Source organism: Vidua chalybeata, chromosome 11 (genome assembly GCF_026979565.1).
Source record: "Vidua chalybeata isolate OUT-0048 chromosome 11, bVidCha1 merged haplotype, whole genome shotgun sequence".
NCBI classification, from domain to species: Eukaryota; Metazoa; Chordata; class Aves; order Passeriformes; family Viduidae; genus Vidua; species Vidua chalybeata.
The window spans coordinates 187825-332003 of NC_071540.1; the positions used below are offsets into that span (position 1 = coordinate 187825).

The 144179-nt window shown below is 44.4% G+C and overlaps 1 long non-coding RNA gene across 1 annotated transcript; it reads left to right on the top strand.

The window, feature by feature from the left end:
- Positions 1 to 107303: 107303 nt before the first annotated feature.
- On the top strand, positions 107304 to 109152 carry LOC128793742 (uncharacterized). Its single transcript, XR_008432875.1, has 2 exons — positions 107304 to 107693; positions 108496 to 109152. It is a non-coding gene; the product is annotated as an uncharacterized LOC128793742 (long non-coding RNA).
- The last annotated feature ends 35027 nt before the right edge of the window (positions 109153 to 144179 follow it).

The window sequence follows — 144179 nt, forward strand, 5'->3', positions numbered from 1 at the left end:
GTAGAGGTTCTAATAAAAGAGATGCATGAAATGAGCCAGATACTAAAAGAGTGCATTTCCCCAGCTAGTGAAAAATGTCGTTGTTGAGGTGGACACAACACAAAGCAGAGACATCAAGCAGTCTTCTGATGGCAACTCTTTATTATGGAAAAGGGCTGACCTTTTATACACTTCCTAATTGTTTATGCTTCTTCTACCCTAACTATTGGCCACAATAATTCAACATTACACCATTGGTGAAAAGTAACAGTGACTTCAGTTAACTTTCTTGTCCAGCTGCAAAGTTCCCTCCTTATCTTTCTTCAATTCCTCTCTTCTCTTGGTCTCCTTGGTAACAGCCTTGGAGAGAGCTCCTTATCAGCTTCTTCTTGCTTCTCAGCTTCCTCTTACTCCTTTAGCTAACAGGCCCACTGTTAGCCCCTTCCACAGAAAAACTTTCCCCCTATCTCAAAGAAGGAGAGTCTGAGTACAGCAGTAAAACCCACAGATGCTACAATTGTCCAAGTTCCAACTAAACCACAAAACCAGTCACAAGCAGCAGCAGTCGCCCCTGTGGAAACAATGAAGTCTAAGAGGAAATTAGAACACCCAGATAAGAATAAGAAGGCTCTCACAACCCACAGGGAAGACAACAGTTGAGATCATCACCGAGTCCCTGACATATATAAAAGTCTATGCACCTAAGGACACTGAAGCATCTAGTGCCTGAGATCAGTGAGCACTGAGCAAACCTTGCATAAGCACATCCCTACAGATTAGCTGACTCTCCTTCTGCATTATTCAGTTGTGTACTTGAAACAGCAGGAATCAGGATGTGAGTGAGGCATGGAATTCCAGGTGAAACCTTTATATCAAGGCATTTAGTATTGACTCTACATTTGAAATAATATAATTTACCAATAGGAGAATAATCTAAAGAATTACAGAATCATTAAGGTTGGAAAGGAACTCCAAAACCATCAAGTCCAGACTATGACTGATCCCCACCTTGTCACACAGTCCAGAGCACTGAGTGCCATGTCCAGGCCTTCCTCAGACATCTCCAGGCTGGGGACAAAGAAAGTTGTAGAATAAATGTAGGAAACTGTTCAAATCACAGTCATAGTAACAGTTCTCCTGACCTCAATAAAACTGCCTAAGTTATATTTTTCTGTATTTTTCTTTTTTTTATTTTTGCTTCCTCTAATATTTTGGCTAAAACAGGGGGCTACAAAATGCATGGGTAAAGCCAGGTTGTTGTTTTATTCCAGTAAATACACCCTTTGTGCTCTTTGGGGCATGCTGGTTTTACAGAACAACCTCACCTATGAGAAGCAGCGAGCCAGGACCCTTAAGAGCTAAGTTTTGTTTCCATCTGTGCCCTAGATTTCTCAAGTCTTTGATAAAAATAATTCCTTCTCTCTGACTCAGCCACAGTAAAAAAATTGTGATTCTGGTATTTGTATTCTTTGGAGTGCTTGGAGAACTGATGATGAAATGAACCATGAAGAGATGCACATTAGTGTCACCATTCTGCTCCTGTTGAGAAATATTCCCTGATGTTTGCATCCCCAGCTTTATACCCAAATGGAACAAGTTGTTGAATGGTTCTGGTGGTTTGTAGTTTTTGTTGTTTTGAGATGCTCTCCATGCATCAGAGCATTTACTACCTTATGGCAAATATCAGGAAAAATTTCCTCCCTGTGAGGGTGGGCAGGCCCTGGCACAGGGTGCCCAGAGCAGCTGTGCCTGCCCCTGGATCCCTGGCAGTGCCCAAGGCCAGGTTGGACACTGGGGCTGGGAGCAGCCTGGGAGAGTGGAAGGTGTCCCTGCCCATGGCGGGAGTGGCACTGGATGGGCTTTAAGGTCCCTTCCAGCCCAAACCATTTTGGGATTCTACAAATCTGGATCCTGCCTTTGGCTCTTCAAGTGAGAGAAAATTCGTTTGGGATTGCTCTGTCCTGTGTCCTGTAATCCAGGAATTTTGCTGTCTGCCTTATGCTTGGGACTGCTGACAGTCTAATCATCCTATGTATTTTATATTCTGTTTTGTTCAATTCTACTAAAATCTGAAATAATTGGGATATGCAATGCAGGATCAGAAACACCTCAGGTGTTCTATTAATATTCATTTACTAGTTCATTTTAGTTCTACTGTTATGAACACTGAAAGAAACAGTGAAGACATTGTACATAAACAGACATAAATGCAATGGCAGCCATTTATTTGTCCAGTTTATCTGTTTGATCATTTCTTTTAAGTACAGATGTCTTTAACAAATCAGAGAACATAGCCTATAGTAGAAAGAAAACAAATGTTTCTGGACACTAGAGAAAGAATCTGGAGGCCTTTAAACACGTTTTCAATTTTCATGTCCAATCTCACCTGGAAATGAAGAAGAGAAAGCAAAGAGCCCTTGCAATAACTAGAAATGGAGAATTTAATGAAATAAGTGGTAATGCCAGGCCTGTGTTACATGCAATGCTAATAGAAGTCCATGTTGTGGAGAGCCCAAGGCTGCAGCACAGCAGGAGTTTCAGGGTTTTTATATAAAGAATCCGTGTAGGTATCTAAGTTATCCAAGCCAGACAAGACAGTAGAACTGAATCCTACCCCTGCAAAATGCTCTTTACATTACACATGGTTGCTGGAAGGGGACATAATTACATTTGCATGTATTTTAAGGCCTCTTTTTTCCTGAGAACACTTGTTATGCATTTATATTTTCATGGAACATAAAATCTCACCAATATTTAACACAAGTGAAAGGCCAGAACAAAAAAAAAGAAATGCCAGACATTCAAAGAACGTTCTCTTTATATAATCAATTTGGTCTCAAACTGTGTGCCCACATTTTTGCATGCAGCTACAACTTTATTTGACATCAGAAACTTCAGCTGCTCACTTTTCTTTGGAAATTTTACTGCTTGTCTAAAAAACCCAGAATGTTGGAAAGCCAAAATGGGCCTTCTCCATTAAAGACTATGTTTCACTGAAGAAGAAAATAATCTTCCAAATCCTTCAACATAATTGTTCAACTTTCTATTTATGTGTTTATTTCTATTTATAAATATACCCCACCTGCAGAGCTGCCCCAGCCCTGGGATCAGCACAGCAAGGACCTGGAGCTGCTGCAGAGAGCCCAGAGGAGGCACCAGGATGAGCAGAGGGATGGAGCAGCTCTGCTGGGAGGAAAGGCTGGGAGACCTGAGATTGTTCACCTGGACAGGAGAAGCTTTGGGGTGAGCTCACTGTGGCCTTGCAGGGCCTGAAGGAGCTGCAGGAAAGATGGAGAGAGAGAATTGCCAAGGGATGGAGGGACAGGACACAGGGAATGGCTCCCACTGCCAGAGGGCAGGGCTGGATGGGATATTGGAAGGAATTGTTCCCTGGAAGGATGGGGAGGCCCTGGTGTGGATATTCTCAGTTCAGGTGAAGAAAGAACAGAGATAGTTTCTACCATGCCAAGCCTGGGAAACTTAGAGAAAATAATTAAAACAATTATTATCTCTTTTTCTGCACATGTTGTTTATAGATATGATTTTGCAGAGTGTACTACTCTTAGCTCACCAATAGTGTGAGAGGTTTTTACTCTAAGACCAATCAAGTCTTAGCTTAGCGAGTCGAGTTATAAAAGAGGCACAATTCTCCATTAAACATCTTCTTTTCACCTTCTGAAGACTGGAATCTTTTGTTCCTGTTCCTGACTCAACAGGGACGTCTGGTGACCCTGAGTGGAATCGCAGGACAGCCGGGACATGACCCAAGACGTGCAGCCCCAGCAGCCCTTTGCAATCAGACGCCTTTTGCCCTCTTGAGTGAGGTAATGCTGACTTTGCCCCATGTCTTCCTGAGAAGATTTGTCTTATTGGGACTGTGGGTATTGGCCCCAGGCGGCCAAGAACTGAGTAAGGGACAATTTTTCCCAACACGGCAGACTGACTCTTGGAGTGGGCACCTGCTGAGGGATGGGTTTTCCTTAAAAATGGGGAACCACCTTTTCACAGATGAACAACTAGTACTTACCGTGTAGAGGAATATAATACCTCCCATGGGAGTCACAGTTTTGGATTAAGTGCTCTGCAATCTGCTGGCCTGGGCCAGAGATCACAGGTTTCCAGTAGAAGTGAGCGCTGCATTCAACCCAGGGACTTGGAAAGAACTAGGCGATTGCTTATTGGAGGAGGTCATCAGAGGGGATGCGACTGCATCTGCACTGGTCACCACCTGGAGATGCATTTCCCAAGCCTTAATAGGCAGAACCATGGAGAGCAATTCAGAACTGGGGGTTTTGGAAAGTGAAGATGCTGTCTCTGTGCTCAGTGGCATTTTGAGGATCAGGGAGGAGGCAGGCAGGGCAGCAGCTGTCCCCGCCCCAGCTCCATGTAGGCCCGTGGGGGACATGGACACACCCTGCAGAACCTATATATTGCCTAGACACTACGTCCCGCCAATGCACCATCATCCCCTAGACTATGTCAAGCCAAAATATCCTTTGGTGGATGTCCGACCACTGACCACTTGGCAACCTGTGCCCCGGTCAGGCGGGCTGGAACGCCCCGCCCCAAGTGCAGCACCAGCAGCCTCTTCCACCCTTCAGGCAGCAGCGGGGCTGCCCTTGCCACAACTGACAGTTATGGCATTTCTGGCACCACAGGGCATGTATTGGCCAGCCCCGGCCCGACCGGTGCCACTGCTACCCTCAGCTTCACAGGCTGCATGGCCCTGTTTGCCGATTCCCTTTTCGTCTCCACTGTGGCGGCCCAGGGACTGCCCAATTCCTGGGCAGCCAGCTTCATTGCCTCCAGTGCTGGTGCCCTCCGCCTCTAGATCGCAGACAGGAGAGGGGCCAGCGCCACCTGCAGTCTGTGATGTGGCGGGGTCCTCCGCCCCCTCAGCTCCTTCTTTATCAGCTACGGAGCCTGCCCAGATGTACAGGCCATGTACCTCTGTACCGCTGGAACCAGCTGTGGAGCCTCTGTTCCAGCCACTGGCACACCCCCACCAGCCGCGGGGCCCCATCTTCCTTGGCAGATCTGGTGCAACTGCCTCCTCTTCTGCCCTGCTGTGCACCATGTGGACCAGCTGACTTAATATCTTTTGCAGTGCTGCTGTTTGCTGTGCCACCTTCCACTGTGCAGCAGCACGCCTTGGGTGGAGCCCCCGTGTTGTTCTCTGCCCCACCTCCTGATGGGCTGCCCCCCATGCCAGCGGTGGAGGCCATCTTCCCCGCCCCACCTTCTACGCTGGCACCACCGCCAGTAACTGGCTTCTCAAAGACACCATTCACAGCTGTGGCCCCACCCTTCACGCTGCCTGCCCCTCTGATGCCCACAGCTCTGACATCCGCGCTGCCTGTTGCAACACTGGAGGCAACAGACTTGTCCACTCTGCAATTTGTGGCCTCGCTGCCTTGCTGCTGCAAGCTGCGGTTGGTCCTTTTGTACTGCCACCTGTGATGGAAGGACCTGCTGCCCCACTGGCCGCGGTTCAGATCCCTACTCTGTCACTGATGACTGCCTTCCCCACCCCAGAGATTGTAACTGACTCCTCTATTCCACAGTCTGCAGCTGCTTCTTCAACCGGTGCCTCCAACCAACCCCCCTTCCTCTGCTGCCTGCAGGCCGTCCCTCTCGCCCCCATTCTCCAGGAGGGAGGCAGTGATAGCGACAATCAACAACATTCAGCCCCCCGACGGGGGTGTGACCTGATGTCAAAATGCTGGTGCCGACAGGCAGGGACAGCGTCTCAGAGGGACCTTGGGATGCTGCCCCCCTGTCGGGTGGCTGTACAACTTGTAATGAACAGTTTCCACGTGTTCCCCAGAGATGCGGGCAGGGCCTTTTTAGTTCCCATGGCAACACTATAAAAAAACTACTAACTCTAGCTAAGTACCAATATTGAAATGCTAATTAGCTAATTGCTCTGTTTGTTTTCTCTAAACTACCTGGAGATAACTGGCCTCCCACCCCTCCACGCTGCCATTCTGGGACTAACATGCAAATAAAAAACCCTTAGGATCATGGGAGTATTTTTAGGAGATAAAAAAGACTATAAATAAAAAACTGAACACAGTAGAGGAGTCTAGACAAATGCCCTAGCTGAGGAAGAGGGAAACACATCCCCTGATTGACTTTTACCCATTGCCATCACCTAAGAAAGAATAGACTAGGTTAGGCTATGAGAAGCAGGGAGACAGGGAGAGAGAGAGCCCTGGTGCTGCCACCACGGAAGGAGTGGGGACAGCTGTTGTTCTGGATTTCAGCAACAGACTCGGCATGCCACGCCTCCTTACCCTCTGGCCACTGGTGTGCCACAAGGAGAGAAGAAGGGACAGCTGCTGCTCTGGACTTCAGTGACAGACTCTTCACACCTCCTTCCTTTCTGCCACCTGGGAAAGCTACAACCACAGGAATGAGCTCCATGTCGAGCCCCCTACCCAGCTGATCTTTTTAATAAAGAGCTGAACATTAATAAAGGCATTAGCCCTGTTCATTTCACAACTGATAAACCCCAGCCGCTTCTGGGATTCAGTCAGGATACAGGCTTTGGAGGCTAGTGATTGGGACTTGATAGAGAGGGTGGGCATGCCCGGGGGTGGTCTCACAAGCATACCACTCTTGGGAGAAGGGACCGTAACTGACAGTTAGACAGTTCATCTCGCATCTCAGGATGGGGCAAAGAGGGATCAGGGTGACAGTGTTCCGCCGCAGGGTGGAATCCAGGCTTTTCCCATGCACAAAGTGGTCCCAAATATAGGACAAACTGACAGGCATGAGGTCATAGCCTGGCATGTTGTTCAAGATTTGGAAGATAAGGTAGTGATGTATGGGCTGGGTTCTGCACAAGTTATGCAAATTATCAGAGTGATAAACTCTGACCTCCTTCCTCCCTATGATATTAGACATTTAGCCTCTGTATTGTTCCAGCCTGTGTAATTTGAGGTTTTTAAGAACAATTTGAGACAGCTGGCTGAAAGGGTAGCAACGGAGAATTTGCAGTTGCCTCAGATGGATCCCAGATCCTATGTAGGGATGGATGCGCTCATGGGACAAAATGCCTTTTCTAATCCTGATCTTCAGGCTACCTGGGACCCTCTCTTACTCAAGCAGGGACAAAAGGTAGGTTTCATGTCATTGTTGAAAATCATGGAAATGGCCGCTCCCAGGCCATGATATGTGAAAATAACTCAGGGAGCGAAGAAATTGTTCCTGTCATTTGTTGAAAAAATTGCAGCAGCTTTAGAGAAGCAGGTTGAAGATGACAATTTGAGACAGGTTTTATGCAAGACTTTAGCAAGAGATAATGCAAATGATGATTGCAGAAAGATCATAAATGCTCTGCCGGGCAACCCATCATTGACAGACATGATCAAAGTATGTTCTAAGACAGGTACTGTAGACCACAAAATGTCTGTTCTGGCAGCTGCTTTGCAGACAGGCCTGGCATGGCCAATGTAAAAAAGAGAAGAAAAAGGGCAAGCAGAAACAGGGAACAGAGACAAAAAAAAAGGAACCAAACACTAATTTCTTGTGCTCAAGGTGTGCAAAGCCAGGTAATTTTGCAAGTAAATGCAAGTCTACCTACCATGCCAATGGCCAGCGTTTGGCAGGCCTGGGAAACGGGGGGATGAGCACACAGGGGAACTGCACTCTGACACAAGTGATTCCTCAGGGCATGGCAATGGCACAGGTTTGCTCAGCCAACTCAGGGCAAGCACCCACGGCTCTGCCAGGACGGATGTTTACACTGCAACAGCAGTCATCTTAGATTCATGTCGTGTACATAAGGTTCCTCTGAATGCATTTGGGCCTTTAGGTCAAGGACTGAGTGCATTGCTTGTAGGATGATCTAGTACTACCCTTCTGGGAATCTTTGCACACCCAAGTGTCATTGACTCTGACTTTACGGGCCAAATTTGTGCCATGGTTTCCATGCCCACCCCTCCGTCACTATTCCAGCAGGGACTCACATTGCTCAACTTGTGCCTATTCAATCATGTGTTCCCAGGGCTGACCAGCGGACTTGTGGAGATGGTGGTTTCATATCCACAGGAATGCCACAAGTCTTCCGGACCACAGGCATTTCTGCTCAGCGACCATAAATGACATGTACCATGATTCTACTGGGTGCCAGTCCATCTCAGATTCAGCTGCAAGGTTTGATTGACACCGGAGCCAATGGGACAGTCATCTCCTCCTCTGCGTGGCCTCCTAAGTGGCCTTTAGACTCTATGGGTTAGGGGGTACAATACAGACCTTTATAAGCCAACGGGCTGTGTTGATCAAAAACACAGATGGGCAGACAGCTATGGTTTTGCCCTATGTCACTGCAGCTCCGATCAACCTCTGAGGACAGGATGTATTGGCGGCCTGGGGGATATGGATTGGGATGGATTTTTAATAGGAGTCACTGCGCTGAAGGGTGCAAAATATCCTATGCTGCCTCTATGGTGGCTAATGACCAGACCCATTTGGGAGAACCAGTGGCCCCTACCAAACGATAAATTGGTTGCCCTTTGTGACTTAGTTCAGGACTAGCTTTGGCAGGGACACTTTGAGCCTTCTACCAGTCCCTGGAACACTCATGCTTTTGTGGTAAAGAAAAATTGGGGAAGTGGAGCTTTTTACAAGACCTCCAACAAGTTAATGCAGTCATGGAGAGTATGGGGGCATTGCAGCCTGGTATGCCCTCACCCACCATGCTCTCTGTGGGATGGGAAATCTTGATCATTGATTTGAAAGATTGTTTTTTTATGATTCCCTTACATCCTGATGACAAACCAAAGTTTGTTTTTACCATGCTTGCAATTAACAATGCTGAATCCGTACAGAGATATCAATGGAGAGTTTTGCCACAGGGCTGCAAGAACAGCCTGACTATTTGTCAATGGTATGTGGGTCAGGCCTTGTCTGGAGTCTGAGAGCAGTTTCCTGACATGCATTCCTATTACTACATGGGTGACATCCTGGTGGCAGCATCCACTCAGGATGAATTGCTGAAGATACATCCTCAGCTGTTTGCTGCCTTGCATTCTTATGGACTGCAAGTGACTCCGGAAAAGGTCTAACACCATCCTCCTTGGAAATATTTGGGGGTCAAGATTCTTGATTGAACTATTCAACATCAGGAGGTTCAATTCACGGATTCTATTGTGACCCTGAATGATGCCCAGAAATTGGTAGGGGTTGTCAGTTGGTTACATCCTATCTGGGATTGACCAAGGCACAAATGTCCCCCACTGTTCTACCTTTTAAAGGGGGACCCTGATCTGAATTCACCTCGGAAATTGACTCCTGAGGTGCGACAAAAGCTGGAAGAGACCCAACAGGATCTTTCTGCTCGTCAGGTCTATTGAGTAGATCCTTCCATTGATATCACTGGATTTATTACCTATCCAGACAGTCATCCTACAGGTGTCATTGGCCAATAGAGTGACAAATGGCCTGATCCCCTGCACATTTTGGAATGGGTCTTCTTGCCCCATCAACCTAAAAAGACAGCATCCCTGTTGTTTGACTTGATTGCTCATTTGAAAATCAAATGCTCTCAGCAGTGTTTGCAATTGATGGCAGCTGATCCTGTGAAAATTATTCTTCCAGTGGAGTGGGACACCTTTGAATGGGCTTCATTAACATTGCTCCTTTGTAAAGTGCACTGCAAAACTTTTCAAGGCTAATTGCTTATCATCTGCCCAGTCATAAGTTATTGCAGCTGGCAAAAACAACCAATCTGTCCTTGTGGCCGAAAAAAAGTCAAGTGCCACTGCGGGGGGATCCACTGTCTTCACTGACAGCTCAGGAAAAACAGGGAAAGCCATTGTTACTTGGAAAGATAAATCTTGATGGCAAGCGCTTGAAGGGCATGAGTCCAGCTCAGCCCAATTGGTTGAGTTAAAGGCTGTTGCTACGGCATTCCAGAGCTTTTTTCAGGTGCCTCTGAACTTGGTTGCTGACTCTGCCTATGTCGCAGACATAACCAAGCATGGTAGTCTGTGGGTTTGCAGTTTGTTCTTCTATAGTAGATTTTAAAAAATCCTTGTTATAAGTTTGTAATGGTTCATTCCATGTACCCCATTTGGCTTCCCTAATGGTTCAGTCCTGAGTTGTTTACCCCAAGATTTTCCCACCAAGTGTATGTCAATCCACCTGTCAGTCTCCTTGTACCTCCTTTGTTCCCTTCAGGAATGTTCCCTGTCCTTCATCCCTTCCTTGAAGCAAGATTGGATTGCAAGGTTTGCTCCTTCCCTTTGTTGGCTTCTATTAGATAGCCCTTACCCTGCACTCCTCCCCTAATGCCTTCCTATTGGTAAAAGGTTGTGTCCTCCCCTTATTCCCACCCCTCCTTAAAAGCATTTTTTTTTCCCTCAGCTATCGCCACTTGTTCCTGGATCCTCTGGGGAAATAAACCTTCCTTGGAACTCAAACAGGTGATCCCTCTCTATTCCTTTGGCTTGGTCCCTTGTATTGGGTTGCTGCTGTGTCACCCACGCCACAGCCATCTGCAGCAGGGAGCTGCGAGCCCCTGTAAGCACCACCACCTGGGAGGGTCTCAGTAGAGATCTGGGGGTGGCCGTTCTCATGACTGCACATCGGTTTTGGGGAGTGAGCTGGCTGGAGAACATCTTCCCTGTGACCGCAGTGTGCAGATACAAAAAAGCGTTTGGATTTCTCACTTCTGAAAGAGGTCAATAATGCAACTTGGTTTCAGTTATTGAAAGCCTTGTGGTGTGCAATTCAAACCCGGGTTCATTTGTACATTCATCTTGCACATTCGGAGTCGCACCACTTTACCACATTTCATAACAGAAGGTAATGCCAGGGCTGACAGGTTAGCCAACCCTGCATGGGTAGTGCCTCAGCCTGATAAGATTGTGCAAGCCAAAGCATTGCATGATTTTTTCCATCAAAGTGCACATACTCTGCAGAAGCAATTTCAGTTAATGCTGACCAACGCTCATGACATTGTCAGCTCTTGCGCTGACTGTCATGGACTTGTTGCACCTTTACCAGTGGGGGTAAACCTCAGAGGCCTAAGGGCCTTGCAGCTTTAGCACAGATGTTACTCACATTGCCGAGTTTGGTCGACTCAAGAATGTGCATGTGTTTGTTGACACCTTCTCGTCTGCCATGTGGGCGTCTGCTCACACTGGAGAAAAGGGTCGCAATATGATTGCCCATTGCAGGATGGCTTTTGCAATTTTAGGGATACCTTCTTCTGTGAAAACTGACAATGGCCCTGCCTGTGTCTCGCAGAAGACACAGCAGTTTTTACGCTTGTGGGGAGTCTCACACAAACTCGGTATTCCACATTCGCCAACGGGTCAAGTTGTTGTTGAATGTGCTCATGGCACTTTAAAGTGCCATTGTGAGCCATTCAGGAGCAGGAGGTGGAGCTTCCTTTGTTCCTGAGAGACTCATTATAAGAGGCCTCTGGGGAGCGTGGCATGGGCCAAAAACCGCGGGGGGGGGGGGGGGGGAACAACACGGGGGAAGCACAGGGGTGCACAGGACTCGGCTAGCTAACACAAATAAGAACCCCTAAAACCCAATCCCAGGATGCAACAATTCCCTCTTTTTCAAAATACAAAAAAGAAGAACGGCTGCTTGATCTTCGCTCAGCTTCTGCTTTTGGCATTTCAGCTGCTGCAACGGCTGCCCTTTGCAGATGGAGATGGCCTGCTGCGATGATGCTGGGGTGGTTCTTCCCTGGATGCTTGGGGATAGGGGAACTGGGACAACTTTATTACAAACATGGGGTTTTGGGACACACGCAGACTGGGGTGGCTGGAAAGTTTTCCTGGGGCTTTGGGGAAAAACATTTTTTAAGGAGATCGTAGGGTCCTTTTTCTTTTTGCGTCGCATGCGGTTTGATGCAACCCCCCGATTGGTGGGGTCATCTGCCGCACTCACAGGCACCCTGATGTTTTGAACTACCACCTGCACAATTACTTGATAAATCACAGCTCCCCTTAAGGTGCTGTGGCCTGCCTTACTTTTATCTTCACGCAAGGCGGGTGCGCCGTTTTTTTTCAGTTTTTTGGGGGAATGGGGTCTCCCTCCCCCCTCTCCCCCCTCCCACTGTCCCTGGGGGTGCCCTGCCCAGAAATGGACATTGAACAACAAAATGTCCTCTCTGATCACAGTGGAAGCACTGGCGTCTTGCTGGAGGCTGCTTTGGACCAGCATTCTTTGGAGGCACAACATCCAAGGTAGCAGTGTTCACGGATGCCGCTTCCAGGACAGACTTGTCCTGAACCTCTGATCCCTCCACATGCCTCTCAGCTGTCAACTTGACCCGTTCCACGGAATCTGGAAAATGCTCAGAGACCCACATCAGCTTCCCCCTCCTGCTGCTTCCCTCCCTCCCAGGTCTCCGGGAACCATGGGAATGTGGAGGCAGGGGCTCCGATTTCCCCCCGCCTCCTCTTCCCTCCCACCCAGATGTCTGGGGCCTATGGGAACTTGGAGGTAGGGGTTCCCATTCCCCCCCCCTTCCCTCCCGCCCGGCTCTCCGGGGCCCATGGGAAGATGGGGATAGGTGTCCCCACTCCTCCCTCCCCCCTCTTCCCTCCCTCCCGAATCTCCGGGACCCATGGGAAGATGGGGACAGGGTGCGGGGAACAGGACGGGGGCTGCCTCCCTCAGGCAGCAGCGTGGAGATGGCAGAGCTCTCCCTGGTGGGGGAGGGCGGGGTCGATGACTCAGCAGGGAGGACATGCAAAGGACTCAAGGGAACGCCCACACGAGGGGGAACAATGGGTGAGGGAGTAACCTGACCTCCCAAGGGAGTGGCGCCCACGCCCACAGGGAGGCAGGTTGGGGTTGGGTCAAAGGTGGGGACATCGGGAACAAAGGACAGAAAGGGGTTGTGGGAAGAAGAGACCCTGCCATGTGGCCGCCCTCCATCTTGGGAAGACAAAGGGATCAACCACGTGGCCTCGGCCTCCTCAGAGGAACAAAGAAAGGGGTTCAAGGAAACAGAACTGTGCGGGGTAGCGCCGAAACTGGGATTTTCAACTGGGAAAAAGGGATTGGAAAAGGGGTTTAGGGTTGTGGCCTCAGCGAATCGACCGATCTCTCTAAGGTGGGGACGCCGGGATGGCTTGGGGTAACCAGGAGCATGGTCCACGTTTGTGGAGCTGCCCTGCATCTCAGATCAACGGGGTGCCCCCCTCCACCCACTCAGGTTAGGGGAAGAAAGGGTAGGAGAAGGGGATGGGGAAATGGATTCAGGGGGAGTAACAGATTTTCTGGATGGTTCTTTCCTTTCCCCAACCGAGTTTCGTGCGGGGTCTGACTTTACCACATCTGAGATCAACAAATGGAATTTAGGGAAGCAGTCATCTATGGAGGGATCCCTACCGATCCCCTCTGCTAGCCTTTTTCCCACTTGCTCCCAAAATTCTGTTTTGCGCACGTCCTCGGTAGACAGATGGGGGAAAGCAAAGAACAACCACCAAACAAATTTCTTCACTAAATTTTTTGGGTAGGGGCCCTTCACCAAAAGGATTTCCTTAACTTGGGAATAAAATTCCTTTGGTTGGGCAGATAGCATGGTCCCCATGCTTCTTCTACCCAACCCACCTCACCCCTGGGGCAGTAAAAAAGAAAAAAAACCCAAAAAACCGCAGGTGACTCCAGCGGCTGCCGTTCGTGCTGTGCGCCGCACGTCCCAACCTCAGGAACATGGCCAGCACTCCCCGTATTAGCTGGACACGTTTCCACGACTAATACTTACCAGACTGAAGTCTCTGCAACGAAAAGTTGCCACCAGGGTCCGGGGGTCCCGAGAAGTGTCCTTTCTGCTGCCCTCTCAGCTGCGAAAGTTTGCACTTCTTGTCCCACGCAGGGCACACTGTCTGGTCCCCTGTGGGCGACGGAGACTTCACTGACGTACTTTGGAGAGCCCCTGCTCTCGGTTTCCATCCGCCACGGAGCAGTGATCCCGCACGGACTGCTGCCCGCTCTGGCTTGGCGGTGGCGCTCCCCCCTTGGCGGCGAGTGCGCGGCCCCAGGCTGGTGGCGGTGGCTCCCGGCGCTGTTTCTGGAGCTCCGCGGTGAACCTCCATCCACGCAATCAGCTGAGCACTGGCCTCGGCCCCGCGTTTGGGTGCCAATTGCGGCGTGGGTTTTCGCTCTCCCCAGCTGCCCGCAGCTCTTGGGAGCCCGGCTGTGGCGTAGCTTCCACTTGCTGCTGGGGTTTGCTGCTGCGGGTTCCCGGACACGGCTCCGTGTCTCGGGCACGTGGGCTGGCCAGCCTCTGTTACCGTGTGCTAGGGATCCGGTAAAGAGGTAAGGAATTTGTCCATTTACTCCGTGCTTGGCAGGAACGGTTTATTGGTCACGTGGCGCGGTTCGATGGAAAGACGCAACCACTCCTGGCACTCGCATGGGAGAAAATGGCACCTTGGTGCCAGCGGGGTAGGATTTTATGGAGGGGCAGGGCGAGAGGATCCATGGCCTGCCGGCCAATAGGGGCGGCTGCCCTGGCGGTGACATCAGCAACAGCGACCAACCAGAGAACCCCGCAGGGGCGGGCACTGAGCCTCGGGCTAAGTGGGATCGTGTGGATTGGGGTGGCAGGCACGGGGTTTCCCGGGGCCAGATGGGGGGGTGGTTACAGGAGCGGCAGAGGGGGAAGATCCGGCAGCAGGCAGCATGGGGCCAGAAACTGCAGGGGGGCGAAACATCATGGAGGAAGCACAGGGGTGCACAGGACTCGGCTAACTAACACAAATAAGAACCCCTAAAACCCAATCCCAGGATGCAACACCTTTATATTAGGGAGGTTTTGGATGTCATAGGTATTGAAACTAATGATGATGAAATTGAGTCCCTGTGGGTAAGAATTAAGGGGAAGGCCAACAAGGCTGACATCCTACTGGGAGTCTGCTATCGTCCACCCAACCAGGATGAAGAGGTGGACAACTTATTCTTTATATATGGATGGCCAGGGTATTAGACCCAGACAGCATGGGTTTACAAAGGGTAGGTCATGTCCGACCAACCTGGTCTCCTTCTATGACCAGGTGACCCATCTGGTGGATGCAGGAAAGGCTGTGGGTTGTCTATTTAGGTTGTCTAATTAGACTTCAGTAAGGCCTTTGATACCATCTCCCACAGCACACTACTGGAAAAGTTGCAGCCCACAGCTTAGACAGGAGCACTCTGTGCTGTGTTCAGAACTGGCGGATGGCTGGGCCCAGAGAGTGGTGGTGAATGGTGCTGCATCCAGCTGGCAGCCAGTCACCAATGGTGTCCCTCAGGGGTCTGTACTGGGACTAGTTCTATTTAATATTTTTACAGACGACATGGATGAGGGCATCGAGTCCTTCATTAGTAAATTTGCAGACGACACTAAGCTGGGAGCTTGTGTTGATCTATTGGAAGGAGGGAGGGCTCTGCAGAGAGACTTAGATCGGTTGGATGGATGGGCAGAGTCCAACAGCATGAAGTTTAATAAGTCTAAGTGCCGAGTTCTACATTTTGGCCACAAAAATCCCCTACAACCTTACAAGCTGGGGACAGTGTGGCTGGACAGTGTTCAGGTGGAAAGGGACCTGGGGGTGCTGGTTGACAGCTGGTTGAATATGAGACAGCAGTGTGCCTTGGTGGACAAGAAGGCCAATGGCATCCTGGCCTGCATTAGGAACTGTGTGACCAGCAGGAGCAGGGAGGTCATTCTTCCCCTGTACTCGGTACTGGTGAGACCACATCTTGAGTACTGTTTCCAGTTCTGGGCCCCTCAGTTTAAGAAGGACATTGAGATGCTTGAGCGTGTCCAGAGGAGGGCTACAAGGCTGGTGAAGGGCTTGGAACGCAAGCCCTATGAGGAATTTTTGAAGGAACTGGGGTTGTTTAGCCTGGAGAAGAGAAGAATTAGAGGTGATCTTATTGCTCTCTACAACTTCCTGAAGGGAAGTTGTAGACAGGTGGGGGTTGGTCTCTTCCACCAGGCAGCAACTGACAGAACAAGAGGACACAGTCTCAAGTTGCATCAGGGAAGGTATAGGTTTAATATTAGGAAAAAAAAATCACCAAAAGAATAATAAAGTACTGGAATTGTCTTCCCAGGGAGGTGGTCAACTCACCATCTTTGGATGTGTTTAAAAAAAGACTGGACATGGCATTTGGTGCTATAGTCTAGTTGAGGTGTTAGGGCATAGGTTGGACTTGATGATCTTAGAGGTCTCTTCCAACCTCATTATTCTGTGATTCTGTGAAAGCATGTTCTGGAAAAACAAAAAAAGGGAATGCCTGGAGAGACCCCACACAGTTGATTGGAAAAAGTTGTTTATACAATTAATCATCTTACAGTGCCACAGAATTCAGAGATTCCTGCCATTTTGAATCATTTTCTCTCATTGCATTCTGCAGGTGAGACACACCTGCCTCTGAAGAGGGTCCCACGGAGAGCCAGCCGGAGTAATGACACTCAAACCAATATGTCTAGATGTCATCCTCCTTTATTGTCTAATTTATCTATATTTTATACCTTATTGCCTTACATAATATAATAGCTAATTAATATTCATTGGCTAATGTAATATGATTACATATACAAGTCACTTATTGATTGGCTGTTATACTACAAGCGTCTGATCAGGTTATAGTACGTGACAGTTTTCAGCGTCCAGCACTGACTATTGTATTCATACAAAGCTTATTGTCTTTTCAAGGATGTCCTAAATACTTCTAAAGTAACTAAAGTATCTCTGTAATCTGCAGGCCAGGGTTGTCCAGTTCCTGCAAAGAAATACCATCAAGGATATCATGCCCTTGTTCCATAAGAAATTCCTCTACATGCTTCGAGCGAAAGTCTGGATACAGGACCTTGCCACCAATAAGTGGGAGGGCCCATGCGACCTTATCACTTGGGGCCGCGGGTATGCATGTGTTTCCACAGGTACCAGGGTACAATGGATACCTGCAAGGTGTGTTTGCCCTGACTTGCGACACCAGAAATAGAATGTGGCTGGCAGGCAGCCTTCAAACAATGACCAAGGTGCCGACCATCAATCACAGTCTTCAAATGATGACCAAGATACTGACCATCAACCAGATGGCCCCTCTACAAGCAGAGAATGAACAGTTTATCTTTTCTTTGTTGCTGGAAACAGATTGTTGACAAGTTAGACTGCCAGTGTTATGAGCAGACTAACAATGTTTTGTTACTGTACTGATTTAGTAACTGATTTCTTAGAATTAATAGTTAAGTTTGTAAAAGGAATGTAATGGTAGAGAATTTATAGTATAAGTTAGAGGTCTCTTTGAACATTCTGAGCCAATGTCTGATTGAGGTTTTGATTGACAGTTGATAAACCTTTTGAGCTGGGTTTGTTCTCCTTCCTGCAAGGGGCCCCGCAGAGGATTACAAATGCCGCCTCGTCCTTTAAACAAAAAGGGAGAATTGTAGGTATTCTCAGTTCAGTCGAAGAAAGAACAGAGATAGTTTCTACCATGCCAAGCCTGGGAAACTTAGAGAAAAGAATTAAAATAATTATTATTTCTCTTTCTGCACATGTTGTTTATAGATATGATTTTGCAGAGTGTACTATTAGCTCACCAATAGCATGAGAGGTTTTTACTCTAAGACCTATCAAGTCTTAGCTTAGCAAGTCAAGTTATAAAAGACACACAGTTCTCCATTAAACGTTTTCTTTTCACCTTCTGAAGACTGGAATCTTTTGTTCCTGTTCCTGACTCAATGGCGACACCCTAGGAGGGTGAGGATGTCTTGGCAAAGGGTGCCCTGGCAGTGTCTAAGGCCAGGTTGGACACTGGGTCTTGGAGCAGCCCGGGACAGCCTGGGAAGGTGCCCCTGCCCATGGTAGGGAGTGGAATGAAATGATCTTTAAGGTCCTTTTCTTCCCAAACCCCTCTGTGATAACTCTGATATATATTCTAGGTGGGCAAAGAATGCTTCTGTTTCACTGAAGGTGAAAATGCAGTTAGGTAAAAGTTCCAGAACAGTTTAAGTTGGAAGGGAGCTCTGGAGATTGTTTGGTCCAAACCCTCATGCTCAGATCAGGGGCAGAGCACTGCTCAGGGCTGACTGCATCTTTTGCATCTGAATACATCTTTAGGATCTTTAAAGATGGAGATTCCACAGCTTCTCTGGGAACCCTGTTTCAAGGTTTGATCACCCCCCCAGTAAAATAGTTTTTCTTAATTTAGGTGGAACTTCCTTACTTTCTATTTGTGTCCATGGCCTGCTATCCTGTCACTGGGCATCACCAAGTATAGTCTGCCTCCATCCCAGCCTCACTTGATATTTTTACATCTTGAAAACCATTTTCACACCTGAGCCTTCTCTTTCCTATGCTAAGGTCCTTCAGCTGGATGCAGTGTGAGCTGCTTATCTTGACAGAAAGGAAATGGAAACACGAGGAGTAAATGTTAAACCATAAGAAAAAGTTTTGCTTAAGTTGTTCATTTTTAATTTGTTCAACATCTGTTTGACATTTTCTGCCCTTTGTGGTATTTTTAGAAAAAAAAAAGTAATTTTTTAAATCAACATTAAGAGAGGAAAATTACTCTCTATTCTCTCTATATGAGACTGTAAGTAACAAATTATAGTACATATATGTATTCAAATTTTCAATAATATGTAAAAATCACTATTAAATTCCACCTCTAAATAGCTTGATTTAGAAAATCCATAGTCAGGATTGTCTATAGAAGCTTCCATTGGCACACTGATTTCTCCCAAAATCTAAGTATTGGTCTATATTTACATGACTATATTAATTTCTAGTTTAAAGGAAATATTTTTTTCCTTTTTCCTTTACCATGGATTATCTCTAGTAATTATTTTCCCACATAGTTATAAATGCATTTCCTTTGGCTTACTTGTAACACTTCCTATATTTTCAATGGTTAGAAGGACACTGAACCAGAAAATCAATGTTATTTATCTTTTAAGCTATTTTAGTCCAGACCTGGTCTGACTTTGTCTTCCTAGAGAAAAACTGAGCAAGAGAGACTCGTTCTTCTGGGGGTTTATTACCCATATGTTACTGATCTTATAATTCCTAGAAGTTTTTCTTCATATATATGACTTTAAATATTGATATGAAAGGGCTAGAAATTTTCATTGCTACTAAAGAACAAAGTTTAATACATATAGTACTGTAAAGAGTGCAGGAAAACAGGAGATTGCATTATTGATTCCTCCTTTTGGTGATAAAGCTGAAAATGTGGACATTTCTGATGACAGAACCTCTGAGCTGGATACAAGAGGGAACTGAAATGCATCTGTCAGTCAGGGGTGAAATCCTGGCCCCCATGCAAATTAATTCATAGCTTGTTGGAGCAAGTTTTTAATGAATATGTCTGGTATTATCAGGGAGATCACTGTACTCATTTGCATTGACTTTTAGCAGACACATACAAGTACCTGAAGATATCTCAAGCTCTTCCAATGCAAAGATTTGTGCCAGAGGAGGTTTAGATTGTATATTGGGGGAGGGGGGGGGTGGGAATCACTGGGGGAGAAGCCCTGGCACAGCTGCCGCTGGCAGGATTGAAGTCCCCATCCCTGGAGGGATTGAAAATCCCTGTGGATGTGGCACTGGGGGAAATGGGTTAGTACTGGCCTTGGCAATGCTGGGGGAATGGTTGAACTTGATGACCTTAACTATCCTCTCCAATCTAAATTATTTGATTCTATGAAAGTAGGTATGAAACTAGGTCAAGAAGAAGATCCCATGGAATTGCCATTCTTATCTTTTTAGCCACTGCACTAATGAATGTAACCCCAAATAGCCCATGTCTCCTCAAAAATGAGATTACATATTGCTTCTTCTTTGAATACAAGTTTCAACTTGATGCTTACAATTCCTAAAGAACTTGACCTACTCTTTAAAGACCAAGGTGCTGAAAATTAAGTGTATGGCTCATATCCCTGAGTTGAACAAGGTTATCCCTTTTAAACTTCCTGCTGACAGATTTCATCCTTCTGAATGGGAAGTATCTTGGAACATGAACCTTTTATAATCTGGGTAATTCAAATTAAATTGCTAAGGAGATAACAACAATGGTATTGCTTATGTAATTGTTTAACCAGGAGTCTCAGAGAGAAATATGTGCTGAATATTCCATCTCCAAAGTCTGACTTCCTATGAGATGAGGAACCTTTCCTGTTGCCATGTATTTCTTCTGACTGCTGGCTCTGACAGATTTAAACTGGAAGCAATGTTTCCAAAAGGACACTGTGAACCCTCCTGAATCTCACGGAGTAGATTTAGGAAAAAAAGCAAGAGCTGCAGTGCTATAAATTACTGAAACTTAAATCTCTTCTCATAAATGTTGCCTGCACTACTTCCTGTCCTCATAGCGAGCCCCCAGCTGGGTAATAATTGGCATTGACTTTATGATTCACAGAAGGCTGATCAATCTCTCCATTATATTATTATTATGAAACCCATTGCTTTTATAGACACGACACACCTGGACCTAATTGGGCCTCCAATCTAAACACCATCACTATTGGCTAATTAAGAAACCACCATTTTGTAAAAAAATCTCCTTAACACATTCCACATGTTCACAACAACAGGTGCAGCAAGTGAAGATAAGAATTGTTTCTCATTCTTTTCTCTGATGTTCTCACAGACTTTTGCCCAGGACAATACCTGGGAAAGTTGTTTCTCTCTATGGCCAGAGAGCTCCTGACAAAACTTCCCACCATAAAAAGGCTGAACATGCACTCCAGTATCAGTCTTACTAAATCTTGTGCAATAATAGTCATGGCACTAATAATGTTTTAATTTCTTTCACTTTCTGTGTTGCTACAGTGGCACAGCTTGTAGAACTCATTAGTAATTATTCTGAAATAAAAATATATATAGGATTAATTTACACAGTCTTTAAGCTGTCATTTTATGCACTAACTTGTAAAATGAAATAAAAATTTAGAGGTGACATTTACAGCTGATTTGTAAATGGGGGAGATTTCTGATTAAATCCACTTTGAATAATTGTAGTCTTGCACCTGTTAGGAAGGTGGATTTTGAATGATATCCTGAGTGGTGAATTGTTCTGTATACCTGGGCTCCAGTGCTGCACAGATTGATAAAGCTTTTTAGCAGGTAGAACAATTCAGTGGCATAAGAAAGAGGGCATCTGTGGAAGGAAATTAAATATAATTGAAGTAACAAAATGGACTTTACTGGGAGACCACCAGCTCTTCCCATGCAGAGGAGAGCAACAGGAATGCAGCAGTTCCTCAGCCACAGGTGGGAATTCTGCCCTTCTGAAGGGCAGGATGGGGCTGCTTCAAATGAATCCTCACAGGCTTGGAATGTGTTGCATATGCCATTATTAGGTACTTAATTCAACACAGCTTCAGGATTTATTATAATAAAGACACATAACCTATAACTGAGCAAATCCTGACTTTTCTAGGTATTCAGTGGGGGAAAAATATGAAACTGAGTTATGTACTCAGTATCTCAGTAAGAAACACAAACATAATCCCCCCAGTCAGTGTTCTCCTGGGACTTTGTCTTTTCTACTTGAAAATGTCTATGATTTTGAGCCCCTTGCCCTCTCCCAGGGTTATTAATTTATATGTGAATCTTCCCAGGGTAAGAACTATAGAATCCCAGAACTGTTTGGGCAGGAAGGGACCTTAAAGCTCATCTAGTCCCATCCCTGCAGGGACACCTTCCACTGTCCCAGGCTGCTCCAAGCCCCAACGTCCAACCTGGCCGTGGACACTGCCAGGGATCCAGGGGCAGCCACAGCTGCTCTGGGCACCCTGTGCCAGGGCCTGCCCACCCTCCCAGGGAACAATTCCTAATTCCCAAAATCCCATCTAACTCTGCCCTCTGGCAGAGGGAGCCATTCCCTGTGTCCTGTCCCTCTATCCCTTGTCAATTGTCTCTCTCCATCTTTCCTGCAGCTCCTTCAGGCCCTGCAAGGCCACAGTGAGCTCACCCCAAAGCTTTTCCTGTCCAGGTGAACAATCTCAGCTCTCTCAGCCTTTCCTCCCAACAGAGCTGCTCCATCCCTCTGCTTATCCTGGTGCCTCCTCTGGGCTCTCTGCAGCAGCTCCAGGTCCTTGCTGTGCTGGTCCCAGGGCTGGGGCAACTCTACAGTTAGGGTCTCACTTCATCAAGTGTGGGTGCTGATTTCTGTGTGCTTCAGGAAACTCTTGCCAAGAACATGTAGAAATGTTTACATGATTCTTGACCCAGGTATCTGTGTCCACACTCCCATCCCTTTCAACCCTCTATTACGTCTTGGTGGTCCCCAGGGGTCCGTCTGGCCCCGGGGCCGCAGCCGCTGTAGGTGTCCCGGATAGCACTGTGCTGGTGAGGCGCAGCCTGTCTGGGCTCCCCAGCTAGCTCCGAGCCGCTGGCTACTTTAGCGAGCACTTATGGAGTGATTTCAGCTCTTAGTGATTTCAGCTCTTAGTGATTTCAGCTCTGTGCTCGCAAAGTGCCTCAGCAGACGCAGGGAAGGAGAGAGGTGAAGGCTGTGTGGAGTTCCGCGGAGATGTCTTTATTGGCAACTTCTGCAAAGGGTTCCAGTGACAGCTCTTCCATCTGAACTGGGCAATGGTATGGGTTTATATAGGCTGTTGAGGGATCAGGATTTGTCCTATGGCTGAGGTCGAGGAGAATACGACCTATAGCCTTACAGAGAGATAATAGGGGTCTGATGTGCCGAGGAGGGCCAGTTCTGTTCCACTCATCATGACTCTGCATTTCTTATCTTAGGCTAGTGACTGCCATGGAGGCCTTGCAGGGCCTCTGACTGCTACAACTCCACTTTCTGTATTTAGTGAAAATGCATGTCCTATAGTTCTTTTGAAACAGTGGACAAGGCATGAGAACATAGTTAACACAATGACAATTACAATGAAAATACACAAAATTCCCTTAACCAACGATGCAACCCGTCCCGTTAATCCCCATTGACTGAAAAGGTCATTAACCCAGTCTGGGTTGTTTTCTACTTTTAAGTCCTTCACAAGTTCCTTCAGTTTCTGGATGTTTGCGTGGATGGATTCTGAGCGTGAAGATAGGTTGAAACAACACATCCCTTCAAAGTCTTCATAGCCACATCCTTGGGCTAGCAGTAGGAAGTCGATCGCTGCTCGATTTTGAAGTGATGCATGTCTTGTGGTTTCTTCTTCCTTGAAAAGACCGCTTAGGGCAGCAGAGGTAGCATTGGCTTGCTTGCTGAGCCAGCACCCTAAGTGATTTATTTCCCCAAGAGCTTTGGCTGCAGCTACCCAGGGTAGGAATAGGGAGACTGCAATCTTTTTTATTTTATTCCAATCGTATAATTTTGGATCACAATTTTCATCAAATTCTGTGTAGGATCTTTTGTGGCATTTTAATTAGCTTTCTTTTTTCCAATTATGTAACAAGGTAATATTTGGAGTGAGGGTGGAAAGTTTTCCAAGGCTACAGGGTGGTCCCTGAAGGTGGGAGGGAATCCCAGCCCATACTCTGTCACCACAGATGAGAAACGTTCCCTTGGGTAATACTTTGGGGTGGAGAGAGGATACAGAGATCACCCGAGCGATGTAGTTGCACTAATCCGGATAGTTATAGGCTTTGCTAATGGGTGATACATCCTTTCTTTATGTGTTTTTTGTCTGGTCAATTTCTGGCCAATTGCTCTTTGGACGTCTAAAGTAAAATTTGACGCAGTATGTTGCCTTGGAGGACCCCAACAGGTCCAATTCTTGGGGTTCCTCTTGAGCATTGGGCAACATTTTTGTCCACTCATCCCAAGTATCTACCATGTTGGGTCTCTTACCTTTGGTGCGGAGAGGCTCTGAATTGTAGGCGGGCCAATCGTCTGCTATGAATGGAATCCCTACTAAACATGTGGAAAGTGGGTTATCAATGCCTCCCATGGATAAGCACGTTATCCTGTTTTAATGTTTTCGCTAAGGTTACCCAAACATTGTGGCTAGGCTGTGGGCTAATCCAGCCGTAGGCATACGGTATGTTGAAGAACATCCAGGCAACGGTGAGGACAGCACCGATGGAGATAATTTTCATCTTTGGATAAGGATGGGGCTTCTGATAGGGAATATAAGCAACATTTGTTATCTTTATGGTGGTAGGAGAGGGTTTTCTCCCTTGTTAATTTCATCTTTTCCTTCCCTCCCCTCTTTTTTTTTTTTTTTTTTTTCTTCTTTCTATAAGCTAAGGATGGGGGAGTGGGTGTAAGGTTAGAGGTTTTTGGTAAGAGTTAACATTAGGAAGGGAAAGCAATAGGGTTTTTTAGGGTAAACAAAGTTAATAACATATCATTCAGAGAACAATTTGTGTTCAGGCTGTTTCTAGCTTATGGCTTAACTGCTACAGCAGAATGTTTTTCCACTTTCTGTTTTGTCTGCTGTCGCGTGATAGGATGGTCTTTTCTTCTGTATGTGGACATTCGGCGACGTCTTCGTCTCCAGGCAGAGCTTGTCTGATTTTGAGGAGGTCTTGTATTTGACTCTGGAGAATTCTTGTCACTGTTTGTGGGAGTAGTATTTGCAGTGCCTAGGTATGGTTTTATGTTTTTTCCTGGGTACCATCTTGGACCCGATGGTAGTAGAACAGATGCATACCCTCTACCCCAAGTAATCAACTGGAAAGGCCCAGAAATTTGATGTGTTTCCGGGTCCTTCACTAGCACTGGTGGTTTCTCAGTGAGCTTTGCTTGGGTAGTATTTGCAAAGTGGCGAAGTATTGGCGGGTCAGGCTCTGATGTTGTACCATTTAGGAAATTGATGACGTAGAGAGCCTTGCAAAGTCTCTCAACTGGAGATATGATTTTTGTCTCTCTTCGCTGCTGATTGAGGACTCTTTTGAGGGTTTGATGTGTCCTTTCCACGATTGATTGTCCTGTGGGATTTGCTGGTATACCTCTCTTGTGTTCTATTCCCCATTCACTGAAGAACTCTCTTAATTTTCGAGAGGTATAGGCAGGTCCATTGTCCGTTTTGATTTGTTTTGGTACTCCCAGGGTGGTGAATGCAAGGAGGAAGTGCTTTATGGTGTGCTGTGTAGTTTCTCCTGGATGAGCTGATGCAAATATTGCTCCTGAAAACGTGTCGACCGATACATGCACGTATTTTGACCTTCCAAAAGGTGTGAAGTGAGTTACATCCATCCGCCACAGCTGGCAGCTGTTCAGTCCTCGGGGGCTGACTCCTGTCCCCATCGAGGGTATCTGGTAATTTTGACAATTTGGGCATGTGGCGACAATAGCTTTTGCTTGATCTTTTGGAAGCTTGAACATTCTAATAAGGGCAGGTACATTTTGATGGTAAAATGCGTGTGACAACTTTGCCTGGGCAAAGATGTCAGGGACGTTAGCAGTTTCTATTGCCATGGCCAATGCGTCCGCTTTCCTATTCCCTTCTGTGATGAGACCTGGGAGATCAGTGTGCGACCTCACATGCATTATATGGTAAGGTTTCTTTCTGTGAGAGATTAAATGTGTTAATGCTGAAATCAATTGATGTAACTTTGGATTGGAAACCTCTTTGAGAAGAGCGTGTTCTGCTCTCATAGCTATACCTGCAACATATGCAGAATCTCTGACCAGATTAAAGGGTTCGTCTTTGAATTTATCAAAGGCTCTGACAACAGCTGCTAATTCTGCAATCTGTTGAGATCCCTCCACTATTTGGATATCAGACTCCCAATTTTGAGTCTTAGTGTCCTTCCAAGTCATTACAGATTTATGGGATGACCCTGAGCCATCTGTAAAGATTGTTAGAGCTTTGAGAGTTGTTTTACTTTGGACTAATTTTGGGGTCAGATTAAAGACTGCATTAAAAAGTTTGTGCTTTGGGATATGAATGGAAATTTGGCCTGTATAGCTGTCTAGGGCAAATTGGAGGTTTTCATTGGTCTGGAGCAAATGTTCCAGATCCCCAGTGGTTAGTGGCAAATATATGCATGTGAACTCACACCCAGAAAGGGAGCGGAGGCGAGTTCTGGCCTTTTTTATTAAATGTCCCATTATTTCCTGGAAGGTGGTAATTGTCTTTGAAGGTTGGTTATTTGTAAAGATCCTTTCTAGTATCAATAAAGGGTCTCGGAGTTGAAGATCCCATTGGAAGATCAGTCCATAGAACCGAGGTGCTTTTCTGAGGATGACGAACTGGAAAGGCAGCTTGGACTCGAAGCGATGGGCTTGGCGTGAAGGCAGGGCTTCTTGGACCTTCGCGATGGTGTCTCGGGCTTCTGTTGTGAGCGTGCGTGGAGAGTCTAGGTCTTCGTTGCCATGAAGAAGGTTGAACAGGGAAGCGAGGTCCTCTGTTGTAATTCCTAGCAAGGGGCGTACCCAGTTGATGGATCCGCACAGACTGTGTAAGTCTCTCAAGGTTTTTGGGTCGTCTCGGATAGCAAGCTGCTGGGGTACGATTGTCCTTTCTCGGATCAGAAATCCAAGATAAGTCCATGGGTTGGTGTATTGTATTTTGTCCTCACAGATCTTGAACCCTGCTTTTTCTATGGTTTTGATTGTCCCTTTAACTGCTTTTTCTAAGTAAGTTTTTTCTGATGCACAGACCAGGATATCATCCATATAGTGGTAGATGATTGCATCTGGAAATAAGTTCCGAACAGGAGACAGGATGTGAGCGACGTACCACTGGCATATGGTGGGTGAGACTTTTAGTCCTTGGGGGAGATACAACCAATGGTATCTTTTGAGTGGAGCCTCTCTGTTAAGAGAGGGAACGGAAAAAGCGAACTGTGGAGCGTCCCGGGGGTGCAGCGGAATGCTGAAGAAGCAGTCCTTAATGTCTATGATGGCAAGTGTCCAGTCTCGGGGCAGCATCGATGGTGAAGGCAGTCCAGGCTGGAGGGCACCCATGTCCTCAAGTACCGCATTAATTTTGCGAAGGTCATGGAGGAGCCTCCACCTCTCTGTCCCAGGTTTTTGCAGTACGAAGACTGGAGAATTCCAAGGGCTGGTGGTCTCGATGATGTGACCTTTGGAGAGCTGTTCTTCCACAAGGGCTTGTAGTGCGCGCAGTTTTACTTTAGAGAGGGGCCACTGGTCAGTCCAGATTGGGTCTTGGCATTTCCAGGTGAGCCGAGGTGTATCTGGAAGTGTGCGCTCCTCACTGGCCCCAGTCAGAAATCCTGACTGGGAGTATGTAGGGAGGCCCCCCACTGGGATAGAACATCCCTTCCCCAAAGGGTGATGGGGGCTCTTATCACGAATGGGCAGATGGTTGCCAGCTTGCCTTCCGGCCCTTCGACGAGGATGTTGTGCTTGCTTCACATGGACACTGTGGCTCCACCGATCCCTGAAATCATTCCTACTACCAGTTGTAGTCCCCAGTGTGCTGGCCATTCCGAGCGAGCGATGATGGTCACGTCCGCACCGGTGTCCAGCATCCCTGGTAGGTGGAACTTTTCTCCTCTGTAGGATAGACCGCACTTGATGGTAGGCTTACTTGGTCCCACAGCTTGTGCTCACATTACTGTCAGATTGAGAGGAAGTTGTTCCCTGTGATTCTTTGGGAGTAGAAAGGCTTGTGCGATAGGAGTTCCCCTTGAAAGAAAAAATGGTAAGTCCATGCAACACAGCTGCACAGAGATTTCTTGTCCTGGGTGCACTGTTTGTACCTCTGGAATGACAAAGATTTCCTCTGGGCCATGGAGAGTGTCCCCTATAATTAAGATGTTAAAAGGACCACCTTTTGGCCCATGCTTGCCTGTGGGAACACTATAGACATCCTTATTATTAAAGTCAATGGATAAAGCAGTTACCAACTGGCGCCATGTTCCCATCAGTATTTCTCCGTGGGTTGGATCTTCTCCACATGGCCTGGAATCTGCGGGGATGTTGCGTGACTGGATCTGGATGGCTTTTGATTTGCTGTCTTTGCGTGGGGCCTGGCCTCGCTCTGCTGGAAGTTTCCTGAACGCTGCTGGTATCGCTGCTGGTTCTGGGGTCTTTGGTAGGTGTTATGGGGGTTTCGGGTAGGTGACCTGTCTGGACAGTCCTTCATGAAATGTCCAAATTCCCCACAGTAATAGCAGTGGTCCTGGTCTTTGGAAGTTACTACTGCATACGCACCAGAGACTCCTTCTGCAATTCCCTTAGAGACTGCTTGGGCCACTGTGTTTTCAGTGGACAGATGACGTGTGCAGCTTTCCACCATTTGCTCTATGGTGGGTTCTGTATCCAAGGGTAAGGCCCTCAGAATTGTTTTACATTGTTCGTTTGCATTTGACAAAGCAAGTTTGCACAACAGCTTTTTTCTTGCTTCTATGCTCTCTATCTGTTTTTCCAGAGCGTCTTTAATTCTGTCTACAAACTTGATAAAACTTTCATCTATTCCTTGTTTAATACTAGAGAAGTGTTGGGTAGGAATAGAGTCATCTGGGGTAAGAAGCAATGAGGTTTTTGCTGCAGTAGCCAAATCTTGTAGTGCTGCTTTAGGTAAGGTGTTAGCTTGGTCAGAGGGTTTCTGTAAATCCCCTTCTCTGGCCAGCTGTTGGACTGTAAAATCTGGCTTATTTGCATCTTGAGCATAGGTGTCTGATAATGTTTTTAATTGCCTTTTCCACTGTCTTTCCCATAGCATATATTCTGCTGGGGAAAGAAGGCAGTTGGCAATGTTTTTAAGGTCATGAGGGACCAGAATATGCGCCGAAAAAAGCTCTTCAAGGAAGTTTCTGAAAAGATGTGAACTTCTATCATGTTCTTTGGCTATATTTCGTAGTTGTATCAATTCTTTATTTGTGTTAGGTTCCCATGTTGTTCTAGTAGTGGCCCCCCCTCTTTTCCCCTTTATATAATTTACTGGGAAGGCAGTAATTCTCTGAGCTAGTTCCCAATCTCCTGACTGAGTCACTTCCATTTTAATTAAAGCCCATGGATCAATTTCATCTGTGTCAGATTCAGAGTCACTGTCCTCTGATGAGGTGTAGTCAGGAGGTGCTCCATGCTTTTTTGGGCATGTTGGAGCGACCTTTTGCAGGGGTGTGGGAGACTGGACAGAGTGTTGGGGGTTGCCGTTAGGTGGGCATTGAGGGTGGGTGGGTGGATGCATTGCTTCGGAATGCAGGCAGGGGAGAAGGGGGAGAGAGGAGGCGGTGGGGCTGGGGAGGTGTTGCTGCCGCTGGCACCACTCAGACAGGCAGGTAGGGGTGGTAACGGGGGTGGGGAGAGTTGCGGCGGCAGGGAGAGTCGTGGTGGCGGGGGTGCAGTGTCAGCACCGTGCTGTGCATTGCGTAACCGAAGGAGCTGAGTTCTGGTTTGCTGCGTCCGGAATGGGGGCGGAGGGATGGGGGGAGGTGGAGGGACGGGCGGGCTCCACGGACCCCGCAGGTGCAGGAAGTGTTGGGGGGGGCGGCGCGGTTCCCCTGTTCCCCCCACCAGGATAGAGGGAGCCGACAGAGAGAGGACTGTTATCTGAGAGATTAGCATTTGGAGGATCTGCTATAGGAGATAAGTTTGGAATTTCCTCAGCTGCTGTTAAGCTGCTTGTGTTAGCTTTTTCCACCGCTTTTGCAATGTAGTGAAAGCGAGGGAGAAATTTAGTAACAGAAAAGTCTTCTTTGGTTTGGAAAATATAAAGTTTTGTCCCCACTGAATCCCAAAAGGAGTCTGAATTAATCATGCTTATGTTAGCGTCTGGAAACTGAGAAAGGATCCATGTTAAAAATTTTTTCAAGGTAGTTTTTGAAAGATTGCCTTTAGAGAAAGAAAAGTTGTTAGCATTTAGGATTTCTAGGATTTGTAAATATATATCTCTCTCGTTCTGGGATTGTTTTAATTTACTAGAGTTTGATCCCATTGCTGTAAGTTCCCTTGCCCCCCCCAGCAGTAAAAAAGAGAAAAAAAAAAAAAAAACAAAAACAAAAAGAGGACCTAAATTTAAAAAGCGCACAGAAAGGCTGTTTTAAACTTACGCTTTTTTCAGCCAAAACTGGGTCAGAAACTGCTGGGTGGGTGGTCTGCTCTGTCTAACTCCTGAGTACTTTTGTCCCAGATGGTGATGTTCAGGTTCGTTGGACGCCTCTTCCAGATAGCTTCTTCTATAACGGAGAAGTTACCCTCAGAGGGTCGTGGCGGGCCGAGGCAGTAACGATCGCCGAAGGAATGCTGCTCTCAGGAGTACCAGGATATCTGTTCTCCCGTTCGGGCTGCCACGTATTACGGCTTGGTGGTCCCTGGGGGTCCGTCTGGCCCCGGGGCCGCAGCCGCTGTAGGTGTCCCGGATAGCACTGTGCTGGTGAGGCGCAGCCTGTCTGGGCTCCCCAGCTAGCTCCGAGCCGCTGGCTACTTTAGCGAGCACTTATGGAGTGATTTCAGCTCTTAGTGATTTCAGCTCTTAGTGATTTCAGCTCTGTGCTCGCAAAGTGCCTCAGCAGACGCAGGGAAGGAGAGAGGTGAAGGCTGTGTGGAGTTCCGCGGAGATGTCTTTATTGGCAACTTCTGCAAAGGGTTCCAGTGACAGCTCTTCCATCTGAACTGGGCAATGGTATGGGTTTATATAGGCTGTTGAGGGATCAGGATTTGTCCTATGGCTGAGGTCGAGGAGAATACGACCTATAGCCTTACAGAGAGATAATAGGGGTCTGATGTGTGGAGGAGGGGCAGCTCTGTTCCACTCATCATGACTCTGCATTTCTTATCTTAGGCTACTGACTGCCATGGAGGCCTTGCAGGGCCTCTGACTGCTACAACCCTCCAAATTTAACAGCCTTACCATAACAGAATCATGGAATCATCAGGTTTGAAGAGACTCTTAAGATCAAGTCCAATCATGCTAAAGTATAGTTGAGATCACCTTCATTTAGACTGAAAAAGTATATCCTTTGTCACTGAAGGAAGGTAAATGACGCCTTTCATCTGCCTCTGGGTTTATCTCCACACCTGTCTCTTGCTAGATGTCTTTAAATAAGAGTTACCTTTCAAAATGCATTCTGCTTACTTGAATTAAGTTTTCAAGTACCTGATTCAAAAATTTTGCTTGACACTTTTGATACATGTTCATATATATGTGTTAAAAATCTATGAGGAAATTGCAGCAGATAAATAAGGGTTAATTTGGTTGCAGGCACTCATTTAAATTATAGTCCCTAAAATAAAATAAAGGTACTTATTGTCACAGCAATCTGATGGGACTATAGAGGTGACAGTGATATATTTATAACCTCTGTTTAGGCCTTTGTGTCAAACCTCATGCATTGATTAGCTTTTAGACTGAATTGTTTGGCTTTATTTGCCGGTTCTTTTAAGAGCTTCACTTGTACTATGCCACTCCTTTTGAACAGAAATATGAAGCAAAACCTGGAAGACTCAAAAAGCTGTGATAGCAGATGAACTTATCAACATCCCTTTGCCTTTTTTCATTTGAACTCTGGCAACAACCATCTAAATTGAGGCTAATTAAACACAGTATTTCCTCATAATTATATGATAAAGATTTCTAGTGCCAGAGACTGGAGCTTTGCATGGTAATTTCTTGGTTAGGAGAGTAATTTATTCTCAAGGCTAATTGATGATGAACAGATTATTAAAGTTGGATTGCATGACACTTTCTGCATTCTCTCTCATTTTGATTAAGTTCAGAGTCATTCCAAGTAGGAGGAGACTACATTCCAAGCAGTAGGAGCTGTGGTGGTGAATACCATAGCCCTTTTCTTACACCACTGATTGGTAACTCTGATGAAATTCTAGCACTGCCATAAACATTTTAGAGTGTGTAATAAAGATATTCTTTGTGAAGAAGGAGGCATGTGCTACAGCTCCTCTTAGGTTGTCATTTCAAAAGCAGTCATCAGAAATTAACTTTAATAATAAGTTCTAAGTGTTTCAAAAATAAAAATAATGGAAGTTTCCATTTATATTCTTTAAGAAACTCTTTCAATGTTTTCTGTGACTTGACCTTTATTTTATGACAAGATATCTGAAAGGTTGATTTGTATGAGTCACAGCGATAATTATTACACTGAATAAAAAAAAAAGTCAATAGATTTTCAGAGCTATTTTGTTAAAAAAACCCTAAGAATACCTTGGAAAATCTTTATATTTCACTATGCAAAATGTTTCTTACCAGGTCAGTCACTCTTTCAATCTATATTTTAAAATATATTTTAAAATAACTGTCAAATAAATGAATCTTTTCTGAGTATTCAGCAAATGTATGGATCAAGCTGCAAATCCGCATGTGTAATTACATAGATGTATAGTGGAGATTTGTAATAACCACATGAATTGAGCACATTTATCTGAGTATGAAACACAGACTCATCCATTGTTGTTAAAAAGTTATTAATGGCTGTACAAATGTGCCTGCATTATTCGAGCCCTAAAGTGCAATCCTCTTTTTGGTATCTCTGCATGGTGTAGGATTCCAGGTGTTTGATGAATGAAAGAGCTCTGATAAAGAAACTTGGTATTATTAATGCTGTGTTCTCTTGAGAGCTTAAGCTTGGATTTTCAAAAGAACCTGAGTTTTTTTTTTCTCCCACTGAAAGCTTAAGGATTTTGTTCTTATTTACACTGAATGACTGCAGATTGTCTCTGAGAAGAAAGGAACATTAATTTATATGTGAATCTTACCTGCATTATTTAGGCTCCTTGGAAAAGTCAGCCGAACACAAGCAACCTTCTTTACCGAAAGAGAATTCTCATTAAAGAAGGCAAGGCTGCTGGAATAAACTCAGTCTATTAATACAGAATCAGATTCTGTTTCTGTCTCTCTGTATCTCTAGGTTTGTTTTTCTTTTAGCTCTTGCCTTTGAGGACTAAAGGTCTTACTCTTCTCATTTCCTTATCCATACAGTTAATAGTTGAGCTTATTTTTCGGTTGGGGTTCAAGCACAGAGAATTCTTTTACCAGCATGGTTTTTATTGTGGGTATTTCCAGAAGCCCTTTATTTGGGGAAGTTGTTAGGAAAGTGAACATTTACTTTTCCCAAGAGCCCCTGCTGGGCAGTGCACTGAATTTATAATGATCAATGTGGGGGGATAATTCTGAATTTACTTATTTCATTATCTGCACTGAAGAATCCCAGGATGGGTCAGGCTGGAGGGGCCCACAGATAGCTTCTTCTATAACGGAGAAGACCCAGCAGGGCCATCCCAGAGCACAGGGCACAGCAGTGTGTCTGTGTGGCTCTGCAATATCCCCAGGGAGGAGACTCCACAGCCTCTCTGCACCATCTGCTCAGGGCTGGGCACTGCCCAGGGCAGCAGTTCTGCCTCCTGGGCAGGGGCAGCTCCTGGGCTCAGGCCCTGCCCGTGGTTCTGGGGCCATCGCTGGGCCTGCAGCAGAGCCTGGGCCTGCTCTGCTCTCCCTGCTTATACTTGCCAAAAACCGTTATAAAGCAAAGAACATACAGAGTGTCACGGTTTGATGCTGGCGCAATGCCAGTGCCTCTATGAAAATACACCTTCCTAACATAAATGCTGTGGGATGTGATCAGGAACAGAGCAGAGCAGGCCCAAGCTTAATAACAAAGGAAAAAAAAAAAAAACCAACTTTATTAAACTACTACTACTATAAAAAACCACACACACTAAATTCAGGATGAAAACCTTCCAAAACATTCCTCCTCCTGCTGTGTCCCATCCCAACTTTGCAAGAGCAGATCCCTTGCTAGCTCCGGATAGCTCTTTTCGGGGCGATAAGGCAGCGAGAGACACTCTCTGCTGAACCCAGCTGGGCTTTAGAGAGTGCCTTCGTGGGTCCAAGGACACTGCTGATCCCACCGGCAAGGAAGGAGGCGACACTCTTCTGGGGGTAGGTCCAAGATTTATTGTGACTCTAAGGAGAGCCCCAGAGCCCAACAGCACTCAAAGAGGCCTCAGAAGAGAGCACATTCTGGGCCTTGAGCAGGCCCTGATATAGGGTGGGCGGGGAAACCTGATCAGCCAATGGGAGAAGACATGGGCGTGGCCCTCCGAGGGAAGGACAGCCGAGGTATCCACTTAGGAGGGAGGAGGGGAGCGACCCCAGGCCATTGTCCAGTTGCCCAGTGACCCCAGCAGAAGCTTCCAGACAGAGGGGAAGGATGGACAAGTCACTTGGATGGGGTCAGGGGCATGAGTCAGGGTTTTTGGGATTGATGGACACACAGGTGCTGATGGGAAAACCCGGGATGAACCAAAAAGGCACAAGGGGGGTACAGAGGGATAAACCATTTTGAATATACATACAGCGGAACCTAAAAACACAACTCCACATCTCCCTCTTTTTTGTTTTAAAAAGAAGGAAATGGATTAAACAGGGGTTTCTGACTCCATCTGATCTTTGAACCAGGGGTCTTGATTCAGAGGCTCTTTCTCTGGAGCAGGATGTTCATCTTTGTTGATGGAGAGATGGACTCGATTAACTGAGATGGTGGAGTTCAGAGCCTTCAGAGTAAGTCCCTTTAAAATACTAAAACCAGTGATTAATGCAGCAAGAACTAGTGTAAGTAACAGTCCAGTTTGAATTAGTGATTTGATCCAACCTGAGAGTCCCCATCCTTGAAAAAGAGACCCCAGCCAGACCGATGACTCTTTCTTTAGGTCGCTGATCAGGTTCTGCATCTTTTGTATTGTGGCATGGATGTCCTCAGCCCTTGAACTTAAATTTAAACAACATAAACCTGCAAATTCTTCACAGTGGTGATTATGTAAGAGCAAAAGAAAATCAATTGCAGCCTGGTTTTGGAGGGTGGCCTGCCTCATTATTTCCTCATCTGATAGGAGCTCCGAGAGGGCAGTTGAAGTAAGATTGGCTTGCTTAGCAACCCAACACTCGAGGAGTGCCAATTCCCCAACTGTTTTTGCTATAGCCATCCATGGCAAAAGCACGATGGCAGCTATGTTTTTTGGATGTAGACCAATGGATAGCCTGAGAGTCACAATTTTGATCCCAATCCTCGAGGTTAGTGTCCCTTTTTTGGTGTACCAATTGATAGGTTTTGTTTAGATTTTGCCAATGCGAAATTTGAGTTTTATTAGATGTAAACAAGCTCAGCTGCCCAAAGGTACAAGGGCCTCCGATCAGGCGAGGGGGGATGCCTGCCCAAGCCCACCGACGACAGATGAGGAAGGTGCCTTTAGGTAGGGAGTGGGGTTTATTATCAGGGGTAGAGTACATGGGGACTTGGATTACCCTCTGGCACCATTCCTTCGTGGTGTACTCAGTGGTGGTCTGCCTGATCTCAAAGGCAGGCGGTCTTGGGGATCAGGGATAACTGCGAAATGTACACAGGTAAAAGCAGGGGAGGAGCCAAGCAACTCTAATTCTTCAGGGTTATAGTTCATTACGGGGAGCAGTTTGACCCATCTCCTCCATGCGTCCGGTTGGTAGGCGATGAATGAGTGGGTTTCCCTGCCAGAGGAAGAAGTGGGTTTGGGAAAAGTGAAAGGGAATTCGTTCATCTGGTATGGGATCCCCACGAGGCAGGATAGGAGGAGGTCAGATGCAGAGGATGTGGATAAGCAAATGTGATCTTGATTTAGTGATTTTGCCAATGTGGTCCACACATTGGCTCTGGGCTGAGGAACAATCCATGCCAGCTGGGGCGGTGAGATGGCCAGGATGAGGAGGATGAGGCCCTTTTTTAGTGACATCACGGGTTGGATCCAGATGATTTCTGCAAAGTAACTGAGATACAAATCAATTATTTAGGTAGGGGAGGTCTAAATCAAAAGGAAACAGAGAGCTGAGGGAGCTGGAGAGACAGGATGAATTTGAAAGGGATGGTTTCCCCCGCCTTCCCAGGGCTGCATTCTCCACCTGAAGACTGACAATGATTGGTTGTGCTTTGGGGATGTGTGGTCGCACAAATTTTGAGAGGACCCATCTCAGGCCTGAGGCTGTGGACACGCAAGCATACCCATGACCCCAGGTTACTAAGTCGTAGGGTCCCTCCTGCTGGCACAGTTCTGGGTTTTTTATGATGACAGGAGGTTTCTCCTTGAATTTGGCTTCTGGGGAGGTGTCACAATCCGCTTATTGCAGGGTGTCGTGATGGTTCTTTTCACTGATCCCTAAAGTGAAAAAAAAAGGCAAACAACAAGGGACTGTCAGTTAATCACAACAAATGCACCTTTGTTAGGAGCCAAAACAGTAAATGTGATAGTGAGGGATCAGAAAGGAGATAAAAGGAGAGAGAGAGAGAGAGAGAGAGAGAAGACAGGCGAGATCCTCAGTGGTCTGGACGATGGGGATCCGTCTGTCGTGTCGGGGAGTCTCCGAAGTTCTGGTCGACTCGGGGCTCCAGTTATAGTCCACAGAGGAGAGAGGGGGGAACAAGTGTAACAATGAAAGTCCATTGTAATCGCCACGCGGGAACAGGTGAGTCCACAGAAACCACCAAAGCAAGACGAATCCAATGAAGAATAAGTCCATTAAAATTACTGAAGGGAAACAGGTCATGTCATTAGTGGTCAGACCACCAATTTCCCCTCCTCCCTATAGTAGGGTCTCAGTCTCAGTCCTCGGGAGGAGGGTTCTCATTCTTTGTTTGTCACAGTGGTAACGAGGCGGATGAGGGGTCTTCAATGAAGGACCCCGGGAGTCACCCCAAAAGTTCATTCGGCTTAAGAACGGAGATTAGAAGCAGGCCGCGCATCAGGCGGTTCCGTGCTGGGTCCGTGTCAGGTCTTTGCCAAGTCCTTGCCAAGTCCTTGCCAAGTTCTTGCCAGGCCTTGTTCGGAACAGCTAGCATGATGGTTCAGTGGTTCCACCTGCGCTGTGTCCTGTTCTAAGCCAGAGCTGCAGTGGGGGAAGGGATTCTTTCTCGGCAATCGGAAGGCAGAATGGAGAACGAGGGGCTTCAGACGGGCTCTTACACCACCCTGTGACTGACGATTGCCCTCGAAAGATCTTCATCAGCAGGATTCCATGGGGTCGTTGTGGAGTCTTCAGGACTCGTCAAGTGTTGGCAGCACATCCCAGGGAAAAGAGAAGAGAAAAAGGAAAGGAAAGAGAAAACAGAAAAACTAAAACAATCACAACATATTAGTAAGCAAATTATAATTAAACAATAAACAAAATACAATTAGTATTAATTAAATCAATAATAGTTAAACAATAAATTATTTAGATAATAATCAATATTAATCGATTAAACAATAAATTGATCAAATAGTAAACCAGTATTATCAATATTAAACAATAAAGTAATAAACCTAGTATAATCGATATTACTCAGTACAATTTCATAATCAATAAACAAAAATAATCAAAACAGTGATTAGAACAAATCATAAGAGAAAATTATGTAAAACATATCTTCTAACCTTATAATCTCCTTGTGTCTACAGTCCTGGGAACATCTATAGTGTAAAAGATGTCGGCCAAATGGTGTGCATTAATAATAGATGTCAATTTTGTTAACCGTTTCATCATTCTCCAATTCATAATAAGCAAGTTTACTGATAAAACAAAGCCAATCATAACTAAAATCTAAAGGACAACAATGGGATGACACAAGAGCACAATTTGTTTGTAGGCGACCACCCGAAAAGGGTATCCTACTACCTGTGTTCAGCATCACTTTTCACCCTTTCTACCACACGATGTATTTCTTTCACATTATGATGAACAGTTACCAGAGTTTTCTGTCTGTTCTTGATTTTTCTTAAGATTTCTATTAGATCTTGAATGAAGCAATAATTGCTTTACCAGAGTAAGGTTCATCCCAATGGGAGTAGGCAATAGCTTGTGAGTCAACATGAGATTGGATTCTAAAAGTTCATGTGAAGTAACTGGAGCTTGAAAAGAAAAATCACATCCTGCAATTTTAGTAAAGTTGCAAGCACAAAAATTTGAATGATTTTTGGTATCTACTACTGTACTTTCTATAAACACAGTATCATAAGCGGTTCTAAAGCATGCACACCCATTGCCTCTATATACAAGGACTGTTTCAGAAATCTCGTTAGGATGAATATCAAAGTGACAGATATTTTGTTCTGTGTCCAGACAAATATCTTGAGCTATAATTGTATTACCTTCACAGATGAACCCTAGTTGTTCTCAAATGGTACAGGACTCTAGATTGACAATTTGCCATTTGTCATCAATTTGACAGGCCCATTCTCTATGTTCAGAAGGATAGAAAGTGGGTCCATCATGATTTAATCCTATTGCGATGATAGGGAATATCAAATGCACTGAGGCATTACTTATGGTCAACACAAATGCTGTGGCTGTGTTTCTGCTGGGGTCATAGGTAAAATTCACTAAATTCCACCAGGACTGGAAATTTCTTTCAAAGTCAGTGGCACTGTCCCAGACTATCTTCCTAATTTCAGTAGGAAAAGTGCCTTCTTCACCTTCTCTTATAATTGAGGCAGCAACTGACGGCATCCATAATTGAGCCTGGATACAGCTAAGAGCTAAGGAAACATTGCTTTGTGTGGCATTAAGTGCATCAATGATCAATTTGCTATCATTCGCATCTATATTTTCCCAATTTGGTAGAATGTTTGATAGCAACCACTGATGTGTTCCCAAGGCCGATAAGGACGATTGCAGTGGTTGTTGTATTTTGCTTAAATCTTTAGTCGTAGAAGCCAATTTATTCATTAATACCTCTGAATTGATACTCTTCAAGATTCCCAATCCTGTTCCCACGACACCAGTTATGTCTCTTGGCACCTGTTTTTTAGGAGGGTTCCACTGTCGCAGCCAGGTTGTCCAACCCTGAAAAGAGGTTTGCAAAAAGGGTGAACAAGCTGGCTGAATTTCTGAAACATTGTTTTGCATCAGCAATTTAACTTGTTTAAGAGACCATGCCGGATTAAATAATATCTGTTGTTGTCCAGTTTTCCTGATTACATATGGTCCAGTTTCAAAAATTTTTGGGCTAAGTGTAACCAGTGGTTGGGTGGTAGGTGTCACATCATTAACATCAAGTCCTCCCCAGTATTTAAATCAATACTTTAAACTTTAAAAAAAAAAGTGCTTGAGTATTTTTGGACCAAAACCAAACTACTTCTACAGTTTGTGCTAATGTGAAATTGTGCCAACAATCCTGTATGCTTGGGTGCATACAAACCTTTTTGTGCTTAAAGAGATCCTTTCACTTTTTCTGCATGCTACCACAATTATTTCAGACCACGGCCACTCAGCTGGTTTCTAGCCATGGGGTTGTGGTAGGATGCAGAAAAGTATTACCAGTTTTATCATGGATTAGGTGGTCTTCATGTCCCTCGGAGTTCTTCTGAAAAAGTAAACACAACAGAATTCTGTGCCGAGAGGCAGAAAAGTTAGAATGATGGAATTATCCAGCATGTATTTGTCCAATGCTCTTTCCCTAGAGCACCAGAGGCTTCCCATGCATATTTATTCAGAGGGGGTTTTAGCACAAGTGCTACTAGTCCTATAGTAAGAGAGGTCCACCAGAACAGGTTGGCCAGGGTCATGAGCTGGATTATTAGGATCATTTGGTAGAGAGCATAGGAGTCAGTGTAGATGCAGACCAAAGAGGAATTCTGTGTTTCTCGTTGAAAAACACGCCAGACAGCTATCAGCTCCCCAACGTGTACACTACCTTCTCCCTCTGTAATAATTTGCTCACCAGAGGAAAAGTGGAGGGCTTCTGCCCTATATCTCCATCCTTTTCCTTCCCCTTTAGCAGAAGCATCAGTAAACCAAGAGTTTGCTGATTGTTTGGGGCAGAAAGGAGGGGTTACTTTGATTACAGAGGCAAGTTTGTCCAAGCCCTCCGTTTCTTGGACTGCTAAAGTTCCATCTGTCATTGAGAAAAAGTTACAGTAATGTTCTGTGGCAAGCACATTTCTCTCTCCACAATGTTCAACCTGAGCATATCACTTTCTAACTGAGGCCCTCTCGGCCACCCCGTCAGGAGGGGGGGGTCCCACTAGTGACTGTCTTGATAACCTTGGAGGGACCTCTCAATACAATTTGTTGTTTTTGTGCAATTTTTTCTACTTCTATGAGAGCTAAGATAACCATAAACAATCCTTTTTCCCAGGTAGTGTATCTTTTCTCAGCATCTTTGGAACCACGGGAATAAAAACCAACAGGTCTTGTTGGAGCCTCAGGACCCCGCTGCCATATGTGTACTGACAGCCCTGAGGAGGCAAATCCCCATTCCACCTGGAAAGGATCTGTAGGATGGATAGGGCCCAGTGCTTGATGAGCTGTTGCTTCAAAAATCAGCAATTGCAATGCTGACTCCTGAGAAAGACTCCAATCCCATTTCACCCCTTTCCTAAACAAGTCATAAAGGGGAACAAATGGGTCCTTCTGCTTACTAGGAAATCTATCTGGTCTTTCTACAGGAGATACAGCTGCTATCGTTTTTTGAAGGAGAATTGCTGTAGGTTTGAGTGATTCTTGAAGCCCACAAATTCAAGGGGTCGTTATTTCGGGCTTCACAGGTAATTGCATCAGGGATTCAAAGCCAGGAATTAATTTTTTTTTGTGAGTCATTTGCAGGCAAGCAGCTTTGTGCACATTTTCCAAGAGTTGATCGGGGGTACTAATTCTAGCTATGGGATCTCCCCTTTCCAAGGGGCTTGTTCCCCCAGCCCAAAAAGCTGCATGCTGTGTCAGGGACCATGTGTCACCTTTATCTCCTGTACCCACTGGCTTCCTGTTCAGTTAATTGAATTTGATCACCACCAGTGAGGGATACCCGGAAAACATATTCTGTTTCTGATTCATGTAGATGGTGTCCATATTCCCTTTTAAGCTTAGCTAGTTCAGTGGCAGTGTTTACTTGTGGTGGTATGTGTTTGGTTGTGATGTGAGGTTCGAGATCATCATCACTGAGATAGTTATACTCTGTTTTAATCAAGGGTCTCAAGTGATGGCAGCAATGTTCCCCACAATTACTTGCTGCTTCAAGTTCTTGATGAGGATAGATTTGTTTCATGTGAGGAGTTTCCTTCTCCTCAGGCTCTGTAGAGGAATCAGCATGATGTGATTTGTTAACATGTTCCTCTGTTAAGGCAGCTCGCAATGCACAGATCACATTTTTTGCTTCATATAACAGTTTTTGCAAAATTTCAACTAGATTTTGAAGGGAGTCTATTATAGCATGTTCCTCACTTCTTCGCTCGAAGCGATTTTCTATAGCTGCCATAAGACAAGGTCCCAAAACTGAGCATAAGATAGTTTTATTTTTGCCCAGTTTGAATTTTGTTTCATGTTGTAATGAACACACTCTATCAATAACATTTTCTAAGTTCAACCAATTACTCTGTGCCCATTTTTCTCCTTCCGTAGAAGGTTTGGCATTGTTTTTGGCTAGTAGTGCATAAAATTCAGCTTTAATTTCAAGGCTAAGATTGTCACTCATTTTGTGAAGGGACCAAAACCACAACAGGGAGGTACAAACTTAAGTTACATGAAACTACACGGCCCTCGCTGTGTCGCCCTTCGCTTCCCTGGCTGGGTGAAAGGACAATAATCTGCCTGGGAGGCTCTGCTTAGTTGCTTCAAGTTGTCCCTTCCTTCTCAGACCAGATACACACAACAACAACAAAACAATAGTGTCCCGCCTTTTGCACTAAGGGATCCTTTGTGAATTTCCAAAGACAGTGTGGGTGCCTTTTCACCTGCAACCCTTCTGTCTAGACAGAAATCCTGTCCGTGACGCCAATTTTAATGTCACAATCCGCTTATTGCAGGGTGTCGTGATGGTTCTTTTCACTGATCCCTAAAGTGAAAAAAAAAGGCAAACAACAAGGGACTGTTAGTTAATCAAAACAAATACACCTTTGTTAGGAGCCAAAACAGTAAATGTGATAGTGAGGGATCAGAAAGGAGATAAAAAGATAGAGAGAGAGAGAGAGAGAAGAGGAGTATGGGAATAGCTACCAACACAGGCGAGATCCTCAGTGGTCTGGACGATGGGGATCTGTCTGTCGTGTCGGGGGAGTCTCCGAAGTTCTGGTCGACTCGGGGCTCCAGTTATAGTCCACAGAGGAGAGAGGGGGGAACAAGTGTAACAATGAAAGTCCATTGTAATCGCCACGAGGGAACAGGTGAGTCCACAGAAACCACCAAAGCAAGATGAATCCAATGAAGAATAAGTCCATTAAAATTACTGAAGGGAAACAGGTCATGTCATTAGTGGTCAGACCACCAATTTCCCCTCCTCCCTATAGTAGGGTCTCAGTCTCAGTCCTCGGGAGGAGGGTTCTCATTCTTTGTTTGTCACAGTGGTAACGAGGCAGATGAGGGGTCTTCAATGAAGGACCCCGGGAGTCACCCCAAAAGTTCATTCGGCTTAAGAACGGAGATTAGAAGCAGGCCGCGCATCAGGCGGTTCCGTGCTGGGTCCGTGTCAGGTCTTTGCCAAGTCCTTGCCAAGTCCTTGCCAAGTTCTTGCCAGGCCTTATTCGGAACAGCTAGCATGATGGTTCAGTGGTTCCACCTGCGCTGTGTCCTGTTCTAAGCCGGAGCTGCAGTGGGGGAAGGGATTCTTTCTCGTGGCAATCGGAAGGCAGAATGGAGAACGAGGGGCTTCAGATGGGCTCTTACAGCAGGTGTGAAAATGCCGGATGATTGGCGGGTTTAGATTTTCAAAGGAACAGTTCAGGAAGTTGATTGTGAAAAGTGCCCTAGCAAGCCAGACCTGGGGAGACTCCACCTTCATCACTGGCTGCTGTTGTTTGAGAACTCTTTTTAAACTCTGGTGGGTCCGCTCCACCACGGCTTGACTTGATGGGGAATAGGGGATACTGGTCTTATGTTCTACTCCCCATTGTTGCAGGAAGCTCTCGAGTTCCTTGGAGGTATACGCTGGGGCATTGTCTGTTTTGATCCCTTTAGGGACGCCCAGCGTGGAGAAAGCCTGTACCAGGTGTTTCTCAGCATCCGCAGCTCTCTCCCCTGCGTGGGCAGAAGCAAAGACAGCTCCAGAGAAAGTATCCACAGAGGCATGAATGAACTTAAATCTGCCAAAAAAGTGGATGTGTGTTACGTCCATTTGCCACACCTCGCAGCTTATCAGCCCTCTAGGGTTGGCCCCTGCACTCACTGCTGGTATTGGGAGCGACTTACAGGAAGGACATGTGGCTACAGTGGCCCGGGCCTGGTCACGGGTGAGCTGGAATTGTCTCACCAGGCCGTGTGCATTCTGATGGTAGAGCTGGTGACTGATTTTTGCCTGTTGGAATTTGTCTCGGAGCGGAGCCATCTTCACGGGGGCGGCTGCAAGGGACTCAGCATGCCGATTACCCTCAGACAGAAAGCCCGGCAGGTCGGTATGTGACCTGATGTGCATTACATAGAAAGGTTGCTCTCTGTGGGAGATTAATTTTATTAACTTTGAGAGCAAGTTGTGCAAGACAAGGTTGGAAACCCCCTGCAAAACCACATCTGAGCTCTAGACACTACACCTGCTACATAGGCCGAATCAGTGACCAGATTAAAAGGTTCAGAGAACCTCTCAAAAGCTCTAACGACTGCAGCCAACTCAGCTATCTGAGGCAAGCCTTCCATCTCAGCAACATCTGACTCCCACTGCTGAGTCTGAGGATTCTTCCAAGTCACTACGGACTTGTGGGACCCTTCGGATGCGTCAGTAAAGACGGTCAGAGCCTTTAAGCGTTTTTTGCTTTGAATAATTTTGGTTGACAATGTGAATTGAACATCCAGATTAAAAATTTTGTGGGCTGGTCTCAAAACAGAAAGTTGGCCGGTGTAGCTATCTAGAGCGAATTGCAGAGCCTGATTTTCTTGTAATAAATGTTCCAATATGGCCTTGGTAAATTGGCCCGATTTTAATTTCAAAGGAATGAGAATGCACTCAAAGTCACATCCAGCCAGCTCCCTGATCCTGGCTCTGGCCTTACAGATCAATTCTGCTACCAGCTCCTGTGGCCGTGTCATTCTTTTGGACCTTTGATGACTTATGAAGACCCACTCTATAATCAGGAGAGGATCCTTCTGGTCCTGGTCCTTCTTTTCCCTGCGAGTGTCTTTCCATTGAAAGATGACTCCGTGGAGGTGTGGCAGTCTGCCCAGCACTATAAATTTAAAGGGCAGGTTTGGATTGTATCTATGAGCCTGCCGGGCAGACATTGTCTCCTGGACTTTCTCCAGCGCAGCCCTAGCCTCTGGGGTAAGAACCCTAGGAGAACTAAGCTCCTCTCCCCCTTTCAATAAATTGAAGAGGGGGGCTAGGTCTTCGTTTGTAATACCCAGCCAGGGCCTTACCCAGTTTAAAGAGTCACACAGCTGCTGGACATCTGCTAAAGTCTCAATGTTATTTTTAATTGCCAATTTTTGCGGAACAATGGTCTGCTTACTAATTTCCAGACCCAGGTACCTCCAAGGTGGCATCCTCTGAACTTTGTCCTCGCGAAGCTCGAACCCTGCAACAACCAATGTATTAGTTGTCATGTCAAGCACGTGTGTAAGTAGATCGTCATTGGGGGCACAAACTAAAATATCATCCATATAGTGGTGGATAATCATGCCGTCATTGGCTGCACGGACCGGGGCCAGCAATGAGGAGACATACCACTGGCAGATAGTCGGGCTGTTTTTCATGCCCTGAGGAAGGACTTTCCAATGGTATCTCTTCACTCGATTAATGGAGGGAACCGAGAAGGCAAAACGTGGCGCATCTTCAGGGTACAGAGGAAATTGGAAAAAACAATTTTTTATATCAATAACTGCCAGATTCCAGTCTTGGGGTAACATTGTAGGGGACGGCATCCCTGGTTGGAGAGGACCCATATCTTCAATTACTTTGTTAATTTCTCGGAGGTCATGGAGGAGTCGCCACTCATCCTTGCCAGGTTTTTTGAGGACAAAGACAGGGGAATTCTAGGGAGATGTTGTTTCCTGGATGTTCCCTTTGCCTAATTGCTCTGCCACGAGCTTATGGAGCGCTTTTAATTTTTGTTTGTTGAGCGGCCACTGCTCTACCCAGATTGGAGTATCAGTTAGCCAATTTAATTTCTGGGTAGGACGCCCCTCAGCGACCGCTGCCCGAAAAACCTGGGCAGTCAGGATGTAAATTGTGACTCCCCACTGGGCCATCAGGTCTCTCCCCCACAGGGGTTCCGTATAATCTAAAACAAATGGACGTAAGTGTGCCGATTGCCCATTTGGCCCCTTGAATTTCACAATGTTCTTTGATTGCCTAGCCAATTGCACACCCCCTACACCTTGAATGTGGCCGTCCACATCCTGCAACTCCCAATAAGATGGCCAATTCCGTGAAGGAATGACTGTCACATCTGCCCCCGTGTCTAGGAGTCCATTCATGTGTTTGCACTCACTCCCTTTCCACAAATAACAGTCAATTTTTGGGTGATCTTTTCCCAGTACCTGGGCTTGACATATCTTGTGAATCTTCTTCGGTGACAGCTTCTATAGATGTTCTGGATGTACTGGAGGACCAGTCACTGGGATAGCCTGTGCAATTATTTGCCCTTTGGGAATGAACACTAGGGGGTGAGTGCAGTGCAGCCACACTACCAAATGTTTTGGGTCTGTGGTGGTTAAACAAAGAGCAATGGTTATGTCGACTGGCGTGTGATTAGTGTCCCCAAGAACTATGTACCTACTGCGAATATTTCGCCAGGTTCCAGTGTTCTCGGTGTCGACTGTGATGAACTGCCAGTTTGCGTCTTTGAGGTGCAGAGGCTCAGTTAATGCCAGCCTAAAAGGGGAAAAATTAGAACAGGTGTTAAGAATAGGTTTTGGATGGTCAGGGTCCCGACCCAACCAAAACCTGGAAATAAAAGGCACATAATCCCCCAGGTTATTAGTCTCATTTGGTAAAGTCACATCTGGTGAATAGTTCTCTGTGTCCTCAGGTGGGTGTTGCAAGTCTCTGCCCTCCCCCTCCAGTGACGGTACTTGTCCCACCTCATTTGTGTCTGCACGCGGGGGGGACTGCGCTGGCGATCAAGTTTTTTGGACTTCCCTGCTGGTGGGAAATCCCTCGTCCCTGTTGTTGGTTTTTAAATTGTAAAAATTCATCCTTCATTGGGCAGTGTTGTGCCCAATGTCCCTTCTGATGGCACAGATGACACGGTGTTCCTTGTCTCGGTCCCTTTGGGGGCAGTCCCGGAAAGCGGCGAGGTGAGGCAGGTTTCGGTGTCGGTGGTGCAGCGGCCGACGATGGAAACTCTCTTAGGTGCCGCTCGAAACTCTCTAGAGTCCTTTGCAGAGATGGAGACCTTCCGCACGCAAACGTCTTGCATGTTTTGTAGGGTGGGGTCCAGATTGAGGGGGAGGCTGACGATGGCATTTCGGCAGGCTTCATTTGCATTTTGTCACGCAATCTCGGTAATAAATCCTCGCCGGAGCCCCTCGTCCGGCACTTATGAATCTACTGCCCGATGCAGCCGATCTACAAAGCTCACAAAAGACTCTAAAGGTTCCTGCTTAATAGACAAACAGTTAATAATTGGACCACTTGGTTTTAGGGGAATCTCAGGAACATGAATTCATTTTTATGACTCTGGAATTTCAGCATAATATTCACTTTTGGGGTAACATCTGATCAGGACTTACAGAATTTTTATCAGATATGTACAGCATGTTCTCTCACACAAAACATGAATTCAAATCTATGTTTTTGTCAGTTGGGCTCTTGAAAAAAGACAATTGCCTGTTGAACTATTAGAGTAAAACCTGTATTCTGACAGCTGTACAGGGAAATTGTGCTCTGCTCTTAAATCTGTTATCAGTAGGACTGGTTGGAGATTTTCCAAGAGAACAGTTTTTTCATCTCAAAATGCTGATTCTTCAAGCACGTGTTAATTTCTGACAAGCAGAATAGCAAAGTACTGGAATTGTGCTTGTTAGGGACATCTCAGTCACGTGTCTGGTTGTTCAGCAATGTTAGTGGCTTTGGGAAAAGTCAGGAAACTACTGAGAATTTTCTTTAATTTCAGCTATCCGCCACCAGCTAATCCCAGGAGCATCTTCTCAATAAAAACACTTTTCTTTTTCATTGTTTCCAAAACAAAATAATATTAAATTTCATTTTGGCAGTATACAGAAGATCACCTTAATTAGGAGTGATTTTTTTAGAAAACCTATAAGCCAGCAAAAAGAAAGCATCATGAAATAAAAATTTATTTTCTTTGGAGCTTTTGTCATCAATCTTTTTATGTCTAGACCTACAATTTTGTATTCTACGTTCTTTGAAAAAGATAAAATAATCTCCTAATCCTCAAAGTGTAAATGAGGATAAGGCAAAAGTGTACAAAAGGGGAGATCCAGTTCATAAATGACATTTTTCACATATTCTGATGGCTCAGCTGCAATGAAGTCATTGACAGTAAAAGTGAAATACCTTATTTTGTGTGAGGAAAGAGTCAGACTTCCAAATTCCTGATTGGGAAAGGCTCAGCATGGCCAGCATGAGCTGGCTCCCTCAGGTGAGGGAGAGGATTCTCCATCTTTTCTCTGCTCTCCTGAGTCCCCACGTCAATCACTGTGAACAGTTCTGGTGCCCCAACGTAAAAAAGACATGGAACTCTAGGAGTGAGTCCAGAGGAGGCCACAGAGATGCTGAGGGGACTGCAGCACTGTGGTTCCTCTCTGCAGCCATGGGATGTGGAGATGCCGGCTAGCAAACCCTCTTATGGCCGGAGGGTACCCATGACAGTGGCTGCTTCCAAGTCTCTTCTGAGACTGTGTGGGACGGCAGTGATCGCAGCAGCGTGGGTAGTACTGCAGGAGTAACACACGAGAAGCCAAGGCAAAGAAAGGAGGGAAGGATCACTTCTCTGAGTCTTCAAGGAGATTTATTCCCAAAGGGGGTCAGAGAAGAGTGATGAGTAACTCAGGGGAGAATAACACTTTAAAAGAAAGGAGGGTAAAAGGGGCGGATATAGTTTACAATCAATGAGGTGATCTCAGGGGAGGAGTACACCACTTGACACAACCAATGGGGTTTACACAGGGGAGGGAAGAAGCCTTATAAACCAATCCTCCACCAAGGAGGGGACACGTGGCAGGGAAAATTCTGGAAAGTAAGGGGTGTGGAAACTGATTGACATGAGTAGTGGGCAGTGCAACTGGGATTGACATAACCATGTAGAGGAACAAGGGGAGGAACAGGGAGATTGACACAGTGATGGGCAGACAAATGGCGGGAAAACTATGTGGTAAACAAGTCAGGAACAAACGAGTAGGAGAACAAAATGGGGTACATGTGTAAAACCATTATAACTAACTAACATAGAAAATCTAACTTTTACATCAAAACAACTGTAAAAACACCAACCACCACAGAGCACCTCCCCTGTGGAGCCAGGCTGGTAGGGCTGGGGGCTGCTCAGACTGGACAAGAGAAGGTTGTGTGGAGAGCTCACAGCTCCTTCCAGGGACTGAGGGGCTGCAGGGAACCCAGAGAGGGACAATGCCTCAGGAACTGCAGTGACAGGACACAGGGAATGGCTTCCACTGTCAGAGGGCAGGGCTAGATGGGATTTTGGGAATTAGGAATTGTTCCCTGGGAGGGTGGGCAGGCCCTGGCACAGGGTGCCCAGAGCAGCTGTGGCTGCCCCTGGATCTCTGGCAGTGTCTGAGGCCAGGTTGGACACTGGGGCTTGGAGCAGCCTGGGACAGTGGAAGGTGTCACTGGCCATGGCAGAGTGACATTGGGTGAGCCTTTGTGATTCTGGAATTCTGTGCAGACCTGACTGAAGCGCTGCTCTCTTTTTCTTTAATTATGGAGGCACATATTTGTAGCAGACCTGAATCTTCCCTGCTCTTTCCCCAGGAGGCAATGGAATTCTCTGAGCCGACATATGTTTTGGTCAGATATTTGATCTGATGAGCACAACAGGCTGGATGCTAATATTTGGAAAAAAAAAAAAATCAGCATCAAGGAAGTCTGCTAATAATGAATCACAGCAGTGAATTTCAGTAACAGCAAGAACACAATTCTGGAGTGTGCCAGTGAGGCAACTTGAATTACAGAATCCAAATCCTGGAAACTGTGGGAGGACAGGTTCACCCTCTGATTTATTTGAGCCTTTAAAAAAAGATAATGGAAAAAGTTGACAGCCCAAATTCAGAAGCGACTTGTACATTAATGTAACTTACATGACAAAGGAGCAAAATTTAGAGCAGTTCAAAACCAGGAACTACACAAAGCAAATTTTTTCTGCTAACAGTCTTTTATCAATTGCTGCTCTCTAAACACAGAAAATCTCTCTCTTCCTTCATACCAGTTACAGTTACTTTGCAATGGCACAATTTCACAACATTTTTGATGGCCGCTAAAGGAAGAAAATAGAAAAATCAATAAAGGAATAGAAAAAACAACTTCTAGAAAGAGACACAAAAATGAAGGAGAAAGCAAAGGCTCAGTAAGAAATTATACTATCATAAAACTGTAGTGCTTTGACTACACTTTGAAAGGCTAGAGCTTTTTTCCTTTAAAAGTGTCAAAAGCGCCAATCACTTGTTTTTTAAAATTTTAGAAGTTTATTAGTAATAAAATAGTCATAAAAATAGTAATAAAATTAGAGTAACAAAAATTTGGACATTGAGGATTAGGACACTACGAGACAATAAAAAGCAAAGAATTACAGATGTCCGGATGTTTTTGGGCACTAAGCTGCCAAAAACATGCCTTGCGAAAAAAGGAATAACCCTTAAAAGCAATAGCCTATTGCATATTCATATAAAATAACATACTGAATATGCCTGTTGCATATTCATACAAAATAACCCTCCATAATACATATAGGATTCAATTTAATATCTGTGAAGAGCCAATCATAAAATACGCATTTTTCACAAAAGTATCTTAATTCTAAGGTATTTTGCAAACTCCTGTATTGCAGTTGGAGAAATTAAAAAAAAAACAACAAAACAACAAAACAACTAAAGTACAGCCATAGTCTTTGAAATGTCATGATTGTATTTTTTAATGCCTTGACCATGGTGTTCCAACTTGAAAGAATGTTGTTTGCAGGATGATTTTAGATACTTGAATTCAGTTCCGTGTGAAGTATATCTACTGTTACTGAGTTTCAAAATGGTGGCTGCTCAGTAAATCTAAAGGCTTTCTGCAGTACAAGGATAAAATGCACACTTTATGCCTTTTTTGGGTTTACCTAGAAACAGAGGCCAGACAAAGTTAAAAGGATAAAAGCAGATATATTTAATGAAGGGCCTTCAGGTACATTAAGGGCAGACAAAGCCTCCTCAAGGGGCTACACCCAAGATGGATGATGGTCAGGAGTTTTTCAGACAGATATAAGTTTGGTCTATTTACATATCAGGGGTTCATCCTCCAATTACAGCTTCAGGTCATGAATTCAGATTCCCCCAGTTTGTTCCCCTCCAATTCACTTTTGTTTATACTTTTCAGCCTGAGGCTGTAGGGTGTCCTTGAGTTTCAGGCCTAGAGTGATTGTTTTGTCTGACCAAAATGTATAGACAGTAGCTAACACTTTATATGGAGTTTAGAGTTTTGCACTAATGCACTACAGGATTTGAAAAATATAAAGGCTAAAATCTTAAGGCATCACTCTACACCAAAAAATGGCAAAAAAGTTTACAAGGCAATTTATATTTTACAGTATTGCAGAAATGCTGAACAAAGAGAATTGCAGGGGATGAATTTATTCTCTCACTCTGCTCTGGTCTGAGAGAGAAATTTGTACATGCAAAAGTGAAACTTCACATTCAGTTACTCTGCAGAGAATAAGAAATGTTAAGATAAAAATAAAAAATCTTCCTCCTAAGTCAAAGTGGATCTGTACAGAACCTCTATTGCATATTCTGTACTTGTCTCAAATACAGAGTTCTTTTGGAAGGAAAAGATACAGCTTGGACTTTCAAAATTGGAACAAGTACTCATGTGAGACTTGGGCTATGGAGCAGGATCTCACTTGAGTCATCAGTGGAAGGTCTGTGTTTGAAAAAGCTCAAACTACACTGACACAGGTGTTAATTCTGGAGTGACATCTGAGTGATTACAAAATCAAGGAAAAACGGTCTTGGCTGGGAAAGTGATTGCTTCACTTGTTACACAAAACTGTCACTGGTTTGATGTGATATTTTCATTGAGAAGCAAATTCTGTGTACAGATGCTTGTTTTGATTTTATGAAATTGTTAATGTGAGCATTAAAATTCAAATAGTTGGATACATAAGTAGATTTTTTTCGTCCAATTATTAAAAAAAAGTAATGCTTGGCATCATGTGATTTTAAAGTAAAAGCAAAAATCTGAATACTGGGTTCATCAATGATTTAATTTAATACATTAAAAAGTGCAATATAGTCCCTCTGCCTTTATGTACTATAAATGTGTCCAATTCATGAATTGCACACGTTAAAAGCTACAAACAAATAGACCTTAAATTTTCTCATCTCAAAGAGGATCTTTTGAGTTATTTGCTTTCTGTGATACTTCTTTGTCAAAATGTATAAATCAAATAATTTCAGGTTAATCTAGGGTTTAGTCTTCGGTACTTGAATGGCTTGAATATCAGAGTTATAGTGCACTGGTGTTAAAAAATAAGATATATTAAATCAAAAGGAAGGGTTGTTAGCAATTAAATGTATCCCAAATTGCTAAGAGTTACTTAATTATGCTTTTTTTTTATGCCTTAGAAACAAGTCCATAGATTTTAGGCATCCATCCCAAAATGGCCAAGGTAAATGGGAACTTGGGTGGATCTTTTCCATGGGTTTAATTTCCTTAGACAAAACCACATTTCCTGTAAACAGTGAGATTGAGAGCAATTTTTTTTAGTAGGTCAGTGAAGAAGGAAATGCAAATGCACAGCTAAACTGTGTAACACAAATCCTACTGTTTACTCTTTTGGGCATCACTCTGCGTTTGGTGCAATATTTTTCTAACATTTTATGAAGTTTTCCAATTAAATATTAATACAACTTCTTCAAAGAGAAACAGATTTATAACCCTGAAGTGAAAGAGAGAGGATGGGAGAATTGATAGTGCAGTTAAGCAGGAGAATTCTGCAGGAGCTCTGAAAACTCTTCTCATTTATTTGAGAAGCTAAATATATTGTATAAAACAAAATATGGATATGTATTAGATATGCTCAAATTTCATGTAGTGCATGATCACATCTTGTAAATTAGGATCTTTCCACTCCAGCAACAAACCATGTGCTGTATCACTACTTTATTTTTAAATACTTCCACAATGTTCTTTTCAAATTCTTACATTTGAATACGTTAAACAGAGGGAGAAAACCCAATTGAAGTGGAATCACAAGTTAAGGCAACTAATATATTATTTTGCATTTTAAAATTCAATTGAACTTGTAATAAATAATTTACTTATGCAGTGTGAAAGGGAAGTGATAACCACTGCTGCCTGTAGGCAAGAGTGGGGCTGTGTGTGCCTGATTCATCAGCATACACTCAGTGCCTCATGTATATGGAAGAGACTGCAACCTTTGCCAGCTTACCTGGGGGAATGAGGAATGTTTAAGATTCTGCATACTCCTAGACAATGGCCAAGGTTACCAGAAGGCATAAAGACATGTTCTGAACCTGAGGTCAAATTCATAAGCAAAAAAAAAAACAAAAAAACAAAAACAAAACAAACCACAAAGAGAAGACCTATGATTTGCAAAGTCCTTTTGTATTCCATTGCAAAGAGACAAAGGGCAGGATTCTGGGATTGTGTCATTCTGGACTTCTTCAATATTTTAGTTTTTCTGCCCACTTAAAAAAGATCAGGCTAGGAAGATATGTCAAGACAACAGAAAGGAATTAATCAGCAGGATTGATGCTTAATATGCAGCAGTGTGAAAAATATGTCGTGGCTGTAGGTTGGATTGCGGTGATGCACAGGGAAGTCACGGGAGCTTTTCTAATCAGCTGCACTTCTGACTGTCTGCTAGCATTTCTCCCTGTTTATCCTTATTACCTACTTATCCCCTGTTCTCCTGTTCCACAGCTCTCCAGTCACACAGGGATAAGCACAGAAGGAAAATTCTGTTCGTTCACAGCCACAGATTCCCTGTTACGCTCTCAAGGTAACAGGAGAAGGGTGAACATTTGTCTGTCATGTGTCTCTTCCATCATGATTTGTTTTCATTTATTTCATGTTGACCTGGGTATGAATGATCAGTGAGAAGGTTGTGTTGGCTCCTTGAGATGTAAGTGCCACAGGACAGTGGTAGAACCTGAACTGATCCGACACAGGACCAACAAATCCATTTTAATGGGCAATTACCTCTGCCTGAATCAGCACATTCCCACATATCTTATGCTGATATCTCTTATCAGCATAAGAGAAGGAAATACTAAAAGTAAAATATTTCATAGATACTTATGATCAGATATGTTCCAACAAATAGTGGCAGTCATCAGATTTGAGTATTTTCTGTTTGCAAAAATTTTAATACTAAATTATTTCCTTGAGTAAAATCACAGGAGGAAAAGAATAGCTGATGGTATTACCTTCTTTCTAGCCCGACAAAAGAAGAAACCACATAAAAAATAGAGCGCAAAACTGGTTATTGAAATGGCAGGAGACCATCACTGTATGCTCAGTTCCAGGACAAAGAGGAAGGGTGTCTTAGGTTGCAAATGCAAGCTGTGGCCAGGGTTGTGTATTCTATTGCCATCTGTTAGAGGTGGGGCAGTTATTTTCTGTTAATTAGGCCACCTGTTAAATCCAGGTGGGGCAGTTTTCTTTATCTCTTACACCTCCCTCCAGGAAATATCTTCTGTTAGTGGGCCATTGAGTCTCACTGCATGACTGATAAAAGCACATAATTCCACTGGGAGATGCTCCACTCAGGGGGAGGAGCCAAGCATTCCTACCTGGATATAATCTGAGATTTGTAATACCACAGTCAGCCTTTTCCACTGGATTCTCAGAGGAGGAACCTTTTTCCACTGGATTGCCAGAAGAAGACCAGGCCTATCTAGACCATCACTGGACCTTCAGAGGAAAACTACATCCTTTCTAAAAGCTCACTGTTTCAACAGAACTACATCTGTCACTCCAGGAGGATTGCAGCCACGATTTAATCAGACTGCTGCCAACACCCTGACACACAGGGTGTCAAGTCATATTTTGACTCTGTCAGTGTTTTGTATTACTGCTTTTTTAAAAAATTTTCTTTTCCTTTTCCTTTTCCTTTTCCTTTTCCTTTTCCTTTTCCTTTTCCTTTTCCTTTTCCTTTTTCTTTTTCTTTTTCTTTTCTTTTTCTTTCTTTTTCTTTTTCTTTTTCTTTTCTTTTTCTTTTTCTTTTTTTTTTCCTAATAAAGAACTATTATTCTTACTCCCATATCTTTGCCTGAGAGCCCCTTTCAAATTATTATAATATATTTCAAAATTATAATAATACTTCAGAAATCATAATACTTCAGAGGGAGGGAGTTTATGTATTCCATTTCAAGAGCAGCTCCTGCCTTCCTTAGCAGACCCGTGTCTTTTCAATCCAAGACAAAGGGAGACATTATACACTGAGACCATGCAGAAAATTGTCATGGAATGTCATTTAAAGAACAGGTCTGGACTCACACCCACAAGCAGAAAACATCAATATTTCTCCATCCACTGATTTTTCTGTGGAGTCTTTTAATGATGTTGGAAAAGCAAAACATTAAAGTCCTATTAAACACAAGTCCTGGTGAAATAGCCAAGTGTTTGAGACAGTGCTTCCCTGAGAGCAGAATGTCAGGAAGGAGAAGAGCTGGCGATCTGGCAGCCAGTGCAACAAGCAGCAGCTCCTTTACACAGTTGCAAAAACATTCACTCCTCTATCTTTGCTGAAAAATATCAGAGGCGCATCAGCCACACCACATGTTAGGGAGTCATGCTCAGATCCAGTCCCAGGCTTGGAATTGAAACAAGATTGCTTCCAGGGATGAGAAGATGGTTCACTTGTTAGTGTCTCTTTAATGTTTTGACCCTGATGGGCACAGCCTATTATTGTAAAGTTTATTTTTGCTTCTGTAGAAAGGAAAAAAATTGGTTGAGCAGCATTGCTGGCAGCAAGACTGTCATTTTAAAAATTAGGTTATAATGAATATGAGTTTGAGAAGAAGAGAACAGAGTAGGTCCCATCTGCTTCCCTCTGGACTGCAGCATTAAAAGGAGCAGATGGGCATGAGTTATGCCGGAACGGCTGGGAGAGGCTAGACAGCTCCAGAGTCTTATTCTGTGTTATCCTCAGCCACTCTAGGATCCTACCCATATTCCCAGTTTACAGTACACTGCTGCAGTGGGATACGGGGGAATTGGCACCTATCATTGAATGAGGAAAGAATGGAGAACATGTTACAAATATAATTTCACAACGTTCAGCTGCAGCTCAGGTGCCAGTTTGGTTGTTAATTCTAGTTTTTCCTCTTGCTTTGTCCTGGAGTCCTGCACACCCTTACATCCTGAATAGTCAAGAGAAAGCAATACCATGTTTTTCCTGCACAGCTGTACAGAAGGGAATGCTCTAGAATAAGCTTTTAGCCTCCAAAATCAATGTCACCGTGGTGTGTCCTCAAATCAGGTTGTGATTTTAGTCTTTGTAAACGTAGAGTACTTCTAATGCAGGGGATTTATCACACCCAGTGCTGGAATGGGTTCAAATTGGGGTGCAACAGTCATGCTTAGACGTTGTGTGTTTCAAAAAGCCCTGTAATAGTAAGGTTGTGGCATATGATCATATCTGTGCCTGAGGTTTGGCCATGGAAATGCAGGTTGAGGAAGCAGACACACTGGAACTGCCACTAAAACTTTCCTTAAATTTATATTCATTTTTTTTTACAGTTTGATTTATTAAAGAAATATGGATATTGATCTAGTACCGATATCCAACTGTGACGGACAAAAACTCTCTAACAGTTTAAAGTTAGAAAGTGTATGTTTATTGCGACGCCAGGCAGCATGTGGGATAGCTCCCAAATACACACCGTACCTTTCAAATGATTACAGAGTCCTTTTATCCACACAAGAATTGAATACCCAAAATACAAATACATATTCATAATTTAGTACATCCCATTCCTCGCTTTGTATGCTAATAATTTCAAAAGCTATCAAGCATGCGTAGTTTGTTCCTTGAAATGGGTTGGTGGTCCCTTTCATGGGGAGGGGTCCCAAAATGAGGAAGTAAATGAAGTCTTCCTCATTCTGACCTTTCTACCTTTTCAATGCAAATATGACAAATGAACCTCGGTAGAACTCCCATTCCTTGTCTTCAATTGGTTTCAGAACAGAGGAGGCCCACAATTGTCTTATGTTCCTAAAAGCTATTTGTCAGTTTCTAAATTCTTCATTATAAACCCAGCTAACTAAACATTGTGTTGACAAGCAATCAATTATTAGTTAACTACTAACTCTTAACTTCATCAAGGCCTACTTACAGAGTCCTTTTATTTTAATTAACTCTAGTAAGGCTTATCTCTAAAATCTTAGCTCCTCTAAAATCTCTAAATCTCTTAAAGTTTATGTTTCAAGTTGATGGCTGCTAATTTATTTGAGCTTGCAGTATTTAGCCTTTCTTAACAATGATTAGTGATTGGCAGCCTTTTCTTGAAGTGTCAGAGCCTTCCACAGTGCTGATACCTTCCTTTTGAAACCAGGTAGTTCCTTTTTTCTAATATTGTGTTATTGTCCATCATGTACAAAAGGCAGCTCATGCAATCAATTGTTATTATTTTGACGTATATTTTTTAAAGCATTACATAAATCTCTTGCGTCTCTAGTGCTTTTCCTGGCTCTGTATAGCACAAAGTGGTTAAAGTGCAGCTGTAAGTCAGGTTATTCAGTAATGATCGGCCTGGCCACAGCACAAAACTGGATTTTTAACTTGTTCTTTAATGTTTGTACTCCACTTAGTATTTCACTCCATACGTGTTCAAACTAGAAATTTAAACTGTTGGTAATGTTGGTACTGTTGATTACAGTGTGGGCAAACTCCTTGTTAAGCACTCAAAGGCAAACCTGATGGATTAGAGGCCATTCCAGTCTACCTGATTTTTTGTCCCACTGTGTTCGCTTTCCTCCTATCTTTATATTAAGAATTTTGTTGTAGGACTATATGTGTGCATTGTAAAAGACCATATTAAAGTTTGCATGGTAAGAGCTGTAAAAATGTCAGAAAATCCCCTATCTTTCACGTCTTCAAATAAAAAAGACTGTTGAGTCTTTTGACAGAACATATGTGTAGACATATTGAAATATATTGATTTCAATACTCAGCAAAATAATTGTTTGAGGTATAATTTATTATATGAAAAAGGAGGGAAATTTTCATCAAGTTTGGGTTGATTCACAATCCACATTTTCCCATGTGTCTAAGGAAAAGCAGAACTAGATTTGGGAGAGAAAAATAATTTAACACTTAACAAATGTTCCATGATGTATATTTTTATACCTGGTATGCAAGAAGTTGTTTTCTGCTAGGATTTCTATCAGTGTATCAGTGCACCTTGATATTTTGGAAAAAATATAAATGGGACACCATATCCTTGGAATCAATGGGCAGCTTCAATCATTGATCAGAGTTTTTGCTTCTTGTCTTCTCTGTGTTGTGAAGTCAATGTTTCACACTTTGTCTGCCTCAAGGTCCACATATATTCAGGGCTTCAATGAGATAGCAGTACACTAGTGTAGAAAAATAACCCATTTGGGATTTTGCCATGAAAAATGGGAAGTTAGTCTTTGAACATGGACTAAAATCTCATTACTTTGGTGGCAAATGAGGCATGAAACATATTGTCAAAAACATAGACCCCAAAACACTGTGGCATGAAATATTTTATCTTCATGGAGTGTACTACGAAAGGTTTGAACTCTAAATCAGACACTGCACTTAAGCACACAGCGTCATCCATCAAGCACTCAGCTTTCGTTGCAAAATTTGTCCATGATGGCAGCTTTAATGAAGTTCCATAATTTCTCTCAGCCTCAGAAAACCATTATTTCAGCTGGATGAAGGCATAAATCTACCAGCAACACTTCAACTCTGGCCTTGTTCAAGGCTTAGGCTATTGACTTTATGGTGAGAATTTAATGATAATCCTTCATGTCCTACTCATTCCTGTCTGGATGGCAGGTGTGGGATATCCGCCAGTTATTCCCAGATATTGGTGATGGCAAGGAAGTGAAGTTGCAAAAGAGAAATTGGCTTGGCATTCTGAAACATTCCTGAAGTATTTGGGCAGGAGTGTGGACCTGCTGGAGAGCAGGAAGGCTCTGCAGAGGGATCTGAACAGGCTGGATCCATGGGATGATGTCAGTGGTGTGAGGGACAACAGGGACATGTGCCAGATCCTGCCCTGGGGTCACAACAACTCCATGAGTGCTCCATGCTGGGGCAGAGGGGCTGAAGAGCTGCTGGTGGGAAAGGTCTGGGGGTGCTGGCGACAGGGGCTGGACCTGAGGGGCCAGCATGTGGCCAGATGGCAAGAAGGCCAAGGGCACCCTGGCTTGCCCCACCCATGGTGTGGCCCAAAGGACCAGGGCTCCCTGTGCTGGCTCTGCTGAGGGACCTCAGGGCTGTGTCCAATTCTGGGCCCTCCTCGCGAGAGAGACCTTGAGGGGCTGAAGCATGTCCAGAGAAGGGAACTGGGCTGGCAAAGGGGCTGGAGCCCAGGAGAGGCTGAGGGAGCTGGAAAGGGGCTCAGCCTGGAGAAAAGGAGGCTCAGGGAGGACCTTGTGGCTCTGCACAACTTCTGCCAGGAGGGGACAGCTGGGGGGGGTCGGGCTCTGCTCCCAAGGAACAGGGTTAGGAGGAGAGGGAACAGCCTCTGGCTGGGCCAGGGGAGGCTCAGGGTGGACACCATCAGGGATTTCCCCATGGAAAGCATGTTCAGACCTCAGCAGGGGCTGCCCAGGGAGGTTTGGAGTGCCCATCCCTGGAGGTGTCTCAGGAAGGCCTGGAGGTGGCACTCAGTGCCCTGGGCTGGGGACGGGGTGGGCATTGGCTACAGCTGGGACTCCATGGGCTGGGAGAGCTTCTCCAGTGTCAGTGATTCTGGGATTTACTCTTGTTTTCCCTTTGATCTGCAGAGCAGAACAGAATTCTGTCAGTAGGTGGCTGAACAAACCTAACAGGACCACTCTTCTTGTTCTATAAAATACTTAAGATTTGTGGCTCTGGGAAAGAAGTATTTGTAGTCAGACAGTGAAATGGCCAAGGGATCAATACAAACAATGATAAAAAAATCATTAGGTAAGGACAGTGCATTTTGAAGAAGATTGTTTTATCCAGCACCCTCATCTCTGTAGGTGAGCAGTCAGATTTACCTCAGCCATCAATGTGTAATACTCAGCAGCTCACAGAAAATCACACCATCTCACAAGCATAGTGTTGATCAGAATTTCAGTGCTGAAATTCTGTTGAAATTCACGTTGTGTTGGGACACTGGAACCAGAAATCAATGTAAAATATACATACTCCAGAGAGGGGAAAGATGGCATTCTGAACTTGCAGAATGATAATGAATATACAATGTATAATGCCATTTTGCTGTCATGATAGGGAAATAACCTCTGTAACTGTGTTCAAATATGTGTTGCTATTTCTCTGTGCTGTTACTACTCTTCACACTTGTCCTCCACCATCATGCATTAAATTTTAAGGGGAAATAGTGTAGATATCAGGCCAAGTGATTGCAGCCAGCACACATGGGAATGATTTACCAAACCCACAAAACTGAATTGCAGAAGAATGGAATAAGAGGATTTTGGTTGGAATAGCAAGTTGCAACTTTCTGTTGTTTTGAAAGCGGAATTTTTTTTCTATTGTAAAAATTGCACAATTTGGCCACTGTATACAATCCTTAAGTGAACCCAAAACTGTTTAATATTCATAACCAACCAACCAAAAAAAAAAAAAAGAGCAAAATTCATATGTTCTATAAAGGCTTCATGTCCTGTAATTGAAGGAGTGCTTAATTAAAATATATCCACTTCCATTTTAAATAGGAACTGTGCTCTAAGCTTAAGAAAGATTTAACAAATCATCATAACCTAAAAAAATACATTGCACTCTCCATAACACAGTATTGCTTTGTAGAGGAATTTGTTATGCTTTTAAGGCCTAGTGTTGTCAGAGTGCTGGATTTTTCCATTTCTTCTTCCCTGTCTGAAGGCTCAGGATGATCATTTAGGCTGTGACTGTTTTGCAAAACTATTATATATATTTTATATATTTTCTGTATTTGCCCAGAGAAGGTGTGGCTGCCCCTGGATCCCTGGCAGTGTTAAAGGCCAGGCTGGACACTGGGGCTTGAAGCAGCCTGGGACATTGGAAGATATCCCTGCCCATGGCAGGAGTGGCATTCCAACCTAAGTATGTGTGTGCTTCTGTGATATTTTCATTGCACTTTGTAAGCAGCTGCACTGTTGCGCTTGATTCCATTCATTTTCAGAACCAGTTGTGAAGAGCTGAGCCAAGTCTATCCCTTTCTATATTAGGAACAATTGATTTGATTTCTCCCATTGTTCTAAGCAATCTGTCCTCCTGTGCCATTCAAGTATGAGGCACAAAGATTATTTTGAAATGTGAGCTGGTGCAAATAATCTGGAATTGTTCCTTTGTCCATGGGAAGCAGGAATGTTAAGAGACAGAATGGACTTGTTTCATTCTAGGTAATCCAAATTTATGCAGGGAATTAAAAGCAACAATAAAATGAAAAAAAAATTTAAAAAACCCCAAAGAGTATCTTTTTCTGTCTCAACAGAGGGGAAAAGTGGTTGCCATTTTGGAAGGATAAATTTAACTTCTAAGATAAATTCCCCCTGTGATTTGTCAGTAACTGATGAAAAAAAGATAAATCTGAACAAGTGGTACCTGTTTTGTCCAATATAAAGGACGAAAACAATGGGGTAAATGGAAATCTGAATTAATATCACACACTGAAGCATTCTCAGAATAGAAGCCCTGCCATTGGGTGTGCTCAGAAGGCAATGGGATGATCCAAAGAATTCAAGTGGCCTGATTTGATTCTTGAGAAGGCAGGATCAATTTAAGTTACTCTAAGTCCTGTTTTCCATGGTTTATATGATCATGCCTGGACAAGGGCAGTTCATGTGCATCAAAAAAAGACACTTTATGCTTGAAGCAGAGTCCCTCTTAGTGAACAAGCTCTAGTTCACCCTGAGAGGTTTTTTTTAATCTCAGTGTTCTGCACCTGGTTCCACTTCATGCTTCTTAAATAAAAGCTAAACTAAAAGTAAATATAAATACTGTTCTTATGAATTAAATACTGAAGGCCATATGTTTTAAAGCTGCTCCAGAATTGCAGGTTTGTATTAATAGATTTGGTGCTGAGATCCATAGTTTAATATCTTTAGTGGATGAGGGGGAGTCTATAAAGAGGAGCCTTTATATACAATTTTCTCCATATCATTGAAATTTCCCATGTCTACTGATAGAAGGGAGATGTAAAAATGTTCTAGGAGGGTTAAAAAGGCATAAATTGGAGTTTTTAAACCCTCTGATCCAGTGCTTTGTGTTGGTACCTCTTACAGTCCAAAAAACTACAAGAATGAAACTTCCTTGTCTGACATTTGTAGTGGTTGCACTGTCAATGCTTCTGCCTCCCTTGAAAATTATTAATTAATGCTGAAATAGCCGTAAACAACTTTTGCATTTCTTTCCCCTCCTCTTCCCTAGATTTTTCAAATTGGAAAACTAAAACACTTTATCACGTAATGCAGTATTTTGAACTCCAAACAATTAAGTATGAATGTACTTGATGACAGAATTTTATGGCACAAATAACCTGGCACAGGTCATAGATCACATCTTGACAAACAGGAACACTTTGTTAAGCCCCAATGTAGTGCCATTTAAATTAGATATTGCAGTAGATGTTAAGTAGACTCACTTTTGAAACAGAAATAATTTGAAGCCAAGTCTATTTTTCAGACTAAAACTTTATGAAAATTGTATTTTCCCCTTCTGAGACTTTTCAAGTAACACTAAGGGTTTATGAATATAAATATTTTATTTAATTATAAACATAGGCAAGGATCTGCATGAGATACAAACTTTAACTCTTCTTTTTAAATTTGCTATTATTTCTGCCTAATTAATACAGCAAAAAGGTTGTTGCCTAAATCAGTGTGTAACCCCCAGTGCAGTTTTGATAATAGATCTCATGCTTTAATTCCCCTGGAAGGATTGGGGCATGTCAGATAAATTAAATGAAAAGCAAAAATATAGGTTAAGAGTGATGTAAATTTCAAGCCTGCACTTTTAATTTCATTAAATATTATTTTCCATTTTCATGACCATATTACATTGAAATGTGGAACTACAATTTCCTCTGTTATTTCATTTAATAAAACCTTTGTCTCATCTGAGTTCTTCAAGAGATGTTAGCTTTAAATCACATTGACTTCACCCTGTCCAATTTACATATGCTGAAGAAATGTCTTTTCAAGAGTTGCCATAGGATTTCAGAAGCCTCAAAAGGGTATTAAGACCTTGAGTTTAGTGTGAACTGCCTCCAACACAAAACACAAATCTTTCCAACAGAATAGTAATGGTTTAGTGTACAGTTGCATTTTCTGTGCAAATTTGTAAAGTAAATAAACAATCCACATGTAGGGAACAAATAGCTAAATTATGGCTGAGTGCAGAAATGTGCCAGGAAATAAAAACTGCTTTCTATAGGCCTGCATTACATAAGAACTAATATATGGTTTGATGGATGTACAAAATAGAGTCCAGGATAGATTAAAAAGGGAATTCAGAGCTCCTCCATTTTTCTTTTCAGGACTGAATACCTGCAGAACTGCATTAGGAATTTCTCAAAGTCACTGTGAATATACATATTAAGTGTTTTACCTCAGATCTGATTTCTAAACAGAAATACTTCCACACTAGATTTATTTAGTTTTACTTGCGTAAATATTTTATATTTATTTTGGTTTGTAGAAATCTTTGTCTCTTTCAAACAACAGACTTCAGTGTGTACAGCAACTAATGGAGGGAAATGTTTTCCTAATATTACCTCAATCTCATCTCTATAATGGGTTTCTTGTTATAATAATATCCCATTAAAATGTCAGGACTGGGTTAAAAGATATCTAAGATGACATGTCTGAGCAAACTAGCAGGCGTCATTTAAGGGAAATGGAGAAGTGCAGTACATTGAATGTGTGACACTAAAGGCAGGCAGATTGACTATATATAGTATTAACACTTAAATAATTGGTCAGTCATAAGTAATTAGGGAGCATTACAATTGCACAAAGAGAAGGTTTGTTTCAAGTGGCAAGCAGATTGAATGATTCCAAGTGGATGCTCCTCCATGAGAAATCCAGCCCTGTTTGCTGCTCAGGAATGGTCTGCGAGCAGGCAGACTTTGGTTCATTGTTTGGGTGGGATTGCAGACCCCTCCCCTGGCTGGAGCCCTGCTCCTGGGGCAGTGGTGTTTCCAAGAGCTCGGTGGGAATGTGAGGCGATTGGTCTCACCCTTTGGGAAGGAAGACAGGCTGAACAGTTTGGGCCAGAGTCTGACAACCTCTTCACACAAAGAATCTGCTTCTCCCATGAACAATCCCAGTTGTTACAGCTCACTAAGCTCATCCTGGTCTGGTTCTTTATTTAGAATGATTTCCATTCCTTCGGTGTTCAGGAGCAAGTCAGTGTGACAGAGTTTCCTGCCCTTTGTTATCCTGGTATTCTGTGTGCAGTCAGACCCTAATTCAGCAGGAGATTCCGGAATGAATGGAAAGAAGCCCCATAAGCTGTGTTGGCAATGATGGGCACATGCCTTGTGTTCTCTTGAAATCTCACTTTCCTCTCCCATGCTGCTTTCTTGCTCATTCAGGTGTTCTCTGATATAATGTCCTTTAGAGACAGAAAGCCCTTTATAAATTCTAAATCAAAGCAAACTGCAATAACCAGAAAATATTAGATTCTTTATACAATGGTAATTGACAATGTATCTGATTAATTTAAAAATACAACTTAACAGTGTTTGTATAAATATTTTTGTAGCAAATTAATTTTAAAAAGGTAAGATGAAAACTGTACAATTTCCCATCAATATAATTCTGAATTGTATAAAGAAAAAAAAACCCCAACAAAACACAAAGCAACCTTCTCACTGGGAACCCAGACTCGGAGTTCTCACAAAATATCACCCTTCCTGTGTGTGCACTATGCAAGTGGACTATTGGAAAGTAGTTTTAAAATAAATTGCACACAAGATGACTTCCCAAGATTAATGGGTACTAGAGACAGAGCTCATACTTCTTATGCAAGCCTACCATTGACTTAAAATGCATTTCCCTGAATGAATGGCATATTGAAACTCCTGGAAGGAAGCCATGCTACAAAGAATTTAATTGAATTGAATGGGGTTAGAAACAGTCCCAGAAAGCCCTTTTAAGCTTGGAAAGCACCCTACTGAATTCCCTGCCAAGTGCAGTATTTGCTGTCATATATATAAAGAGTAGCCTGCACTCCTTCAGAGCTGGCTGCTCAGCATTTGCCAGGCTGCAAGATGCAGACAGTGCAAACAGCATCCCACACCCATCCATCCTGCACAGGCAAATCCTGCCCAAGTTGTCACAGTGTCCTGGCCATGCCGGATGCTGCTGATCCCTTCAAAATCCTGCTTGCTTGAACTGGGCTACAGACTTCTTGGTTTTCCCTGCCAATATTTTCATCTTGACACACATCTAATTCTTTTCTCTGTTGTAGCTTCAGCATCATACAACAGCTCAGAGTGAGGGAGTAAATGTATTTATTGTGATTATGTATTCCCTGATACTGGAAATATTTTGCCTTCTTAAAATGCCAGATACAGTTAATAGGGAAAGCCTCAGTAAACAAGGCTAATTACCTCGGCAATTTAGATTAAGTCCTTGAAATGGATTGTCAGAAATTAGTTTATTTATGTTACCAGATTAAGGATCCTTTTCTCTCTCAGATGCTTCAGCTCTTGTGCAATAATCCCCCTCCTGATAAGAACAAAGAGCTGGACACATTTCTTGTTCATTCCTGTTCATTCAAGCCTTACATGGACTTTTAAATCACTCTCAATTCATGACTTGAATTTGAGAGTCTTAACTCAGTATTTCTTATTAATTCTTCTGTTGCATTTGTTAGTTTTGCTAATTAACTTTAGCTCTGTTCTGGAAATGGTTTGGTTTTGACACACCCAGAGCCAACCAATAGATGGTGACAGCAGCACACTGCTGGATTTAGCCTGGTTACACATGGCTGGGAACCTGGGCTTCCTCTTAATGGCACAATTTCTTACACTGTGAGCCCTTGTGGTGTTAGTAGAACCCAAATATATTAACTTTTAACATTCAGAGGTACTGCTGTAAGCCTGGAACAGCTTAGAGTCTGTGGTGGTGCACATAAGCACAGCAGAGATTAAACCAGCTGAAGATTTTGAAGTTGCAAAGGAATTATATAAGCACAAACTCTACAGCATGAAAATACAGTGGTACAGTTTTTAAAGAAATAATTTTTCTAGTGCAAGATTCTGCATCTGCAAAACTCAAATTGGCATTTAGTAGTTTACAAATTTCAAATATTAGAAGAGTCATTTAAGCAGTGTGTTAGAAGGATCTTTTTATGAAGGTCTGACTGCCCGCCCTTTATAGGCTTCTAGAAAAAAACTTGCTGGGAAAATAAAGTTTGATCTGTGTTTTCAATGTATGATACTGCCCAGGAAGGGTAGGAGTTAACAGCTGACCCCATCAACTTTCCATTTCCCTTGACCAGTTAGAATTTTGTCTTCATATGAGAAATACAAAGTGATAAAACTAATAAGATAAAATCAGTAATTTCTATTTGATGCAACAACCTTCTCCTAGAGCTTTGTTAGTAAAGGACAAAATCCAAACTCAGATGAAGTTAGTGGGAACATTTTAATGTATTTTAATGGGGTACAGTATTAAATTCTTCATTAATATTCACAGTAGGTAATTTTTCATTGTTGGAAATAATTTTTACAGTTATTTGCTAAGAAGCAGAATAATGTTTAAAAATTTATTTGTATTTGAAGTGTCAAATGTTGGTTACTTCTTAAGATGTGAAAAATATTTTATTAATATACCCTCAATTTAATTTTTAATGTAAATTTTCATGAAGATGGTAAAATATATGAATTATTGTGATCCATTTATAATGTTAGATGCTTTATTTGAAAATATTGAGAATTTTAGGAATTCTGATGATGTGTCATTACTTTGGAGAATTCTGTGTCCCCACAAAGAGCAAATACATTTCAAACATTCTAGAAAATCACAAGAAAAGACAGAAGTAGTCATTGGATCTGTGGGATGAGTTGAAGAAAGGGTTTTTTTGGACCTCCACTTCTATGTCTGGTTAAAAGGTAAAATTTCAGGAATCTTCTAATACAGAAAGGAAGAACAAAAGAGAGACAGAGAGATAAATAATACCAGATGATGAAAATCAGTCCAATATTTCAGCAGGTAAAAAGCAGCATTTAAACTGCTGTAAAATAAACCTGAACAACTTGGTCGAGAACCTTAAAGCCCACCCATTTCCACCCCTTGCCATGGACATGGACACCTTCCACTGTCCCAGGCTGCTCCCAGCCCCAGTGTCCAACCTGGCCTTGGACACTGCTAGGGATCCAGGGGCAGCCACAGCTGCTCTGAACACCCTGTGCCAGGGCCTGCCCACCTTCCCAGGGAACAATTCCTTCCAATATCCCATCCAGCCCTGCCCTCTGACAGTGGGAGCCATTCCCTGTGTCCTGTCCCTCCATCCCTTGTCAATTGTCTCTCTCCATCTTTCCTGCAGTTCCTTCAGGCCCTGCAAGGCCACACTGAGCTCACCCCAATGCTTCTCCTGTCCAGGTGAACAATCTCAGCTCTCCCAGCCTTTCCTCCCAGCAGAGCTGCTCCATCTCTCTGCTCATCCTGGTGTCTCCTCTGGGCTCTCTGCAGCAGCTCCAGGTCCTGGCTGTGCTTGTCCCAGGGCTGGGGCAGCTCTGCAGGTTGGGTAAGAGCCATCAATGCAAAATCAAATTCTCAATAATTATCAGTGCAGTGCTTGTAGGTACCTATGAGATGATGTTTCTCAGTGTTTCACCAGTGTCATTCCTGCTGCCCAGGACATTGTTAACCTCTCCTGTGGACAATAATCCCTCTGGCCAGTGCTGCATTAATGCAGCATTTAGAGTCATCTGCTTGATGCAGTAAAATTGCAGCAGCTCCAAAGGAACTAATTTAAAAACTTGCAAGCTTTTTTCCAAACCACTGTACAATTCTTAACAAAGTGATTTGAATGGAAGAATAGAATGAAAGAAAAAGGAAATTCAGTGAGCAGGACTGGATGCTGGCTCTGGCCATAATAAAATACCTTTTGAATGAGAGTTGACGTCAATGGACTTCAAAATAGGACGGTTTTTCTTAATTAATGGAAATGTCATAATACTCTCTTGGTTAGGCTTTCAAAGCCAGAGTAAATGCTGGGTACTTCTGAAAACTATCTGGTTATTCTGTTTTTAGTGTGATAGCAAGGAATTGTTGCTAAACTATCACCAAGTAGCAAGTTAGGCACTTTTTTACAAGCCTATACCTGCACACAAACATATTCAGGTGCAGGTTCTGGAAATTGCACCTGAACGCTCATGTGAGCAAATTTTGGTATATAAAGCTTACAAGAATATGTTCGAATTTGTCAGAAATACCATCCTGGATTTTATGTTTTTGTTGACCTCTGAAACATTTGTGTTCATAAACCATCTTTTTGTTTACTCCAAACTCTTACTCAGAAGCAAGGTGGAAGACAGTTGTTGGAGGACATAAATGTGGTTTCTTCAGCTAAGGAGTTGGAAACTGATATGATAATGTACAAACCTAGGGTAATTCCCATTAAAATTTAGGAAAAGGGAGCCAAACAGTGCTTGCTAAGCACATGTAAAATAATATTATTAGGAGAAAAGAGTTGAATAAGACTGTAGCTAAATCAAGGACACAGAAAACTAGATAAACCTCCAAAGGTCAAATCATTATGTCTTAACCACGTCTCAGGCAGTGCTTTCATAACCTTTGAGAACTGTGATGGGGACTAGTTAAAGTTCCTGCTGCTCACTGAGCTTTTGAGAAGCTCATATGTAACCTTAAGAGGACTTTTAAGGCTCTGCTCTGCACTGTGTCCATCCCAAGGGAATCTCTGGGCAAGGTCAGGCTCTGCGGCTTTGCTCAGATGTTTGCTCAGATGTTAACAGGAATATGTTCCTTGCACTCTTGGGTGGATCTTTGGCATCCGTTTCTCTATTTGCAGACTGATCCATAAGGGATCTCTGAGCTGGCATTTGATCTCCTGCCACCTTTCATCTTCTGAGGAAGGAACTTCACCATTGGGCTGAGGGTGTGCTGGGGACAGCAGGGAGAGGAGAGGATGGGAAGCAGGAGCTCTCAGTGCTTTCTCTGTGTGTGTAGGCCAGGAACAGTGTCTGCTTTAACATCAGTTATAGGATAACTGCACTGGTTCCCCTGCCCTCACACAGGTTTTTATACAAAACAAAAGTAATTGTATTGATAAAGTGGCTGCATAAGAGGACAAAGAAAGTTCTAGAGGGGTTTGCTGCTCTCCAAAATCCTCAGCCAGCCAGTAACTGAATTTATAAATAATAAACAAGCAAACTATGCAAGCATTAACTCCAAAGGGGAGGGAACAAATATAGAATACATTTATAAATGCTGCTAGGACATACTTTTGGAGCTATGGATTGTGTTTTGCATTATTCATTTCAGAACCACTCTGATTTTCTTCGTGTATTCTCATGTATATATGGCAATGAAAATTGGATTTTCTCAAGAAATACCTAAATACTTTGTATTTATTCTTTTTGATGATTTTCAATCAAGCAAATGCACATTACCTCACAAATGTTCATATATAAGCTGGAAAAATGGCCTTACAGGACAGCTGGTGTAAATTTTTCAAACTGGAAAAAAATAATTATCCTGTGAAAACAACATTTCTCCCAAAAATACACTTAAAGACCAGAAATCCTTGAGATGGCATCAAGAGATGGGAAGCCTAAAACCAGTCACCACCAATAGCTAATTCATCAAATAAATAAGGGAGGCAAACAGCTTAAAATTATTTCTGTTCCTTCCTGAGCATGTGCCCATAACTCACCCAGTCAGGGACAGGACTGGGCTGAGGAATTTCTAAAGACAGTGAATGATAATGCTGAAACACAGAAATACACAGCTCTGAGGGGCTGTTCCTCTGAGATGTAAAGGATCTCTGATACCTTGATGTGAATCTGGACATGTGATGATGACATTTTAATTGCTGCTCTAACCTGCTCAGCCCGTTCCTGCTGGCAATTGTGAGTTAAACTCTTTATTCTGGTACCTCTTCTGCATGAACCAAGAATGAGTTGAGGTCTGGGCCTGAACAAAGAAGCCATAGTGCAGGAGTCACTTTTGGTAGTTTCTATCATTTCTAGGAAAACATGGAAGAAGAAACAAACCCACTGGCTTTCCTGTAAGCCAATAAAATAAATTTTTAGAACTTGAAAAAGAAAAAATTCCTACTTGTCACTAGTTGTAGAAGAACTTAAAAAAATGTTCTCTATAATGAAAAAAATGTCTAAATCAGACTTATCTCCCTTCATAACATCAGTGAAACAGAAGCTGTGTTGTAAAGGAAATTTGCTGGATGTCTAAGGGTGACCAAAAGGATGTAGAGCATCTCTGCAGAGCCCACACTGAAAGCCTCTGCAGGACTTTCCTTGTCGTCTTTCAATATTCCTGCTCTTTTCCCACTCTTGAGCTCTGGCTGACAATTCATTGTTGTTGACCTTAACTAACACCTTGAGCCTCTTCCCCCAGATACATCTTCCAGAAGGAGCTGTAGAAGTGCAGAGTGATGGACTTTGTGACAGGAAATAGATGGCTTCAGGTCTGACATCCTAATTTTGAGTCTGGCATACTGTCCCTCAATAAATCCAAGGATTTAGGTATCCCTTATTTGTGGATCATGGGAATTGCATGTTCAGTGGACAAAACCTCTGTTCTGTTATGAATATACATTTGTATCATTGTGTGTTGCTCCTGCTTAACATTTGAATACCATAATTATTGTATAAATATCTATATCTATATATCTATATCTATATCTATATCTATATCTATATCTATATCTATATCTATATCTATATCTATATCTATATAGAGAGATATAAAACCTTCCTGTGTAAATAAGACTGCATGATTAACAGCTGAAAATTATCTAGGTCTAGCCAAGACACTGTGCCTCTCCTACATATTTTAGCTCTGATAATAAATCAATTAACATTTTTGCTGAAAGATAAACTTGTGCATTCAAACCAAGGAAACAACTCCTATAAACCGCTTTTGTTTTTTAACAAATAGCAAGAGAGAAAAAATATTTTTTTTTGCAAAATATTCATCATGCACATTCTGGCAGTACTCTCTGAGAAGGCTAATAGCAAAAGGGACTGATTCCACATGAGCTGAGGAATCCCATTCACTCCACACTACACACACTGGATTTGCTTGATATATGAGTATTTTCATTGATTGCTGGAGCTCCATGTATTTGGTTATAAGACCATATGCTTTACCCCCTTGTATCTCTGCAGGGATGCACCTGGCTTGCTCTGGGATGACAAATTCCTTTGTACCTCATCATCATATTTTTGTACCTCACTTGTTTCAATTAATATGCAGAGAAGACAAATAGATTCATTTCTTCTCTTTAAATTCAGTAGCACCACTTCTCTGGGCAAGGACTCAATTTTATTTCTAATTATTGGAACAGGAAACCAGAAATGTTTCATCATAAACCTACTCTTGTATTTTGCAAATATGCAAAATCTTTGTTAAAAAATAGAAGTCAACAATATATCTCTATAGAGTAACTTTGTTCTGAACACCATGTTAGAAATTGTGCTGGAGCATTAATTCTTTTTGCTTGTTTTTATAATTAACCAGGCAATTTAGTATTTCAAGGAAGCACAGTCTATGGATAACAAGACTGTGGTGATTCCTTGACTGTAAATCTAGCTGTTTAGTAATAAATCTTTAATTCCTTGCATGTTTATTTAATGTGGATTAATGTCTTGTGTCTCACTGAGCTTCACAGTCTTAATTGAAATAAATTCAACTGTAGAAAAGTAAGAAATATACACATTAAATTGGTATATAATTTAGAGTAATAGACTCAAGAGTGTGTGTTTATAGGATAAGAGTAATAAGTCAATGTGTTTTAAAATAGATTATTATGCATCAAGATACTGCAGAGTCCACTGAGGCAGAACAGCACATATAGAATAAAGAGAGTAGAATATCTGCAGTGTTTATGTGGTCAGGTTAGCATTTTACAATTTAGGGAGTCTATCTGTTGAGCAGAAAATACCAATCTTCACAATGGGGTAAAATGTTCTTCTGAGATTCAGTTTTTGAGTTGGCATGAAGCATAAGGGACCCTCTGCTGTAGCGGTCAGACCTGTGTCTCACCCAGTGCCGATACCTGGGCTCGGCACTGCCTTTCCATTGTTATTCTCTAAATTTTTATTTGGACTATTTAATAAATTTCCTCTAACTAATAAATTGGAGCATTCATTTATAACAATAGGAAGACCTTGTATTGTGTGAATTGCCTTAGAGGTGTTACCTGGCACAGGGTGCCCAGAGCAGCTGCAGCTGCCCCTGGATCCCCGGCAGTGCCCAAGGCCAGGTTGGACACTGGGGCTGGGAGCAGCCTGGGAGAGTAGAAGGTGTCCCTGCCCATGGCAGGGATGGCACTTGATAGGCTTTAAATCCCTTCCCACCCAAACCATTTTGTGGTTATTAATATATTGAAAAAGTCACATTGCTTTTCTTCAACTCTAATAATTAATGACCTTTTTATAAATCTACAATTTGGCCTTAACAACACCAGGAGCCATGGCTGCTTCCCCCAGCCACATTCCCAGTTGGGCTGGGCTGACAGCCACAGGAGAGCCCTTGATCCCAGATAGAAATGAGCACACCCAGGGGGACTTTCAGTCCCAATATCTCTGTGCTGATGGCTTCTTTCGTGCCTGACAAACAGGCACCACGAACCATCCCTTCTGGCTTTTAATTCAACTGGCCTGGATGCAGCCAGTCATTGCAGAAAGAAAGCAAAGCCACAGAAGTTTGCTTAGATTAATGCTCATAAAGGGATATAAAAATAGAAAAGCAGGTGGTATTTTTCTTTGACTTTGAGAATATCCAGAATGTGAAAATATGAAACAGAAAAGAGCTTCCTTTGAAATTTATAAAAAAAATAAAGCACATATTTCTCTGTCTATTGTAGCAAAGAATATTGAGCTGAAAAAAAGAATTGGACATGCTCTGACAAGGACAACTCAGTAATTTCCTCCTGTGAACTCATGAACCTCCTGGAGCTGGGCTCCTCACCTCTTAGAACATTCTGACACTTTTAAAGGCAAAGAAGAATGGCTACAAGATACATGAAAAAGAATAAAATCTGTTCATTCGTTACAGATGGTAATGGTGGGATAACTCAATTTGAGTTATTTAAAAGCATTTTGGAACTTGGGAAACCAGGGACACTGCAGAAATATCCTCTTTTTTCACATGAATGTATCACATTTCATTAAGTCTTCTTAATTTATTATTTGGTTAATATTGATGAGACCTCTTGTACCAAAATCAGTTCAATGGAAAGAAGAAAAGCCACTGCTTTGCTACTTTTTCATATGATTTAATGTATGCTAAGGAGTTGTAACTGAGAACCCTGTGCATATTTGCACAGAGAGAGAAACAGAAATCAGGAGATATCCAGCAATAAAAGCCACTGCTGTGAAATGTAACAAGCTACAGAGGTATTAATTAAATATTTTTAGTTTGTTAGATTAAAACCAGTAAACTAAACCATGGATTTTAGAGTTGTCCCCACATTACCTGGTACTTTATCTCCATGGACAGGGAGCTGAAATCAAAACATGTTTCAGTAACAATTTCCTTTTACTTGAGGAATTTCCAGCTGAATCCATCCGTTGTGATATTGACATAAATCCAATCTACCCTCTGTGACTAAATATGCACCAGCAAGAGTTTTTCTAACTCCTTTCCAGAGAAAATTCTGCCTTTTTGTGTGGGTTAGGAAATGTGTTTAGCTTTGACCTTCTTCTGGTAAAATCTATAAAAACCAGAGCTGAGGCTACATCATCTGAAATCTCTTGACTGTGCAATGGTCTGTAGGAGAGATGAGAATTAAAACCTCTTCACTTGCACAGAAAATATGTTTGGATGAAATTGCAAAACCAAAAATCAGATACTGGGGAAAAAAAAAATTATATTGCAAACCCAAAACCAGCTTGATGGAGATGTAGAAGTGAACAGTGACCACTACATAGATTTGAAACTGAACATTGTGATTACAACTTTATAGACAGAAATATTAGGCAACCTTAAATGTCCTAGGACAAATTACACTTTCTGGAAGGTTTCTACAAAGACAATAGTTTAAAATGCTCTACTGAAATATTACTGAGGTTTCTGTGGAAATAATTCCTGTGAAAAGTGCCAGTGTTCTGGTAGTTTGGAAGCAGTTTTTTTCACAGTAGTTCATAAAATTATCCACAGTGATATGAAATAACTTGTGCATTGTTCAGACATCATGGAAGTCTTAATTTGTCCCTATTTTTTTGCACAATATTACTAAATTCAAAGCCTTGCCATGTGACCTACTAGTTTTAAAACTCTAATCCTTTTTAGCTTATATCCTTGAGAAACATGATCTCCATCATGTAATGGGAATTTTCATAGGTGCGCCTGAACCACCACTCCCATTAGTCAAGGATCCCAGGGATCAGCAATTTAATGCTGGACAATTTAAATGCAACACATATAAATAGATTGAAACAAGACTGTACAGGCTGGAGTACTGAAACTTCCCTTGTGATCAAAAAAAAAAAAAAAAAAAAAAGGAAGCATTTCTAACATTTCCTTCAGAATTTGTCTTCAATACAGTTTGGGATTTTTGTATTTTATCCAAGTCATTGAAAAAATCATATTATGATTCTGACTTTTACTTGGTTGTTTTTATTATCAGGTTTTCTACTTTTCAAATCCATTATAGCTGTTAAGTACAACACATCCTAATTAGTTACAAAGGGACCCAACAACAGCAGCAGGTGAAATCCTGAGTGAAAAAATAAGCGAAGTCAACTCTCTTCCTGTATGAAACTTTGGGAGTTTTTTTCCAAAATTTTTAGTGCTCAGGCAATGCTTTTTATGCCACTAAACTGGACCAAAGGGCACTGACTGTAGTATCAACCACTAAAAAATTGCTGTCAGACCATTAAAACCAGTTGTTCATCCATAATTCAATTGCTATAGAAAAGAGATTTTTGCAAACATACATCTCCATCACTTACTATTTCATAGAATTCTCCATGGTATTTTATGCTGGCATATGTCATGCAAATCACAGACTTGGGAAAAGATGCCAGGGACTGGAGTCTTGTTTCCACTGCCTTCTCCAAGTTTGCCTTTCCATTTTCTTATGTAGCCTAAAAATTATGAGTCTTGGCAATTATAAATGTGAAAATTACAAAAGTCACAGGAATTGTAAAGCAATTTTTTGTAAGATTTCACTATTCCCCCTCCTAATATATGAATACCATAAAAAAAAGAGGAAGGAGAGAGATAAATAAATTTCTATAATTTGAAATGTTATTGTTATTTTTAAGCACGGAACAGCAAAGCATAGCAACAATATAAATTGAAGACTCAAGACAGCAAGAGATATTAACATTAGGCTCTAAAATATGCTTTTAAGCATTCTCAGATCTTTAATAAAATCATTCATCTCAGCTCCAAAATGTTAACATATTCCACACAAAGTTCATTGGTGGCATAATTTGCTAACTCTCCTTCTCCTGTTTCTCACTCAGTTATTTATCACTTCAGTTTTACTGACAGGAAAAGCAGCACCGCCTGAAATCCAGTACAACTGGAGTTAGTGAAAAACGAGGTCTCATGCTGCTCATGTTTTCTTTTAGCCTTCTTATAACCATCTGCTATTGGTACTGTTTGTGCTCTGTTTTCCTCTGGTAATTAGAAATAGTGGCAGTCAGGTTGTTGCTAATTAGAAATGGTAACAATAAGATGGCTTCTTCTTTGTAACACTGGGAAGTCTTCCTGACTTTTGTGATGAATTTCCGTTCCCTGGGAGGGTGGGCAGGCCCTGGCACAGGCTGCCCAGAGCAGCTGTGGCTGCCCCTGGATCCCTGGCAGTGTCCAAGGCCAGGTTGGACACTGGGGCTTGGAGCAGCCTGGGACAGTGGAAGGTGTCCCTGCCATGGCAGGGGTGGCACTGGATGGGCTTTAAGGTCCCTCCCAACCCAAAACAGCCTGTGTTTCTGTGGTTCCACTCATGCTGAGTTTTCTCTGTACAGTCAATTGAATTCATATTCTCATTAAGTCATTTTCTCTGTCCCCACCCCTGTCACCATTCTTTTTTTTTTTTTTTTAATTATTTTAAATTGTTTTTTCTCTTGAAAGCTCTTCAGGACTTTTTTTTTTTTAAACTGATTGTGACAAAATATAAACCGTAAACACCCAAAGCTCTGGTTGACTTGAGTCACCAGCTCAAACAGCTTGGTCCAAAGTCTGCAAAAGTTACACATTACTACAGAAACTATAATTATATGGTTTAATCAATAGGTCATTCTGGATTTCACCAGAGTAACTATAAATAACATTTCCCCCCAAATTTTCTACCATCTTGACACTAGAAGGCTTATTAGATCCTGAAAGTATTTACAAATTTCAGACATTTAATGACATTAAACCTACTTACTACATTTTAATTCCTGAATGTGGCCAAAATAAATGATAGTTTCAGAAAGAAAAAACCATTATTTTCTTGCAGGATTTAATCTCCTGAATCAGAAAATCACTGGGAAATTCAGCAGTCCAGAAGAAGATCTGGGGCTGAAGGGAGCACATGGGGATGGCCTCAGGATGGTGGGAAACAGACCCCAACCATACCAGATCCAGAGTCATGAGCGAGTTATAGACACAATTTCTGCTTCTTATCATTGTCTCCACTATTTTTTTCCCCATATGAAGATTGTTTGGTATTGAACTTCTCTTATACTCTCCATAGGGTTCAATACTATATGGAAAAAAATTAAATTCCACTTAAAAGTTGACAAGTTCACCTCTTCCCCCACAATTTGTGTCATGGATTTTTTCCAATCTGCAAGTCAGTGGCAAAGCCCAGAGTGATTTGAGCAGCTGAAGGCCCAGACTAATCCTGTACCAGCTGGCTCCTTCTTCTGTAAGGTGGTGCCATGATTGACAATTATCCAGTTAAGAACTAGATTTTCACATCAATTTTGTTTTCTTAGTAAGCACCAGATCCTATATGTATTTTTAATTCTATATAGATGTTGACTCCAAAATTTAATTTCCATTGTAATTTAATTTCCATGGTAAAGTAATTTAATTTCCATTGATTTCTACTCTTCTTTATCTAATGAACAGCTCAGAATGGCTCTGGTTATTTTGCTAGGGACTATTCAGATGGACAAATGGCAATTCAGCTGATTCCCTCCCTTAAGTGCCAGTTGTCAAGTGCAGGTTCCAGAGTTTTTTCCCTGCAGTGCTTAGTAGGAAGTGCGCATAAACAATCGACTTGGAGTAGGCTGAGAAATTTTGCCATCTGGCAAATAACTCACCCACAACCATTCCATGCTGGATTTCACTACATAAAGATACAGAAATACCAAATAAATAACTCATCCCTTAGAATTAACTATTCCTGGGAAAAGTGCTCAAAATTATTTCTCCTGTAAGTAAATTATGATGTTTTGCTCAGAAATCAATAACGGATTATGTGTGCACACATACTTTCATCTTCCATGCCTCTGGAAATAAATAGAGATGCTATTCTGGGGGAAGAAAAAGATGTCAGCAGGTTTCCTAGGACTAAACAACAACATTAAGAAAGCCCCAGTGATTCCTGTGACATCTGTCACAGCTGAACTGCCTCTCAGAGCACAGGGGGGCTGTGTGGGCTGAAGGAATTTGGGGCAAAAGGGAGAGAACTACTCGAGGTTTACTGAGCTAATGTACAAGCTCCTGCTTGCAGGGGAACAGCAGGGACCTGGTTTAGAACCCTGAAATGAGGGCATTAATCAGAGGAAAGACCTGTTCAAGCCAACATGAGGCAATGCCTTTGTATATTTTTTGCATTTATTATGTTAAACATAATAAATGCAAATGCTGTGTTTGCATTGTTATGCAATAAATGACATGTCATTATTGCATAATGTTATGCAATAAATGACATAGTTGTGTCACCTGAAGACATCCCTGTGTTTGGTTTGAACAGACACAGCCAATTCCAGGATGGAATCCCAGACCTTCAAAGTGTCAGTGACTTTGCTATTTCCAACCTACACTGATTTGTTTTGATAGAAATCTGTTTACTCTGCCTTGATAATATTCTTTATGGCCACGTTCTGGCTGAAGCCCCTAATTTAAAATGACATTACATTAAGGTCTAATTCAAACTGGTGCCATTAAAGAGCAGAGCTGGACAGTCTAAAAAAAGCTAATTTGACAGAGGTTTACTGATGGGTGACCCTACCTCAGCTCATTTAGGAGAGAAAATTGATCGAGTTTAAAAACTAAATTGGCTTTCATGGCTGTGTATGATACAAACAAAAGAAATTGTGTGGTTATTTTGCAGTGTACTGTGGGTACCAGTTGAACCATCCAAACTGGAAAATTTGGAATTCTTTTTTTAATTTTTTGATTCACCTTGTTGGATTTGTGCCATCTCAACCTTTTGTAGTCTCTATCTCTCCCCCTAGGCTGGTCCTGGTTGTTACATTCTCTGCCTAAGAAAAAGAATGTTGTCTAAAAAATACATATGTAATTTTTCTTCATAATTTGCAATTTACTACCTCTTCCTTTAAAGTGTTTTAAGCTAAGGTAGCATTTTAATTAACATTTATTATCCATCTCAAGGACTTGTATATAATTTAAAAACACATGAAAATTAATATATTATTTTAACAAAGATTTCCAATTAAGCATGAAAAAATTGTTTAATTAGTTTAAAATTAATGAAAGCTACAGTAACCTAGAAGCTGAAAATTTCCTAAAACTAGAGATGATCCCTAAATGCTATACTCATCAGTGTACCCACAAGCTACTGGAATTTTAAATTTCTATCCTTGTGGTTGCCTTTGTTCTTATAGGTTAACTCAAATAGGTAAATTCATATTATGAGGTTTAGAAAAATCAGATCCAAGTGAGGAAACTGGAATTCTTTGCTGATGCTACTTTTTCAGATTTGGTAACAGTGTTTGAGTCCATGTAGAGCACAGATTCTGTGAACAATAATAACTTACACATAAATTAACCATTCTGCCCCTGGTCACATACTTTTCCAAAATCGTGACAGATCCATGATCCTGCTACATCTCCTGACTCCAGACTGCCAAGGACAATTGTGCTTTAGCTAATAAAAACCTCTTCTTTTGGTATTTCCCCCATCTGATGCAATTACAGAAAAATTACTGAAATATAACACAGAAGAAATAAATTAGATACAAGAGCCATGTGAGAGTGTGGAGAGCTCTGATGAAACAGCAGCACAACACATGGCTGACAAAAGCCTTTGCCACACAGGTTGTGAAGGTGCCTAATCCAAACCTTGATAAACCATCACCTGTCAGGTCTTTGGGAAGGAAAATTTGATGAGCTGGGAGCTCCTCTCTCTGCTTTCTGTGCATGTCCTGCCTCTGGTGTGAGGAATGAGCAATCCTCCTTGTGACACACAGAATCTGGGAACAAAGATCTGTATCCAAACAGATTCCTGCCAAAATAATGGGAGATGTGCAGTCTCTGGAACATTTAACTGCCCTCCTGTGCAGCCAGCAGCTTGGGTTTGTTTTTAAAACCTTTGAGGAGTATCTTACACACACCATGTGAGTAGAATCATTACATCCTTTGAAGAAGAGTATATGAGAAATTACAAACTAGACCAGGAGTACAAATAAATAAATAAATAGAGGGGTGTAGTAGAGAGGTTATGCAATAACTATCAGAATGTCTGGTTTTACAGACTAGATGCACTTACCTTTGAGGTTTTTTTTGTCAGATTCATTCTTTGATGAATAATGAATCAATTACAATCTTCCTTGTAGAGTTCAAAATGTTGCTGATATCTATCTTTTAACTCTTCTTCACAGTCACAGAGTAAGACTTTAACTGCCAATATCAGACATCTTTTTTATTTTCTTCACCTGCATCTATCACACATTTTATGAGCTCCTTGTATTCTGTGCCAAGCTACCACAACTTGATGAGCCATATTCTAAAACATGATAAAAATGTGAATGTTCTCCTTGAGCATCTTACATACTCAGAATATGTAGCATCAAATGCGTATTCAAATATTTTAAGTACTAATTTGTTCAATAAATTGCCATTAAAAAGAATAATTTAAAAAGAAACTCCACAAACCTATTTCCTAGTTGTCTCTATCATCTCCCAACACCACTTCAGTTATGTAAATTGCCAAGTAGTTCAGTTTGGGTTATAATCTCCAGGCTCGGTATTTTTCTCCAAAACATCACTATTTAAAATAATTAAGGTCCTCAGCTCAATTGTCATTCATGCAATTTCATTTATATTAGAAAGAATCATACATAAATTCTCAGATTACTTCTTTTCTCCAAAATTTGTCACAATCTTTTGCAACAAAAGAACATTTCCATTCCATTTTGAGAATGCTTAAGAAAAACAGCAGGTACCTCATCCTTCTTTTATATACAATATCCAATTTCTTCAGAAGAAAAATGCAAGTTTAGCAAAAAAGAAAAAAAGTTAGTTAAACCACTGCCCTAATAGAGAACTGAGACATTCCTGCTCCTCCTTCTGCTCTGATTTAGGGGTCTGCTAAGCAGTTTCTCTAATATAGTCTCACTCCTCTCTCCCAGCCTCAGTTCTGCAGGGTTTTTTTCTCAATTCTTAAATACTTCAGAGGTGCTGCCACTGTTGCTGATGGGCCCAGCCTTGGCTAGGGGTGGGTCTGTCCTGGAGCTGACTGGAATTAGCTCTGTCAGACATGGAAAAAGCTTCTGGATGCTTGTCTCAAAAGCCACATCTGTATCCCCCTCTCTCTGCATATACTGCCTCCCCGCCCCCGCCAAAAAAATAAAAAACCTTGCGACAGCAACCCAATACAGGACTAGTAATTCATTTAACAGTTTAATTTTTCACATTCCTTTGATGAAAATGCTTCATAGCCACCACAACTCTGAACTTCCTCCATTTATTTCCTACATCAACAGCAAAATCTAATGCAGAAAGCTGCCAGAACATTGCTGCTGGGTCTTTGAACATGCCTGAGGAGGAGTGGCAGTGCCATGAGTGCTGGCTACTGGAGAGATATTTCTAGGGGGCAGGTTGCTTCCTCCTCCAAGTCAAACACCTTCCAAAATACATCATCCTCCCAGTACAGAATGTAATTTGATTTATTACAAAAATATTTGGTTATGGATGTCTTTAGGTGGTTCTGTTGTTCTTCTGGAAGACACCTATAAATGTCTGGAAGACACTTATCATTGCTTTGTGAACTGATGATAAGACATCTGAAGTGGACACTAATTTTTCTGTTGTGTCCTATTCAGCTGGAAAATATTTTAAATAGTCCATTATTTTTAAATGGACATTTCTTTCACCAAAGTGGAAGTGTTTTTACAGAGATCACTAGACAATATGAATGCTCTGCCTCAGTAAAGTACAAAACCTACAAAGCTACCTGGAACTTGTGAGCAAGAGGAATGTCATCTCCCAGCTTGGTGAGCTATTGAACATCAAAGTTAGTGTTTATCCATTTGTGCCATAATGCTGAAGTCTTTCAGGAAAAACTAATGATGTGATTAAAGCATTTAATAGCACATCTGATGTGGAGAAGGGCTTTGTGAAAGTATCCTTAGAGTATTACCCTTAAAGATGTCTCTAGTGCCCAGAAATGGAAGCTCAAAAACTCTCTGAACACAGTTTTTTATCCTCAAAGGAACTTCTTGGTAATACTTTACATGAAGAAGCCATATAAAGTTAAATCTAATTACTGTATTTTAAACAGCAAACTTTTAAAACAAGTTATCTCTATTGAGCTATTTTTGGCTGTAGCTAGATATATCTGCAAAAAAGGACAGTTCAATTCTAAGTGTCCAATGAGTACAGAAATTGCTTAAATCCAGCCTTGTTAATAATGTAAGCAACCATGTCCCAGACAGACTGGTGAGTAGCAGTAAAGTAAGGAAAGGCTCCCAGGCAAAGAATTCCTCAGGAATTTATTGGTCTGCAGGGATTCTCACACACCTCTCTTTTGTGCAGGGGTTCCTTTTTGAGCAGGATGAGGCATCAGGTGCCAAATTCCAGTCTCAGTTCGGCAGATGCAGCTCTCTCTGGCTTTAGTTCTTCCCCAGTTGGTCTGGTGATGACAAAATACCACAATCAACACTTCCTGAATCCCAAAGGACTGGCAACAGATGAGTTTGCAGCAAATATAAATTCATAATTAACGTTCTCCAAATTCCCCAATTAATGCAGACCGGAGAACCATTACAGTGTTAAGTATCTTAATTTTCCATACTCAGTTTGTCCTTTGATAATCTGAGAGGAGTTTATTTCAAACAAGGGATGTGATTAACCAATGCTGCAAAGAATATTAGGATTATCAGCAACAGCAGTCCTGAGGAAAGCAGTTCAATCAGCATTTAGTTTACCACTTGATTTCCTAATCATTTATTCCAACAGCAAAGACTGGACCATGTTGAAACATATGCAGTTAATTCTCAGAGACGTGTTTTCCTTTTGCACCATTGTCTTCTTGTTTAGCTGCTAGCAGGCAGCAGAGGAATAAACAGCACAGAGAAAAAAATATTAAATCCCTAATAAAACAGAGAATCCTAAGATAGGCTTTGCCTTCAGCCAAAGGCTGGGCACCCTTAGTATGTTCAGAAATAAATTAACAGGGGAAAAATGCATTTATATCTGTGCAAATCCTTGATTAAACTTCACATCCATTATTGCATTATCCACACTAGAAATACCTTAACCTTAATTCTGAGTATATTGGGACTAAGTGGGTCTTCTGGCTGTAAATTAGTGTTAAAAGATAACATGTTGGAAACTTGCAGAGCAGAACAGTACAAAATATACTATTTTTGATGTGCTGCATGCCTGCTATGACAACATATTCATCTGCTGAGACAAGGAAGCTGACTTTCAGAAAACAGCAATGAGCATCACTGCCAGTTAAGCCTGACCTTTGAAAGATGGTATCTGGCCTTTCATCTTCAAGACTATATTTTGAAAGGCAATTAAAGGAAAAAATAAGGAAAGAGTGACACTAACATGACAGTTGTTGAGGAGGACATAAACAAACATTTGCCTTTGACAGCAGAAATCTAGAGTTTAACATTTGAAAACTTATTAACAATGAGAAGTAAAAGGTCTGTCTGTTTGCTCTGCATCACTGGGATATCAGAAACAGCTTTTAAAAGAACTTAATCTGAAAGAGATGCATTTAACTATCAGATGGCACAACAGTAGCATTCCTAATTCATTGTATTTGGGACAAGAAATCACATGACTGTTTTAAAAAAATTGACTCATTTTGAATTAAATAATAGAGAATAGTTAGGTTAAAACTCAGGTAATGGAGATAACAGTGTTTGAGAGCAGAGTCCTCCAGGAAAGAGCACTGGGAGAATCTTTTCTAAAGTAGCACTCCAGAACTTTCACTAACTCCCTGTCTTAGGTTAGAAATGAGGGGTGTATTCTATTCCTATCTGATGGGGCAGTTATCTTCTGTTAATTGGGCAATTTTCTTCATCTCTTCCACAACCAGTCCTCCCTCTGGGGAGACATGTGCTGTTAATGGGCCATTGAGTGTCACTGCATGACTGATAAAAGCACATCATTCCATTGGGAGATGCTCCACCCAGAGGGAGGAGCCAAGCATTCCTACCTGGATAGAACCAGAAATCTGAAAGACCGCAGTCAGCCTTTTCCACTGAATTCCCATAGGAGGAGATTTCTTCTCCACTGCATTTACAGAGGAAGACCAGACCCATCTACACCACCCCTGGATCTTCAGAGGAAAACTCCAACCTTCTACAGGATCACTGCTTCAACAGAACCACACCTGTCACTCCAGAAAGGCTGCAGCCACCATTTAATGGGATTGCTATCAACACCCTGACCAGCACGGTATCAGGTTGTATTCTGACTCTGCCAGTGTTGTTTTTGTATTACTGTATTGTTTATTTTATTTTTATTTTTATTTTCTTCCCTAATAAAGAACTGTTATTCTTACTACCATACCTTTACCTGAGAGCCCCTTAATTTCAAAATTATAGCAATTTGGAGGGAGGGGATTTATATTTTCCATTTCAGGGGAGGCTCCTGCCTTCCTTAGCAAACACCTGTCTTTTCAAACTAAGACATTCCCTACAGACTACAGAACAACTTACAGCAAAACCAGTTGATTGTGCTCAAATTGGCAGCTTTGTTCAAGAAAATACTGTTTGATCTCCCTGTTGGAAAGAAGGCAATGGACCTTCTGTGTTTGCAAAGTCTACAGGCAAATCTCTACAGGCAAATGCCATGAGTTGGCAGAAAAAACTGGGGGACATAAGACTCATCCCATGGAGATAATCACACAATCCCACAATGGTTTGGGATGGGAGGAACTTTAAAGTTTATTTCATTTAACCCCCTGCCATGGCAGGGACACCTTCCGCTGTCCCAGGCTGCTCTAAGCCCCAGTGTCCAACCTGGCCCTGGGCACTGCCAGGGATCCAGGGGCAGCCACAGCTGCTCTGGGCACCCTGTGCCAGGGCCTGCCCACCTTCCCAGGGATCAATTCTTACCCAATATCCCATTTAACCCTGTCCTCTGGCAGTGGGAAAATGCTACAATAGATCTCATCCTAAAGTCCCATTTAAGAAGATTTCCTCATTTCACTAAAGATACCAGAGCAGAAGAAAAGATGAAAGATAGTAATCTGTTGCATCCTGGGTTTTGGGTTCAGATTTGGGGTTCTGGTCTTTGTTAGCTTACTGGTTCCATGTATCCTCGTGAGTCCCCCGTGTCTTCCCCCCCCAGGATGCTGGCCACTGGGTCTTCTCCCGTGCCACTCCTGTGACCACTCCCCCGTCCAGTCCCCGGCAGATCCGTGCTTGTCACCTCATTCTCATGGTCCCACTGGCCCTGAACCCCCATATCCGCCCCCATCGTGTCCCATTGGCCATTGTGGCAATGTCACAGCCACGGCATCTGCATTCATTGGGCGCAGGGTTCCCATCCCCCCCTGTCCCACCCCTATATCCTTCCGCGGCACCCCAGCCTCAGGGCCAGATTCGTCCAAGTGAGGCTGGGAGCAGCCGCGGCTTCTCCATTGCGGCTCCTGCGACCAATAAAGTGCCCAGCTGCGACGCAGATGGGTTTGGACAATTCCCTGCCTCTTTGTTTCCTTCCCTTGCGCCAACGATGAAGCGCGGCCAGCCCACCCGGAGCACAGCGGCAGAAGCGTCCGGAAGTAGCAGCGGCATTGACCCTGACGAGGAGCCGAGGCGCCAAGCCACGCTCTTGGGAGACGGTTGGGGCGGGAAAAGTGACACGCCGCCAGAAATGGCGCTCAGCAGTGGGGCCTGAGCAAGCGGAGTCGCCCTGCACAGACGGAGACTCACCGCGAAGCAGCAGGAGCCATGCGGAGAGCCGTCGCCACCGGCGTGCGGCTATGCCGCTGATCAACAGCCACTGCCGCCAAGCGGAGCGTGCCAGTCCACACGGAGTGCTGCCGCGCAGGTGCAGAGCTGCGCCAGAACTGTGCTTTGTGTTAGACCGAAAAAGGGAGAGAAGACTCCCCCAAAGTAGGTCAGTGAACTCCCCGCCACCCACAAGGGAGCATGCAGATGCTTTTCCCCGCGTGGGAGGGGAAGTGAAATTCTTCACGGCCATGAAGAGCCAAAGAAGAGAAGCTTTCTGGGACCGAGGACCCTGGTGCCAGCTTTTTGTTTGCAGAGATCCTGGTTTGGTGAGTACTTGGCGACAGGAGGGTACCCGGGCTATACTCTCCTTCATTTGGGTGGGCTTTACTGCACATCCGAGGGTACGGAACATGCAGCGTGCAGCGTGAGCAGTGGCCACCGGGGTATTTCGTGGATTTTGGGGGTTTTTTCCCTCTTTTTCTGCACCAGGGGTGAGGTTGTGTGGGTAGAAGTTGTAGGAGGAGGGGTTGGGGAAGGCAGTCTAGGGTTGCCATGGGAAACAGCAGTTGTATGAGTTCCCCACCCCCTTTGTGAGAGAATTGTACCCTCCCCCTGTCCTGTCAGTTATTGTTCAAGTCTGCCCCTTAGCCTAGAATCTTCTCTGTTCCATGTTTTCCCTTTGGTTCTTCCACTAAGAACACTCCTTTCCCTTTTCCCCACTGGTTAATGTTATATCTCCCCTCCCTTTAGCCTTTTCCCGATTGTTCCCTCGTATGCTAAACCCTCCTACCCTTGCGCAGTTAAAAGATCCCTCACCCCGCCCCTCGGGGCTCTCGGAATCTGCCTCCCTTCTGCCTCGTTGTCTCCCTGTTTGCCCCTTCTGTGACCCTTCAATAAGCGAGCAGGATTTCAGCAGCCTGAGTGCCCCTCCCGTTCTTCTGGTGGACCCTCAGATGTACCAGCTATCTGAGCTTCGTGCCGAGTGGCTACAAGCCCCCACGGCTCGGCAATTGGCCCCCGAACAGACCGGACACCAGCGGGTCCAGTCTTTGACTGTCTCCTGGAGATTGCCTGCTCTGTGACCAGCCTTCTCCAGGATTGCAAGCGGCGTTCGGGACCAGTTTCCTGGGACAGTCGCCCTTTCGGTCCGGAAGGCTTCTGTCTCCTCGGTTCTGCTGATAACCGACGGACCTTCGAGCTGCGCAGCAGCGGCGACGCCCTCGGACCAGCAGAAGTTCCACCAGACCCCTCTTCGATGTCCCCGTTTTATGCCTGAGTCCTTCAGAGGTGCATTTATCTCGCTTTTTCTTATGCCTGACCAGGCTTCACCTCCCTTTTTTGTTTTTTTTTTTGGTTTTTTTTTTTTTTCCTTTTCGAAGAGGGTTATTTAGCTGTGAGACCTGATATAATGGGCAACTGCCTGTCTCCAGCTCAATGGGAGTTTTATATCCAAGTCAAGTCCCACCTTGTTTTGGGGAACATTTCTTTTAATAAGAGGGATTTAAAGCCTTTTGTTAAATTTATTTTTGAACATTTTCCTGCTACTACATGGGAAGATGTTTTGGTGCCTGATTTCTGGGGAAGAGTTGGGAGAAAGATTTACGATTTACAAGTTCAGGGGAGGATTTCAGTCGGTCGTTTTTTTCCGCTTTTTCATTCCATTCTTAATTTGTTAAAAAAGAAGAGAGAGAGTTGGGTCCCCAGTTCACCTACCTCGTGTTCCTCCCCCCCCAATCCTATTCCCTCTTCCCCTAAGGGCGGAGTGGGAGACTGATCCTGCCATACCTCGGCACAGAGCTGCTGCCGTCTCTCTGCTGCTTCCCGATCCTCCCTATCCCATTTGTGTGTTGGGACTGGCCACCCCAACACACACCATTCCTGTTCCCTCCACCCCAGAGGCCCTAATCCTAGTTTGAAACCCTGTTGCTCTTTAGAGGACTTAACTGAACAAATGGGACAAAATGGCGCCTGCCTCGTGGTGAAAAAAGACCAGCCCCAAGATGGCGCCCCTCCTTCTCCTTCACCCCAGAAAATTCCCGCCGTCTCGCCCCCGCCTCCTCCCCCCCCTCCATCGAGTGCCGCCCCTGCGTCGGGACCCGTCCCCTCCTTCCCTCTGACCACACCCCTGGGTGGGCCCCCTGTGGCTGGGACCAGCCCCCAAGTGGGCCCAGCCCCCGTGGGTAGGAACCCCCCCAACAGAAAGTCACACCCCGGTGGGTGGGTCGGGACACACCTCCTCCTCTCCTGCCACTGCCGGTTCCCACGCTACCGGAACCAGGAGGAGGCCTGGCCGGAAGCAGGCCATCCTGGCCTGTCGGACCCACTGTCTCTGGGACCCATCGGCCAGGGAGAGGCACCGCGCCCTAACCCGGCCTGCTTCATCCTCGGAAGAGGATGAGGAGAGTGGCAGCCCCCGGCCTACCAACAAGTCGGGGGGGGGGGGGCGGGGTTGGGCAAAGATCAGAGAGGAGGCAATTAAGGATGGGGATTTGGAATTGGCGCGGGACTTGGGCAGCTTTGCGGCACCGGTCATCCTCCGGCGGGGGAGGGAGCCAAAGTGGGAGCAAATTCCATACGCTGAGGTGAAGGAGTTAAGGAAGGCCGCCAAAGATTACGGCAGAAACTCGCCTTTCTTTAAAAATGTGTTGGACTTAACATTTGCTGGATGTTTGCTAGTCCCCCATGATTTAAGGTATATTGCTAAGGCACTGTTTTCTCCCACTGAATGCAACCTCTGGGAGATTCATTGGAAAAAACTGTTGAAACCACTCCTGCGCAAGTATGATCTCGCAGAGGTGGTGGGAGAGGGGGACGAGGCAATGGAGGCCCTTGCTGGAGAAGGGGAGTCCAGCAGTCCGGAGGACCAAATTCTACTAGCACAGGAGCTGCTTCAGGACATAGCAGCACTGGGAAAGGAGGCACTCCTGAAGATACTGGACAGTAAGACCCCCCTCCAAAACTTTTCTTCCATCATGCAAGGGCCTGAAGAGACTTTTATTACTTTTGTTGATAGACTGAAAGAGGCCATTGAGAGACAAATAGACAATGTAGAAGCTCGTGCAGAGCTTCTACGAAAGATGGCCATTTCTAATTCTAATTTGGAAACAAAAAAGATTCTCCGTGCACTACCTCAGGACCCCGAGCCCACCATCTCTCAGATGGTGGAGGCTTGCACAAAGGCAATGTCAATGGAGCACATGGTGGCCCTGGCTGTCAGCAAAGGTGTGGGAGAGGCCATGATAAACTTACAAAATACATGCTGTTTCAACTGTGGTCAGCTGGGTCACATCCAGGTGAACTGTCCCCACTGGCCACAGATTCAACAACCTATCTTGCCCCCCCCAAGACCATATCCTAGGAACCCATTTTATCAAGATCGCCAGTTTCATCTACAGCGACAAGGGTACCAGCCAGCGGGAAACCGGTGGCGAAGCGCGAGGAGGGGCCACGCGACGACACCAAGTGGCCCTTCTCAGCATCCCAGCCTCCCGACCATCAGGGAGGACGAGTGGCTGCGCGGCCAAGTCCAGCAGTTCAGCGCAGCCACGAGGACGGACTCCGCCTCTTCCGCCGGACAGGTACCCTAAATCAGGGCAATCGTCGGGTCCTCCGCAGCAGTGTCACCATCTCTCTCCAGGATGAGGACCTGACGAGAGTTCCTGCTGCATTCCTGGGCCCCCTCCACGACTGTCGGGATACCACCGTGCTCATCTTAGAAGACTCCTTCAACACACCGAATGAAATCACCATCTTACCTGAGGTAGTGTGTTTTCCACCAGGAGAGGAGATCACCGTCTCTGTCATTTGTAACCACCCGCCATTTACTTTAAGGAAAGGAGATCCTTTTGCTTTGCTTTACGTACTGGACACCCACGATGACCCGGACACAGAGAGACATGTTTTCTTCACCCAAAATGTATGTAAAGAAAGACCATTAATTGATGCCAAACTTTCCAAGGAAAGTCGGTGCAGATGCGGCTCATGGCAGACACAGGAGCTGACGTGACCATCATCCCCCAGGTGAGGTGGCCCAGCGACTGGGAGCTTATGCCCCCTTGCGGCAGGATCTCCGGTGTGGGCGGAGCGGTCCATTCTCTGAGGCGTAGGCATCTTGTGTGCGTGGAAGGTCTGGAAGGACAATTGGCAACGGTGAGACCTTTTGTTGTCTCTTCAAACATACTATTATTAGGAAGGGATGTTTTATCCCAATGGGGAGCCTGCCTCGACATCCCTAGCCCTTTGTGGGATTTTTAGCGTGGGCCACTGCAGAGCGCACTTCCCCACCCCTGACCTGGAAAACCAACACACCGGTCTGGGTGGATCAGTGGCCCCTTCCATCAGAAAAATTGAGTGCGCTTCATAAATTAGTAGAGGAGCAGGTGAAACTTGGGCATTTTAACACCTTCTACCAGCCCTTGGAATACCCCTGTCTTTGTAATTAGAAAACCTGGCACAGACAGGTGGCGCCTGCTCCAAGACCTGCGAAGGGTTAATAATGTGATAGAAGATATGGGCCCCATTCAACCAGGCCTTCCGTCACCTTCTATGCTCCCCAGAGACTGGCAGCTAGCAGTGATAGACATCAAAGACTGCTTTTTTAACATTCCGCTCTACCCCGGGGATGCTCCCAGGTTCGCCTTTTCTGTACCATCATTGAATAGGGCTGAACCTTTTAAAAGATATCATTGGACATCCCTGCCTCAGGGGATGAAAAATTCCCCTGTGCTCTGTCAGACTTTTGTAGCGCAGATTTTATCACCTGTGCGTTGGCTTTTCCCTGAGGCCATCATCCTGCATGACATGGATGATGTGCTAGTTTGTGCTTCCGACTCGACATACCTAAAGGCAACACTGGACAAGACTATTAAGGCTATCAAAGCTGCAGGGCTCCAGACAGCGGAAGAGAAGATCCAACTCTCAGCACCATGGAGGTACCTCGGATTCCTCATCACGGGAAGGACAGTGACGCCACAGACATTGACCATCAACGAGGATCCGAGGACCCTGGGAGACCTTCAGCAGCTGTGCGGAACGATCACCTGGATCCGCCCCCTCCTGGGACTGACGACTGAGGAGCTGTCACCTCTCTTCTGTCTGCTTCGAGGCGACGGAGACCTCGCCTCACCGCGCGAGCTGACATCTGCCACGCGGGAAGCCCTGCGACGGATTGCTGTTGCTCTGAAGTCTTGCCAGGCACACCGCGTGGTCTGGACCCTTCCCGTGAACTTTGCGGTGTTGGGTAAGTGCCCCCACCTCCATGGACTTCTCTTCCAGTGGGATAACAGGGCATCTGATCCCCTGGTCATCTTAGAGTGGCTCTTCCTACCACACCAGCCCTCTAGGACGATCACAACCCCTGCAGAATTGCTAGCCACTTTAATAATGAAGGCATGACACCGCCTCCGAACCCTCGCAGGGTGTGACCCTGCGTGCATTTACTTACCTGTTACATTAGATCAAATGGACTCGTTGTTGCAAACTAATGAAAATTTGCTTATTGCTCTGGACAGCTTCCCTGGACAAATTTCAATTCACTATCCTAAGCATAAATTGTTTAAGGATACCTTGCATTTGGCCCCAAGAATGTTTAAAAGTAAAACACCAATTCCAGGTGCTCTCACGGTGTTCACCGATGGGTCGGGCAGATCCCACAAATCGGTGATCACTTGGAAGGACCCGGACAGTCAGAAGTGCGAATCTGACATCCAACTGGTTGAGGGTTCCCCCCAGATCGCGGAACTTGCCGCAGTCGTGAGAGCATTCAAAAAATTTCAACAGCCTCTGAATGTGGTCACTGATTCGGCCTATGTCACTGGGGTAGCAGAAAGGGCCGAAGGTGCCCTCCTCAAAGAAGTTTCAAACAAAAATTTATACAGTTTACTCTCTGATCTCATTTGGCTACTCTCCCACAGAGAACAACTTTATCATATCATGCATGTAAGGGCACACACCAATTTACCCGGAGAGATCACTGAAGGTAATTGGAGAGCGGACCTCCTAGCCATGTCAACACAAATATCTGCAACCGCTTCAACCACCTTACCAGACATACTCCGGCAAGCGCGGCTCAGCCATGCATTTTACCATCAGAATGCCACAGCTCTTGTGCGACAATTTAAGATCTCGATAGCACAGGCAAGAGCCATTGTTTCTACCTGCCCGAGCTGCCAGTCTTTCGCTCTCCCTTCCCTCATTACGGGGACAAATCCCTGAGGTTTGGGAGCGCTAGAGATATGGCAGACAGATGTAACACACTTCGAGCCGTTTGGCCGGATGAAATACATGCATGTCTCTATTGACACGTTTTCCGGTGCAGTGTTTGCCTCCGTCCATGCAGGCGAAAAAACCAGGGATGCCATTAAACATCTTTTCATGGCATTCTCTACGTTGGGAGTTCCATCTCACATAAAGACTGATAATGGCCCATGCTATGCGTCAAAGCGCTTCGGTGAGTTTGCGCAACAGTGGGGAATTTCCCATACCACCGTAATTCCCCACAATTCTACAGGACAGGCGATAATAGAGGGCCCATAGAAATCTAAAAAAGGCTCCTTGATCAACAACATAACCCGGACATTACAGTGAGCCCAGCCGAAAGGTTGTGTAAGGCCCTGTATGTCCTGATTTTTTTAAACTGCTAAGAAAGGGAGCCTGACCCTCCTATTATCCGCCATTTTCACAATAACACCAGAGCGCAACTCACCGAGAGGCCACCAGTCTTGATAAAGGACCCAGAATCCAAAGCTATCCAGGGCCCTTTCCCTCTAATAACCTGGGGGAGAGGGTATGCCTGTGTTTCTACAGATAAAGAACCAAGATGGATTCCGGGGAAATATGTCAAGCCCTTCGTAGAGGTGCCAGCTTAGCAAGACAACGTGTCCCTGGTGCAAAGCACCGAGAACACCTCATCGCTGGACGGAGTTTCCACTGCCTGGAAGAAGAGGAGAAGAAAGGTCGTTCCTCCCAATATCGTCACACGTGTCATGATTACCCAAAGATATTTCCCCCGCTGAACTCTACATACCCAATTACCCCATCGCCCCCTGTGCCCTTTCCTTTCCCCTAACCTCCCCTTTTCCTCAATCCTTATCCCTTTTCTCTGATTTTATTTGGTGCTTATTTAATAAATAAAAACGGGGGAGATGTAGGAGGAGGGGTTGGGGAAGGCAGTCTAGGGTTGCCATGGGAAACAGCAGTTGTATGAGTTCCCCACCCCCTTTGTAAGAGAATTGTACCCTCCCCCTGTCCTGTCAGTTATTGTTCAAGTCTGCCCCTTAGCCTAGAATCTTCTCTGTTCCATGTTTTCCCTTTGGTTCTTCCACTAAGAACACTCCTTTCCCTTTTCCCCACTGGTTAATGTTATATCTCCCCTCCCTTTAGCCTTTTCCCGATTGTTCCCTCGTATGCTAAACCCTCCTATCCTTACGCAGTTAAAAGATCCCTCACCCCGCCCCTCGGGGCTCTCGGAATCTGCCTCCCTTCTGCCTCGTTGTCTCCCTGTCTGCCCCTTCTGCGACCCTTCAATAAGTGAGCAGGATTTCAGCAGCCTGAGTGCCCCTCCCGTTCTTCTGGTGGACCCTCAGATGTACCAGCTATCCGAGCTTCGTGCCGAGTGGCTACAAGCCCCCACAGCTCGGCAGGAGTAGCATGGGGACCATGCTATCTGCCGACCAGAAGGAATTTTATACCCTACTTAAGGGAACTCTATTGGTGAAGGGCCCCTACTCCAAAAGTTCGGTTAAACAGTTTGTAAGGTGGTTGTACTTTTCCTTCCCACGCGTAACCGCGGGGGACGCTCGCAAAAAAGAGTTCTGGGAGCAGGTGGGAGCGAAATTGGCGGAACGGATCGAATGCAGGGATCCCTCTGTGTAAGATTTCTTTGCCACCCTCAATTTGCGGATTTCAGAAGTGGTGAAAGCTGAATCCGCACGAGAAGTGTGAGGGGAGGGGAAAGAGCCATCGTACAAAAATGTTGTTTCCCCTGAATGTGTTTCCCCATCTTCCTTCCCTACCCCTTCTTCCCCTAACCTGGGTGGGTGGTGGGGGGAGGAGGGTACTCTGCTGCTTTAAGGCACAGGGCAGCCCCACAAGCATGGGCTGTGCTCCTGGCTCCCCCAAGCTCTCGCGGTACCCCTGCCTTAGTGAAATTGGCTACTTCGCTGAGGAACTAACCCCAAACCTCTTTCCCAATCCCTTTTTCCCTGCTGAAAATCCCGGTTCTAGAGCTGCCCCGCGCTGCTCTGTTTCTTTAAACCCTTTTCTTAGTTCTCCTGAGGAGGCCAAGGCCATGTGCTCGATCCCTTTGTCTTCCCAAGATGGAGGGCAGCCACATGGCAGGGTCTCTTCTTCCCACAACCCCTTTCTGTCCTTTGTTCCCTGCATCCCCAACTTTAACCCAATCGCCACAGCCTCCCTGTGGGCATGGGTGCCACCCCCTCGGGAGGTCAGGTTACTCCCTCACTCATTGTTCCCCCTCGTGTGGGTGCTCCCTTTGCATGTCCTCCCTGCTGAGTCATCGACCCCGCCCTCCCCCACCAGGGAGAGCTCTGCCATCTCCATGCTGCTGCCTGAGGGAGGCAGCCCCCGTCCTGTTCCCCGTACCCTGTCCCCATCTTCCCATGGGTCCCAGAGATCTGGGAGGGAGGGAAGAGGAGGGAGGGAGGAGCAGGGACCCCTACCCCCATCTTCCCGTGGGCCCCAGAGAGCCAAGCGGGAGGGAAGGGGGTGGGGGTGGGGGGACAGGAACCCCTACCTCCAAGTTCCCATGGCCCCCGGATGTCCGGGCGGGAGGGAAGGGCAGGGGGGGAATCGGAGCCCCTGCCTCCACATTCCCATGGTTCCCAGAGACCCGGGAGGGAGGGAAGAGGAGGGAGGGGGAAGCCAAGGTGGGTCTCTGAGCATTTTCTAGATTCCGTGGAATGGGTCGAGGTGGCAGCTGAGAGGCATGTGGAGGGGTTGGAGGTTCAGGACAAGTCTGTCCTGGAAGCAGCATCCATGAACAGTGACACACAGCTTGAGATCCCTAAAAGGCCCAGAAGCCACGTGGTAGCCTTGGATGCTGTGCCTCCAAAGAACGCTGGTCCGAATCAGCCTCCAGCAAGACGCCAGTGCTTCCACTGTGATCAGTGAGGACGTTTTGTTGTTCGATGTCCATTTTTGGGCAGGGCACCCCAGGGACAGTGGGAGCAGTGAGAGGGGGGGAGGGAGACCCCATTCCCCAAAAAACTGAAAAAACAATGCGCATCTGCCTCGCGTTAAGATAAAAATAAGGCAGGCCACAGCACCTTAGGGGGAGCTGTGATTTATCAAGTAATTGTGCAGGTGGTAGTTCAAAATGTCAGGGTGCCTGTGAGTGCGGCAGATGACCCCACCAATCGGGGGGTTGCATCAAACCGCAGGCGATGCAAAAAGAAAAAGGACCCTACAATCTCCTTTAAAAATACTTTTTCCCAAAGCCCCAGAAAACCCTTCCAGCCACCCCAGTCTGTGCATGTCCCAAATCCCCACGTTTGTAATAAAGTTGTCCCAGTTCCCCTATCTCCAAGCACCCAAGAAAGAACCACCCCAGCATCATCGCAGCAGGCCCTCTCCATCTGCAAAGGGCAGCTGTTGCAGCAGCTGAAACACCAAGAGCAGAAGCTGAGCGAAGAAGCAGTCAGATGAGCAGCGAAGAAGATCAAGCAGCCGTTCTTCTTTTTTATATTTTGAAAAAGAGGGATTTGTTGCATCCTGGGATTGCGGTTTAGGGGTTCTTATTTGTGTTAGCTAGCCGAGTTCTGTGTACGCCTGCACTTCCCCCGTGTCGTTCCCCGCCCCCTCCCCACTGCAGTTTCTGGCCCCATGCTGCCTGCTGTTGGATTCCCCCCTGCCCCGCCACTCCTGTGACCACTCCCCCGTCCAGCCCCCGTCCAGCCCTGTGTCCGCCACCCCATCCCCATGATTCCACTCAGCCCGAGGCTCAGTGTCCACCCCTGTGGGGTATGCTGGTTGGTCGCTATCCTACGTCACCATCGCGTCACCCGCACGGATTGGGGGACAGCATCTGCCCTCCCTATCACATCCCTTATATCATCCCACTCCCTCCTGGGTTCCGGCGCTATTTCCCCCACGTGGAGTGGGAAGCGTGGGTTGCTACCCTCCCACTGCAGCTCTCAGCAACAATAAAGCCTTCCTGCCTTCCTCGTGGGTGATCTGGACATTCCTTCACTCTTTACCTTGGACCCGTAGCGCGGCCGACAGAACCCAGCAGACCCCGACCGGTGTGCCGGTGCCAGCGGCACGCGGGAGAGAAGCGGCGAACCCGGAATTCCGGGGAGAGGCAGCGCCGGAGGGTGTCGGAGCTGCTCCAGACTGGGGAGGAAGAGAGAACGCCGCAGTAATATATTTTTCCTCTTGCTCCCCTCTCTCCACCTGGAAAGAAACCAAACATTCCTTTATGGATTTAACCCTTCTGTTGCTGTATTTCTACGATATTGGTAACAAAGACCAAAGCTTTAAGCTGGTGTGACTCAGTCAACTCCTGTGACAGATATTGAAATGAACTGCTGCCGGATCGGTTGTTGTTATACCCTACTCTGCAGTTTTGTACTTCTAACCAGTATTCAACAACAACAGGAGATCCCTGAATCTTCTTACTGGATGGTCTGAGTGGAACCATAAAAAGAAAGCAATTCTGTGTTCTTGAAAGCAACAGGAATATACATTACAACACATAAAGGTTTCTGTTAGCAAATCAAAGGAGCTTCGCAAATGGACTCGCCCATTTCCAGCAGCTGGTCTGCATCTGCACAGGGATGCTCAGTGAAACCTTATCCCATATTGTTGGAGGAAATAAAAAAGGCTTTGAGGATACCAGCACAGCACATGTCTAGATCTTCTGACCTCAATTTGGCCAAGCTCTAAGAGGGAACAAGTGGTGCTGGACAGAAGGCAGCTGGGCTTGGAGACTGACAGATGGTCTGTCACCCAGATGGTATGAGAGAAGCAGTTTGGCAGAAGAGCACAGCTCACCCCACAGCTAAGTGCTCCATCACTGACATTTTCAGAAGTGCTATCTACTTCCAGCAGCTCCAAGAAATCTCCTGGAAAATAACAAAACAAGCCTTACATTTGCCTAGTTTCTCAGCCATCTTCCCCCAATCTGTACATGTAAGAATACTGAGGTAGTGCTTTTATATTGATTGTTTTTTCCTCTTTATATTTAACAGCTGGAGTGTTAAAACAGAATTCTGAGTAAATTAAAGCAACAACAAAATTACACAGGGCATCTGTTTCAGCTATTTCCACAGAGCAATGCTTTTTAGAAGAGCTAATGAATCTAATGGAATCTAACAGACGCTGCCAAAGCAGCAATAAGTGATTTAAAATGTAGGGGAAAATCTCATACAAACAGTCTCACCAAGCACTAAAGGAAGTAACACAAAACTCTTGGGGCTTCTCACTTTTAACAAAAAATCAAATAGATCTCTGTTCATTTATTACAGTGGTGCCCACAAGCTCCCTCCAGTACAGGACCTATCAGAATTTCTATTATCCTTCTCATTACTGAAGGGTTTGTAACTTGCCTAATTACAAACATGCTCAAGGCTGTAGTTTGTTTTCACTTACTGCCTGGTTAATCCCCATTTCTCATTTAATTCAAATTTTGAAATTATTTTTTTTTTGTTTATTTAATGCAAAAGAATAAAGATGAGAGATTTGTTCAACTACTGGAATTCTTTGATTTTTCTGTAAATGCTGCCAGTAAAAGCTGACATGTGGGAAGTGTTTCACTGTAAATCATTCAAATGGGGAAATTTTGGGGTTTTTTTTCTGGAGGAGGAGGTGCTGCCCCTCCTCAGCCAGCAATTTGGGCAGTAACCTGGGGTGTGCTCTTATGGGGGTTGAATGTTTGTTTTATAGTACTCCTGGATTATTTTCATTCCTTCCAGGGGTCATGGGGTGCAGGGAATCCCCTGTCAGGATGGATTTGGGAGGGACCAAACTTCCCAATGCCTTAAGAAAGCCCCTTTCCTAAGGGGGCAGAGTCAGCACAGCCATACCCTGTGCAGCAGTAGTGATTTCACAACAAAATAAACCCCACCAGGCTCTCAATGAGACTCTCAAGATTCTAAAAGCGCTTCAAAGTTCTTTCCAATTAACCTTCCGCATTCTGCCTTCCCTGGATGTGGAGCTCTGACTCCTCAGGGGCTTCAAAGGGCTGCCAAAGCACTTTGAGTCAGTCTCGTGAGTGGAATTCCTGCAGAGGGATGAACTCTTCTTCCTCAAAGGAGGCCAGAGCCTTCTGGTGTGGAACCATTCTTGCCAGTCAGGGACAGGGGTGGAAAAATGAAACACTATCATATAAAAAGTCAGATATAAAGTTTCTATGTGAACTCCTCCTCATGGAAGACTGCAGATCTTCCTTAGGAATGGCTGGAGTTCCTGTTCTCCACTTCTGATGAGTGTACACAGCAGGATACTCACCTTTGCACTGTGCTCTCTCAGGCCATGCTCTGCCACCCAGTTTACTGCACTGGGTGTCTCAGGAGAGCAAATTCTCTGACACAAGAGAGACATTTGATATTTTCACTCCTCATCCAATCAGATAAATCACTCATTTCCCCATTGTACAAGGTTTTTCCTTCTGATTCATATCCAATGTAAGAAATGTAATGAACAGTTTCCACGTGTTCCCCAGAGATGCGGGCAGGGACTTCTTAGTTCCCATGGCAACACTAAAAAAACTACTAACTCTAGCTGCGTACCGATATTGAAATGCTAATTAGTGAATTGCTCTGTTTGTTTTCTCTAAACTACCTGGAGATAACTGGCCTCCCACCCCTCCACCTGCCATTCTGGGACTAACATGCAAATATAAAACCCTTAGGATCATGGGAGTATTTTTAGGAGATAAAAAGGACTATAAATAAAAAACTGAACACAGTAGAGGAGTCTAGACAAATGCCCTAGCTGAGGAAGAGGGAAACACATCCCCTGATTGACTTTTACCCATCGCCATCACCTAAGAAAGAATAGACTAGGTTAGGCTTTGAGAAGCAGGGAAGAGCAGGGACAGCTGTTGTTCTGGACTTCAGCAACAGACTCTGCACGCCACGCCTCCTCACCCTCGGGCCACCGGTGGGCTGCAAGGAAAGAAGGGACAGCTGCTGCTCTGGACTTCAGTGACTGACTCTGTATGCCTCTTTCCTTTTGGCCACCTGGGAAAAGCTACAAGCGCGGGGGCGAGCTCCATGTTGAGCCCCCTGCCCAGCTGATCTTTTTAATAAAGAGCTGAACATTAATAAAGGCATTAGCCCTGTTCATTTCAAGAAACAACAAACTTTTCTTCTGCTACTGAAGGATTATTGTATGAGTCTTTAAAGCAAGTTTTTTCCATATTTCCCATATATTTAATGATAAGTATATTATCAGTGACCAAACATAATTTCAGTTAGAGCAAATGATTTCAAATCTAAGATATTAAATTTAAAGGTGGCTTCTCCTTTTTAGCTGGACATTTTAGTCAGATTTAACTCTTAGTATTTACATTTCTTGGGCAGAATTTATAGTATTCAATTTAGTCTGCTCAAGCACAAACTAACTGGATCTAAGCAAAAAATATGCTTTCATGCCTTGCATTTTTATTACCTTTTTCATCAGAAAGACTCATCGCTGTATTTTTTACAAATTAGTTTCATTCATTTTTCAAAGGAAAGCTGCTAACAAATTAGTTTCGTTCATTTTTTTCCAAATGAAGCTGCTGCTTTGCTCAGATTCAGACAAAAAAAATGAGCAATTTTGTGAGCTGACACCCACAGAGCCAAGAAAGCTCTGCAGTGGTTGAAATTAGACAGAGTATATCAAAAAGGCAGAAGTGCTGCCCCACGGACTTTTGAATCATATTGGTAATTTTGACTATAATTAATAAATAATAATCTCAGCATATGCTCCAAGTTGTGGCCCTGAGCAAACACATGTAAAAGATAAGCTTAGTTACCATGTAAAGAAAGGGAAATTATGTACATGTCTTTAAGGGATTTTGTAAGCAAGGTTTGGAAGTTTGATTAATATCTAAAGACCTATACCCAGCAACATGCTAATCAGATGTCAATTACTTACTAAAATAGTTGCATTTATAATGTTAATTGAAACTAAACTTACTATAATGACTTATTAATCCTAATTTTCAAACTCTTTAATGTGGTAGATAGGGACAGGCGAATGGAAAATCTCGGGATGTGACGGAAAGCAAGACCCTTCCCCCCTCTTCCTGCTATAAGTGATCAATCACCCCTGAAGCATGCAGCCCCTCCTAACTCCAGTAGTTTTCCACTCCTTACTAACCCTAGCCAGACCCACCGTCCCCTTTTGACGTAGTAAAGCCCCCTTGACTATTTAACCCCACGAGATGAGATAATAAATGCCATTCGACCATCCACCACATTGGTGTCTGTGCATGTCAGTGGACCGAGTGACCCGGGCGAGGCCGGGTCGCCGTGCTGTATCTTGAAACCAGGTCGCCCGCCTTCTCATCAGAAGGCGACATATGGTGCCAAAACCCTCGGGTAGCGGGTATCGCCTGAACAGGAACAGCGGCCAGAACGGCGGGACCGATGATTGGCGGGGGAGACGTCCCCGGACCAGCAATGGACATGGAAGCCATCGCAAAAGTCGTGAGTTCAGTTTATAAAAGCAGTGGAGAATTAAATGCAAGCTCAAGGATTTTTACCTCGCTATTGCGAGACTCTTAGAGCTTGGGGCGATTGAACGTCCCGTGGAAATATTACACGCGGAGGTGTGGGGGAAATGCACGGCCGCGCTAGCCAAGGATACAAAGTCCTCAGGCAGCGGCAAAAGCCTTAAGGCGTGGGGAAAGGTCGAGCGGGCCCTGCGCAAGGTGCTAGAGGAGCAGGAAACATGGAGCGCTGCACGCACATGTTTATTAGCTACACCCAAGCTGGGGGTAGGAGCGGCAACGCAAACCGCCCCCGAAAGGGATCTGCCCGGGAGCGGGGACCCGGGGGGGCTGGGCGCGTACCCCCCCTCCCTGAGCCCGAGCCCAACCCCCCCCGCAGGACCTCCTGAAAAACTCGCGGACCCCCCATCCGTTCCTTCACCGCGGATCAGCGATTCGGCGCCGGGAGCGCGGCAGCGCGCACGGTCCTTTTGGGAGGAACTGGCGAGGGAAGCCAGAGACGCGGAGAACCTGGCTCAGAAGGAGACGCGGGCGGCGCCGCTGCCCTACCCAGCCGAACATGGCGCCGGCGACCAAGGGGATGGGCGGGGCGCGGAAGCTCTCGGCGGGAAGAGCCCAGAGTCCCGAATTCTTGCTAGTGCGCATCCGCGAGGAAAAGAGGAGGAGGGGGGCGGCAGAGAGCGCATGCCCAATCGGGAGCCGCGCTCAATGCTGCTACCATTTAAGGGAGAGACCTCCCTCTGCGGGCGGCAGGGCAAGCCCAGGGGGCAGGAGCGGCACCACCCCCGAAGGGAGGGGCGGGGGCGGGGCCGGAGCTGCACAAAAAGGCACCGGAGCCCGGAAATGTGCTGGCATTCGACTTCCGGCTCTGAGTCCAGCTCCACCAGCTCCACCAGCTCGGGAGAGCTGACGGAAGCCGACTGGGACTCAGAAACGGAAAAAGCGGAGCTAACGCGGTTTAAAACAAAAACGAATAAAGCCTTAAGCCACATCGAAAGGCAATCACAATGCGAACCAGCCCAGTTTACCGACTGGGGAAAGATAAAGATAGCCTGTGCAGAATGGACCCCTTCAGCCGCGGTCCAAGTCTTCCCGGTTAGGATCACCGGACCAGAGGGGAATCAGCAAAGGATATATAATCCGGTAAACCCCAAAGGGCAGCCATGCGCAGTGCTGGACATCAAGGACTGCTTCTTTTCAATACAGCCACAACCCAGTGGACTAACGAGGATTGCGAGTTTCTGTTTACAGGACATGCTCGTGGGTCATCCCCGTAACGCATACATCCCGGTTCCAGAGGAAAATGACGAACCACCAAAACGCCAACAGCACCCAAGAGTCCTACACCGGTGAGACCCAGACAGCAACGGTGGCTTTGTGTGATCTTGCTATTAGGGCTCATCGCCAGGGGGCGAGCTAACCCAGACTATTACCCCCATCAGCCATTCAGGTGGGTCATGCAGCATCTTGCAAACGATGTCAAACCTCCTTTCTACGAAGGAGTTGCTCTAAACACCCCCTTCAGTTACTCCACAGCCGAAGCCCCCCACCAGTGCAGATGGGACACTCCCCGTAGGGGAATCACCTTGAGTCAAGTCACAGGCCAGGGGAAATGCTTTGGCAATGCAGCCTTGGCAAAGCAGAAAGGCAACTTCTGCACTGAAGTCGTCAAGCCCAACAGAAAGGTCAACAAGTGGGCGGTCCCATCCGCATCTGGGATGTGGGTTTGTCAGAGATCTGGGGTGAGTCCTTGCGTGTTCCTTGCCAAGTTCAATGACGCTATCGACTTCTGTGTCCAAGTTCTGATTGTTCCTAGGGTCCTGTACCACTCAGACGAGGAGGTGTACCACATCTTTGAGGAGCCCGGCCGACTTCACAAAAGAGAAATAGTAACGGGATTGACTATCGCAATGCTGCTCGGCCTGGGAGCAGCTGGCACAGCCACAGGTGTCTCGGCCCTCGCGACCCGACACCAAGGGCTTGCTCAGCTGCAAATGACCATTGATGAGGACCTGCAGAGGATCGAGAAATCCATCTCCTTTCTAGAGAAATCAGTTTCCTCGCTTTCGGAAGTGGTCTTACAAAACAGGCGAGGACTGGACCTCTTGTTCATGCAACAAGGAGGTCTGTGTGCCGCCTTGAAAGAGGAATGTTGCTTCTACGTGGACCACACAGGATCGTTAAAGACTCCATGGCGGAACTCCGAGATAGACTGGCTCAGAGAAAGAAAGACAGGGAAACCCAACAGAGCTGGTTCGAGTCCTGGTTCAATCAATCGCCATGGCTCACCACTCTAATTTCCACCCTAATAGGTCCGCTAGCGATACTGCTCTTAACCTTCACATTCGGACCATGCTTGCTAAACAAGCTGGTCTCATTTGTTCAGGCTCGCCTAGAACGGGCCAACATCCTGTTTATAGGCCGGCAACAAATGCTGTGAACCAAAAACCGAGGACACTGCCAGTCGCAAAAGTTCTCTAAACTTCCCTTGCGAAGATTACTCAGGTTTACCAAAAACCCCTTTTCCCTTATCATATTATAACTTTGTACCTCACCTTAGTGCCTATGTTTATAACTACCTCATTCATTAGTAAAAAAAGGGGGGGGAGATGTGGTAGATAGGGACAGGTGAACGGAAAATCTCGGGATGTGACGGAAAGCAAGACCCTTCCCCCTCTTCCTGCTATAAGTGATCAATCACCCCTGAAGCATGCAGCCCCTCCTAACTCCAGTAGTTTTCCACTCCTTACTAACCCTAGCCAGACCCACCGTCCCCTTTTGACGTAGTAAAGCCCCCTTGACTATTTAACCCCACGAGATGAGATAATAAACGCCATTTGACCATCCATCACATTGGTGTCTGTGCATGTCAGTGGACCGAGTGACCCGGGGGAGGCCGGGTCACCGTGCTGTGTCTTGAAACCAGGTCGCCCGCCTTCTCATCAGAAGGCGACACTTTAATTATCTTATTCATGGAAAGACCACACTTGTGATTCAAGTGGTTCCATTAAATTAACATATTGAATAGGAATGCTGAGAGAACTTATTCAAGAACTGTGTAGTTCATAAAACCCATATACTTTTATCATAAAGCCAGTCCAATACAATGTCTAAATTTCATTTCTCCTTAGAGGTAGGAAGTGAACAAATACTCTGTGTTTAGAGTATGAATCCATACTGAATTCAGACAGAATTGTGTTCAAATTTCAGTATTGCAGATAAACAAAGCCTGGCTGTTTCTGACGTTATGAAATCATCTCTTTTGAAATCATTCTCTTTTTAATCACTGAAGCTTGATCTGGTCTGGATAAAATTATAAATTCTGATTTGTTATAAAACCAGTCATGGGAGGTCACTTGAATAGAAGAATGTCCTAGTACAGGCTAAGCAAAGTCCAGATTTAATGGTTAAAATAGATTGTTTTGACTTCTCTATTACAGCTTATAATCTGAGAAGTCACTATTGATATGTAACTGTCATACACAACAGATACTCATGATTTAGATAAATGGACATAATATGAAAAAAAAAAAAAAAAAAGAGTGACTTCTACCCTGAATAAAAGTTTCAAACCTCTTTTCCTTAAATCCAAGTCAAAGAGAATTTTTAGGGATTCCACATTTGAAATAACAGACTTTGAGTTGCTCCCTGGCTGGATTTTAGTTTATTTTATTCCAAGTGTAATTTAATTTTGGTGAATTTTTGCAGTCATACAAACTGGGAGAGGGCATTCCAAAGGCTCCCTCATCAGTGGTGAACATAGCTGGGCTTCAGAAATCCCAGAAAACTCCTGCTAAACAAACATGCCCTCTTCCATAGCAGAAAGCCCAAATTACCTCATTAAATCCCCTCAAAATGTTCCTGCCCATAAAACTCATGACTAAGCTGAGCACAAATACAACACCACAACCTGAAGAGTGACACCTCCAGATTCTTGGCTGATCAGATCTGTGCATCTTCCTCCAAAAATATTTGCATCTGTAGAAAGCCAAGAATTTTTGCTTTCAGGTCTGATGAAAAATGAATGCATTTCCAGTGCTTGAAGGAGCTGCAGGAAAGATGGAGAGAGAGAATTGCCAAGGGATGGAGGGACAGGACACAGGGAATGGCTCCCACTGCCAGAGGGCAGGGCTGGATGGGATATTGGGAAGAAATTGTTCCCTGGGAGGGTGGGCAGGCCCTGGCACAGGGTGCCCAGAGCAGCTGTGGCTGCTCCTGGATCCCTAGCAGTGTACAAGGCCAGGTTGGACACTGGGGCTTGGAGCAGCCTGGGACAGTGGAAGGTGTCCCTGCCCATGGCAAGGGTGTCACTGGATGGGCTTTAAGGTCCCTTCCAATTAATTAATTGCCCAGTACAAGCCAGCTTGTACTGTGATATACCGTGACACTCAGCAATGCATAAATAAGATGCAAAGTGTCACACAAGAATCTGATTTAAAGGGTTCTCAAGGCAGTTTTCAGAAGATTTTAAAATCAATAACATCACTAAAACATCACATATAATTTTGTATTCATAATAGAACATATATGTTCAAGGTGTACACAAAAGTGAAGCACAAAGCAACAAAAATTTGTCAGCCTATAATCTCTACTGATATTAAAATTCACATTGATAAGAAATAAACAAACAGAAGGTTTGTCTTCATGTGTGATGGAAAGTTCAAATGAAGAAAAGTCTTGGAAAAAAAAATCTGGAAAAATATCTGAAAATCCATCTGTTAAAAAAATAGAACACTTTTTCCAAGGTTTATTGGAAGAGATATAGCAGCTCTGAATCGTGTCCACATACACAGGACCTCACAGGACCAATTCTGTGCCTGGCAACAGTCTTTGGAAAACTTTGGAGAAGAGCTTGGAAGCCGGGTCTGGGAGTAGGCCTGGAGAAAGCAGCCTTGATCCTCATGTATTCATATGTGGGAGAGGGATAGATCAGCCCAAAATCAAGTAGATATTTAAAGCACTTGCAGAACACATATTTTTGATGTTCTTTGTAGATTTTTGCTGGCTCCCAAGGTAAATAAAGGATAGAAGGTGTAGAAAGGCAGAATGTGTCTAGAAGGGATAGAAGGACCAAGGAGAGGAGATGCAAGAACACAAACTCACCCAAAAATGTTATCTAAACCCTGCAGTGTTCAGGCCATGTCAGGAAAATGGGGAACCCTTAAGGGATGAACAATATGAGACAGTAACATGTCCAGGAATACATTGTTCTGTTTTCAGATTGCTAAAATCAACTTATTTTTTTGGGAAGAATATTCAAAATGTGACTAATCTGTATTATGACTGTTGGTTTATATATTTTTGTATGGCAAATGATGGAGAAAAATAATATAAATTACAATAATATTGACAATTATGTGATTTAGTTTCCTAATGAGTTTTGCTGTCTGTGTTTCATGGCACAGCCTTCAAACACTAATTTATACAAAGATTCCAAGCCCAGAGCTCATCTATCATTAATAATTTTGTGGAACTGGCAATTACTAATATGTGCACAGTGCCATTTTATTTTATAAAAATGTCCCCTTAAAATTAGGTTGCCTGAAGTTCCTGATGTGCAAATTAAGCATCTAATTTATCTTGCCTGGTCTTCCTGGCTGGCTTGATCAGGCTTACATTAGGCAGGCAGAAAGGGAGCGTTAAATGTAAAAGAGCAATCTGTGAAAGGCAGCAATCTGTGAAAGGCAGCAATTACAGCCAAGCAGAAGGTCAGAGGTCACCTGTTGCTGCAGGTCTCTCCACAGACAGCAACAGGCACTACTTTCCCAGGCATTGTCCTGAAGAAGGCTGTGAAAAGATCAGAGAAAATAATGAAAAACAATTATTATCTTCACTTGCTGCACTTGTTGTTGTGAGCATGTGGAATGTGTTATGGAGATTTGTTTACCAAAGGGTGATTTCTTAATTGGCCACTGGTGATGGTGTATGGATTCAATTGACCAATCTGGTCAAAGTTGTACTGGACTGTTGGCAAGGTCAATGGTTTTATATATATATATATATATATATATATATATATATATGTATATGTATATATGTATATATATATATATAAAATAAAGTGATTGATCAGCCTTCTGAAATCATGGAGTCAATGCTAATTATTACCTGGCATGGACCCATGCTACGATAAGTGGTGAACCCTGATGCTGGGTGCAGCCTAGGCTGAAGAACCAGGACCCTAATGGATCCAGCCACGTTTGCAGCCGAGGCTGAACACTCACTGAACCCTCCTGAACCCTCACAGAAATTGCATCCAGCAGCCTTTCGTGGAGACACAGGATGGGCGGAGACACCTCGGGACCCTGCTGGGACCCGGCCAGAACTCCGCCGGGACTTTGTCGGGACTTCCCCAGGACGCCGTCGCACCCCTGCCAGGACCCGCAGCGCCCCAGGCAGCACGCTCGTAACCGGACACCTTCTGCTTCCCCGGAAAGGTAATAGTAACCTTTTCCCACATCTTCCCGGAGAAGATTTGTCCCTTCAGACCGTGTTTTGGCCCCGTAGCCTAGAGGCTGGGGCAGGAAAGAGATCTCCTGACAATAGCACACCCCTTGACCCGGGGTGGGCTTGCAATTGCGAAGAGATGCCTGCAGAACTGGGCATTCGATTTTCTGTGTTAGAAGAGGCAACCCTTGAAGAGTGGAAACTTCTGATTCATCATCACAGACTCTCTGTGTCAGAAGAGGCTCTCTACAGGTTTTTCAGTTGGGCAAAAACTCGTGGTTTCCCTGTTATAAATGAAAAATGATCCAGCCAAATTAAAAAAATAAAAATAATTTATTTTAGCAATAGAGATATAACTTAGCCAGCCACAAGGAAAAGGACAGTGCCGAGCCCGGGATCGGCACTGGGTGCGAGACAAAGAGGTCAGCCTCAGCAGAGGTTTTCCTCTATGCTCCCACACCACCATCCTGGTACAAGTGATTTTTATAGGGAAAATTTTGCCTGAAGCCAGGATTTCGGCATTCAGTCCTTTGTTTCATTCAGAGTCCCATAAGTTGATGAGATTGCCTTCTCGGTGACAAGGCAGAACAATTCGAAGTCCGGTGCCGTTGAAACTCTTGATGAAATTTATGGGAATATGGTATTCACATGTATCAGCCCAGGGGATGTTCCTGATGCCCAGCCCGGGTTGTTCACGTGATGATCAGCACCTGGGTGTCTCCATATCGCTTCAGATAAGGCCCATCTCCTGGCGAGCCACATCCTTTTGCTTGTAAATCGGGTTTCAACACACACCTGGTTTTGCCTGAGAAGGGGGTCTTCTAATGCCAGAGGGTACATTCTAACAACTATTTAATATTATATATATATCATGCAAAAAAATGGCGCGAATTATACCTGTTACATATAACATTCCCCATGGGTGGGGAATCCTCCTTGGATCCATGGGCCTGGGACTCACTGGCTCTCTTCTTTTGGGGAAACTCAGGCGAGGTGCGAGAATACCTCGACTACTATAGATCTGGTTACTGCTTTTCAGAGTAGTAAGGGGCCAGACCCCATGAGAAACAATCCACTTCGGTGGGCACATCCCAATCGGGCTTGGAGGAGCACTTCCCCCGGGCGGGTGGTCATCAGCCTTCTCCGCCGCGGCCAGCCGGGGACCCATCCTTTCCCAGACAGCCCCGCTAGTTCCTTCCCCCTGCACTGTGGGGGGAGCCGGCATTGCACCCAGAACAGCTCGCTCCGGGCTTCCCGGCGGATGTGCAGGAAGGACCGGTACCTTCTGCAACTCCACCTTCTCGGTCAGCAATTGCTCAGACAGGAGCTGCGGTCGCTCCTGCCCCTTTGCCTTCGCCAGCACCAGAGGTACCATAGCCTCTTCCTCCGTGCGGCGTGTGGATTGGCCCCGCCGCTGGGTCTCCCCCTCCCTGCACCGCAGGCGGGGGCGGAGCCGTCCCCACCGCCCTCCCACGCTGGAGAGCACATCCAGCCCCCCTGCACTGCAGCCCTGCACTGGAGAGCACATCCAGCCCCCCTGCATCACAGCCGGCAGCCGCTTCATCGGCAGCGGTGCTCGCTGCGCCGGCCGGGGATGCCCCCCGCCAGCTCCGCTGCCTCCAGCCGGCCCGACTCCCACCCGGGACGTGAGCTGTGGCTCTGAGGAATATCCCAGCCCGCCTTGCCATTCCCTGCTGCCCCGCCCCGCGCTGTTTCCCTCGGGTTCCCAACGAACGCGGACAGGGATGACATCAGTGAACACCGACAGCCTGTCCCTCAGCAAGGATACGCCCTCGCAGCTGGGCGCCGGCCTGACCGTGCCGCGGAATCTGAAGATCAACATTGCCCTGGAACGAGCACTTCCCTGCCGTGCCTTGGGCACCCCGTGTGTCCCGCTCTCGTTCGCAGGGCGGGAGGAGCGGGTTCCTGAGAGGCTGTGACTTGGTCCGTGCCCGGGACGGGCGGGAGAAGGGCGAAATGCTGGGGGGAGTGCCAAGACATTGGCAGCGTGGTGGGGGTGGGCAGTGAAGGAGAGGACGGAAGAGAATCGCCCATCTGGGGATGGGCACAGGCTGTCCCAGGGGCCCAGATCCAGGGGCCCCAAATGACATCAGTGCAAAGCTGGGGGAAGGGAACAAGCTGAATGAATCTGGGCTCGGCAGCGGGGTTGTCACCGCCCCACCCACCGTGGCAGGGTCCGGTGGCAAAAAAAAAAAAAAAGGTGAAAGAGCTACTGTCTTCACTGACAGCTCCATGTGCTAGAAGGCCATGAGTCAGCCTCGGCCCAAGTGGTTGAATTAAACGCTGTGGCCGTGGCATTTCAGAAATTTTCTCAGTACCTCTGAATTTGATAACAGTTTTACACAGAAAAGGCAATCCTGTAAACCATCCAATTAGAGCTTGGGCTGTGGCCAGGCCCTGACTCTACCTGGGTGGGAAGGATTGACAATCAACCCAGATGTTTTCTGCATCCAAAGGATTCAAGTCATTTTGGCTTGCCAATTTGACCACATCTATATATGACAGCTAAGCCTAGTTCAAAGGAAATTTGGAAAATCATGATCTGGACATGATTTCCAATTCTGCTGATTTGAGGTTGTTCATCAGCTGTTGCAGACTCTGGGATGACAGTCAGTGCTATAGTGCCTGATAATTATATAATGTCACATGTATTATTGATTATGTGCATTATCTGATGGATTTGTAATAGTTGTTAGCAACCTTCTTCAGCTGTTCTCTGTTTCAGGACCAAGAAGGATATTCGGGGATGTCAAAGATCAACATCTCCAGTCAATGGACCTTCTCCTGAGACTCAGCTGTTTGGACTTTGAAACAATAATCACTCTTTGCATTGTTGTTTGATTTTCTTATATTGTAAACCTTGTCTCAGTGATATGATAGAGATAGATATTCCACAGGTAAAGAATCTCCCTGACCATTCTAAGTCAGCATCTGACTGAGGTTCTGATTGACAACCAGCAGATTGCTAAGGGAACTTCTCGAGCTGTGTTTGTTTTCCTTCCTGCAAAGGGCCCTGCAGAGGACTAGAAACACTGCCTTTTTTCTTTAAACACAAAAGGGTGAACTGTGGCCGCAGCTCTCTGGCCACCGAGAGCAACAGGCACAACTTTTCCAGGCATTGTCCTGGGGAAGGCTGTGAGAAGATCAGAGAAAAGAATGAGAAACAATTCTTATCTCCACTTGCTGCACCTGTTGTTGTGCACACATGGAATATGTTATGGAGATTTGTTTACCAAAGGGTGATTTCTTAATTGGCCACTGTGATAGTGTTTGGATTTAATCAACCAATCTGGTCAAAGCTGTATTGGATGTTGGCAAGGGCGATGGGTTTTTCTGAATAGTATAGTATAATATAATAAAGTGATTGATCAGCCTTCTGGAATCATTGAGTCAATGCTAATTATTACCCAGCGGGGACCCGTGCTATGATAGTCACCAGCCTCAGTGAGGTGAGAAGAATGAGAATGTTCCCAGCCTGAAACCGTCTTAATTTATGAAATTTCTGGGAAGCTTTTGTATCTCCTGATCAAGGATTTTCCTGTAAGATATATCATCCAATATCCTGTTCCACCACAGGGTTACTGGACCTGCTGTTATTTGCACCAAGGATGTGCTCAACGAAGAGAACTGCCAGAACTTTCCAAACCTTTATTCTCAGATGGGGCTTCCAGAATCTGAAAGGGAAATTAAAGCAAGTTAACTTCTCTGGCTGACAGCTCCATCATCAAGATGTGTGGCTCCTAACTAGACACACAGAGATTAGACACACAGACACAGAGACACAAAGATTAGACTGAGCACAGAGCAAGAGGGGAAGGCAACAGAGACATAACAGATGACTAAAAATTATTTTCCTCCTTAATTCTGTGACCAGCTTGTTTATCTAAACTCTTCTTTAAGAAAGGAATATCACTGAAAGCAGACAAACCTCCCTGGGGTTATATTTTGCAGAATGGAACGTACCAAACCCCCTTGCTAGACTAACTGCTTCCACAAGGAAAAATCTGTTTGGAATTAAACTAAACAGGCATCATTTCAAGTTAAAAAGATTTTGCTGTCCTTGGAGGTTTAGTATAATATCCAAACAAAAAGTAAACCACAGTATTGGGTGTTGCTCCCTGCAATCCCACTGCAATCACTTCTCACAAACCACTACTGAGCACAATTCCAACAGGTGCAATTGCAGGAGATAATGACTTGCTTAGCTATTCAAACCCGATAAAACTATCAGCTCTAATAACTCCTCCAGAACACTTAATATAGTGGGCATTTCATTACTGGTTTCAACATTCTCAATATTTAATGACCATAAACAGATGGAAATGCTTTACATTCAGCTCCTCGCCCTGTGGAGTTGAAAGTAGGTTAGAGAGAAAAGTTTAGCAAACCGTTTCTGAGGAATATTTTTGATTAATCTTAACACTGACCTGGCACTTGGATAGAATTTAGAGAAAAATGCGCTAATTTACTGTGTTTAAAGACTGCATTATCTTGTTATATTGATTTGAGAATTTTTTCTGCTTTCTTTTTCCTTCTGTCATAACCTCCACTGTGGCCTTGTCTTCATTTTCCTTAGAATAAGATCATTTACATTGCCATTTATGAACCTACCCAAAATATATGAATGCTCTCTGGAATCAGTAGTTCTAGCTGAGAAGAACAAAGAAAAGATGACACAGAGGAAAGCTGGCACTGTGCCTTCCTCAAAATCTGGTCATTTATTCTGAAGCTGAAACAAAAATTGTTGGGTCCTCTGCTCCTCCATGAAGTTTGGATCTTTCCCAACACTTGCCATGAAACCTTCCCGTAAATAATTTGGAGCTGTTTATTTACCTACATTAGAAAGCTTTTGGCAGTAATGAGTCCTGAAAACTTAGAGCAGACAGTAAAGAGAAAGATTCTGCAGAGCATAAAGATTGAGATGGAGAAAAACTGCCACAAAGATTGAGATGGAGAAAAACTGCCACTGTCTTCCAAAATTACTGTCTCAGGACACTTGATTTTTAGGCTTCCTACATCAAGGCCTCTCCAAGAGGATGATATTCCCAGGCATTAGAAACGATGACTTTGAGGATTCTCAAACTTACAGCAACGATATCACAGCCTGAGCTGAACAGCTTCATTTATATCACCATCTCTCTCACCTTTACTCCAGATATGAGTCTAATTATGTTTCGCTTGATTTAATTAGCTATATTTCTGTCTGAGGAGGATTCTTAATTTATTCCTCAGTCTTCAGAACTGACTACTTTATCTAGCAACATCCTTTTGAAAGAAACAAAATTAAAGCTGCTTTAATTAAGCACTTTCTATGGGAGAGGTGCAGAAACAGCCCAACACAAAAAAACATATTAATTATTTAATGGCTAAAAAGAGTTCCCTCTGAGGATGGTGAGGCACTTCCAGGTTGTCCAGAGAACCTGTGGCTGCCCCTGTATCCCTGGAAGTGTTCCAGGCTAGGTTGGATGGGGCTTGGAGCAACTTGGGATAGTGGAAATTGTTGAAACTAAATGATCTTTAAGGTTCCTTCCAACCCAAACCATTCTGGGATTCTGTGATTATGTTGCCATTCTATCTGAGAGCAAAGAAAAGACCATGATGATCACAATGTGTGGTGAATGCTAAGACAGCCATACATAATCCAGCCACAGGGAAAAGCTGACACACTGCACAGGAGGTCATAAAAAGTTCATCGGGAATTCAGCTGGAACTCGCCTAGCTCTTGGTGACATGGGTGTTTCACTGGGAGTTATCACAACATAAAGATAAAGCATCTTAAATATTTCACTCATTTTCAGCTCTGTATGGATCCATAAGCCAGTCAAATACATAGCTGGATAAAAAGCAATATATTATATAATGTAGCTTACAGCTAAAAGGGCTGCAAATATAGAACCCTCCTATTTGAAGTGTCTGTATATCATGTACATCACAGAGGCCAAAAGATCAAGGCAATGGGGTGAGTTACAGGCATAATGCTCAGAAGTTACTATAGAAAGACTTACCTTAAACCCAGTATTTGTGTGCAGCAAAAAAAAATCAATTCCTTCTGTTTACCTGTTTTGTGTTATTTCTCAATGTTTCAGTGAAAGGCTTCAAGCTGAGAACTTCAGAGAACTGCAGCCTTAAAAACTCCTAATGCACCACTGCATTTTCAGCATGAATTTCAATATAGCCAAGACTTGTCCAGTCTGCAAACTTATCCCCAGTTTTAGGTAGCCATAGGTTGATACCATTTGGGAAAAGTGCAAAGTCCCTTGATCCCCTTTTAGCTGTTTTCTGTCAGGAAAATTGAAACACAAAGAAAGGAAAGAGTAAGATTGTATTTGAGAATGCTTTAATTTCTTCGCTTTCATGTCTGACTGTGCTCTGTGCATTAAATAACATCCCAAAATGGTTTATCTCTCATTCTCTGATAAAGGACATCTTTATGTAGTTTTATATTTTCATACTGTATGAAGGAACTTTATTTTGTTTTATCTGTCACAACATAAAAAAGAAAGACAAAGAACATAGAAAACAGAAAGCAAGCAAGAATCGCAAAGCTCCTTACAAACTGCTGCAATTCACTCTTTTTCTTGCATAAAATATATAAAAAAAGATCTGGCTTTGAGGTAAATATACCTTATAGGTGTTTTGAGTGTCCCATTATGCCAAAAGAACACAAAGTAGATTACAAATATGACAGGACTTAAAAACTAAATCTTCTGACAAACCTGACTTGCACATATCTGTGAGACTAGTGAGAAGTTAAAAAGATTTTTTTTTTCAATTATCATTATTGCTTTAGTTTTCTAAGCACTGAGAGCCTCAATATTTTGAAACATTTTAGTCTCAGAGGCAGTGGTAGCACAAGGCCTACAAAGCTGTAGAGGTTCCTTCTCTGAAGATATTGCACCCCACCTGGACGTATTCCTGTGCAACCTGCTCAGGTGTCTCTGCCTTGGCAGGGAGTTGGTGCAGGTGAGCAGAGCCAGGGTCTACTGCAGTTTCTTTACATGAAGTTGTGTTATCAGATCTCTTTCCCATCATACTTGGAAAATGGGTGTGTGCCCATGGGGAAGACATTGTGGGAATGCCATGGGAAACTACAGTCGTTTAGGATAAGGCATTTCCCCAGAGTCCTCTGCCCCCCAATGCAAATAAGCACATGCCCATCACCTGTCAGTTTATGATTGTCATCTCCCCAAGTTCTGGAAAGTTCCTCGTTCTCATTGTTTCTAATGATTCCCTCTGTGAACCACTCCTTCCCTTTTCCCTCATTGGCCCAGTTTATGTTACCCCATTCCTTACACCCTCTTTCCATTGGATCATTTGTACCCTAGTTACTCCTTCCCTCCCCAGTTATATACTCTGGCCCCTCCTTCCCCGGGGCTCTCAGAGTCTGCCTCCCCTGAGTGTGGTTGTCTCCCTGCTCCTATTTCTGCCTCCCTACTCCTTCGATCAGTCCTCAATAAACCCGCTCGGATTCCAGCAGCTCAAGAGTCCTTCCGTCTTCCTGGTGGGGATTTTAATTACGCTATCCAGGCACCTGTTGACCAGCCAGCTGAGGGTCGCCCTGTGGGACTCGGTCCGGGGTAGCCCATAAATGGGGGGGAAACCAACTAAAACCCATCAAGTGAGAGACCTGTCTGTGGCAAGTGCAGTTTCCCAGCACTCCTTCCTGGTTCACTCTGCACGTTTCCTTTTGCCTGCTGGGTTGTCTCTCAAGTGTTTCTCTCAGGGGTTTGAAATGAGACTGAGGTGTTCTGCCCCTTATCCTGACCTGGCACTCCAGTCAGCCAGAGATGAAGGCAGATGGAATCTGAGCTCTGACTTCCATCTCCCATGTTCCTTATTCTCTGTGCTCCATCAGAAATTCATCTCACAGAGCTTTTAAATGCCCTGGCTCATTATTAGCAAATCTGCACCACACTGCAACTGTTCTCACTTTCTAAAAGAGCCTGAGGTTCTGCACCCTCTGACAGCACACCACGTGGAGTTATTTTCTCTTCCTTGCCTAGTTAAGAGGTTATTGTTACTCACACGCTGTAATGGATGGCTTTCCACTGGCCACATTTGCATTCCTTCTGTATTTTAGCCTCTATTTCTTCCCTTCCCACTGATACTGTTGTAATTTGCAACGTGTGTACTGATGAGAAGGTCAATACAATTTTCTGGACACTGCCTCAGTGCTTTACTTTCACATCTCCTTAACTAAATCCTCACAGTGCAGAGTTTTTTCAACCAATTGCCAGCAAACTACCATCCCCAATTCCTGGCAGCTTTGTTGTGTTATTGCTGTTTGATGAGTACGTTCTCTCAGAATTCACCCATTTGTTTTACTACCAGTTTTCAGAATCAAGTCCTTGTTAACCATCATTTCCTTCTGAAGATATTCTTCTGACTCTTGGCATGAGCTTACAATTGCCTTAGAGTTTACCAGATTTCCCCTTGTGGTACTTCCTGCATGATTAATGCTGGTGAGTGAAACCACTCCTATTTATCACCTCACAAAAAAATTGTGTAACCACTCTTTAGATCATGAAATTGGCTAATATATGTCATGATGTGAGCTGTACCATGGAATTTAAAAAAAATCAGAGTAATAACAGAAAAGCAAAGATAACATGCAATAAGAATACAGTGCAGTGATCTACCAGCTGAGACTCCCTCCAGGGTTCAAGTTTATACCACACACAGACTAAAAAAGGCTGAAGATTTAGTCCAGAACTGCTACAGAAAACCTGTACAGAGTTTTTGCTACTGAAGAGATGAACAGAGGGTAGAAGAACAGTGTGCAGTCCTGGAGGCCTTGTGCTGCCCCTGCAGGTAAGTTTTGAAATTTTCTGAATTTATTTACCTTTAATATTATCTTCACCCTTTGTTAAAAACTGTCCAAAATAGCCTTGTTTCATTTAATGCAAGGTGATGAGCTGGTTTCAAATTTAAAGGTCTATTAATCCACAAGTTAAACTGCAACCAAGGATATCAGTGCAATTTTTTTTAAGAGCTTTACAGTAGAAAGTCCAAATCTCACAGTTTAGCTGTCTGCAGTCACATGGGGAGCAGTTAGTGTGTTAAATTTCTTAAACCAGAATTTCAATTATGTTTTATTACTTTCAGCAGACTCACTGAATTGATTAAATTCACAAGCTGCAAAAATGGTTTCTGACAGCTGGGAGCTACACACTGCAAGGACAAAGGTTTGTCTAAATTATGAAATCTAAAGCAATATAAACTGATAGCAAAAGGCTTTTAGCTAATCTAGAGAAGGGGGTGTTAAGATTTTTCTCCTTTAGAAAGCAAGAATAAGCTGCTTGAACTTTTCATATTAAAGGAGCTGCCTGCCTTTCAGGCTTTTGCAGCTTGGCCAGTGTAGAGCACTTTTGAATGTGTAAGTTAAAGACTCCACAACACACAAGCAATTATTTTATTCATTAATAAGTTACAGGATAAATCAGAGCCTGCTTCATTTTCATCTCTTCATGATCACTGAAACACTGTGGAAAGACTCCCAAAAGAAAATCTTGTTTATACTCCATTGCTAAACTACCAGCAACAGGTAACCATCAACTGGAAAGAGGCCACTTCCTACAAGAAACAAATCAAATCTCAGTGTTGCCAGAACAATGATCCCAGCAGAAAAGAGAAGGCTGATTGTAACTATAAAATGGGCATAATTGTGTCAGTCTGGAGGGACTGAATGACTGTGCAGTGATATGTCACACATGCATCATCAATTAATTATGCCTCAGAATGCTTTTGCACTTCCTGGTGTGCTAACGAGCACAACTGGAGTTTGTGCTGACTGAAAAAACCTAAATCTTAAAATCAGCCTACAACTGATTCAAATTATTCTTCTCCCATAGGTGGTCTTCTATAACAAAACAGCATCCTGTTTCCTTTAAACATTGTTGTATCAAGGTAGTCCTTGATATAATAGAAGTAAAACAATATTTAAAGTCCAAAGACTCTGGTTACTTTTTTTTTAGTTCTGTGTGGCTGTTTTCATGGAAAAAGCTCCAAATAAACACACAGATCATGTGATTAATATTAACATGAAATATTTTATAGAGATTTTTTGCAGCAACCACTCAGAGATGCTGGGTTCAGCATTTACCATAATTGCCATTACCACGTACATGCAGCTTTTCCCCAGAGGACTTACACAGAGAATGGTTTTATCTTGTTTAAACCTAATAGGCAAAAATTAGGTGCTGAAAGATAGAAATTCCATGAAAATTCACTAGGTGGGCAAATAGTATAATACAAACCAGAAGCAATATTTAAATCAAAACAAAATGTCATTGAAAAAATACCAGGCAGTCAGCAAAGATGTTTTTTCTACTTATTGGTAATTTTAAAAATAATTAACAATTCAGCTTAAGTGTTTTAGGAACTTTCAAACTTTCATAGTCCTACTTTAGAAATGAGAAAATATACCTACATAAGTTTTTTTCCACTCATAGACTTTGGAAGAAAAATATTGTTATCCTGTTCTACATTAAAAAAAAAAAAACCATGCATGGAAAGTGAATGGTAGCATCTCTGATTCTGTGCCTGCAGACTGAAGAGTAGCTCCCATCACCTCTGGTTCCCAGGGCTCTCATCGGTCAGAGGAGTGCAAATTTAGCATCAAACCCAGACTCAAAACTCAAACCTTTGTCCAATCTGGAAATACTTACAAGGTATATTTTTGTCTTTTAAACAATGTTTGAAACTCACAGCAAATCTCAAATGACTGTATTTACAAAGGGGGAAAAATTGATTTGCTTTTCAACAGGAGAAAAAAAAAATAATCCAGTCTGTGGTGTAACAGAATTGGGGATTTTACTTCCCAAAGTTGAGGGCATGAGATTACACTGGATAAAGTAATTCTGTTTAATATTTTCCTCAACCTGAATACAGACATGTCATTTCCTACATATGCTCCTAAGGGAAATCTGACCTCAGAATTCCCTGAGGCAAGCCCACAGGACAGGCCAGAGCTGGATCACCAGGTGGGAAGGTTGTTCTCTCAGCGTCTGTACTGATGGCTGCAGGCTGTTCTCTCAGGATTTGTGCTGGTGGTTTTAATCCCAAGGGTTGTGTGCAGCAACTCTTATTTCACTGTTATTTTAATAGTATGGCCCAGAACATTCCAAAACCATGCTAAATTAGGATAAAATAATGAGGTGAGCTCTTTGACAATGAGTCAAAGAGAAGTTCTGCACCGTTTAAAACACAGTAAGAATTGCAAAATGATCTAAACACACATAAAATATTGTTAAAGGAACAAAAAGGTAACCATAAAGCAGATTCTGATGCCAGCAGTGGGGTTTTATTGGTCATTCTTAAGCATAATGGGGCAAATCTGAAAACCCAGAACTGATAAAAATATCTAATGAACTTTAGACAGGATTCAGAAGCTTTAATTTGCATGTCAATGTTCTATGGATACATCACATGTAACAACAAAACACTCTGAGGGCATCATCGTAACCAGATTCCCTTCGCTTTTTTTCTTCCCCTTTTAATTTAATTTAATTTATTCACTACATGTTGCTTTGTGGATATCATCAAACCACGCCACTTTGCAACCTGTAAATGATGACTCAGAATTTACAAAAAAAAGAGGGGATCTGTAGAAAAATAATAATTATCCTCATAAAAGCAAACTGCTCACCATAGAGACACAAAAGCTTCCTTTCCAGAGCATGAGTGCATTACAAATTTTAAACAATATCACTGTCTTGAAATAGTGTTGTTGGAATTAGCCATTATGGAGCTGAGACCCAAATCATTTAATGTGACCTTTAACTGGACACGATTATTGCTGTAGCAGCCTGATGTAAACTGGAGCCTCACTTAATTAGCACAGTATTACAAAGGCATAGGACTAAATGATGTGGTAAAAACATTGCAGCTCTCAGGAATGGCCACACATTTCTTGTTTTATATTTTGTCTGGGCAATATTCCTCATTCCCACCATTTTATCAGTTCAGCCCATGCTGCCACTATTGTGTAATAGTAAGTATTATTGTGAGTATTGTGTAATAGGAAGTATTATCTCTGGTTTTATTAGGAACAAAACACTTATCTGCATTCTTCCAAAAAATGAATGGGACTCAAACCTTATTTTTTCAAAAAAGGAAAGCAAATAATCCCTGAGTGACTTCGAGAAAACTGGGCTATGGGAAAAATTACTTTCAGCTCAAGTCATCATTTTTCCTGACCCTCTTTCAAGCTTTATTTCACCAAGTAACACCACATTTGTAAAGATTAAGATGAGGAGAAATATTCTGCCCAGACCAGTGAGGCTTGCTAGATCAACGTGATTACAAAGGCTGGGTAGTTGTGTTTGGTTGACACGAGACAAATTAAAAGGCAATGGTAACAACGCCATTCTGTGCAGACCTTGCTATTCTCTTCAAATTGAAGTGAAAGGTTAGTGATGAAAGATGCCTGAAAAATTCATGAACTCCCTGGACAGTGTCCTTGTAGTGAAACCCTTGAGAAGTCAAGGAGCAGGGGAAGCAAATTAACTCAAGAGTCCATTCTTTGGGCTGCCTCTTACTTGATTTCTTGAGGTCTCAAATTAGACCAAGGTCACACAGATCAACAATTTCACTGCTGATACAAAAACCTATCAGAATACTTGCCCCCTGCTTTTCCCTACCAAATAACGAGGAGAGTTAAAAGATGACCTAGACTGTAAAACACCAGTGATCTCCTGAGTCCTGTCACCACATCCCATCTAGGGCTAGAGCACTCTAAAGAGTCCCAGGGAGTGATTAATAATGAGATGTTGGGCATTCATGATTGAAATTGTAGGTCATTTTTGATTAAATATCTTGCAGAGGAAATAAGGCATGGCATCCTCACAGTGAGTTTGTAGTGCAATATGAAAGTGCATAAAAGCGAAACTTGTTAAAGGTGATCTGCTTGTTAGAGGTGATCTAAGTGATGGGGGAAAACCAGCTCAGCCAAACTGAGACTTAACTCAGACTGCTCTTCAAAATTCAGAAAGGATGTTTCATCCAGAGGGTTGAGCTAAGCCTCCTGTAAAATTGAGTTTCCATGTGCAGTTTTAGTCTAAAAAGAGAAAAAAAAGTGTGTTTATTTCTGGAGCTACTATAAGGTGCACATTTAAAAATGCAGGAATTTTAAAGATCTCTAGCTGCTACCTGCACAGAAGTCCTGAGGATTTTTTTGTGGGCAGAGCTGGTTCTTCACCTTTCTAGACTTTTTTCGCAGAAATATTTTGAGAGGAAGAAAGATTTCATTACTAAGGCACCAAACACCAGATGCTTCCCAGCCTCATTTTCTGACATTATTCATAATTCCTAAATGACCCAAACCAATCAATACATTTATTGGCACAAAATATTTATTTACTTCTATATTCTCTCTACCCTGTCCAGCGAATATGTTGTCTCTGATCATCACATTTTGCACATAAAATGTTAGTCCCAGTTAGAACCAGTAGGCACCACAGTAGACACACACAGCAGACATATCATTTGAAATAGCACAATATTCATAATACAAAGGAGAATAATGTGGGGATTTTTAGTCTGAAAACACAGAAACTTCAGCATTTAAGATCAGTAAAGAGTGACCAGAAGGTTGGCAGAGTTTCCTGAAGTAATCCAGGACATGGAAGATCAAGAAAAGATATTAAAATAATTTGCTTCCAATTTTTGAAAAAGAACACTATTCCTTCCACCTCGTGTTGAATGCAGATAAAGGAATGAAAAGTATATTTCAGTATTACACAGTAAAAACATTTACAATTCAAGAAACAAAAACCACAAGAAAAATTATTAAATTGGTTCAAAAATTTTGCCCTGGTTTTAGAGTCTTGAGGTACCTAATGCTTTCTTCCCCCAGCTCTTGTAAGAACACGGGCATAAAAAATAGTTTTGAAAGGAGAAAAGAAGCAAAAACTGTTGCATCAACCCAAGATTCTTACCTGGCACAGGACTAGAAGGTGAAGGAAAAAAGACAAATTTTACTATTAATAGCATTAACTCCAAAAGTGAAAGCCTTTGCTATTTCAGGGGGGCATTTGTACATATAAGAACAAGGAACAAAAACAGTTAATAATGCAATTAATAATAATTAACTGATATCTAGTCCAAGGCTGTGAAGTCTTCCAAATGTTGTGTTCCCTTCTTTTTCTGTGTGATTTTGACTTCACATCTTCCTCCATCCCCCACAGGTCAGTAGTGGGGAGGAAGGCTTTGCAGCACCCACCCTGGCCTCCAGCAGGTGATGGCCATCCCTAATGTCAATGAGATTTTGGGGTGTGGATCCAGCAGGGCCCTCATGTGGAGGGAGTTGTGCTGATGGTCAGGACTGTTGGATGTGTTACAAACCCCCTCGGGACCCAGGGCTGAAGCTGAAGCAGGATAATCTGGCTTTGGGACAAGGATATACACACCACCAATAAAATGAGCTCAAATACTTGTTCTGAGAACCCTTGGCAGGACACTTCCATTGTGCTGCTGACTCCCAGTCAGTCCTTTTACACCTCCATATGTTTAACTCTGGCTAAGCAGGAAACTGCCGAGACCAAGATTTCTACAAATCTGCAAGTACAAGCTGTGACAGACGATAAAAGATAATTACTACTATTTGGCAGATTAATTTTAGCTGTCTTCAGCCTGTGCCTGTGGTGTATTTTATGGAGTTAATCTTTCATACAGTTTCATGCTTGTCCAGCATTCCCAGCATGTGTCATTGCAGTTAAGCCTCCTCAATGAACTCCACAAGTCCTGCCAGAGGTGGCAGGTAACAGTCAGGTACATCATGTCGGTTCCAGAGCCTAAATGCAGACAGCAACAACATAAATTTGCAGATATTATTTCAATTTTTTAAGTTATTATTCTGTTATTTATCTTTGTCTTATTACACACCCTAGAAGGAACTTCTAAATGAGAACTGTGCAGCTCTGAATTCTTATCCCTCTTCAGGAAGTTCCACAGGCTGGATTTGATGATCTTGGAGGTCTTTTCCAACCTTAATGATTTTATGATAGATTTGGGGATTTCAGAAAGAAAACCCATCATGTTTACCCTGCCATGTTTAAAAATTTGTTAAAAAACAAGGGACTGGATTTTAACCTTCAGATCTACCAAATCAATGTTTTGCATCCAATGAACAAAATAACTTAAAATGAGCCTGGAAAATGCATTTCAATTTAATTTTTTTAAAGCAAAATGGCCCATTAATGAGAACTGGAGGCTTGCAAGTGTAGCACACCATTGCTCATAAAATGTCACAAATGGGATGAAAAAAAAATCCATGACTTTACAAGAAACAAATGGCTTGAAATAGCTCAAAGAAGATTGAGTCAGATGCACATGACTGAGTATATGCTTCAGGGTTTCTAATTGCTTCAGCTATCCTTAGTCCATCTTAGCTGTATAATATCATTTAAATATTTTAGGTAGTTTTCTTTAGCAGACTCTTAGACTTAATGTTTCTGCTTTGCTTCAGGACAACATCTTTTAATTGCTTTAAATTACCAGTGATGTCTCCAACATTTTCACTGAACTTGGATTGATTTCAATTAACTTTCTCATGCTTTAGCATAAAAGCAGTCTTATTCGATTTGCCCTAATTAGTTCACCAACCTCTTGGAGCTAAAGCAATGACAGTCATTAAAAGGTTGAATAGAGAGGGAGAATCAAGGTTTACTGCATTGTTAGCCTTTTGTCATTTCCAAGCTGCAAGAAGAGTTTGTTCCTGTGTGAACAGGAAGGATTTAAATTCAATTCTAGAATGTAGAACTTGGAAAATTTTACAGGAGCAAATTTTGTGTCAGAATCAGGATGGTTCTTTTGTTACTGTTGCACTGACAATGATCAAGTTTTTCACTGCTGCCAGTAATGCACTTGCACCAGTCACCGCTTTCCCATCTTGCAATGCAGTGAGAATGATATAAGTAATTAATGGATATTAGTAATTAATGCATATGTGGTTGGTATCCATTGGTTGGTATCCATTAATGGATATGTGGTTGTAATTTTTCTTTGGTTTATATCTCCTTGGAAATTTTCTTTTTCCTTTACGACCAGCTGCTCCAGAAAGGGACATGAAGACATTCTAGAAATGTTCTTGCAATTAAAAAAAATTAACAAAAACAAGCTTTGCAGCCTGAGGTGGGGAAAAATGAGGACAGAAAAAAAAGGCCTGTATTAAATGGGTCTAAGGGATGATGAGACTTCACAGAGTCATTGAGCCTGGTACTCAGATAGCAAGAGAATTCTGCAAAACTGCAAGTGCAAACATACTCAAGGCAGTCACAGCTTTTCACTCGCCTTTCAAAATCTATGAACGCCCCAGAATCTAAAAACAAATCTATTCTAGTAGAGAAGGTCAAAAGATTAATTAAAAAAAGGTGAGAGTAGGACAGAGAGGAAGAGAGGACACTCTCAATGTCTTCCACAATATTTTTTCTAATCCCAGGAAAATACTCACACACAGAATCACAGAATGGTTTGGGGGTGAAGAGACCATAAAGCCCATCCAGTGACACCCTTGCCATGGGCAGGGACACTTTCCACTGTCCCAGGCTGCTCCAAGCCCCAGTGTCCAGCCTGGCCTTGGACACTGCCAGGGATCCAGGGGCAGCCACAGCTGCTCTGGGCACCCTGTGCCAGGGCCTGCCCACCCTCCCAGGGAACAATTCCTAATTCCCAAAATCCCATCTAGCCCTGCCCTCTGGCAGTGGGAGCCATTCCCTGTGTCTTGTCCCTCCATCCCTTGTCAGTTGTCTCTCTCCATCTTTCCTGCATCTCCTTCAGGCACTGGAAGGTACTCTGGGGTCTCCACACAACCTTCTTCTGTCCAGGCTGAGCAGCCCCAGCCCTCCCAGCCTGGCTCCACAGGGGAGGTGCTCCAGTCTCTGAACTCTCTCGAACAGTTTCATGTCCTCCTTGTGTTGGGGTCACCAGAACGGAATTGCAGCAATCCAGGTCTCACCAGAGCAGAGGGGTGGGATCCCTGCAGCCCACACTGCATTTGAGGCAGAAGATACAAACAGAAGTGTTCTCATTTTCTGGGGAGACTCAAAGAGCTGTAGCCCCTTTCCCTGCCTTCAGCACTGCCCAGGTACATGGTTGTGGAAATACCGTTTATAAAAGTGTCTGTCTTGGAGCACTCTGTGTGCTGGATTCAAAGTTAGGTTCAGAGCCATGAAGCTGGGTGACTGCAGCCCTTGGAAAGAGTTCTCCTTCATGCTACCATGCAAGTACAAAAAATCCACAAAAATTTAATCTCTTTAGCCATGGGAGTCAGGGTCAAGCATCTTGTGGTATGTAATGCATTCTGGGCAAAGCTGGGATTATTTTATATATTCTTCCTACATGAAAATGCATCCATTAAGGCACAGCTCTGGAATTAGTTTATGCTCATCTTTTATAGACAATGCAACTCCACAACAGCTCTGTTTAATTAAAAACTGCAATGGTGCAAAGTTACTGGGGTATAAATCCTAGTTCAATTGAAATCCCATGAAAAATTATTACATTAATCTGTATCTAGAGTTCATAAAGGACAAAATTTTGCATTCTCAAAGTCACAGGTATGCAAAGGGAGCTAAAAAGCCATTTATCAATTTTCCTACATGAATGAATTAAGCCCAGATTACACATTAATACATTTGACTTAGTAAGAGCAAATATTTGCCCATTATTTAGCCATAATAGCCTGTTTTCAAATCCAATTTTTCCAGTGAGGGTCTTTCCTAGAGTGAATCCTCCAGTGCTGGCACCTTGTGAACCTCTCAGAACAACAAAGTTATGGACCACTAATTAGTAAAGCAGCTCTATCAGGTTGTCATGTTTCCAATGAAATGAGCATTTCTTGTAAATTTTGTAGCTCCCCCAGCTTCCCCAGGCTGTCTGGTGATCCCAGCTGGAGTATGGGTAACACTCCATGGCAAAAGCCCGGCTTCTTGACTCCCATTGGTTCCCCGCAATTCTGCAATCAGAAACAGGGAATGTCAGATTCAGGAGCAAAGATTTTACCTTTTGTTCAATGGGATTGGTCAGTGGAGCAAGAACAAGGAGTACCTTGAGCCTGGCAGGAGCGTTTCTGATGTGTATTCTAATCCATTTTAGAAAAGCTGCACTGGGATGATGCTCTGTGCTGATTAAACCGGACAGGAACAATCTTATTCTGGTTTAAATATTTTCAGGGAAAACATTATCCCTGTACCAGCATTACTTTCCTGTGGAATAGAAACATCACTAACATTTGGTCCTGGTACTATTGTGGATGTCATGAGGTCTGAATGCACAGAGCTAATTTCTCTAAAATGTCTCAGTGGGTTACTTGGCCATTGCCAAAGGTAAAAAATTCCAAGATTTGGAATATTCTACTGAGGTGGTGACTAACAGACTGTTTCACTTTTTGGGAGAGTTTGGGTTTTGGGAGTTCATTTTGCATTTACCATGAAATGGCATAAGAAAACTACACAAACAGCCAAAAGTTTTTGAAGTATTTCAAATATGTTTTAAAATCCCATGAGACTTTCTCTCTCTCTCTTTCATGAGGTTCAGGAACAGAAAGAGTACACATAGCAGGGGACACCAGTAACACAGTGATTCAAGAGGAAAAAAGGGATGTAATTCCTTCATTAAATCTTAACTATTGAGAGTTAAGTTAAAGCATGTAATATTTTTCAAGTGAACAAGCACAATAAGCTTTGTGATCACCTGCATATTTGCAAGCACCCAAAGGTAGCTGGGATGCTGCACTATCAATATTACAAAATGAATAAATTCAATAAAATAATTTCAACTGGGAAAATCAGGCACCTGGTGATGCTTTGTTGCCTCCCAACCTTCAGATAAATTTAAAGAGTGTCGTAGGGTGACGGTATGGTGCTTGTATCCCAAATCGTGTGTTCTGTTTATGTCTGATATTATGTTCTGTGCCTTCAGGACTGACTCTGAAAGTGAAGGATTGTTTTGTCTTGTTATCAGCCGGCTCACCTCCCCCTATGGTCTGCGTCTAGGAGAGGCTTGGCTGGCTTGGCTTGCTTGCTGGCTTGCTTGCTTTTGCTTATTAGTTAGTATAGCTAGGCAGTCCAATTTTTACCCTGGACTATTTCTTTTTCCCTTCCCTTTCCCTTTCCTGAATATCATCTGAACCTGCTCTGGACCTGGACCTGGACCTGGGAAACATCAAGAAACACTGAAAGTCTGCATTTTTGTCACCTGCAGCAGCCATCCCCAGCGCCGGAGACTGATAGCTGGGCAACCACTCCCAGGAGAGACTTTCTGAATTTGTCATCTCTTCAGAATGGTGAAAGACTTTTTTCATCTGGTGTTGTTTTTTGTACTGGGGAGTGTTTTGCTTGTTAAATAAACAGGTTTTTTTCCACTTCTCTCTGAGGAAATCCTTCCCGAACCAGGTGGGGGGAGGGACCGTGAGAGGTTTGCTTTCTGGGGGCTCCTTCCAGAGGTCTTCGCCCAAATTTTGCCCTAAACTAGGACAAAGAGCTCTTTTTGAAAGATTTACTATTTATCCCTAAAAATTGCAGTGTTTAACAATGTTGAATGAAAGTTCATTGAGGCTGAAGTGGAATTAGTAATTTCTAATAGCAGCAACATTCCTATGTCCCTATTTACCCAAAGCTCCATGATTAATCTTTGGCTCTTTAACTCTCTCAGAGAGACACGATCCTTCACATAAAAGGAGAGAGATATTCTCCTACAATTTCCCAGTCCATTTCGGATAATTCTCTACACGATATGGCTATTACTGCATTATGTAGTTGTATTTTACACAGTAATTACACTGTTTCCTTCAGATCACCGTTTTAAGATATTAAGCTTGGCCTGTGAGAACAATCTGGGCCTATTGGTATTTATATTCAGTCACCTGTAAAGGCGTTTTAGTGGACTGCTCAAACAACTGCCCATTCCCTACAGATTTTATGGCCTGAATTACAGTGAAAGGCTGCAGAGTGGATTAAATAATGATGTAACAGGGAAACTGGGCAGAATGCCACCAGTAAGATGAGCCTGTGTGCATGCACAGAGACCTTTAGCTGTCTCTTTTCAGCTGCCTCACTGCTGTCATCTGCAGGGACCTGTTTGATTCAGGTATCTGCTGTACACCATGGAGTTCTGCAATACTTCCCAAGAAGGAAAACTTGACCTCAGCCCACCTGTGGGATGGAAAAGACACAGAATTATTTGGCTCTTTTTTTTTTACGTTATCCTTTGAACTTCATTACCACTTTTCACTGTAGGTGTTATGACACATACAGCTGATTCTTTAGCTTCAAAATATTTCAGCTGCACTATGGCACCTAAATAAGAGAAATAGGCAATGGTTTGGGTTGGAATGGACCTTAAAGCTCCCCCAGTCCCACCCCTGCCATGGGCAGGGACACTTCCACTGTCCCAGGCTACTCCAAGCCCCAGTGTCCAACCTGGCCTTGGACACTACCAGGGATCCAGGGGCAGCCACAGCTGCTCTGGGCACCCTGTGCCAGGGCCTGCCCACCCTGCCAGGGAACAATTCCTAATTCCCAATATCCCATCCAGCCCTGCCCTCTGGCAGTGGGAGCCATTCCCTGTGTCCTGTCCCTCCATCCCTTGGCAATTCTCTCTCTCCATCTTTCCTGCAGCTCCTTCAGGCCCTGCAAGGCCACAGTGAGCTCACCCCAAAGCTTCTCCTGTCCAGGTGAACAATCCCAGCTCTGCCAGCCTTTCCTCCCAGCAGAGCTGCTCCATCCCTCTGCTCCTCCTGCTGCCTCCTCTGGACTCTCTGCAGCAGCTCCAGGTCCTTGCTGTGCTTGTCCCAGGGCTGGGGCAGCTCTGCAGGTGGGGTCTCACCTGAGGGAGCAGAGAAGCTCAGACCTGCAGAGCACTTGAAACACTCTGGTTTTCTACAGCAGACACCGTTGCATTAAGAAGCCAAAAAGAACTTAGGAGTTCTAAAATAATTCTGGGGTGAGGGCAGGACTCTGGAAGTTGCTATTATAAAAGTGTAAAGATGTCATTCACTGTGTTTTCTGCTTCTTTGTTGGCTGGATTGTGTGCTTGTGTTTGTGACACAGTGATTATCTTTTAATTACCTTCAGAGTGGTAATCAAAACACACTGACTTATCAAGCAATCACCTAACAGGGTTGACTCGGGTCAATTAATTTGATTTCAAAGCAAAACAGGCTTCCAGCACATACCAGAACAATGTGCCTGGTTTTTATTATGACCTTAATCAAAGCATAAAGTCACACTTGTTCTTTTTCCTCGGAGCTTGAATTTAACTTAATTCAGTCCTTCTGCAAGTTATATAAAAATTCTTGCACTCAATCCAATATTATAATTCATGCAGATTTCTATGTAAACAACGTTTAGACTTCCCTGTTAATGAAATATGACTGAGATGGTTGAACTCCTCTTCCTTTCTCTGAGCAGATGCAGTTTTACTGAAACTGCCAACAAGCCTATTTCAGTTAGGGCAGACTAATAGAAAACAGAGGGCGTTTTCCTTCATCCATTAATTCCTTGATTGTTGCAACTGGAGTTTTTTGAAGGTCTGCCTCCCAAATCCAAAGATCAATTATTTTTTACCAAAGAAGAGATGAAAAACCGAATAATTTGGCTTTGAGGAACATGAATAAGCAATGTCTTTCCTCATTGTTTTAAAACATTTCCAGATGCTTGTTCCAGCATCTTGTTACAGCTGCTCTACTTTGGAGAAGAGTAGGACAAGTTCCTCTGGTTATGGTAACAGCACCAAGGGTCACAGCCGTTGATAGAGCTGCTGCTCTACATTTCAAGCAACCTACCTAGATCAGAAATACCTCATCAGAGAAATCTTCACCCATCATTAGGGAGAAGTAGAGAGAAATAATTGAGGTAATTACCTTACACTGCTTTGCAGATTATGAGTATTATACATGTGTTCAGCATCAATAAGTATTTTTAACTCAAGAGATTTTATCATTAAATATGCTTTTGGTGATTTAGCTCACTAAGATTCTTTGTCTTATCCTTGGTATCATAGAGAAAAAAGAAGAAATATGGGCACTACCCAAATCCCTGGATCTGGTGATCACAGAAATCTCCAAGATCATCAAGTCCAACCTGGGCCTTACCCCACCTTCTTACCCAGCCCAGAACACTGAGTGCCACAACCAGGCCTTCCTTGGACACCTCTGGAGACAACTTTCATGGCTAATCCATATTATTGTAAGGAGTGAGCCCAGTTCTAGTTCCCACCACCTATAAATGTACTGAAGATGAATGCAGATATAACAGTGGACTTATGTCCTAGGGAAGAGTAAATAAAATGTGCTGTATCCAGGCTCTGCTGAGTTGTGACAGGTATAGCTGGTCTATAGCTGCACAAATAATTTGGCATAACAGATACCTGTAGAGGAATTTCTCGTGGAACAGGGACATGCTATCCTAGATGCTATTCCTTTGCAGGAACTGGACAACCTTACTTTAGTTACTTTAAAGTATTTAGGACATCCTTGAGAAGACAATAAGCTTTGTACAAACACAATAGTCAATGCTGGATGCTGAGTAGTATATGAAAACTGTCATGTACTATAATCTGATGTGGTAGATAGGGACAGGCGAATGGAAAATCTTGGGATGTGACGGAAAGCTAGACCCTTTCCCCCTTCTTCCTGCTATAGATAATCAATCACCCCTGAAGCATGCAGCCCCTCCTAACTCTGTAGTTTTCCACTCCTTACTAACCCTAGCCAGACCCACCATCCCCTTTTGACGTAGTGAAGCCCCCTTGACTATTTAACCCCATGAGATGAGATAATAAATGCCATTTGACCATCCACCACATTGGTGTCTGTGCATGTCTGTGGCCCAAGTGACCCGGGCGAGGCCGGGTCGCCGTGCTGTGTCTTGAAACCAGGTTGCCCGCCTTCTCATCAGAAGGCGACATATGGTGCCGAAACCCGGGAATTAAAGAAGAAACCCTAGGGTAGCGGGTATCTCCTGGACGAGAGACAGCGGCCAGAACGGCTGGGCCGATTCTAGGCGGGGGAGACGTCCCCGGACCAGCGATCGACATGGAGGCCATCGCGAAGGTCGTGCGTTCAATTTATAAGCAGTGGGGAATTAAATGTAAGCTCAAGGATTTTTACCTCGCTATTGCAAGACTCCTAGAGCTTGGGACGATTGAACGCCCCGTGGAAATATTACACCCAGAGGTGTGGGGGAGATGCACGGCCGCGTTAGCCGAGGAAACAAAGACCTCAGGCAGCGGGAAAAGCCTTAAGGCTTGGGGAAAGGTCGAGCGGGCCCTGCACGAGGCACTAGAGGAGCAAGAAACATGGAGCGCGGCGAGCGCATGTTTATTAGCTACACCCAAACTGGGGGTAGGAGCGGCAACGCAAACCGCCCCCGATAGCGAGGTACCCGGGAACGGGGACCCGGAGGGATCGGGCGCGTCCCCCCCCTCCCCGAGCCCGAGCCCGAGCCCAACCCCCCCCGCGGGACTTCCCGAAAGACCCACAGGACCTCCCGAAAAACCCGCGAACCCCCCATCCGTCCCTTCACCGCGGATCGGCGACTCGGCGCCGGGGGCGCGGCAGCGCGCGCAGTCCTTTTGGGAGGAACTGGCTAGGGAAGCCAGAGACGTGGAGGCACTGGCAGTGCCGCCGCCATACCCAGCCGAACATGGCGCTGACGACCAAGGGGATGGGCGGGGCGCGGGACTCCCGGCGGGAAGAATCCAAAAACCCGGATTCTTGCTAGTGCGCATCCGCGAGGAAAGGAGGAGGAGTGGGGCGGCGGAGAGCGCATGCCCAATCGGGAGCCGTGCTCAGCGCTGCTACCATTTAAGGGAGACACCTCCCCCTGCGGGCGGCAGGGCAAGCCCAGGGGGCGGGAACGGCACCACCCCTGAAGGGAGGGGGAGGGGCAGGGCCGGAGCCACACGAAAAGGCACCGCAGCCCGGAAACGCGCTGGCACTCGACTTCCGTCTCTGAGTCCAGCTCCACCAGCTCCGACAGCCCGGGAGAGCTGACGGATGCCGACGGGGACTCAGAAATGGAAAAAGCGGAGCTGACGCGGTTTAAAACAAAAACGAATAAAGCCTTAAGCCACATCGAAAGGCAATCACAATGCGAACCAGCCCAGTTTACCGACTGGGCTAGAATAAAGATAGCCTGTGCAGAGTGGGCTCCTTCAGGGGCAGTCAAAACTTTCCCGGTTAGAATCACCGGGCCAGAGGGGAACCAACAACGGATATATAATCCGGTAAACCCCAAAGACGTACAGGCAATTGTCAAAGCGATCTCAGAGAAAGGGATCAACTCTGATCTCAGAGGCTATGGTCTCCACCCTCGTGGACGGCCTCTTTGGCAATGACGACTTGCTCCCCTTTGATATCAAACAAATAAGTCGCATGATACTCGGTGGTGCGGGAATGATCGTGTTTAAGCAGGAATGGGAAAACAATTGTACAAGAGCTCTAGCCCAGGCTTCCGGGGCGGGGCAGCCACTGCATGGTTCGAGCCTATCTAGGCTGCTGGGGAAACATGACGAGATGGTTACACCTCAGCAGCAAGCCGCACAGATGCGGGCTGAGGAAGTCAGGGCCACCACTCGAGCTGCTAGGGAGGCTATTCGGGCTGCCTCTCTGGTTGTGGCCAAGCCGTCACCGTGGTCCACCATAAGACAGGCAGAGAGCGAAAGCTTCACTCAGTTCATAGATCTCCTGCAGGCGGCAGTAGACTCCTCTACCCTGCCTGCAGAGGCAAAGGGTCCCGTGGTGGCAGACTGCTTGCGTCAGCAATGCAACTCTGTCACTAAAGACATTCTGCGCTCCCTGCCACCCGGGGCCAGCCTAGCCGACATGATCAGGCACGTCGTAAGAGAGGAACACCTAATGCCCGTCCAGGCAGCTGTTTGCACCCTAACCAGTGCCATGGCGTGCTTCAAGTGCGGTCAGGCAGGCCACATTGCAGCGAGCTGTCCCCAGCCGGCACAGCAGTCCGCGGCGGTGCCCCCATCTCAAGCACGCCCGAGAGGGCCCTGCTGGAGCTGTGGGAAGAAGGGGCATTTCGCTAAGGACTGCAGGTCCCGGCCTCAGGGAAACGGGAAAGGGAGGGGGCGCACTGGCCGCATTCAGCCTCCTCCCGCTGCGAATGCGAAGCGGCCCATTTATGTCAACCCCCAGTGGGGAGGGGGACCCTCATACCCCATGGCCCCACAGGAGGCAGCCAGCTTCGCACCCCCACCAGCGACACAATCGCAGAGCTTTGCAGCGCCGCCGGTGGCACCGTTGTGTCCACCACTGCCACAAGCCGCGCCTGTGCCACAGGGCCAGCAGGGGACGCCCCAGAGTGGGACCCCTGGGTGGCCTTGGCCATGAAAATAGGGAAGGAACCCCTGAAGATGTGGGGGACATGCCACCTTTATGGCAGTCAGGATCCCCACGTCATAGGGCTTCAGTTCTGGGCGGACACGGGATCAGACTGCTCAGTTTTTCCCTAAGCGCTTTGGCCTCAGCATTGGCAATGCAAAGAGGTCCCCCCAGTGAATGGAGTGGGAGAGCCATCCCAGGCGTGGAAAAGCACCCAGCTGGTGGCCATAACACTCCACATGAAAAAGGGACCGGAACAGACGGTGGCAATCTACCCCTACATTCTACAAAGCTCTCCACCCTTGATAGGAAGGGATGTCCTCGCTATGTTAGGAGTCAGAATTACAAATTTATCCTGAGGGCCACTGCCGTACACCCACCGCTGCCAATCAGACTGACCTGGAAATCGTCAGACCCCATATGGGTCGAGCAGTGGCCCCTGTCAAAGCCTCAAATGGCAGCCTTGCTGGAACTGGTCAGCCACGAGCTGCAGAAGGGTCACATAGAACCCTCCACCAGCCCGTGGAACACCCCTGTATTTGTAATCCCCAAAAGGTCTGGAGAGGGTCATTGCCTCATCCACGACCTGAGGGAGGTGAACAGGGCAATCCAACCCATGGGTCCAGTTCAGACACTGCTGCCCACGGACTCAGCCATTCCCAAAGGGCAGCCATGCGCAGTGCTGGACATCAAGGACTGCTTCTTTTCAAAACCCCTGCACGCTGAGGACAAGGAACGGTTCGCCTTTTCCATCGTGTTCCCAAACGGCGAGCGACCTAACCTCCGCTTACAATGGAAGGTGCTGCCGCAAGGTCTCGTGGACAGTCCGACCATGTGCCAGATCACCGTGGACAGAGCACTGGCGCCAGTCCGACAGTCCTACCCCGCTGTGACCATCATTCAATACATGGACGACATCCTCGTCGCTGCACCATCGGCGAGCCAGGTGGATCACCTGGTGACTGCGATCACGGAAACTCTCCAGGCCAGTGGCTTTGAGATCGCGAACACGAAGATCAAGAGAGGACCATGCGTGACCTTCCTGGGAGTGGGGATCACGGACTCCTACGTGACACCTCCCAAGGCGAAGGTCCGCCGAGACATCAAGACGCTCCATGACATGCAGCGCCTTGTGGGTTCTCTGCAGTGGCTCCGCAACATCATCCTGATTCCACCCGAGGTCATGGAACCCCTATATGACCTCCTGAAAGGAAAGCACCCCTGGGACCCCAAGGAGCTGACGCCGCAAGCAGTGAGCTCCCTCGACTTCATCGAGCACCAGATGTCTACTGGCACGCTTGCCAGGTGGGACCCAGATGCGCCACGCGATCTATATGTCCACTTCACACAGAAGGGAGGAGTGGGGGCGCTGGCCCAAGGACCTTCCGAAAAGTCCCGGCCGATCCAGTGGGTGGTCCTCGGAAGACCAACTCGAGCGTTTTCCCCGGGAGTTGAATGCGTCGCCAACCTCATCATGAAAGGCAGGAGACTTGCTCTGAGGCACCTGGGAACAGAGCCGACAAGAATCCACCTCCCCTTTCGCAAGCGGCCAACCACGGAGTCGACCGCGATATCGGAGCACCTGGCTCTTGCTCTCACTGGCTTTGGAGGAGAAATCTCCTACGCCACCAGGCCACCTTGGACTCAGCTGCTGACCATTGTCGATATAGACATGCCACCAAAAGTCATGGACCGACCGCAGCTGGGACCGACGGTCTTCACAGACGCTTCCTCCACGACTTCTACTGCAGCGGCAGTGTGGCAGGCAGGAGAGCAATGGCATTGCGTCAAAATGCGTGATCCCACACTGTCAGTGCAACAACTGGAAGCAGCAGCAGTGGTCTTGGCGTGCGGACTCTTCCAAGACGAACACCTCAACATCGTAACGGACTCTATATTCGTGGCAAGGCTTTGCCTGGCCATGTCAGGACCAGGCGTGGCAATGTCAGCAGCAGCCTCAATGCTGGAGGAGGCACTCTCCTCACGACGGGGCACCGTGTCTGTCATTCACGTCAACAGCCACAACCCAGTCAAAGGCTTCTTCCAGACCGGCAACGACAAGGCGGACGCCGCAGCAAAGGGAGTGTGGACACTGCAGGAAGCTCGGCAGCTGCACGAGTCGCTCCACATCGGAGCCAAAGCACTGGCGAAGAGATGCGGGATCTCGACCGTGGACGCAAAACATGTAGTGGCCACTTGCCCTCACTGCCAGAAGTCACCCCTGTGGACCAGTGGGGTCAACCCAAGAGGTCTCAAGGCCTCGGAAATCTGGCAGTCGGACTTCACCTTATGTCAACTGCTAAAGCCCCGAGCATGGCTTGCAGTGACAGTAGACACTTACAGCGGAGCGATCATAGCCACACAGCACCCTAAAGCTAACTCTAAGGCCACAATGCAGCACTGGCTGACAGCTATGGCATGGCTTGGTATCCCCAAGCAAATCAAAACTGATAACGGTTCCAATTTCATTTCCAAACCAGTGCAAGAATTCGCCTCGAAATGGGGCATCACCTTAGTGCAAGGTATCCCGTATAACAGCAGCGGGCAGGCCATAGTTGAGTGAGCAAACCAAACCCTAAAAGCTAAGCTAGAAGTATTGGCAAAGGCAGAGGGCTTTGCCAATTCCGTTCCCCCAGGAGACCAAGCGCGTATACTGGCAACAGCTTTGCTGGCACTGAATCAGTTCCCTAGAGGAGATGAGGCAGACAGTCCTGTTCGAAAGCACTGGGCCACTCGAGCCCTAGAGGAGGGCCCACAGATTGTAATCAAAAACGAGCTGGGCGAATGGGAACGGGGCTGGAGGCTGGTGCTTACGGGACGGGGGTATGTGGCGGTTAAAAAAGAGGGCAAGATCAGGTGGTGCCCACTTAAGTCAATCAAGCCAGACCTTCAGAATGAGACTAACGAGAATTGCGAGTTTCTGTTTACAGGACATGCTCGTGGGTCGTCCCCGTAACGCGTACATCCCGGTTCCGGAGGAAAACGACGAACCACCAAAACGCCAGACAGCACCCAAGAATCCTACACCGGTGAGACCCAGACAGCAACGGTGGCATTGTGTGATCTTAATATTAGGGCTCATCGCCGAGGGGCAAGCCAACCCAGACTATCACCCCCATCAGCCATTCAGGTGGGTCATGCAGCATCTTTCAAGTGACAAGGCGTTCAAAGAAATCACCACAGCAGGCACCCCATCCTTCATGTTCCATATCGCCGACCTGTTTCCAGGACGACCAAAAATACGACCCCAGCACCCACACATCATACACATGTACCTGTCCTACTGGTGTCCAGCCTCCAACCCTGGGAAGAAGTACTGTAACTACCCGGGGTGGGGATATTGCAGACACTGGGGCTGTGAAACCATTGTCACAGACACCAGACCATCGGGAGAAGGGTGGGAACCACAGGAGCCCGATAGATTCTTGCAGTTCACCTGGGCACCTACCGGCTGTAAAAAGCCTGCCTTCAAGGGAGGGGTCTATAGCAACTATCATACACTACCCAAACATCGGAAGTGCACAGACTGTAACATGACGGTTCTGCAGCCAGAACACCCTAGTTGGGCCACAGGCAGAACGTGGACGGTAGTCCTCAAGGGGCCAAAAGAGTGGGTGAATGTGCAAATTATCAGGCTCCAACCACCGGCACCCCGGCCGGTAGGACCCAATAAGGTTATTAAGGATGTGCTAAAAGGGGGAAACGTTACCCATCCCAAACCACTACCCACAAAGGCCACTGATATCCCGACCGGCCATGCAGATGCCTTCCAAATAGGCCACTTAGCCGAGTCGGACTCCGACCCAATCTTCCGCATGCTAGAGGCTACCTTTCTATCCTTGAACGAATCCAACCCGAACCTAACCAATTCCTGCTGGCTTTGCTACGATGTTAAACCTCCTTTCTACGAAGGAGTTGCTCTAGACACCCCCTTCAGTTACTCCACAGCTGAAGCCCCTCACCAGTGCAGGTGGGACACTCCCCGTAGGGGAATCACCCTGAGTCAAGTCACAGGCCGGGGCAAATGCTTTGGCAATGCAGCCTTGGCAAAACAGAAAGGCAACTTCTGCACCGGAGTCGTCAAGCCCAACAGAAAGGTCAACAAGTGGGCGGTCCCATCGGCATCTGGGATGTGGGTTTGTCAGAGATCTGGGGTGAGTCCTTGCGTGTTCCTTGCCAAGTTCAATGACGCTACCGATTTCTGTGTCCAAGTTCTGATTGTTCCTAGGGTCCTGTACCACTCAGACGAGGAGGTGTACCACATCTTTGAGGAGCCCGACCGACTTCACAAAAGAGAAATAATAACGGGAGTGACTATCGCAATGCTGCTCGGTCTGGGAGCAGCTGGCACAGCCACAGGTGTCTCGGCCCTCGCGACCCGACACCAAGGGCTTGCTCAGCTGCAAATGACCATCGATGAGGACCTGCAGAGGATCGAGAAATCCATCTCCTTTCTAGAGAAATCAGTTTCCTCGCTTTTGGAAGTGGTCTTACAAAACAGGCGAGGACTGGACCTCTTGTTCATGCAGCAAGGAGGTCTGTGTGCTGCCTTGAAGGAGGAATGCTGCTTCTATGCGGACCACACAGGAGTCGTTAAAGACTCCATGGCAGAACTCTGAGATAGACTGGCTCAAAGAAAGAAAGACAGGGAAACCCAACAGAGCTGGTTCGAGTCCTGGTTCAATCAATCGCCATGGCTCACCACTCTAATTTCCACCCTAATAGGTCCGCTAGCGATACTGCTCTTAACCTTCACATTCGGACCATGCTTGCTAAACAAGCTGGTCTCATTTGTTCAAGCTCGCCTAGAACGGGCCAACATGCTGTTCATAGGCTGGCAACAAATGCTGTGAACCAAAAACCGAGGACACTGCCAGTCACAGAGGTTCTCTAAACTTCCCTTGCGAAGATTACTCAGGTTTACCAAAAACCCCTTTTCCCTTATCATATTACAACTTTGTACCTCACCTTAGTGCCTATGTTTATAACTACCTCATTCATTAGTAAAAAAGGGGGGGGGGAGATGTGGTAGATAGGGACAGGCGAACGGAAAATCTCGGGATGTGACGGAAAGCAAGACCCTTCCCCCCTTCTTCCTGCTATAGATAATCAATCACCCCTGAAGCATGCAGCCCCTCCTAACTCTGTAGTTTTCCACTCCTTACTAACCCTAGCCAGACCCACCATCCCCTTTTGACATAGTGAAGCCCCCTTGACTATTTAACCCCACGAGATGAGATAATAAACGCCATTTGACCATCCACCACATTGGTGTCTGTGCATGTCAGTGGACCGAGTGACCCGGGCGAGGCCGGGTCGCCGTGCTGTGTCTTGAAACCAGGTCGCCCGCCTTCTCATCAGAAGGCGACACCTGATCAGATGCTTGTAGTATAACAGCCAATCTATAAGTGACATGTATATGTAATCATATCACATTAGCCAATGAATATTAATTAGCTACTGTATTATGTAAGGTGATAAAGGTATAAAACATGAATAAATTAGACAATAAAGGAGGATGACATCTAGCCACATTGGTTTGAGTGCTATTACTCCGGCCGGCTCTCCGTGGGACCCTCTTCAGATACCAACTCAACCAAACTAGCTCGTTAGAGAACAAGACCCCGGACACAATACTGATAGGCTGAATTCAAGCTCAAACAAGGGGACCCCAGCCAATCCTTTTGGAGTATGAATGCATCCAAATCATTGGCCAATAAGCTGAGCAGAGTTGGACCCTTGTCCAATTCTGTGTATAAACCCAGGAAATTCAGCCTCCCTATGAAAGGCGGCACCTGACAATAAAATCTATCTGTTGCTGCATGGTCTTGGTGTGTATGTATGTCACATTCCTGTCTCCACCTTCAGCAATAGTGAGTGACACAGAAAATCTCACACACAGTAACACAGGCCTGTATTCAGTATTCTCACATTTTCTACCCACAATTTATAGCAACTAACTTGGCTCCGGAAAAGGATAAGGAAAAGGAAAAGGAAAAGGAAAAGGAAAATGAAAAGGAAAAGGAAAAGGAAAAGGAAAAGAACCTCCCCAACTATCCTAAAAACTACATTAATACAATATTTTTATTCACAGTCATAAATGGGAGATCCTTGTCAATTTACCAGCTCTTCCTGGTAATATTCTATTTAAGCCATTAAAAGTGGTTTAACACTTTATTTAAAGTTTTAATTAACAAAACCTTTTTTCTTGGTAATAAAAATAATACAAGATTCATCCGTTGCTATTTTTTCCCCAGAAATGGCATTTTGACATGCTTTATGTGAAACCTCTAAAAATCACTATTTCATTATCTCATTATTGCAAAATATTATCAATTATTATCATCCCTTGTACCCTTTCTTCTTTTTTATTCTAAACAATTCACACTGGTCACTGTATAAAAAGGTGGAAGAATTCTGCCAACCTGGATTTTGTGCAGAAAATTTGGTAAATTATGTATTTCAACAACAAATGCAACATAAATGATGCTATATGGTATAAACTGTCATATTTCTCTCTCCCCCTATCCCTGTATTCTACTGAAATTTCTGTTCATCCCCCATACAATCTCACTGAGTGCATTCGACCTTTGGAATATAACCATGTCCCTCTAAGGAAAAATAAACTGTGCTGGCTATTTATAAAACAATTTAAATACTATATTTTGCCCTGGATTATTGAAATCAATAAAAAGAATGTGAGCAATGATACATTGTTGATTAATTTTACAAATACTTTTAAACACATTACTAAAATAATGGAATTTTCAAAATGGTGAGAGAAAAAAAAGGGAAAATGCTTCAAATACTTTCTGGATGCAGCTGACTCCCTTGTGGCTCTCTTAATTTTGATTTAATTACCTATTTATCTACCCCCATGTGTTTTAATGTCTTAGTTATGAGAGAAGTGCTCAGAAAGACTTACCCAGCCCTGTGGTTGCCACCTGATAAGTGCAGGTACAAGCACCTCTAATCCATTTCAGAGCAAAACAAACCAGCTGAACTTTAAAACCCAGTCAGATGAAAGTGGAAATCCCCTTTAACCACTGAAAATTGTTGCAAAAATAAGGCCCTGGTTAAATTCAGCAATTATGTTGGCTTACACCTGATTCTAATGAATCATTGCAAATGATAAGGCAAAGGAAATTAATTTCCAGTGTCATCCCCTCCATCATTCCTGCCGCATTCCAGTTCTATTTGGGAATGTCATCCTTCTGGATGGGTGAACTAAAGAATTGGCAAAGTTTATTTGAATAGATCTCATGCCAGGTCCCATGGCAGCTGGGAGGAGTCAGACACTCACAAAGCAAAATGAGAATTTTCATATTTGCACATGTTCAGTTATAAACAAAAACTCAATTTTTAAACTGTATGTATTTAGTTTATGTATTATTTTCACTGTACATGTTTTTTATGAAAGGCACTTCTGAACAATTTTTATGCTGTCTCACAGTCCTCTTCAACATCATCTTGTTCTTTTTGGCAATTCAACATATTTTATTTATCTTAACCTCTGGCACTCTTCTTTTTATTGTTGACCTTTAAACTATTTTATCAGATGTTTTTACACTTGCCTGACTTTACTCTTTAATCTTCCTACTTCACCTTTGGTCCAGATATTTTATACCTTATAGATGTCTCTTTCCAACACTTTATTTTTCATCTCCATTGGATAATTGTTTTTTGTCATAGTATATTCACTGCTAGATGAAAGACCTTCATTTATGCTTCAACACTTTCCATTTCTTTTCTATGTCTTCCTTACATTGATTTTTCTCACCTTCTCCTAAGAGAAGATTGGCTATAGTCCATCAGCCTTTTTTTCTATTTTGTCTCCTCTGAGTCCAAATGCAAAATTAACATGGTAATTAAATTTTGAACTTTATTTTCATTGGTAATAGGATATGGAGAGCAGCATTTTGAATTTATTTATTCCTAAATTAAAGAGACAAGGTATAATAAATCTTCATTCTTGTGTAGCAAAATACTTGTATTAATAATCAACAGAAAAAATATTGATAGAATTAAAGATGGAATTAACCACATCTGCATTTGTGATTCACAGAGCCCTGACAATCACTAACAGGTAGGTAAAAGACTAAATAAAAAATCTGGAAGACAATTTTGAAAAAAGTTTCTGGAAGTTTGGACAAGTGTTTTGGAAATTTGAATTTCTTTCATTTTAAAGCCCTCTGGATCAACCACATACTAACCATAGGAAAAGGTATTTTATAAGTTCTGTTTTAAGAGCCCAGATTTATTTCTGAAGTAATTTTGCTCCCTGTGTTGAAATCATTGTCTCCACACATAGAGCTTCCTCCTTTAATCACAGAACCCCAGAGTGAGTCAGGCTGGAGGGGCCCACAGGGGCTGCTCTGGTGCCACCTCCCTGCTCCAGCAGGGCCATCCCAGAGCACAGGGCACAGCAGTGTGTCCATGTGGCTCTGCAATATCCCCACGGAGGAGACTCCACAGCCTCTCTGCACCATCTGCTCAGGGCTGGGCACTGCCCAGGGCAGCAGTTCTGCCTCCTGGGCAGGGGCAGCTCCTGGGCTCAGGCCCTGCCCGTGGCTCTGGGGCCATCGCTGGGCCTGCAGCAGAGCCTGGGCCTGCTCTGCCCTCCCTGCACACAAGGACAGCCAGGCCTGAGGGCCCCTCTCAGCTGGGGCTCCTCTCCAGGCTGAGCAAGCCCCAGCTCCCTCAGCCTTTCCTGGGCACCCAGATGCTCCAGGAGCTCCTGTCCCTGCTGTGCTGAGGATCCAGAGCTGGACACAGCACTCCAGAGGTGCCTCCAGGGCTGGGCACAGGGGCAGGATCACCCCTGACCTGCTGCCAAGGCTCTTCCCATGTTCCCAGGGCACCCTTGGCCTCCTTGGCCCCAGGACACTCTGCTGGCTCAGGGACAGCTCCATGTCCCCCAGCACCCCCAGGTCCCCCCAGAGTAGCTCCAGCAGGTCCCCCCAGCCTGTGATGGTGCTGAGCTTGTTCCTGCCAAGGAGAAGAACCTGCATTTGCCTTGGTTGATCTTCAGACGTTTTTTCCCTGCCCAAGTCTCCCAGCTGTTGAGGCCCCTCTGACTGGGGATTCGGCCACTCCCAGTTCTGTATCTTGAAAGGGACTGGGAGCAATGGAACAATGTAATGAAATGAGAACAGTGTTTTTTTTTTCAGTGACTCTTGATAACGAAGAGAGAAAAAGAAGCTACTGAAGCTGAGTGCAGGTACATGGAACAAGAATTAAATAAAAGAAACAATAGGCTGAAATAGGTGTTGGACAGCAAACGAGGACCAGGAGGAAGACTGAACATGAACTATTAAAAGGCCACATCTAAGACAGTGTGCAAAAATTTTCCAGTGCTCAGGAATTTTTAAGGAGTTCACTGTAGTGCTGTTACAACCCATCAGTTGTTTCTCAGCTCTATTCTACTACTGGGAGTGAATAGAAAAAAATATCTCGTGGGCAGCATTGATGACAACACAAACCAACCCATCCACCTCCATCCAGACTAGACACACCAACAACCAAAATGGGGAGAACACATTTTTCATCAGAATGATATAGAAAATACAGAAGAACATACTGGGAGGGCAGCATTTTTCGAATAATAAATCATTCTGCATTCCAGCACATGTTGAAGGTAACAACATGATTAACAGACTGTAAGTTGCAAATCTTGATTGATTTTTCCTAGTGTTCCCCTTGTTAGAGTCAATTATTTTTGTTTTCTGGAATTGTGATGATGTGGCAACAGTATAAAGCTTTTCTGGTGATAATACTGATGACATGGGAGCAAGTGACATGGAACCACACAGCAAAATCAGAGCTAGGGAAAAAAAAATCAGGAAGCTTCCTAGAGGATGCCTTAAGATTTTTGTTTTACAGTATTTCTAATTTTGCTAATTTTGAGCCATCATTGAGGATTCATTAATGCCAGTGGAAACGGAAGCATGATCTATAGGGAAATTCAGATGCACCTTCAGTAAGATCTCAGGAGTATTGTTCAATTCTGAACCCACAGATGTATTAAAAAGTTAAGCCATGTTGGAAGAGATTATTTACCTTCTACATTAAAGTATTAAAGTTATACATTTCCTTTTATCAACATATTGTCAGCACCATGTTATCACCATATTATTCAGTCACCCAGTTTGACTTGATCCTTCAGAAAATCTTACAATTCTGTGAGGTTTTCTTTAGTCTAAGGAATTTTCTGTTATCAACAACATTCACCAAGCTATCCACCAAATCAATAATAAATATACTGCAGAATGTCACGTCTGATGATGTTACCCAGGGCAGCCACTACTAACTGCTTTCCACTCTCAGAAAATTTATCTGCAGTTTCCAGGAAAGTGTGTCTTTTCCAGCAAGTCGCCTGCCTGCTATGTCATATTGAGATAACTCAATGCAAGTCACATAATTACATCATGTAACTTTATATCATTTGACATGGTTGAGGCAACCTAACATAAAATATCACAGTATAAAGCAACAGCTGGAACATTTAAACATTGCTTTCCATTCCCCCCCCCGCCCCCGAAGGAATAGGAGGAAAAAACTCAAAACACAACAAAAACATAGTATTTATTTTTTCAACCCTAGCCTTTGAAGGGAAAAAAAAAAAAGAAAGAAAAGTATAGCTTGTCTAAAGTATTGATTTTTATATATGTAACTAACACTGAACTGACAGTGTCTTCAATAAAATCTGAAGCTTCTTGGGAAATGAGCTGTTGTCATGATCAGAGCCAGACCTCAGCAAACTGTCAGGGCTGCATTTTAAAAGAATAGATGTGCACTACTACATTAGATTAAACCTGTATATGTGCTGCTTCACCTCTATACAAGGCATTCTGATATATGTCCAATTCCCTGTGCCATTAATTTCCTAGGACATGAGTTAAAATAGATTACAGTGCTAAAGAAACTAAAGACATTTTGGTAGCTTCAATTACTTGTATCACTATAAAATTAGTAACTGCATTCTGATGTAGCCAAGGCCATATTGTAATTCTCTTTATTTTCCTGTCTAAAAAGAGAATGGAGACTACAAGGTTGATTTTTAAATAATATGGCTCATCCACAATTTTCCTTCCTACAATCTCTTTGGTTTGAAAAACGGCAATTTTATCCTTGTGCTGAGCTTTCAGAAGATCAAAAAAAAGGAATCTATTTTTAGTTATTTTCAAAACAATGAATTCAGCGTACAGAGGATAAACTAATTTAGTAGAGACATGGAATATTGTGACTGCAGAGAAACGTGATATGGAAGGGAAGCTGAGATTGATATGAGCTGAAACAATGAAATGTGACTATAAAGAGAGTTTATAATAACAATAACCACACTCAGCTGAAGGTGAGGCAGGAGCTGACATGGACATTACCACCTGGATAGTTGGTTAATGGCATTGACTGCTGGAGTTAAATGCCAAGGCACACTGATATGGGTGATCAGAACTGACAGGGAACACCAACAGCAGCAGGAGATTCGAGACAAAGTACATTTATAATACATACACAGTTATTATATGGAGCTAAGGATACCAGGGAAAAGGGACTAAGAAAAGGTGCCGGAGGTGAAAACTCTGTCTGAAACTGAAGGACACAGACTGGCTTGTTTAGGTTAGGACTTTCTGTTGGTTACAGCAATACAGATATTTGCTTGGATTGAAACAAAATGCTGTTCCTTCTTCTATATCTCAACCCTTGGTTCCATAAAGGGCATATTAAAATATTATTAGATCTCTTCAGCACTATTTTTCTTGAATATAGACACAGTGGAATGCAAGGTGGAAAAGTAGAATCAAAGGCCTGAGGAAAAGCCTCTGGAGCTTAAATAGGGATTTCACACTGGCACTTATGAAAAAGATACTTTGCCATCAATTTGAGTACATTCAGCCTCAGAAAGACATGGCTGAGAGGGGCCCTCAGGCCTGGCTGTCCCTGTGTGCAGGGAGGGCAGAGCAGGCCCAGGCTCTGCTGCAGGCCCAGCGATGGCCCCAGAGCCACGGGCAGGGCCTGAGCCCAGGAGCTGCCCCTGCCCAGGAGGCAGAACTGCTGCCCTGGGCAGTGCCCAGCCCTGAGCAGATGGTGCAGAGAGGCTGTGGAGTCTCCTCCGTGGGGATATTGCAGAGCCACATGGACACACTGCTGTGCCCTGTGCTCTGGGATGGCCCTGCTGGAGCAGGGAGGTGGCACCAGAGCAGCCATTTCCAGCCTGACCCATTCTGGGATCAATGTGCAGTCTGCACCAGTTTTGGATACTGAATGGTAGATGAGGCAACATGACAGGATCAGAAAATCATTCTGCAGAGAGAGGAATGAAATTGGTGGTATTCTGTAGGAGGGTGGATAATAACAATGAACAAAGTTCCGGCAAAACAGGACCATCAGCTACTGGCATTCAGGTGCACAGTGACCTGTACTGAGTATAGATCAAATCTGTAATCTTGATTTTTATCCAGTGTCTGGGGCAAAAAGGCAAGTTTAAAAACTGGATCTTGGATGCAAGGACACCTAACCCTAACCCTAACCATTTTTTATTTTTCTCTGGGGAAACAGACAATTCCTCTTGAGTTGTGTGAGGAAGCAGAGATTCTGAGCTGACATAGAAAGCCAGTCAGGTACAGCCAATACCCTTTTTGTACTCTTTGACAGCCAAGATGTGCATCTGAATAAGATTTGTATTCCAAGGAAAAGGGATTTTTGGATTTGTCTGCTCCTGGATGTACTGGGATAGAGGACAGTATGTCTTTATATGTGGAAATGGAGTCACTCTGAACAACAGATTGGATAATTAGTGAATTACTTGTTTCAGCATCTACTTGATGCTTATGACAATAGCCATAATTGCTGTCTAACTTCTGTTGTTCCAGACACTAAATGGCTAAGCTGTCAATCCATAGAATCCCTGAATGGGTTGGAAAGGCTCTCAGGGACCACCCATTTCCACCCCCCTGCCATGGTTACTTTCCACTGTCCCAGGCTGCTCCAAGCCCCAGTGTCCAACCTGGCCTTGGACACTGCCAGGGATCCAGGGGCAGCCACAGCTGCTCTGGGCACCCTGTGCCAGGGCCTGC